General features: G+C 54.1%; 7 protein-coding genes across 18 annotated transcripts in view; 5 read left to right on the top strand and 2 right to left on the bottom strand.

Moving 5' to 3' along the window:
- Nucleotides 1-1,972: 1,972 nt before the first annotated feature.
- Nucleotides 1,973-16,003, bottom strand: emc10 (ER membrane protein complex subunit 10). Of its 2 annotated transcripts, XM_088646403.1 has the most exons (8): nt 15,844-16,003; nt 13,663-13,729; nt 12,355-12,467; nt 8,619-8,738; nt 7,719-7,900; nt 6,870-6,963; nt 6,615-6,709; nt 1,973-3,060 (listed from the first exon to the last, which is right to left on the bottom strand). In XM_088646403.1, the coding sequence occupies exons 1-7, from the start codon at nt 15,943-15,945 to the stop codon at nt 6,623-6,625; spliced, it is 765 nt and encodes a 254-aa protein (XP_088502529.1). In that variant the 5' UTR covers nt 15,946-16,003; the 3' UTR covers nt 1,973-3,060; nt 6,615-6,622. The 2 variants fall into 2 exon arrangements, with proteins under 2 accessions (XP_088502529.1, XP_088502528.1); XM_088646402.1 differs by lacking the exon at nt 6,615-6,709 and having other exon boundaries at nt 15,844-16,002.
- A 1,691-nt stretch (nt 16,004-17,694) lies between these two features.
- mybpc2a (myosin binding protein Ca) lies at nt 17,695-62,622 on the top strand. 2 transcript variants are annotated; one of them, XM_088646243.1, is made up of 31 exons: nt 17,695-17,811; nt 30,904-30,942; nt 31,931-31,969; nt 32,657-32,683; nt 33,532-33,609; nt 34,242-34,390; nt 37,428-37,545; nt 37,632-37,680; nt 40,354-40,410; nt 41,653-41,825; nt 44,135-44,267; nt 45,132-45,256; nt 46,482-46,587; nt 47,123-47,289; nt 47,903-48,068; nt 51,237-51,343; nt 51,835-51,864; nt 52,036-52,178; nt 53,950-54,109; nt 54,529-54,633; nt 54,727-54,915; nt 56,246-56,380; nt 57,372-57,539; nt 58,541-58,629; nt 58,870-59,065; nt 59,788-59,927; nt 60,020-60,179; nt 60,781-60,917; nt 61,310-61,496; nt 62,259-62,285; nt 62,424-62,622. In XM_088646243.1, the coding sequence occupies exons 1-30, from the start codon at nt 17,790-17,792 to the stop codon at nt 62,279-62,281; spliced, it is 3,417 nt and encodes a 1,138-aa protein (XP_088502369.1). In that variant the 5' UTR covers nt 17,695-17,789; the 3' UTR covers nt 62,282-62,285; nt 62,424-62,622. The 2 variants fall into 2 exon arrangements, with proteins under 2 accessions (XP_088502369.1, XP_088502368.1); XM_088646242.1 differs by having other exon boundaries at nt 17,717-17,811; nt 30,907-30,942.
- A 1,784-nt stretch (nt 62,623-64,406) lies between these two features.
- Nucleotides 64,407-75,713, top strand: LOC148654317 (cathepsin D-like). The gene is made up of 9 exons (XM_088646363.1): nt 64,407-64,624; nt 67,069-67,225; nt 68,300-68,423; nt 68,616-68,734; nt 69,939-70,138; nt 70,219-70,341; nt 71,115-71,259; nt 71,346-71,444; nt 74,904-75,713. Exons 1-9 carry the CDS (start codon nt 64,557-64,559, stop codon nt 75,063-75,065), a joined length of 1,197 nt encoding a protein of 398 aa, XP_088502489.1. The 5' UTR covers nt 64,407-64,556; the 3' UTR covers nt 75,066-75,713.
- Nucleotides 75,714-76,473: 760 nt separating this feature from the next.
- Nucleotides 76,474-83,752, top strand: LOC148654316 (uncharacterized). 2 transcript variants are annotated; one of them, XR_015941339.1, is made up of 3 exons: nt 76,474-80,024; nt 81,092-82,915; nt 83,180-83,752. XR_015941339.1 is itself a non-coding variant. In XM_088646361.1 (2 exons), the coding sequence occupies exon 2, from the start codon at nt 81,375-81,377 to the stop codon at nt 82,629-82,631; it is 1,257 nt and encodes a 418-aa protein (XP_088502487.1). In that variant the 5' UTR covers nt 76,474-80,024; nt 81,092-81,374; the 3' UTR covers nt 82,632-83,752. The 2 variants fall into 2 exon arrangements, 1 of the variants encoding a protein (XP_088502487.1); XM_088646361.1 differs by having other exon boundaries at nt 81,092-83,752.
- A 52-nt stretch (nt 83,753-83,804) lies between these two features.
- tbc1d17 (TBC1 domain family, member 17) lies at nt 83,805-95,025 on the bottom strand. The gene is made up of 17 exons (XM_088646293.1): nt 94,874-95,025; nt 93,774-93,869; nt 93,145-93,222; nt 92,934-93,051; nt 92,199-92,385; nt 91,871-91,982; nt 89,988-90,137; nt 89,596-89,721; nt 88,681-88,784; nt 88,478-88,572; nt 87,731-87,847; nt 87,547-87,647; nt 87,303-87,402; nt 86,744-86,841; nt 86,420-86,536; nt 85,292-85,378; nt 83,805-85,204 (listed from the first exon to the last, which is right to left on the bottom strand). Exons 1-17 carry the CDS (start codon nt 94,898-94,900, stop codon nt 84,971-84,973), a joined length of 1,947 nt encoding a protein of 648 aa, XP_088502419.1. The 5' UTR covers nt 94,901-95,025; the 3' UTR covers nt 83,805-84,970.
- Nucleotides 95,026-97,381: 2,356 nt separating this feature from the next.
- akt1s1 (AKT1 substrate 1 (proline-rich)) lies at nt 97,382-108,874 on the top strand. 9 transcript variants are annotated; one of them, XM_088646375.1, is made up of 7 exons: nt 97,382-97,815; nt 98,568-98,829; nt 104,542-104,625; nt 105,304-105,479; nt 106,206-106,518; nt 106,703-106,766; nt 106,977-108,874. In XM_088646375.1, exons 1-5 carry the CDS (start codon nt 97,495-97,497, stop codon nt 106,341-106,343), a joined length of 981 nt encoding a protein of 326 aa, XP_088502501.1. In that variant the 5' UTR covers nt 97,382-97,494; the 3' UTR covers nt 106,344-106,518; nt 106,703-106,766; nt 106,977-108,874. The 9 variants fall into 9 exon arrangements, with proteins under 9 accessions (XP_088502501.1, XP_088502499.1, XP_088502497.1 ...); XM_088646373.1 differs by having other exon boundaries at nt 106,639-106,766; XM_088646371.1 differs by having other exon boundaries at nt 106,206-106,580; nt 106,701-106,766.
- A 9,801-nt stretch (nt 108,875-118,675) lies between these two features.
- Nucleotides 118,676-121,896, top strand: part of ccndx (cyclin Dx) — a 4,741-nt gene continuing 1,520 nt past the window's right edge. The window contains exons 1-3 of the mRNA XM_088646367.1: nt 118,676-119,239; nt 121,161-121,376; nt 121,464-121,799. Of these exons, the coding sequence (XP_088502493.1) occupies nt 119,042-119,239; nt 121,161-121,376; nt 121,464-121,799 (750 nt within the window). The 5' untranslated portion in view covers nt 118,676-119,041. The remainder of the gene's footprint in view (nt 119,240-121,160; nt 121,377-121,463; nt 121,800-121,896) is intronic.

Below are 121,896 nucleotides of genomic sequence, written 5' to 3'. Positions count from 1 at the left end.
CCCCTGCACTGCCTCGCTCCTCTATCGCCCCCTGGTGTGTGAACAGAGTACTGCAGCTCAGCGGAATCTCTCCAGATTAGTCCCCCCTGCACTGCCTCGCTCCTCTATCGCCCCCTGGTGTGTGAACAGAGTACTGCGGCTCAGCTGAATCTCTCCAGATTAGTCCCCCCCTGCACTGCCTCACTCCTCTATCGCCCCCTGGTGTGTGAACAGAGTACTGCAGCTCAGCTGAATCTCTCCAGATTAGTCCCCCCTGCACTGCCCCGCTCCTCTATCGCCCCCTGGTGTGTGAACAGAGTACTGCGGCTCAGCCGAATCTCTCCAGACTAGTGCCCCCCTGCACTGCCTCACTCCTCTATCGCCCCCTGGTGTGTGAACAGAGTACTGCGGCTCAGCTGAATCTCTCCAGATTAGTCCCCCCCTGCACTGCCTCACTCCTCTATCGCCCCCTGGTGTGTGAACAGAGGACTGCAGCTCAGCCGAATCTCTCCAGATTAGTCCCCCCTGCACTGCCTCGCTCCTCTATCGCCCCCTGGTGTGTGAACAGAGTACTGCGGCTCAGCCGAATCTCTCCAGATTAGTCCCCCCCTGCACTGCCCCGCTCCTCTATCGCCCCCTGGTGTGTGAACAGAGTACTGCAGCTCAGCTGAATCTCTCCAGACTAGTGCCCCCCTGCACTGCCTCACTCCTCTATCGCCCCCTGGTGTGTGAACAGAGTACTGCGGCTCAGCTGAATCTCTCCAGATTAGTGTCCCCCCTGCACTGCCTCGCTCAGCTATCGCCCCCTGGTGTGTGAACAGAGTACTGCAGCTCAGCCGAATCTCTCCAGATTAGTCCCCCCTGCACTGCCCCGCTCCTCTATCGCCCCCTGGTGTGTGAACAGAGGACTGCAGCTCAGCCGAATCTCTCCAGATTAGTGTCCCCCCTGCACTGCCTCGCTCCTCTATCGCCCCCTGGTGTGTGAACAGAGTACTGCAGCTCAGCCGAATCTCTCCAGATTAGTCCCCCCCTGCACTGCCCCGCTCCTCTATCGCCCCCTGGTGTGTGAACAGAGTACTGCGGCTCAGCCGAATCTCTCCAGATTAGTCCCCCCTGCACTGCCCCGCTCCTCTATCGCCCCCTGGTGTGTGAACAGAGGACTGCAGCTCAGCCGAATCTCTCCAGATTAGTGTCCCCCCTGCACTGCCTCGCTCCTCTATCGCCCCCTGGTGTGTGAACAGAGGACTGTCACTCATCTGAAATGGGATGGGTCAATACCGAGGCCTCCAGGCCCACGTAGGTAAGGACAGCGTCCAAACGCCGGCTCCTGATTGGCTCCCGCACGGTCGCCGCGTCCCGAGGACCCAGGAAGCCCACGTCCGCACCACAGGAGCTCCTGGGATCGCTGGAGCGACTGCCGTCTCCTCCTTTATAATCAGAGGCATCCCTTGCACTTACATAGCAGTCTCCTGCACACTCCTCTCTGAGCACAGTACAGCTCCTGGGGATCCCCTCCACCCCCACCTGGATGATACTCCAGTCCTCTCACACACACCAGCTCTCAGTGGGAGGAGAGCAGAGGGATGGAGCCAGTTCAGAGAGGGGGGTTATTAGGAGGCCATGAGGGGTAAAGGCCAGGGGGGAGTTTGGCCAGGACACTGGGGTGACACCCCTACTCTTCTCGAGAGGCACCCTGGGATTGTTCATGACCACAGAGAGTCAAGACCTCGGTTTGACGTCTCATCTGAAGGACGGTGCCTGTTTACAGTACAGTGTCCCCCGTCACTATACTGGGGCATTAGGACCCACACAGACAGCAGGGTGAGCGCCCCCTGCTGGCCCCCACTCACACCTCTCCCAGCGGCAGCTTTAACGTGTCAAATTGTCTGTCCCGTCCATCATGTCCATCTACAGGACCTCTCTGGGCGCAGGCCGGGAGTAGGGCTCTGCAGCAGACCTCACAATCTCTAAAACGTGACAATAACACAAAAGGAACGGTAATAAATATTTTATTCTTGGAAAAAAAAATATTTTCTTGCATCACTCTGGGGCGGACAGGAAGTGAGCGAAGACTAGGTCACTGGGGGAGGAGAGAGGGGGTTACACCACAGGAAGTGAGCGAAGACTAGGTCACTGGGGGAGGAGAGAGGGGGTTACACCACAGGAAGTGAGCGAAGACTAGGTCACTGGGGGAGGAGAGAGGGGGTTACACCACAGGAAGTGAGCGAAGACTAGGTCACTGGGGGAAGAGAGAGGGGGTTACACCACAGGAAGTAAGTGTAGACTAGGTCTAGGTTTTTTTAAATGGCAAAAAACTTTTTTTCTGTGCACTTTTCAAAACTCCAGCCTTGGATATTTGTTGTGCTGAAGTGGATACAGTCAGATTTTGTATTTGTGAAGAACCATTCTTCACAGCGTTTGAAATTATCTCCCTTCTGACTTTTTTTAAATTCTCACTGTTGGTATGTCAGGTTGTGTAGCTGCTGTATTGCGTTGGATTGTGTAGCATTACTGCTGTGTAGCTGCTGTTGGGGCACCAGGTTGTGTCGCTTTCCTATTGTGTAGCTGCTCTTGGGGCACCAGGTTGTGTAGCTATCCTGTTGTGTAGCTGCTGTTGTGGCACCAGGTTGTGTAGCTGTGCTGTTGTGTATCTGTCCTGTTGGGGCACCAGGTTGTGTAGCTGTGCTGTTGTGTAGCTGTCCTGTTGGGGCACCTGGTTGTGTAGCTGTCCTGTTAGGGCACCTGGTTGTGTAGCTGTGCTGTTGTGTAGCTGTCCTGTTGGGGCACCAGGTTGTGTAGCTGTGCTGTTGTGTAGCTGTCCTGTTGGGGCACCAGGTTGTGTAGCTGTCTTGTTGGGGCACCTGGTTGTGTAGCTGTCCTGTTGTGTAGCTGTGCTGTTGTGTAGCTGTGCTGTTGTGTAGCTGCTGTTGGGGCACCAGGTTGTGTTGGTATCCTCCAGTGTGGTGATGTCAGCGTTCATCGGCCTCCCCCATTGGCTGCCCCACCGCTGGCTCCGCCCCCAGCCTGGTCCTGTGCCCCCGACATCATGAGGAATAGGACCAGGGGGACGATGTACATCCACTGGAGAGAGAGAGACAGGGAGAGGGAGAGGGGTTAATACACTGCTATATCCACTGGAGGGAGACAGGGAGAGGGAGAGGGAGAGGGAGAGGGAGAGGGAGAGGGAGAGGGGTTAATACACCAGTACATCCACTGGAGAGAAACAGAGAGACAGGGAGAGGGAGAGGGGTTAATACACCAGTACATCCACTGGAAAGAGACAGAGAGACAGGGAGAGGGAGAGGGGTTAATACACCAGCACATCCACTGGAGGGAGACAGGGAGAGGGAGAGGGGTTAATACACTGATACATCCACTGGAGAGAAACGGAGAGAGGGACAGAGGGACAGGTCAGGACACAGAGCCCAGGGACAGAGGGACAGGTCAGGAAACGGAGCCCAGGGACAGGTCAGGACACGGAGCCCAGGGACAGAGGGACAGGTCAGGACACGGAGCCCAGGGACAGAGGGACAGGTCAGGACATGGAGCCTAGCCAGGATAGCCAGGGAGAGCAGGCTGGGTGGGGGTGGAGGGGTGGAGGACGTTAATACGAGGAGGAAGAGTGTGGCTAATAGAGATGACACCACCACCACTACACAGGACAATGCGCAATGACGCAAGGAGTCCACTGGAGGGAGCACTGTCACCACCTTTCCATAAGGCAGCCTAGCGCAGCTACAGCACTGGCTACCCTCTGTTCACAGGCTGAACACAGGAAGCTGAGGCCACCCCTGTAAGCTCCACTGCGTGGCCTTCCTGTCCAGACAGTACTAACCCTCTCAGTGTCAAAACACAGCGCCCCCAGGAGGAGTCCCGGCGTCAGTACACACAGGCTTGCCCCCACGCGACCTCCGGTCTCCTTCACTGACACGGCACTCCCAGCATGCTCTGCATACCTGGAGCGGATCAGACTGCTGCGCACTGGGAGTCTGACAGCACTGTCACACCTGGAGCGGATCAGACTGCTGCGCACTGGGAGTCTGACTGACTGCACTGTCACACCTGGAGCGGATCATACTGCTGCGCACTGGGAGACTGACTGACAGCACTGTCACACCTGGAGCGGATCAGACTGCTGCGCACTGGGAGTCTGACTGACTGCACTGTCACACCTGGAGCGGATCAGACTGCTGCGCACTGGGAGTCTGACTGACTGCACTGTCACACCTGGAGCGGATCAGACTGCTGCGCACTGGGAGTCTGACTGACAGCACTGTCACACCTGGAGCGGATCAGACTGCTGCGCACTGGGAGTCTGACAGCACTGTCACACCTGGAGCGGATCAGACTGCTGCGCACTGGGAGTCTGACAGCACTGTCACACCTGGAGCGGATCAGACTGCTGCGCACTGGGAGTCTGACTGACTGCACTGTCACACCTGGAGCGGATCAGAGTGCTGCGCACTGGGAGTCTGACTGACAGCACTGTCCCACCTGGAGCGGATCAGAGTGCTGCGCACTGGGAGTCTGACTGACAGCACTGTCCCACCTGGAGCGGATCAGACTGCTGCGCACTGGGAGTCTGACTGACTGCACTGTCACACCTGGAGCGGATCAGACTGCTGCGCACTGGGAGTCTGACAGCACTGTCACACCTGGAGCGGATCAGACTGCTGCGCACTGGGAGTCTGACAGCACTGTCACACCTGGAGCGGATCAGACTGCTGCGCACTGGGAGTCTGACTGACTGCACTGTCACACCTGGAGCGGATCAGAGTGCTGCGCACTGGGAGTCTGACTGACAGCACTGTCCCACCTGGAGCGGATCAGACTGCTGAGCACTGGGAGTCTGACTGACAGCACTGTCACACCTGGAGCAGATCAGACTGCTGCGCACTGGGAGTCTGACTGACTGCACTGTCACACCTGGAGCGGATCAGACTGCTGCGCACTGGGAGTCTGACTGACTGCACTGTCACACCTGGAGTGGATCAGACTGCTGCGCACTGGGAGTCTGACTGACAGCACTGTCACACCTGGAGTGGATCAGACTGCTGCGCACTGGGAGTCTGACTGACTGCACTGTAACACCTGGAGCGGATCAGACTGCTGGGCACTGGGAGTCTGACTGACAGCACTGTCACACCTGGAGCGGATCAGACTGCTGCGCACTGGGAGTCTGACAGCACTGTCACACCTGGAGCGGATCAGACTGCTGCACACTGGGAGTCTGACAGCACTGTCACACCTGGAGCGGATCAGACTGCTGCACACTGGGAGTCTGACAGCACTGTTACACCTGGAGCGGATCAGACTGCTGCGCACTGGGAGTCTGACTGACAGCACTGTCACACCTGGAGCGGATCAGACTGCTGCGCACTGGGAGTCTGACTGACTGCACTGTCACACCTGGAGCAGATCAGACTGCTGTGCACTGTGAGTCTGACTGACTGCACTGTCACACCTGGAGCGGATCAGACTGCTGCGCACTGGGAGTCTGACTGACTGCACTGTCACACCTGCCAGCCATCAGTACAAACAAGACGGGAGGTCAGTTAGAACTCAGAACAGGCCGATGCCCTCGTACCCGGGACCAGCCCAGAGTCCCACAGCGTCTTCCAGCTCTCTCAAGCTGCAGAGCCCGGGGACTACAGGCCAGGCCCAGCCGCCATCCCAGCTGCAAACATCTGGACTGTGTCTAAACCGAGTCCACAGTCCAGGACCTACAGCACTGTCACACCTGCTGAGTGACAGATCCCTCAGTCACAGTCAGATCCCCGAGACTCCAACAGATCCCTGAAGAACCGACAGATCCCTCAGTCACGGACAGATCCCAGAGACACCAACAGATCCCTCAGTCACGGACAGATCCCTCAGTCACGGACAGATCCCAGAGACACCAACAGATCCCTCAGCCACGGACAGATCGGGGAGCACCAGGGAGATCCTTGCTGACTCATCGGCTGGGCGACTCGGATCGCAGGTCCAGCGAACGTTTCGCCCAAATTTCATCAGGTGATGTCAAACCTCTAGCTTGACAAGAGGGCATCCCAGGGTGCAGTAGCCAAGACAGAGTGTCAAAAACCTGTACACCTGTCTGACTGGCACACCTGTCTCCTGATCCCACACCTGTCTCCTGACCCCACACCTGTCTGACTGGCACACCTGTCTCCTGACCCCACACCTGTCTGACTGCCACACCTGTCTCCTGATCCCACACCTGTCTGACTGCCACACCTGTCTCCTGATCCCACACCTGTCTCCTGACCCCACACCTGTCTGACTGCCACACCTGTCTCCTGATCCCACACCTGTCTCCTGACCCCACACCTGTCTGACTGGCACACCTGTCTCCTGACCCCACACCTGTCTCCTGACCCCACACCTGTCTGACTGGCACACCTGTCTCCTGATCCCACACCTGTCTCCTGACCCCACACCTGTCTGACTGGCACACCTGTCTCCTGATCCCACACCTGTCTGACTGGCACACCTGTCTCCTGATCCCACACCTGTCTCCTGATCCCACACCTGCCTGATTGAGTCAGCAGAGGACTGGAGCTCCGAGTGACAGACAGGGAGAGAGTGAGCAGGGGAAGATGGGGAGGGGGAGAGGGAGCGTCTGCGCCGTTTACTTGTGAGGTCAGCCCTGCTCTCTGGCTCCCCCTGCTGGAGCCTGTGAGGAACTGGTGGCCATGAGGAAAACGGCACCTCCCAAAATTAAATACCACTGAAACACAGACACAAACACGCCGATGAATACAACAGGAGAAGCGAACACGCCGACACACGCAAACACCACAGCCACACACGACCGAGCCCACGAATAACGCTGAGACACACACGCTCCCTCGGCACGGCCCAGCGCTGGACAGGACGCCCACACTCACGTATTTCGCAAAGAAGGACTTCTGCTCCTGTGGATTCTTCCCCTTCTTCTCCTGCTCCTGCTCCATCCTCTCGATGAACAAAGCAGTTTCTGGACTGAGAGAGAGAGAGAGAGAGAGAGGTTCATACAGACACACTGACTGGACACTCCAGTACATTAACACTGCACTGAGAGAGAGAGGGGTTAATACACACACACTGACTGGACACTCCAGTACATTAACACTGCACTGAGATAGAGAGGAGTTAATACAGACACACTGACTGGACACTCCAGTACATGAACACTGGACTGAGAGAGAGGGGTTCATACAGACACACTGACTGGACACTCCAGTACATTAACACTGCACTGAGAGAGAGAGGGGTTAATACACACACACTGACTGGACACTCCAGTACATTAACACTGCACTGAGAGAGAGAGGGGTTAATACACACACACTGACTGGACACTCCAGTACATTAACACTGCACTGAGATAGAGAGGAGTTAATACAGACACACTGACTGGACACTCCAGTACATTAACACTGCACTGAGATAGAGAGGAGTTAATACAGACACACTGACTGGACACTCCAGTACATGAACACTGGACTGAGAGAGAGGGGTTCATACAGACACACTGACTGGACACTCCAGTACATTAACACTGCACTGAGAGAGAGAGGGGTTAATACACACACACTGACTGGACACTCCAGTACATTAACACTGCACTGAGAGAGAGAGAGAGGTTAATACAGACACACTGACTGGACACTCCAGTAAATTAACACTGCACTGAGAGAGGGGGGTTCATACACACACACTGACTGGACACTCCAGTACATAAAGGAGAGACTTACGCAGGGGCTGACGATGGTCCCATGATGCTCAGTGTGGTGTTAAACATTTCCAGATCGACATCCTCCACCTCTGCCCCTTGGCAGGAGCCTGGCAGTGTGACTATGGAGATGCCAATCACACTGCCACTGACATCAGTGTTCACAGTGATGACATCACTGAGGTGAGACTCCACTAGAGCACACTGACAAAGAGAAAGAGACTGGTGACAAAGATCCTAGCATAGACCCTAAATTCAGACATAGCAGACCCTAATATAGACCCCAGAGACACTCCTCACACACACAGATTAATACAGACCCTAATATAGACCCAAGAGACACCTCCCACACACACCAAAATTAATACAGACCCTAGAGACACACCTCACACACAGAGATTAATACAGACCCTAATATAGACCCTAGAGACACACCTCACACACAGAGATTAATACAGACCCTAATATAGACCCTAGAGACACACCTCACACACACAGATTAATACAGACCCTAATATAGACCCTAGAGGCACACCTCACACACACAGATTAATACAGACCCTAATATAGACCCCACAGACACTCCTCACACACACAGATTAATACAGACCCTAATATAGACCCTAGAGACACACCTCACACACACAGATTAATACAGACCCTAATATAGACCCCAGAGACACACCTCACACACACACAGATTAATACAGAACCTAATATAGACCCTAGAGGCACACCTCACACACAGATTAATACAGACCCTAATATAGACCCTAGAGACACACCTCACACACATACAGATTAATACAGACATTAATATAGACCATACAGTGCAAAAACTACTGCACTCTGCTTTCTATGAGTTCTGCATTCTGTTCCTTTCCCTCAGTCACCCCTCCCCTCCTCGTTTCCGCTCTCTCACCGCTCGGACAAACGAGGTGAGGTATCCGTCAGCCTGCGAGGAATGTCTGTCCGTCAGGCCCGTCAGCACAGAGCTCCGCGGGACCCTGATCCGATAAAGACCATCTACTGCTGCCACCTCCTGACAGAGAGAGAGAGGGGTTAATACAGACACAGGACAGCCCTGAACAGCAGCACTGGCCCCTCTGTCCACTGCTGTCCTCCTGACAGAGAGAGAGAGGGGCTGCAGCAGAACCTGGCACTGCTGGAGCAGTACTGTCAGACCTGGGCACTGACAGTCAATCTGGACAAGACCAGAGTTATGGTTTTCCAGAAGAAAGCCAGACCTCAGGGAAACAGGTACAAATTCACACTGAACAAGAACACATTGGAGCACACATCCAGCTACACATATCTCGGTCTCACCATCAGCTCTTCCGGGAGTTTTGACCTGGCAGTGAAGGCACTGAGGGAGAAGGCACTCAGGGCTTTCTACGCAATAAGAAGGAGGCTCTTCAACATCAACCCACCAACAAGAATCTGGCTCCAAATATTTGAAAGTGTAATCCAACCCATTGCCCTATACGGCAGTGAAGTTTGGGGTCCCCTCACAGACCAGGATTACACCCAATGGGACAAACACCCCACAGAAACTCTGCACATGGAGATCTGTAGAATCATCCTCCGTGTGCAGAGAAAAACTCCTAACTAACAACGGGTGCAGGGCCGAATTAGGCCAGTACCCACTATTGATAAACATACAGAAAAGAATATTAAAGTATTGGCTACACCTAAAAAACAGCGACCAAAATTCCTACCACCACAAAGCCCTGCTGAGCCAAGAGCTGAGCCCAAAACAGAGCCCCCTGAGCCAGCTGGTCCTGAGGCTCACCGACCTGAGCCACACCAACACTAACCAGCCTCAGGACAGCACTGCTAGAGCACCACAACCCAGACTCAACCACATCACAGCACAGATCAAACAGCAATATCTCACACACTGGGACACACACACACAAACACAACATAAACTGGAATGCTACAGAACCTTAAACAGACAATACACACTAGCTGAATATTTGACCAAAATAAAAAATAACAAACAGAAACAGACCCTGACGAAGTACAGGCTCAGTGACCACAACCTGGCCATAGAAACTGGGCGACACAGGCAGACCTGGCTGCCCAGAGAGGACAGGCTGTGCTCCCACTGCCAGCAGGGAGAAATAGAGACAGAGGTGCACTTCCTACTGCACTGTGACAGATACTCTGGGATTAGAGAAACATTCTTCCCGAAATTCAGAAATCTAATCCCAGAGTTCCCACACCTGCCAAAACCACAACAGGTCCCAATCCTACTGGGAGAGGGAGGAGGGAACTCAGTTGATCTGGCAGCCCAGTATGTGATCTCCTGTCACAGCCTGAGGAACAGTGAGTCCGTCTCCCAATAATGCTCCAGCTGCCTACAGTATATGTTGATATTATATAATATGTCTTTGTTGTAAATGTCTGAAACATGTCTGTAGATTTTATTTTACTTCTATTTTTTGTTTTGTTCTATGTTAATTTTATTATTTTTATTTGCTTTGGCAACACTGATTGTACCCATCGGTCATGCTAATAAAGCACCTTGAATTGAATTGAATTGAGAGAGGGGTTAATACAGAGACAGGACACCCCTGAACAGCAGCACTGGCCCCTCTGTCTACTGCTGTCCTCCTGACAGAGAGAGAGGGGTTAATACAGACACAGGACACCCCTGAACAGCAGCACTGGCCCCTCTGTCTACTGCTGTCCTCCTGACAGAGAGAGAGGGGTTAATACAGACACAGGACACCCCTGAACAGCAGCACTGGCCCCTCTGTCCACTGCTGTCCTCCTGGCAGAGAGAGAGGGGTTAATACAGACACAGGACAGCCCTGAACAGCAGCACTGGCCCCTCTGTCCACTGCTGTCCTCCTGGCAGAGAGAGAGGGGTTAATACAGACACAGGACACCCCTGAACAGCAGCACTGGCCCCTCTGTCCACTGCTGTCCTCCTGACAGAGAGAGAGAGGGGTTAATACAGACACAGGACACCCCTGAACAGCAGCACTGGCCCCTCTGTCCACTGCTGTCCTCCTGGCAGAGAGAGAGGGGTTAATACAGACACAGGACAGCCCTGAACAGCAGCACTGGCCCCTCTGTCCACTGCTGTCCTCCTGACAGAGAGAGAGAGGGGTTAATACAGACACAGGACAGCCCTGAACAGCAGCACTGGCCCCTCTGTCCACTGCTGTCCTCCTGACAGAGAGAGAGAGGGGTTAATACAGACACAGGACAGCCCTGCACAGCAGCACTGGCCCCTCTGTCCACTGCTGTCCTCCTGGGAGAGAGAGAGAGAGAGAGAGGGGTTAATACAGACACAGGACAGCCCTGAACAGCAGCACTGGCCCCTCTGTCCACTGCTGTCCTCCTGGCAGAGAGAGAGAGAGGGGTTAATACAGACACAGGACAGCCCTGAACAGCAGCACTGGCCCCTCTGTCCACTGCTGTCCTCCTGACAGAGAGAGAGAGGGGTTAATACAGACACAGGACACCCCTGAACAGCAGCACTGGCCCCTCTGTCCACTGCTGTCCTCCTGACAGAGAGAGAGAGGGGTTAATACAGACACAGGACACCCCTGAACAGCAGCACTGGCCCCTCTGTCCACTGCTGTCCTCCTGGCAGAGAGAGAGAGAGGGGTTAATACAGACACAGGACAGCCCTGCACAGCAGCACTGGCCCCTCTGTCCACTGCTGTCCTCCTGACAGAGAGAGAGAGAGAGGGGTTAATACAGACACAGGACAGCCCTGAACAGCAGCACTGGCCCCTCTGCCCACTGCTGTCCTCCTGACAGAGAGAGAGGGGTTAATACAGACACAGGACAGCCCTGAACAGCAGCACTGGCCCCTCTGTCCACTGCTGTCCTCCTGACAGAGAGAGAGAGGGGTTAATACAGACACAGGACAGCCCTGAACAGCAGCACTGGCCCCTCTGCCCACTGCTGTCCTCCTGACAGAGAGAGAGAGGGGTTAATACAGACACAGGACAGCCCTGAACAGCAGCACTGGTCCCTCTGTCCACTGCTGTCCTCCTGACAGAGAGAGAGAGGGGTTAATACAGACACAGGACACCCCTGAACAGCAGCACTGGCCCCTCTGTCCACTGCTGTCCTCCTGACAGAGAGAGAGAGGGGTTAATACAGACACAGGACACCCCTGAACAGCAGCACTGGCCCCTCTGTCTACTGCTGTCCTCCTGACAGAGAGAGAGAGGGGTTAATACAGACACAGGACACCCCTGAACAGCAGCACTGGCCCCTCTGTCCACTGCTGTCCTCCTGACAGAGAGAGAGAGGGGTTAATACAGACACAGGACACCCCTGAACAGCAGCACTGGCCCCTCTGTCTACTGCTGTCCTCCTGACAGAGAGAGAGGGGTTAATACAGACACAGGACACCCCTGAACAGCAGCACTGGCCCCTCTGTCCACTGCTGTCCTCCTGACAGAGAGAGAGAGGGGTTAATACAGACACAGGACAGCCCTGCACAGCCCTGAACCGCAGCTTAATGATCTACTGCTTGTGCCACCTGGAGCATCATTCACTCCTGCTCAACTCTGTCCGGTTCCCAGGCGGTCTGAACTAAGATCGCTTTCTTGCTCCAGGAAGGGGATCCTCTACCTCACTCCCCCCACCCTGCCCCCCCGTCCGCCTCGGACCACCGGGTCTCTCACCCGCAGCTTGTTCCTCTCCTCCTCGGTCAGCTGGTTCTGAGACAGGGAGAGCCCGGACTCTCTGCCTGGCTTCAGCAGCAGCGCCCCCCGCAGGCCGAACTGAGGACTGTCATCTGATAAAGGGACAGGAGAGAAAGAGGGAGAGAGGGGTTAATACAGACACACTGACTGGACACTCCAGTACATGAACACTGCACTGAGAGAGAGAGGGGTTCATACAGACACACTGACTGGACACTCCAGTACATTAACACTGCACTGAGAGAGAGAGGGGTTCATACAGACACACTGACTGGACACTCCAGTACATGAACACTGCACTGAGAGAGAGGGGTTCATACAGACACACTGACTGGACACTCCAGTACATTAACACTACACTGAGAGAGAGAGGGGTTAATACAGACACACTGACTGGACACTCCAGTACATTAACACTACACTGAGAGAGAGAGGGGTTAATACAGACACACTGACTGGACACTCCAGTACATTAACACTACACTGAGAGAGAGAGGGGTTAATACAGACACACTGACTGGACACTCCAGTACATTAACACTACACTGAGAGAGAGAGGGGTTCATACACACACACTGACTGGACACTCCAGTACATGAACACTGCACTGAGAGAGAGGGGTTCATACAGACACACTGACTGGACACTCCAGTACATGAACACTGCACTGAGAGAGAGAGGGGTTAATACAGACACACTGACTGGACACTCCAGTACATGAACACTGCACTGAGAGAGAGAGGGGTTCATACAGACACAGTGACTGGACACTCCAGTACATGAACACTGCACTGAGAGAGAGAGGGGTTAATACAGACACACTGACTGGACACTCCAGTACATGAACACTGCACTGAGAGAGAGAGGGGTTCATACAGACACAGTGACTGGACACTCCAGTACATTAACACTGTACTGAGAGAGAGAGGGGTTCATACAGACACACTGACTGGACACTCCAGTACATTAACACTGCACTGAGAGAGAGAGGGGTTCATACAGACACACTGACTTGACACTCCAGTACATTAACACTGCACTGAGAGAGAGAGGGGTTAATACAGACACACTGACTGGACACTCCAGTACATTAACACTGCACTGAGAGAGAGAGGGGTTAATACAGACACACTGACTGGACACTCCAGCACATTAACACTGCACTGAGAGAGAGAGGGGTTCATACACACACACTGACTGGACACTCCAGTACATGAACACTGCACTGAGAGAGAGAGGGGTTCATACACACACACTGACTGGACACTCCAGTATAGTAACACTCACCCAGCTCGAAGGAGTGCTCCAGGGGAATGGAAAACCCAGTGCTGTCCGGCTCCAAGGTCTCACCTGGCTGGACAGGAAGTGAATAGTGAGCAAACAGGAAGAAGCCGCAGTGACAGCTGGGATACAGTGACGTCGAAGTGACGAGAGCCACAAACCTGTGGGCACCTCCTTCAAGTAGGAGCAGCCCCCAGGAGCCAGAGACCAGGCCCAGGAGCAGACCAGTCCAGTCCAGAGCTCTGAGCGGAATCTCACACCAGCCTGGGGGCACAGTGCCCATTCCAGAGCAGATCTCTCCCGGGCTGCGCGACATGAGTCAGACAGGCTGAGGGAGACCTACAGGAGCAGCATCACGGCACGCAGGTCTGGAGCTGCACGGTCCCACAGGGCTTACACACAGCAGGCTCTGCTTTCTCACCCACTGAAGCACTGCCCCACCTGGGAGACGCACAGCGATCATTCTGTACCAGTGACCCCACCTGGGAGACACACAGTGATCATTCTGTACCAGTGACCCCACCTGGGAGACGCACAGCGATCATTCTGCACCAGCCTAAAACCTGTAAAAACCTAAATCATTCTAGAATAGCAGAACAGATGTTTAGTGATTGATTCAATCTTATGCATTTTTAATGTAAACCCTATCACTTACTGAGCACAACCAAACCTCACCTCACAATAGTATAAATCGTTTACATTCCATAAGCAGTACATGCTTTTCTCTATAACAAGTCACTACTAATTCTGAGGATGGACCACACTTCAAGGCATCAGGAAGTGAAAGCACCAGAACATTTTGCTGTCTTACCCATGTTCACAGTGCACAGTGATCAGTCTGCACCAGTGACCCCACCTGGGAGACGCACAGTGATCAGTCTGCACCAGTGACCCCACCTGGGAGACGCACAGTGATCATTGTGCACCAGTGACCCCACCTGGGAGACGCACAGTGATCATTCTGCACCAGTGACCCCACCTGGGAGACGCACAGTGATCATTCTGCACCAGTGACCCCACCTGGGAGACGCACAGTGATCATTCTGTACCAGTGACCCCACCTGGGAGACGCACAGCGATCAGTCTGCACCAGTAACCCCACCTGGGAGACGCGCAGTGATCAGTCTGCACCAGTGACCCCACCTGGGAGACGCGCAGTGATCATTCTGTACCAGTAACCCCACCTGGGAGATGCACAGTGATCATTCTGCACCAGTGACCCCACCTGGGAGACACACAGTGATCATTCTGCACCAGCAGCCCCACCTGGGAGACACACAGCGATCATTCTGCACCAGTAACCCCACCTGGGAGACACACAGTGATCATTCTGCACCAGCAGCCCCACCTGGGAGACACACAGTGATCATTCTGCACCAGTGACCCCACCTGGGAGACACACAGTGATCATTCTGCACCAGTAACCCCACCTGGGAGACACACAGTGATCATTCTGCACCAGTCACCCCACCTGGGAGACGCACAGCGATCATTCTGCACCAGCAGCCCCACCTGGGAGATGCACAGTGATCATTCTGCACCAGTAACCCCACCTGGGAGACACACAGCGATCAGTCTGCACCAGCTGCCCCACCTGGGAGACACACTGTGTCCTGCAGCTCAGTGACCCTGTTCACCAGGCTGGGGGCACTGGTCTGGAAACTCTGCTGCGGAGGGCAAGGGCGCCTCCTACTGGTCCACCAACACCACTGACAGCTGCACCCTGGTGTTCCCCGCAGGTCTCCCATCCCAGGACGATACTGACCCGGACCAGCCCGGGCGGGCTCCTGAGGCTGCAGAAGCGGCCATTATGCACTTCAAAAACCCAGCAGGCTTTCGGAAACTGACACGGGAAGTGAGCACTGGACGAGAGAGGGAGGCATCGTATCCCCGAGATCTTTGGGGGCGCCCGAACAACCCCTCTCCCTCTTCGGGTCTGGCAACCCCGATACCTCCCGCAACACAACCCAACCGAGCGGCGACAGACACCCCGAAACCACGGGAAACCAGCCGCTCATCTCCACCCGGGAGCGCGGAGACACACCGACACGACCCCGGGGGCAGGGAGACACCCGGGGTGCGGGTCCGCGCAGACACGGGTCCGAGTCGTTGGTGTCCCGTCCCGACACAGTCCGAACACGCCCAGCCTGTTTCGGGTAAGAAGGAAAGGCTGGGCATCACACTCACCCGTCTGCCCGAGTTACAGCCCCCAAACCCGGCGGAAAGAAGCAGGACGAGCGCCGGCAAACCGGAGACCCGCAATCGCAGAAACCAACAGGTCGTCGCCATGTTCGATTTGAGGCCGGAAGAGGACGGGCGACGCAGGACTACATCTCCGCGAACCGGAAGAGCGTCGCAGGACTACAACTGTGCGTCATACGTCAGGAAGCTTGCGGTTGTTACGGAGGATAATACAGAGAGCAAGAGGGAACGTTAAACTCTACCGTAATGAAAAGGATATGAGAGAATGTAAAAAATAAAGCAGACCGTGCTTTATTTAAGAACTGGTGACTGAGAGAACTTCCTCTTCTAATGTAAAATGTATTTTATAGATTTAGGAACCGGCTTCAGTAATTAAAAAAAATCATATTTTATATTTATAAATTGTTAATTAATTATATTTACATTTCAATAATGCCTTCAGCTCTGTGTCTAACCAGTCTATTTTCACCTAAACGCTGATTCAGCCGAGGACTGTAGACAGACACACTGACTGGACACTCCAGTACATTAACACTGCACTGAGAGAGAGAGGGGTTAATACACACACACTGACTGGACACTCCAGTACATTAACACTGCACTGAGAGAGAGAGGGGTTCATACAGACACACTGACTGGACACTCCAGTACATTAACACTGCACTGAGAGAGAGAGGGGTTCATACAGACACACTGACTGGACACTCCAGTACATTAACACTGCACTGAGAGAGAGAGGGGTTAATACACACACTGACTGGACACTCCAGTACATGAACACTGCACTGAGAGAGAGAGAGGGGTTAATACAGACACACTGACTGGACACTCCAGTACATTAACACTGCACTGAGAGAGAGAGGGGTTAATACAGACACCCTGACTGGACACTCCAGTACATTAACACTGCACTGAGAGAGAGAGGGGTTAATACACACACACTGACTGGACACTCCAGTACATGAACACTGCACTGAGAGAGAGAGAGAGGGGTTAATACAGACACACTGACTGGACACTCCAGTACATGAACACTGCACTGAGAGAGAGAGGGGTTCATACAGACACACTGACTGGACACTCCAGTACATTAACACTGCACTGAGAGAGAGAGGGGTTAATACAGACACACTGACTGGACACTCCAGTACATGAACACTGCACTGAGAGAGAGAGGGGTTAATACACACACACTGACTGGACACTCCAGTACATTAACACTGCACTGAGAGAGAGAGGGGTTCATACAGACACACTGACTGGACACTCCAGTACATTAACACTGCACTGAGAGAGAGGGGTTCATACAGACACACTGACTGGACACTCCAGTACATTAACACTGCACTGAGAGAGAGAGGGGTTCATACAGACACACTGACTGGACACTCCAGTACATTAACACTGCACTGAGAGAGAGGGGTTCATACAGACACACTGACTGGACACTCCAGTACATTAACACTGCACTGAGAGAGAGAGGGGTTCATACAGACACACTGACTGGACACTCCAGTACATTAACACTGCACTGAGAGAGAGAGGGGTTAATACAGACACACTGACTGGACACTCCAGTACATGAACACTGCACTGAGAGAGAGAGGGGTTAATACACACACACTGACTGGACACTCCAGTACATGAACACTGCACTGAGAGAGAGAGAGGGGTTCATACACACACACTGACTGGACACTCCAGAGTTAGATACAGTAGATCACTCTTTCAGTAGATAACCAGGTGTCCTCACTAGTTAACCTAAGCACCCTCCTCCCTCCTCAGAGACCCAGGGTCTCAAGTGACAGCCCCCCTTGCCCCCTCTCTCCCGGGGAGTCTTGAGTGCCAGGAGGGACAGAATTAAACGAGGGCACATTCTTACTCTCAGATCAGAGCCTCGAGGACGGACAGAGAGCAGCCGACGCACAGCCATGCCAGAGCCCAAGAAGCCAGGTAAGAACCGGCCTCCCACCTGAGAGCACACTTACTGTGGCCTCTCACGAGAGCTGGACTTGACCCCCATCAGAACCGACCCCCTACCGACTCTCAGGGCTGGACTAGGCTGACTGGACTGGGAGCTGGATTAGTTCTTTACTGGGAGTATAATCAGACTCCACTGACACTGACAGAGCAGTCTGAGACTCTCCAGGCTGGACTGACTGGACTGGGATCTGGATTAGTTATGAACTGGGATTATAATCAGACTCCACTGACACTGAGAGAGCAGTCTGAGACTCTCCAGTCTGGACTGGACTGACTGGACTGGGATCTGGATTAGTTTTGAACTGGGATTATAATCAGACTCCACTGACACTGACAGAGCAGTCTGAGACTCTCCAGGCTGGACTGGACTGACTGGACTGGGAGCTGGATTAGTTATGAACTGGGATTATAATCGGACTCCACTGACACTGACAGAGCAGTCTGAGACTCTCCAGGCTGGACTGGGCTGACTGGACTGGGAGCTGGATTAGTTATGAAATGGGATTATAATCAGACTCCACTGACACTGACAGAGCAGTCTGAGACTCTCCAGGCTGGACTGGACTGACTGGACTGGAAGCTGGATTAGTTATGAACTGGGATTATAATCAGACTCCACTGACACTGACAAAGCAGTCTGAGACTCTCCAGGCTGGACTGGACTGACTTCAATGTAAATTTTTTTGCACATAAATTGAAGTTTTACTTTGTACATATAGTTATGATTAAACTAGTATCTAGTGTCTCTGCTTAATTGTATTCAAGTCTGTGTGTTACAGTGCCGTATAGATTGGTCAATACACAGGATGGAGATCAATCAGTATATCCTGTGGATCAGTCAGTATAAACTGTGGATCGGTCAGTATGCCCTGTGGATCAGAAATTGGTCAGTAAACTGTGTGGATCGGTCAGTACACAGGCTGTGGATCGGTCAGTACGCTGTGTGGATCGGTCAGTATGTGCTGTGAATCGGTCAGTACGCTGTGTGGATCGGTCAGTACGCTGTGTGGATCGTCAGTATGTGCTGTGGATCGGTCAGTACACTGTGTGGATCGGTCAGTACACTGTGTGAATCGGTCAGTATGTGCTGTGGATCGGTCAGTACACTGTGTGGATCGGTCAGTATGTGCTGTGGATCGGTCAGTACACTGTGTGAATCGGTCAGTACACAGGCTGTGGACGGTCAGTACACTGTGTGGATCGGTCAGTACGCTGTGTGGATCGGTCAGTACACTGTGTGGATCGGTCAGTACGCTGTGTGGATCGGTCAGTACACAGGCTGTGGACGGTCAGTACACTGTGTGGATCGGTCAGTATGTGCTGTGGATCGGTCAGGACGCTGTGTGGATCGGTCAGTACGCTGTGTGAATCGGTCAGTACACAGGCTGTGGACGGTCAGTATGTGCTGTGGATCGGTCAGTACACTGTGTGGATCGGTCAGTATGTGCTGTGGATCGGTCAGTACGCTGTGTGGATCGGTCAGTATGTGCTGTGGATCGGTCAGTACGCTGTGTGGATCGGTCAGGACGCTGTGTGGATCGGTCAGTACACTGTGTGAATCGGTCAGTACGCTGTGTGGATCGGTCAGTACACAGGCTGTGGACGGTCAGTACACTGTGTGGATCGGTCAGTACGCTGTGTGGATCGGTCAGTACACTGTGTGGATCGGTCAGTACACAGGCTGTGGACGATCAGTACGCTGTGTGGATCGGTCAGTACGCTGTGTGGATCGGTCAGTATGTGCTGTGGATCGGTCAATTTGTGCTGTGGATCGGTCAGTATGTGCTTTGGATCGGTCAGTACACTGTGTGAATCGGTCAGTACACAGGCTGTGGACGGTCAGTACGCTGTGTGGATCGGTCAGTACGCTGTGTGGATCGGTCAGGACGTGCTGTGGACGGTCAGGACGTGCTGTGGATCGGTCAGTACGTGCTGTGGACGGTCAGGACGTGCTGTGGATCGGTCAGTACGTGCTGTGGACGGTCAGTACGTGCTGTGGATCGGTCAGTACGTGCTGTGGACGGTCAGGACGCAGGACGTGGCTCTCTCAGTATGCAGTATTTGCAGGAGCTGGTGTAGGCAGGATGTTGAATTTCTGGCTGTCCTTGGTGTGACTCTCACATGATCTGGCTGTAAAACCTGAGAAGAGAGTGGCAGGAGGAGGAGGAGGAGGGAGAAATGTTGAAGGAGCTGCTCTGCCAAGTTCTGAGCTCACACCTGCTTTCCCACCTCTGCCTCTCCTTCTCTCCATCTCTCCCCCTCTCCCTCTCTCCCTCTCTCAGTTCAACTCAACAAACTCTACTGGCATAATCTATAAATTACAGTGTTGCCAAAGCAGATAGTCAACAAAATATTTACTAACATTTACAGCAGAAACACACAAAACATGACACATTATTGAGAGACAGACTCTCAGGCTGGGACAGGAGATCACACACTGTATTATTATTATTGAGAGACAGGCTCACTGTCTGTTCCTCAGGCTGGGACAGGAGATCACACACTGTATTATTATTGAGAGACAGGCTCACTGTCTGTTCCTCAGGCTGGGACAGGAGATCACACACTGTATTATTATTATTGGGAGACAGGCTCACTGTCTGTTCCTCAGGCTGGGACAGGAGATCACACACTGTATTATTATTATTGAGAGACAGGCTCACTGTCTGTTCCTCAGGCTGGGACAGGAGATCACACACTGTATTATTATTATTGAGAGACAGGCTCACTGTCTGTTCCTCAGGCTGGGACAGGAGATCACACTGTATTATTATTATTGTGAGACAGGCTCACTGTCTGTTCCTCAGGCTGGGACAGGAGATCACACTGTATTATTATTACTGAGAGACAGGCTCACTGTCTGTTCCTCAGGCTGGGACAGGAGATCACACACTGTATTATTATTATTGAGAGACAGGCTCACTGTCTGTTCCCCAGGCTGGGACAGGAGATCACACACTGTATTATTATTATTGAGAGACAGGCTCACTGTCTGTTCCTCAGGCTGGGACAGGAGATCACACACTGTATTATTATTATTGAGAGACCGGCTCACTGTCTGTTCCTCAGGCTGGGACAGGAGATCACACACTGTATTATTATTACTGAGAGACAGGCTCACTGTCTGTTCCTCAGGCTGGGACAGGAGATCACACACTGTATTATTATTATTGAGAGACAGGCTCACTGTCTGTTCCTCAGGCTGGGACAGGAGATCACACACTGGGCTACCAGTTCAACTGAGTTCCCTCCTCCTTCTCCCAGTAGGACTGGGACTTGTGATTCTGGCAGGTGTAGGAATTCTGGGATTTGATTTGTACATTTGGGGAAGAATGTTTCTCTAATCCCAGAGTATCTGACACAGTGCAGTAGGAAGTGCACCTCTGTCTCTATTTCTCCCCGCTGGCAGTGGGAGCACAGCCTGTCCTCTCTGGGCAGCCAGGTCTGCATGTGTCCAGTGTGTGTGTCCAGGCTGTGGTCACTGAGCCTGTCCTCTCTGGACAGCCAGGTCTGTCTGTGTCCAGTGTGTGTGTCCAGGCTGTGGTCACTGAGCCTGTCCTCTCTGGACAGACAGGTCTGCCTGTGTCCAGTGTGTGTGTCCAGGCTGTGGTCACTGAGCCTGTCCTCTCTGGACAGCCAGGTCTGCCTGTGTCCAGTGTGTGTGTCCAGGCTGTGGTCACTGAGCCTGTCCTCTCTGGACAGCCAGGTCTGCCTGTGTCCAGTGTGTGTGTCCAGGCTGTGGTCACTGAGAGGAAGAGGAAGTGTGGGGAGGAGGCGAGAGAGAGGTCTCAGGACGTTACAGAGACGCGCCCCGAGATCCGGCCAGAGAAACGGAATGGTAGTCAGTCACTCGGCAGTCGAGCAGGAAGGAAAAGAAAGTAAAAGAGATAGATTATATACTCATTCCCAAATCCTTCTTCTTTCCAAATCCCTCTTCCTCTTTCTCTAATCCTTCTCCTGCTTGTCCCGAAATTCCTCTCCCTCCGTCCCTAATCCCTCCCCGTCTCTCTCCGACACGTTCCTTGTTCCCATTCCACACTGTCCCGGCACTCCCAGAATTCCCCTCTCCTCTGCTCCGGACTTGACCGTTCTGGGGTCCGAGGTCAGAGGTCAGAGGCATCTGACCTAAGGGAGCGCTCCCTGTCTCGTGTGCGCCACGCCCACAGAGGGAAGAGATCTCTCTCCTGCTGCTGGGAACTGGAGCGCTGGACTGGACTGGACTGGACTCCAGTACAGGACCACACCGCACCGCCCTGTGCTGTCGTACACTGTGTTGAACTGGAACTTTATTGTATTAGAGGGGACTGCAGTACTGTATACTGGAAAGGATACCCCTCTCTCTCAGTGCAGTGTTAATGTACTGGAGTGTCCAGTCAGTGTGTCTGTATGAACCCCTCTCTCTCTCAGTGCAGTGTTAATGTACTGGAGTGTCCAGTCAGTGTGTCTGTATGAACCCCTCTCTCTCTCAGTGCAGTGTTAATGTACTGGAGTGTCCAGTCAGTGTGTCTGTATGACCCCCTCTCTCTCTCAGTGCAGTGTTAATGTACTGGAGTGTCCAGTCAGTGTGTCTGTATTAACCCCTCTCTCTCTCAGTGCAGTGTTAATGTACTGGAGTGTCCAGTCAGTGTGTCTGTATTAACCCCTCTCTCTCTCTCAGTGCAGTGTTAATGTACTGGAGTGTCCAGTCAGTGTGTGTGTATGAACCCCTCTCTCTCTCAGTGCAGTGTTAATGTACTGGAGTGTCCAGTCAGTGTGTCTGTATTAACCCCTCTCTCTCAGTGCAGTGTTAATGTACTGGAGTGTCCAGTCAGTGTGTCTGTATTAACCCCTCTCTCTCAGTGCAGTGTTAATGTACTGGAGTGTCCAGTCAGTGTGTGTGTATTAACCCCCCTCTCTCTCAGTGCAGTGTTAATGTACTGGAGTGTGCAGTCAGTCTCACAGTTTGGTTGTCAGTATACAGTTATAATCCGGGGTCTCGCGTGCGGACAGTTATAATTATATAAGGCTCTGAAATGTGCTATCCCATCGCTATCAGATCGCCCCGAGCAGCTTATGAAAATACTGGGGGATTAGCGTTTTATTTTCTCAAACTCCAACTCGATACATCCTGCCCTATATATCCCGCCTGCCCTCGTCGTGCAAGGCGATCCGCCGGAGTCCGGTTACCGCTACCCCAAATTAATCAGATCTCATCGCCCAGGAATTCCCGTCTGGAGGAGCAGAGCCCTTCCCTGCTCCGGGGCTCGGGTCGGGAAACACAAAGGGCCCAGCCGGTCGTGTGAGCCGATATCCGAACCCACCCCGCCTCCCGAAAACCGCCCCCCTCCCCCCCCCCCCCCCCCGGGGTAAAGGTGAAAGGTCAAGGGTCGGAGGGGGAAGAGCGCGGTTCCGAAGGCGCTGGCCAGAGGCCACGAGGAAGTGAGCCTTGAGCGGACCTGAACCAGGCGTTCAGTGTCCTCGACAGGGCACCTGCCAGGGACCGGTTGATACGCACCAGAGGACACAGGCGAACTGCCCTGGGAGCTGGGGAATGAAGGCACGGGCACTTCTGTACACAGAGGGGGGTGGGGGTGGGGAGCAAGCTGCCCAGCCATGTTGTTGAAGCCGAGACCCTGACCTCTCTCAGGACGCTTCCCGAGAGGAGGGCACTGGTCAATAGTTAGGTGGGCTCAACGCCATCGAGCCATCCAACTCTCCTTATAACACAGACACGTTCAGAATGAATCCATCCACTTTCTCACCCCTTTGTCCAGTGCAGGGTCACTGGCTGGCTTTCTGGGGGCTGTCTAGGGCTGTACAGGCAGGGGACACCATGGATGGGACGCCCGTCCCTCACAGGACACACACACACACACACACACACACACACACACACACACACACACACACACACACACAGACACACACACACACCAGGGCCACTCCCACACAGGACACACACACAGACACACACAGAGACACACACACACTCACACTGGGCCAGTCCATCACAGGACACACACAGACACACCAGGGCCAGTCCATCACAGGACACACACAGACACACACAGACACACCAGGGCCAGTCCATCACAGGACACACACAGACACACCAGGGCCAGTCCATCACAGGACACACACAGACACACACAGACACACCAGGGCCAGTCCCTCACAGGACACACACAGACACACCAGGGCCAGTCCATCACAGGACACACACAGACACACCAGGGCCAGTCCATCACAGGACACACACAGACACACCAGGGCCAGTCCATCACAGGACACACACACACACACTCACACCAGGGCCAGTCCCTCACAGGACACACACTCACACACTCACACATTCACACCAGGGCCAGTCCCTCACAGGACACACACACACACACTCACACATTCACACCAGGGCCAGTCCCTCACAGGACACACACACACACACACACACACACACTCACACTCACACCAGGGCCAGTCCCTCTCAGGACACACACACACACACTCACACATTCACACCAGGGCCAGTCCCTCACAGGACACACACACTCACACTCACAGCAGGGGCAGTTTTCCCAGAAGTCAGTGAAACCCTGATTATGTCAATGGACCGGAACAGCCACATGAACGCGGCCCGTTTTCCCTGAGGGACTGCCGGGGCTCGGCTCTGACCGGTCTGGGCCCGACTGGGTCCGGGAGTGTCTAGGGAGTCGCAGTCAATGGAAAGAGGAGACTCGCCAGGGGAGGGTGACATTTACTACACATGGGGCAGCGACCCGAAATAGCCTGCTCTCTGCTATGTGCTGTCACAGCACACAGGGGCTGTTTCTAAACCCGGCCTCCGGGCTCTCCCACCCTGCTGCGGGACCGGAGACTCCTGCAGAAGCCTCCAGACACAGCTGGGTGAGCTCCTCCAGTCAGGACAGGAGGCTCTTCTGTACACAGAGGGGGGTGGGGGTGTGGAACAGGCTGCCCAGCCCTGTGGTTGAGGCCAATACGCTGGCTTCTCTCCAGACACAGCTGGGTGAGCTCCCCCAGTCAGGACAGGAGGCTCTACTGTACACAGAGAGGGGTGGGGGTGGGGAACAGGCTGCCCAGCCCTGTGGTTGAGGCCGATACCCTGGCTTCTCTCCAGACACAGCTGGGTGAGCTCCTCCAGTCAGGACAGGAGGCTCTACTGTACACCGAGGGGGGTGGGGGTGTGGAACAAGCTCCCCAGCTCTGTGGTTGAGGTCGATACCCTGGCTTCTCTCCAGACACAGCTGGGTGAGCTCCTCCAGTCAGGACAGGAGGCTCTACTGTACACAGAGGGGGGTGGGGGTGTGGAACAGGCTGCCCAGCCCTGTGGTTGATGCCGATACCCTGGCTTCTCTCCAGACACAGCTGGGTGAGCTCCTCCAGTCAGGACAGGAGGCTCTACTGTACACCGAGGGGGGTGGGGGTGTGGAACAAGCTCCCCAGCTCTGTGGTTGAGGTCGATACCCTGGCTTCTCTCCAGACACAGCTGGGTGAGCTCCTCCAGTCAGGACAGGAGGCTCTACTGTACACAGAGGGGGGTGGGGGTGTGGAACAGGCTGCCCAGCCCTGTGGTTGATGCCGATACCCTGGCTTCTCTCCAGACACAGCTGGGTGAGCTCCCCCAGTCAGGACAGGAGGCTCTACTGTACATAGAGGGGGGTGGGGGTGGGGAACAAGCTGCCCAGCCCTGTGGTTGATGCCGATACCCTGGCTTCTCTCCAGACACAGCTGGGTGAGCTCCTGGTGATTGATGATTTCACAGACAGACAGACAGACTGACTGACAGAAACACAGACAGACAGACTGACTGATGGGGAGACAGACAGACAGACTGACTGATGTTGAGACAGCTCCTCAGGATCTTCAGACAGACACTGCTGCTGAAGACCCCTGGGCTGGCTCGGCCCACTGGACACTGGACAGACCGGTCAGCGGAATTCAGCACCTGGATTGAACTAATCCAGTCTCCTACTGCACCAACACTGAACACTGAAGGAGTGCTTCTGCGCCCAGCTAAATACTGCAGGTGCTCGCAGGGACATTTTCTGACCACTTTATCCAGTACAAGATCAGGGGAGGAGGCTGGGGTCTATCCCAGTGAGCAACAGGCACAAGGTGGGGTACGCCCTGGACAGGACACCAGTCCATCACAGGAGACACACACACTCACACACCCTGGACAGGACACCAGTCCATCACAGGAGACACACACACTCACACACCCTGGACAGGACACCAGTCCATCACAGGACACACACACTCACACACCCTGGACAGGACACCAGTCCATGACAGGACACACACTCACACACCCTGGACAGGACACCAGTCCATCACAGGACACACACACTCACACACCCTGGACAGGACACCAGTCCATCACAGGACACACACTCACACACCCTGGACAGGACACCAGTCCATCACAGGACACACACACTCACACACCCTGGACAGGACACCAGTCCATCACAGGACACACACTCACACACCCTGGACAGGACACCAGTCCATCACAGGACACACACACACACACACCCTGGACAGGACGCCAGTCCATCACAGGACACACACACTCACGCCAGAGCCAGTCCATCACAGGACACACAGACACACACACACAGTCCACACAGACAGCCCCCCGGCGCTGCGAGTCAGTGTCTCTGTGGTGTCCAGCTGATTTATCTCCCTGTATTTTTGGCAGCGGTGTCGCGCAGGGGGGCTCCCAGTCAGGCCCCCAACAGGTGCGGCGCTACGGGCAGGACAGCTCCGGTGTCAGAGTCACCATTACCTCCCCCCTGTGGCCACAGGGCCAGGGAGAGACAGACAGGCAGGCAGGGGGAGAGACAGACAGGAGGAGAGACAGACAGGCAGGCAGACAGGCAGGCAGGGGAAGAGACAGACAGGAGGAGAGACAGAGAGAGAGATAGACGGGCAGGAGAGACAGACAGGCAGGAGGAGAGACAGACAGGAGGAGAGACAGACAGACAGGCAGGAGGAGAGACAGACAGGAGGAGAGACAGAGAGACAGATAGACGGGCAGGAGGAGAGACAGACAGGCAGGCAGGAGTAGAGACAGATGGGCAGCTAGAGAGACAGGCAGGCAGGAAGAGAGACAGACAGGCAGGAGGAGAGACAGACAGGCAGGCAGGAGGAGAGACAGACAGAGAGACAGACAGACAGGCAGGAGGAGAGACAGACAGGAGGAGAGACAGGCAGACAGACCTATTCATCCACCTGTGGTTACAGGTGAGGTATAATCCTGGAGATCAGTGACACAGAGACAGAGGCTGAGAGAGAGATCTGGATACAGAGAGAGAGGCAGAGAGAGACAGGGAGAAACAGACACAGATGATCTGCAGTCTGGAATATTCTGACAGAGAGCTAGGAAGAGAGAGATATAGATACAGAGACAGAGAGTGAGATAGAGATAGAGATAAACAGAGACAGTGATAGAGGGATGAGTGCAGACAAAGACAGAAAGCCGGATGAATTGAAAACCGTCCCCTGTTGAAATGCACTTCAGTATTATACTCAGATGCAAGAGTTCTTGGCACAATTTTGACTGCAGAAATTTCACCCCCCCAGAGAGGAACACCAAACACCTCCCTGCTCTTAGAATTCTGTCCCTCCTCCCCTTCACCTCTCTCTCCTCATCGTCTCCAGAACTACCCCCCCTGGGCTGCTGTCCCCACCCACTCATGATTACAGACACTGCTGCTGGACTCGGGGGTCTATTTATAACCCACACAGGCCGAACAGGAGTGCTGACAGCCCCCTGTTTCTCTTTGACACTGATCCTCTGTGGATTCTACTAAGTGAATATGACCCCAAAGACTGACCTCTGATTCCACACCCCACTGCTGAAACACTGCAGCACTGACTCTGAGCCCTGATTCCACACCCCACTGCTGAAACACTGCAGCACTGACTCTGACCCCTGATTCCACACCCCACTGCTGAAACACTGCAGCACTGACTCTGACCCCTGATTCCACACCCCACTGCTGAAACACTGCAGCACTGACTCTGACCCCTGATTCCACACCCCACTGCTGAAACACTGCAGCACTGACTCTGACCCCTGATTCCACACCCCACTGCTGAAACACTGCAGCACTGACTCTGACCCCTGATTCCACACCCCACTGCTGAAACACTGCAGCACTGACTCTGACCCCTGATTCCACACCCCACTGCTGAAACACTGCAGCACTGACTCTGACCCCTGATTCCACACCCCACTGCTGAAACACTGCAGCACTGACTCTGACCCCTGATTCCACACCCCACTGCTGAAACACTGCAGCACTGACTCTGACCCCTGATTCCACACCCCACTGCTGAAACACTGCAGCACTGACTCTGACCCCTGATTCCACACTGCTGAAACACTGCAGCACTGACTCTGACCCCTGATTCCACACCCCACTGCTGAAACACTGCAGCACTGACTCTGACCCCTGATTCCACACCCCACTGCTGAAACACTGCAGCACTGACTCTGACCCCTGATTCCACACCCCACTGCTGAAACACTGCAGCACTGACTCTGACCCCTGATTCCACACCCCACTGCTGAAACACTGCAGCACTGACTCTGACCCCTGATTCCACACTGCTGAAACACTGCAGCACTGACTCTGACCCCTGATTCCACACCCCACTGCTGAAACACTGCAGCACTGACTCTGACCCCTGATTCCACACTGCTGAAACACTGCAGCACTGACTCTGACCCCTGATTCCACACCCCACTGCTGAAACACTGCAGCACTGACTCTGACCCCTGATTCCACACCCCACTGCTGAAACACTGCAGCACTGACTCTGACCCCTGATTCCACACCCCACTGCTGAAACACTGCAGCACTGACTCTGACCCCTGATTCCACACCCCACTGCTGAAACACTGCAGCACTGACTCTGACCCCTGATTCCACACTGCTGAAACACTGCAGCACTGACTCTGACCCCTGATTCCACACCCCACTGCTGAAACACTGCAGCACTGACTCTGACCCCTGATTCCACACCCCACTGCTGAAACACTGCAGCACTGACTCTGACCCCTGATTCCACACCCCACTGCTGAAACACTGCAGCACTGACTCTGACCCCTGATTCCACACCCCACTGCTGAAACACTGCAGCACTGACTCTGACCCCTGATTCCACACCCCACTGCTGAAACACTGCAGCACTGACTCTGACCTCTGATTCCACACCCCACTGCTGAAACACTGCAGCACTGACTCTGACCTCTGATTCCACACTGCTGAAACACTGCAGCACTGACTCTGACCCCTGATTCCACACCCCACTGCTGAAACACTGCAGCACTGACTCTGACCCCTGATTCCACACCCCACTGCTGAAACACTGCAGCACTGACTGACCCCTGATTCCACACCCCACTGCTGAAACACTGCAGTACTGACTCTGACCCCTGATTCCACACCCCACTGCTGAAACACTGCAGCACTGACTCTGACCCCTGATTCCACACCCCACTGCTGAAACACTGCAGCACTGACTCTGAGCCCTGATTCCACACCCCACTGCTGAAACACTGCAGCACTGACTCTGACCCCTGATTCCACACCCCACTGCTGAAACACTGCAGCACTGACTCTGACCCCTGATTCCACACCCCACTGCTGAAACACTGCAGCACTGACTCTGACCCCTGATTCCACACTGCTGAAACACTGCAGCACTGACTCTGACCCCTGATTCCATGTGTCTGTGTGTGGGGCTTGTGCAACAGCTGACACAACTGCACCCCCAGTGGCTGTGGCAGGTATTGCCCTAGCGAAGATCTTTGTGTTCAGCTGTGGCCACAGAGAGCAGGGTAGCAGGGCCTTGTGCAGACTAATGCCGTGTTGCTGTGAGACGAGAGAGAGGGAGTGTGGGAATGAAAGAGAGATCCTGTCATGCGAGACAGTGATGACAGGCAGGAGCCCGACAGAATGAGGGAGAGGGGCAGGGAGAGAGAAGAGGATGGAAGGAGAGACCAGAAAAATGAATTCTCCGCTCCAGGTGTGACAGTGCAGTCAGTCAGACTCCCAGTGCACAGTGGTCTGATCCGCTCCAGGTGTGACAATGCTGTCAGTCAGACTCCCAGTGCACAGTGGTCTGATCCGCTCCAGGTGTGACAGTGCTGTCAGTCACACTCCCAGTGCACAGCAGTCTGATCTGCTCCAGGTGTGACAGTGCTGTCAGACTCCCAGTGCACAGCAGTATGATCCGCTCCAGGTGTGACAGTGCAGTCAGTCAGACTCCCAGTGCGCAGCAGTCTGATCCGCTCCAGGTGTGACAGTGCTGTCAGACTCCCAGTGCACAGCAGTATGATCCGCTCCAGGTGTGACAGTGCAGTCAGTCAGACTCCCAGTGCACAGCAGTATGGTCCACTCCAGGTGTGACAGTGCTGTTAGTCAGACTCCCAGTGCGCAGCAGTCTGATCCGCTCCAGGTGTGACAGTGCAGTCAGTCAGGCTCCCAGTGCGCAGCAGTATGATCCGCTCCAGGTGTGACAGTGCTGTTAGTCAGACTCCCAGTGCACAGCAGTATGATCCACTCCAGGTGTGACAGTGCTGTTAGTCAGACTCCCAGTGCGCAGCAGTCTGATCCGCTCCAGGTGTGACAGTGCAGTCAGTCAGGTTCCCAGTGCGCAGCAGTCTGATCCGCTCCAGGTGTGACAGTGCAGTCAGTCAGACCCCCAGTGCTCAGCAGTCTGATCCGCTCCAGGTGTGACAGTGCAGTCAGTCAGACTCCCAGTGCGCAGCAGTCTGATCCGCTCCAGGTGTGACAGTGCAGTCAGTCAGACTCCCAGTGCGCAGCAGTCTGATCCGCTCCAGGTGTGACAGTGCAGTCAGTCAGACTCCCAGTGCGCAGCAGTCTGATCCGCTCCAGGTGTGACAGTGCAGTCAGTCAGACTCCCAGTGCGCAGCAGTCTGATCCGCTCCAGGTTTTATTGTGTTGACAATCAGAGTCATACTCCACAGCAGTGTTCTCCACTCCACTGCATAGCAGTCATTAACTATGTGCCCTCTTCCTCTTTCAGCAGTCAAGAAGGACAAGAAGGCAGCAGCTCCCCCTGCTGGTGAGTGAGTCTGTCTCCCAGTAATTACTTCTATTAATTAATAATAATTTACTTCTATTTTTTGTTTTGTTTAATGTAAATATCATTACTTTCATTTGCTTTGGCAACACTGATTGTACCCATCGGTCATGCTAATAAAGCACCTGGAATTTAATTGAATTGAGTTCAACTGTCTGTGTGTGTGTGTGAGGGTCACTGTATCAGTGTGCAGATCAGTGCTGTTGGAGTTTCACTGTCTGTGTGTGTGTGTGAGGGTCACTGTATCAGTGTGCAGATCAGTGCTGCTGGAGTTTCACTGTCTGTGTGTGTGAGGGTCACTGTATCAGTGTGCAGATCAGTGCTGTTGGAGTTTCACTGTCTGTGTGTGTGTGTGAGGGTCACTGTATCAGTGTGCAGATCAGTGCTGCTGGAGTTTCACTGTCTGTGTGTGTGTGTGAGGGTCACTGTATCAGTGTGCAGATCAGTGCTGCTGGAGTTTCACTGTTTGTGTGTGTGTGTGAGGGTCACTGTATCAGTGTGCAGATCAGTGCTGCTGGAGTTTCACTGTCTGTGTGTGTGTGTGAGGGTGACTGTATCAGTGTGCAGATCAGTGCTGCTGGAGTTTCACTGTCTGTGTGTGTGAGGGTCACTGTATCAGTGTGCAGATCAGTGCTGTTGGAGTTTCACTGTCTGTGTGTGTGAGGGTCACTGTATCAGTGTGCAGATCAGTGCTGTTGGAGTTTCACTGTCTGTGTGTGTGTGTGAGGGTCACTGTATCAGTGTGCAGATCAGTGCTGCTGGAGTTTCACTGTTTGTGTGTGTGTGTGAGGGTCACTGTATCAGTGTGCAGATCAGTGCTGTTGGAGTTTCACTGTCTGTGTGTGTGTGTGAGGGTCACTGTATCAGTGTGCAGATCAGTGCTTATTTTGCCTGAAAGTTAATAAACAGAATCCCTGTCTGTCCTGTTTGCCCATGTGTTCGTTTTGACTATTTCTGCTCTCATTTTCAGAGAAGAAAGAGGAGCCTGCCCCAGCCCCACCAGCTGAAGGTGAGAGTGAGACAGTGCCTGTCTATGTGTGAGAGTGAGACTGTGAGAGTGAGACAGTGTGTTAACGTCAGTGTGAGAGAGTGAGACAGTGTGAGTGTTAAAGTCAGTGTGTGAGAGTGAGACAGTGTGAGAGTGAGTCAGTGTGAGAGAGTGAGACAGTAAGAGTGTTAAAATCAGTGTGAGAGAGTCAGTCAGTGTGAGAGAGTGAGACAGTGTGAGTGTTAAAGTCAGTGTGAGAGAGTGAGACAGTGAGAGAGTGAGTCAGTGAGAGTGAGACAGTGTGAGTGTTAAAGTCAGTGTGAGAGAGTGAGACAGTGTGAGTGTTGAAGTCAGTGTGAGAGAGTGAGACAGTGAGAGTGAGTCAGTGTGAGAGAGTGAGACAGTGTGAGTGTTGAAGTCAGTGTGAGAGAGTGAGACAGTGTGAGTGTTGAAGTCAGTGTGAGAGAGTGAGACAGTGAGAGTGAGTCAGTGTGAGAGAGTGAGACAGTGTGAGTGTTGAAGTCAGTGTGAGAGTGAGACAGTGAGAGTGAGTCAGTGTGAGAGAGTGAGACAGTGTGAGTGTTGAAGTCAGTGTGAGACAGTGAGAGTGAGTCAGTGTGAGAGAGTGAGACAGTGTTTGTGTTTACAGTGATGAAAGCTTGCTCTTGGGATCAGTCTAACAGGCCTGTTCCTCTTTCTGTCCTGCAGATCATGATGCTGAACTGCCCGTTGATGGTATCTTATTTATTCATCTGTCTCTGTGTCAATATGTCGGTCTGTGTCTCTGTCCACGTATCTGTCTCTGTCTGTGTCTGAGTATCTCTGTGCATGTATCTGTCTCTGTCTGTGTCCCTGAGTGTCTCTGTGCATGTATCTGTCTCTGTCTGTGTCCCTGAGTGTCTCTGTGCATGTATCTGTCTCTTTCTGTGTCTCTGAGTGTCTCTGTGCACGTCTGTCTCTGTCTGTCTTTCTGTCTCTGTCTCTGTGCATGTATCTGTCTCTGTCTGTCTCACAGTGTTTGCTGTCTGTCTTAATGTCTGAGTATCTCTGTGTTTTTGAGTGTCTCTGTGCTTCTGAGTGTCTCTGTCTCTCTAAGCCACGAATTGCTGTATATACCAGGAGCAGAAAGATCTGTCCAGTTCTGTACCTTGAACTTTTTAGAGCTCATGAAGATTTATAGAACATATGATTCATAGCAACTTCTGATTGTCATTACTATTAATAATGTTCCATGATTCATAGCAATTTCTACTTGCTCATTAATATTTGTACGCACACACACAGCTATTTACAAATTAATATGCATATATCCCATGATTCACAGCAACCTCTTGCAGGTTCATTAATATGCATATATCCCATGATTCACAGCAACCTCTTGCAGGTTCATTAATATGCATATATCCCACGATTCACAGCAACCTCTGCACACGTTTCGAGTGCTCAGTATCCTTGTAAGGTGCTGCTTGTGAGATATGCAAAATAGTAAACTTCTTATTGACATGTAGCCTCAGGACACAAACTCACTCAAGATGCAGGAGCTGCGTACAAGTTCCCCTGATCCCTCTCCCCCTCTCTTCCAGAAACCCCCGCTGACGAGGGCAAGACGGAGCTGACCGGGCTGTTTGTGGAAAGGCCACAGAGCGCCGCTGCGGTCAGAGGTGAGACGACACCGGCCTCCTGCGCTGACGACCCTATCGATTCTAGACAAAAGCCCTGTGCATGCTGCCCACATGGTGCCCCTGGGATCAGGGATCGGGGCTCTGCTGGTCTCCCCTGGGATCAGGGATCAGGGATCAGGGCTCCACAAGTCTCTGTGGGCATCAGAGTTCCACTGCTCTCCTCTGGGATCAGGGATCGAGGCTCCGCTGCTCTCCCCTGGGATCGGGGATCAGGGCTTCGCTGGTCTCCCCTGGGATCAGTGATCGGGGCTCCACAAGTCTCTGTAGGCATCAGGGTTCCACTGCTCTCCCCTGGGATCAGGGATCAGGGCTCCACTGCTCTCCTCTGGGATCAGGGATCAGGACTCTGCTGGTCTCCCCTGGGATCAGGGTTCGGGGCTCCAGAAGTCTCTATAGGCATCAGGGATCAGGGCTCCACTGCTCTCCCCTGGGATCAGGCATGTGGTATCGATCATGTCTCACTTGCAAGCAGAGACACAAGAGGTCTCGACAGACGTCAGAGTTCTGGACCGATAGGCCAGTCCTGATCGCAGGCAAAGACTGACTGGTCACGGGTGAAGGGGGAGGACGTGGCGCTCTGGCTGATCGCGAATCGCTGTTCCTGGTCACAGGGAAGGACCTGATGGTCGTCGCCAAGGTGGACTCCACCGGCCTCCTGAGGAAGCCCACGATGAAGTGGCTGAAGGGCAAGTGGCTGGACCTGGCCAGCAAGGCTGGGAAGCACCTGCAGTTCAAGGAGACGTACGACAGGAACACGAAGGTGCCAACACACGGCAGCACTTCCGGGTCACACCCCCACACGGCAGCACTTCCGGGTCACACCCACACACACACACACACACACACACACACACACACTGCAGCACTTCCGGGTCAGACAAATACCACAGCACTTCCGGGTCTCTCTCTCTCAATTCAATTCAATTCAAGGTTCTTTATGAGCATGACCGATGGGTACAATCAGTGTTGCCAAAGCAAATAAAAATAATAAAATTAACATAGAACAAAACAAAAAATAGAAGTCAAATAAAATCTACAGACATGTTACAGACATTTACAACAAAGACATATTATATAATATCGACATATACTGTAGGCGGCTGGAGCATTATTGGGAGACGGACTCACTGTTCCTCAGGCTGTGACAGGAGATCACATACTGGGCTGCCAGATCAACTGAGTTCCCTCCTCCCTCTCCCAGTAGGATTGGGACCTGTTGTGGTTTTGGCAGGTGTGGGAACTCTGGGATTAGATTTCTGAATTTCGGGAAGAATGTTTCTCTAATCCCAGAGTATCTGTCACAGTGCAGTAGGAAGTGCACCTCTGTCTCTATTTCTCCCCGCTGGCAGTGGGAGCACAGCCTGTCCTCTCTGGGCAGCCAGGTCTGCCTGTGTCGCCCAGTTTCTATGGCCAGGTTGTGGTCACTGAGCCTGTACTTCGTCAGGGTCTGTTTCTGTTTGTTATTTTTTATTTTGGTCAAATATTCAGCTAGTGTGTATTGTCTGTTTAAGGTTCTGTAGCATTCCAGTTTATGTTGTGTTTGTGTGTGTGTGTCCCAGTGTGTGAGATATTGCTGTTTGATCTGTGCTGTGATGTGGTTGAGTCTGGGTTGTGGTGCTCTAGCAGTGCTGTCCTGAGGCTGGTTAGTGTTGGTATGGCTCAGGTCGGTGAGCCTCAGGACCAGCTGGCTCAGGGGGCTCTGTTTTGGGCTCAGCTCTTGGCTCAGCAGGGCTTTGTGGTGGTAGGAATTTTGGTCACTGTTTTTTAGGTGTAGCCAATACTTTAATATTCTTTTCTGTATGTTTATCAATAGTGGGTACTGGCCTAATTCGGCCCTGCACCCGTTGTTAGGAGTTTTTCTCTGCACACGGAGGATGATTCTACAGATCTCCATGTGCAGAGTTTCTGTGGGGTGTTTGTCCCATTGGGTGTAATCCTGGTCTGTGAGGGGACCCCAAACTTCACTGCCGTATAGGGCAATGGGTTGGATTACACTTTCAAATATTTGGAGCCAGATTCTTGTTGGTGGGTTGATGTTGAAGAGCCTCCTTCTTATTGTGTAGAAAGCCCTGAGTGCCTTCTCCCTCAGTGCCTTCACTGCCAGGTCAAAACTCCCGGAAGAGCTGATGGTGAGACCGAGATATGTGTAGCTGGATGTGTGCTCCAATGTGTTGTTGTTCAGTGTGAATTTGTACCTGTTTCCCTGAGGTCTGGCTTTCTTCTGGAAAACCATAACTCTGGTCTTGTCCAGACCAGAGTCTCTCTCACACACACACACACACACACACACACACACACACACACACACACACACACACACACACACACCAGACTGTAGCACTTCCGGGTCACATCTCACACTGTAACACGTCCGGGTCACAACCCAGACTGTAGCACTTCCAGGTCACAACTCAAACTGTGGCATCTCCAGGTCACTCACCAGACTGTAGCACTTCCAGGTCAAACGCCCTGTATTGCACTTCCAGGTTCAGGCTGCAACAGGGGTGGCCGTGTCCGTTTTCCCAGGAAGGTGACCTTCTTTCTGGGGGAGCTGGATGATCGATCACAATCGAGCCGATAAATCTGAGCAGTTCAGTACAGACAGTGAAAGAGACACAAAACCCGAACTCCCTGCTTGCACAACCAAACCAAACCAGTTTAAACTCAGGTCTTCTCAGGTTCCTTTTCTCTGATTAGCAACAGTTCAGGGTAAGAATGGTTAGGGTTAGGGATGGGCTAAGGTCTGAGTGTTCATGTACTGGAGTGTCCAGTCAGTGTGTGTGTATTAACCCCTCTCTCTCTCAGTGCAGTGTTAATGTACTGGAGTGTCCAGTCAGTGTGTGTGTATGAACCCCTCTCTCTCTCAGTGGAGTGTTAATGTACTGGAGTGTCCAGTCAGTGTGTGTGTATTAACCCCTCTCTCTCTCAGTGCAGTGTTAATGTACTGGAGTGTCCAGTCAGTGTGTGTGTATGAACCCCTCTCTCTCTCAGTGGAGTGTTAATGTACTGGAGTGTCCAGTCAGTGTGTGTGTATTAACCCCTCTCTCTCTCAGTGTAGTGTTCATGTACTGGAGTGTCCAGTCAGTGTGTCTGTATGAACCCCTCTCTCTCTCAGTGCAGTGTTAATGTACTGGAGTGTCCAGTCAGTGTGTCTGTATTAACCCCTCTCTCTCTCAGTGCAGTGTTAATGTACTGGAGTGTCCAGTCAGTGTGTCTGTATGAACCCCTCTCTCTCTCAGTGCAGTGTTCATGTACTGGAGTGTCCAGTCAGTGTGTGTGTATTAACCCCTCTCTCTCTCAGTGCAGTGTTCATGTACTGGAGTGTCCAGTCAGTGTGTCTGTATGAACCCCTCTCTCTCTCAGTGCAGTGTTAATGTACTGGAGTGTCCAGTCAGTGTGTCTGTATGAACCCCTCTCTCTCTCAGTGCAGTGTTAATGTACTGGAGTGTCCAGTCAGTGTGTCTGTATTAACCCCTCTCTCTCTCAGTGCAGTGTTAATGTACTGGAGTGTCCAGTCAGTGTGTCTGTATGAACCCCTCTCTCTCTCAGTGCAGTGTTAATGTACTGGAGTGTCCAGTCAGTGTGTCTGTATTAACCCCCCTCTCTCTCAGTGCAGTGTTACTGTACTGGAGTGTCCAGTCAGTGTGTCTGTATGAACCCCTCTCTCTCTCAGTGTAGTGTTAATGTACTGGAGTGTCCAGTCAGTGTGTGTGTATTAACCCCTCTCTCTCTCAGTGCAGTGTTAATGTACTGGAGTGTCCAGTCAGTGTGTGTATTAACCCCTCTCTCTCTCTCAGATCTACACCTATGAGATGAAGATCGTGAAGGTGATTGATGGAGATGCAGGAGGCTACAGGTGTGAGGTCTCCTCTAAGGATAAATTTGACAGCTGCAGCTTTGACATCACTGTGGAAGGTCAGTCTCCGGCCCCGACTCTCCCTGATCTCTCTGTCCCCCGTGAGTCCGCCGGTCAGGCGCTGACTAACTCTTCCTCTGTTTAGCCCCAGCCGAGGAAAAGTCAGCCAACATCCTGGAGGCCTTCAAGAGATCGTGAGTACCTCTCTTTCATGCCTTCGTGTGATGAGTCTTCCATCCCAGATTAGTCCACATGTAACAGTCATTCTGCACCAAGACTCCCACTGGAGTCTGATCCACTCCAGGATTTACAGTGACTCCCAGCGCACAGCGGTCTGACCCACTCCAGGTTTTAGAGTGGTCTCGATCACACTCCCAGCGCACAGCGGTCTGATCCACTCCAGGTTTTAGAGTGGTCTCGATCAGACTCCCAGCGCACAGCGGTCTGATCCACTCCAGGTTTTAGAGTGGTCTCGATCAGACTCCCAGCGCACAGCGGTCTGATCCACTCCAGGTTTTAGAGTGGTCTCGATCAGACTCCCAGCGCACAGCGGTCTGATCCACTCCAGGTTTTAGAGTGGTCTCGATCACACTCCCAGCGCACAGCGGTCTGATCCACTCCAGGTTTTAGAGTGGTCTCGATCAGACTCCCAGCGCACAGCGGTCTGATCCACTCCAGGTTTTAGAGTGGTCTCGATCACACTCCCAGCGCACAGCGGTCTGATCCACTCCAGGATTTAGAGTGGTCTCGATCACACTCCCAGCGCACAGCGGCCTGATGCACTCCAGGTACACACTCAGCAGCAATGTGTCAGTTGTGTGTCAATTCAGTTCTGTACAAGATGCTTCCTTGGCATGACAAATGAGTAAAATCTGTATTTCCATTAACATAAAAACACATTTCTCCCCGCTGGCAGTGGTAGCACATCCTGTCCTCTCTGGGCAGCCAGGTCTGCCTGTGTCCAGTGTGTGTGTCCAGGCTGTGGTCAGTGAGCCTGTCCTCTCTGGGCAGCCAGGTCTGCCTGTGTCCAGTGTGTGTGTCCAGGCTGTGGTCACTGAGCCTGTCCTCTCTGGGCAGCCAGGTCTGCCTGTGTCCAGTGTGTGTGTCCAGGCTGTGGTCAGTGAGCCTGTCCTCTCTGGGCAGCCAGGTCTGCCTGTGTCCAGTGTGTGTGTCCAGGCTGTGGTCACTGAGCCTGTCCTCTCTGGGCAGCCAGGTCTGCCTGTGTCCAGTGTGTGTGTCCAGGCTGTGGTCACTGAGCCTGTCCTCTCTGGGCAGCCAGGTCTGCCTGTGTCCAGTGTGTGTGTCCAGGCTGTGGTCACTGAGCCTGTCCTCTCTGGGCAGCCAGGTCTGCCTGTGTCCAGTGTGTGTGTCCAGGCTGTGGTCACTGAGCCTGTCCTCTCTGGGCAGCCAGGTCTGCCTGTGTCCAGTGTGTGTGTCCAGGCTGTGGTCACTGAGCCTGTCCTCTCTGGGCAGCCAGGTCTGCCTGTGTCCAGTGTGTGTGTCCAGGCTGTGGTCAGTGAGCCTGTCCTCTCTGGGCAGCCAGGTCTGCCTGTGTCCAGTGTGTGTGTCCAGGCTGTGGTCAGTGAGCCTGTCCTCTCTGGGCAGCCAGGTCTGCCTGTGTCCAGTGTGTGTGTCCAGGCTGTGGTCACTGAGCCTGTCCTCTCTGGGCAGCCAGGTCTGCCTGTGTCCAGTGTGTGTGTCCAGGCTGTGGTCAGTGAGCCTGTCCTCTCTGGGCAGCCAGGTCTGCCTGTGTCCAGTGTGTGTGTCCAGGCTGTGGTCAGTGAGCCTGTCCTCTCTGGGCAGCCAGGTCTGCCTGTGTCCAGTGTGTGTGTCCAGGCTGTGGTCACTGAGCCTGTCCTCTCTGGGCAGCCAGGTCTGCCTGTGTCCAGTGTGTGTGTCCAGGCTGTGGTCAGTGAGCCTGTCCTCTCTGGGCAGCCAGGTCTGCCTGTGTCCAGTGTGTGTGTCCAGGCTGTGGTCACTGAGCCTGTCCTCTCTGGGCAGCCAGGTCTGCCTGTGTCCAGTGTGTGTGTCCAGGCTGTGGTCACTGAGCCTGTCCTCTCTGGGCAGCCAGGTCTGCCTGTGTCCAGTGTGTGTGTCCAGGCTGTGGTCAGTGAGCCTGTCCTCTCTGGGCAGCCAGGTCTGCCTGTGTCCAGTGTGTGTGTCCAGGCTGTGGTCACTGAGCCTGTCCTCTCTGGGCAGCCAGGTCTGCCTGTGTCCAGTGTGTGTGTCCAGGCTGTGGTCACTGAGCCTGTCCTCTCTGGGCAGCCAGGTCTGCCTGTGTCCAGTGTGTGTGTCCAGGCTGTGGTCACTGAGCCTGTCCTCTCTGGGCAGCCAGGTCTGCCTGTGTCCAGTGTGTGTGTCCAGGCTGTGGTCACTGAGCCTGTCCTCTCTGGGCAGCCAGGTCTGCCTGTGTCCAGTGTGTGTGTCCAGGCTGTGGTCAGTGAGCCTGTCCTCTCTGGGCAGCCAGGTCTGCCTGTGTCCAGTGTGTGTGTCCAGGCTGTGGTCAGTGAGCCTGTCCTCTCTGGGCAGCCAGGTCTGCCTGTGTCCAGTGTGTGTGTCCAGGCTGTGGTCACTGAGCCTGTCCTCTCTGGGCAGCCAGGTCTGCCTGTGTCCAGTGTGTGTGTCCAGGCTGTGGTCACCTAGCCTGTCCTTCGTCAGGGTCTGTTTCTGTTTGCTGTTATTTATCTTGGTTAGATATTCAGCTAGTGTGTGTTGTCTGTTCAGGGTTCTGTGGCAGAGTCCGGTGTGTGTGTGTGTGTGTGTGTGTGTGTGTGTGTGTGAGCGTGTGTGTGTGTGTGTGTGTGTGATATTGCAGGTTGAGTCTGAGCTGTGGTGCTCTAGCAGTGCTGTCTCTCTCTCCCTGTCAGAGGCGACGCTGGAGAGGACGCTGGAGAGCTGGACTTCAGTGGTCTGCTGAAGAAAAGGTGAAGTATGCTCCAGGGCCGTCCTGTGGCGCGTGCTGCCCCTGCTGTGAGCTGCCCCAGGCTCCCACGCCTGAGTGCTTCAGTTCTAGAGCACAGTCAGGGGCTGGAACAGGAGGGCAGAGATATGTTTTCTGTTGGGAGTGAGTCAAACCCGGGTCAGGAACGGGCCTGGACCAGGCTGATGGGAGCCGCTGATGTGTCGGGCTGTGACAGGTTCTCCTGTCTCTCTGTCTCCCACTCTGTCTAATGACACTGCCTCCTGTCCTCCCTCTCTCCCTCTCTCCCATTGTATCCCACTCTTATTCCTCTCTCCCTCCCCTCTCTCCTCTCCCCTCTCTCCTCTCTCCCTCCCCTCTCTCCTCTCTCCCTCCCCTCTCTCCTCTCCCCTCTCTCCTCTCTCCCTCCCCTCTCTCCTCTCTCCCTCCCCTCTCTCCTCTCCCCTCTCTCCTCTCTCCCTCCCCTCTCTCTCCCTCTCTCCCATTGTATCCCACTCTTATTCCTCTCTCCCTCCCCTCTCTCCTCTCTCCCTCCCCTCTCTCCTCTCTCCTCTCTCTCCCTCTCTCCCATTGTATCCCACTCTTATTCCTCTCTCCCTCCCCTCTCTCCTCTCTCCCTCCCCTCTCTCCTCTCTCCTCTCTCCTCTCTCCTCTCTCCTCTCTCTCCCTCTCTCCCATTGTATCCCACTCTTATTCCTCTCTCCCTCCCCTCTCTCCTCTCTCCCTCCCCTCTCTCCTCTCTCCTCTCTCTCCCTCTCTCCCATTGTATCCCACTCTTATTCCTCTCTCCCTCCCCTCTCTCCTCTCTCCTCTCTCCTCTCCCCTCTATCTCCTCTCTCCTCTCCCCTCTCTCTCCTCTCTCTCTCCCTCTCTCTCCTCTCTCTCCTCTCTCTCCCTCTCTCCCCCCTCTCTCTCTCCTCTCTCTCCTCTCTCCCTTCCCTCCCCCTCTCTCTCTCCTCTCTCTCCTCTCTCCCCTCTCTCTCCTCTCTCTCCTCTCTCCCCTCTCTCTCCTCTCTCTCCTCTCTCAATTCAGTTCAATTCCAGGTGCTTTATTAGCATGACCGATGGGTACAATCAGTGTTGCCAAAGCAAATAAAAATAACCTCTCTCTCTCCCTCTCTCTCCTCTCTCTCCTCTCTCCCCCTCTCTCTCCTCTCCTCTCTCTCCCTCTCTCCCCTCTCTCCCCTCTCTCCTCTCTCCTCTCTCTCCTCTCTCCCCCTCTCTCTCCTCTCTCCTCTCTCCTCAGGGAGGTGAAGCACAAGGAGGAGCCGAAGGAGGAGGTAGATGTGTGGGAGATCTTGAAGAACGCCAAGCCCAGTGAGTTCGAGAAGATCGCCTTCCAGTACGGCATCACAGACCTGCGGGGCATGCTGAAGAGGCTGAAGAAGATGAAGAAGGTGGAGCCCAAGAAGAGCGACGGTGAGAGAGTGAGAGTGAGAGAGTGAGAGAGTGAAAAGAGAGTGAGACAGTGAGAGAGAGAGAGTGAGAGAGAGAGAGAGAGGGTGAGACAGAGAGACAGAGAGACAGTGAGAGTGAGAGAGTGAGAGAGTGAGAGAGTGAGACAGAGAGACAGAGAGACAGTGAGAGTGAGAGAGTGAGAGAGAGTGAAAAGACAGTGAGACAGTGAGAGAGTGAGAGAGAGTGAAAAGAGAGTGAGACAGTGAGAGAGAGTGAGAGAGTGAGACAGTGAAAAGAGAGTGAGAGAGTGAGACAGAGAGACAGTGAGAGTGAGAGAGTGACAGAGTGAGACAGAGAGACAGAGAGACAGTGAGAGTGAGAGAGTGAGAGAGAGTGAAAAGACAGTGAGACAGTGAGACAGTGAGAGAGTGAGGGGGCAAAGTGTACGACATCATTAAATCAATGTATTCAGAGAGCAAATGTGCAGTGAAAATTGGAAACAAAAGGACTAAATTCTTCACCCAAGGCCGCGGGGTGAGACAGGGCTGCAGCCTGAGCCCAACACTGTTCAATATCTATATCAATGAATTAGCAGGAATGTTGGAGCAGTCTGCAGCTCCTGGTCTTACACTACACGACACAGAAATCAAGTTCCTGCTCTACGCAGATGACCTGGTCCTGCTGTCGCCCACAGAACAGGGGCTGCAGCAGAACCTGGCACTGCTGGAGCAGTACTGTCAGACCTGGGCACTGACAGTCAATCTGGACAAGACCAGAGTTATGGTTTTCCAGAAGAAAGCCAGACCTCAGGGAAACAGGTACAAATTCACACTGAACAAGAACACATTGGAGCACACATCCAGCTACACATATCTCGGTCTCACCATCAGCTCTTCCGGGAGTTTTGACCTGGCAGTGAAGGCACTGAGGGAGAAGGCACTCAGGGCTTTCTACGCAATAAGAAGGAGGCTCTTCAACATCAACCCACCAACAAGAATCTGGCTCCAAATATTTGAAAGTGTAATCCAACCCATTGCCCTATACGGCAGTGAAGTTTGGGGTCCCCTCACAGACCAGGATTACACCCAATGGGACAAACACCCCACAGAAACTCTGCACATGGAGATCTGTAGAATCATCCTCCGTGTGCAGAGAAAAACTCCTAACAACGGGTGCAGGGCCGAATTAGGCCAGTACCCACTTTTGATAAACATACAGAAAAGAATATTAAAGTATTGGCTACACCTAAAAAACAGCGACCAAAATTCCTACCACCACAAAGCCCTGCTGAGCCAAGAGCTGAGCCCAAAACAGAGCCCCCTGAGCCAGCTGGTCCTGAGGCTCACCGACCTGAGCCACACCAACACTAACCAGCCTCAGGACAGCACTGCTAGAGCACCACAACCCAGACTCAACCACATCACAGCACAGATCAAACAGCAATATCTCACACACTGGGACACACACACACAAACACAACATAAACTGGAATGCTACAGAACCTTAAACAGACAATACACACTAGCTGAATATTTGACCAAAATAAAAAATAACAAACAGAAACAGACCCTGACGAAGTTCAGGCTCAGTGACCACAACCTGGCCATAGAAACTGGGCGACACAGGCAGACCTGGCTGCCCAGAGAGGACAGGCTGTGCTCCCACTGCCAGCAGGGAGAAATAGAGACAGAGGTGCACTTCCTACTGCACTGTGACAGATACTCTGGGATTAGAGAAACATTCTTCCCGAAATTCAGAAATCTAATCCCAGAGTTCCCACACCTGCCAAAACCACAACAGGTCCCAATCCTACTGGGAGAGGGAGGAGGGAACTCAGTTGATCTGGCAGCCCAGTATGTGATCTCCTGTCACAGCCTGAGGAACAGTGAGTCCGTCTCCCAATAATGCTCCAGCTGCCTACAGTATGTCAATATTATATAATATGTCTTTGTTGTAAATGTCTGTAACATGTCTGTAGATTTTATTTTACTTCTATTTTTTGTTTTGTTCTATGTTAATTTTATTATTTTTATTTGCTTTGGCAACACTGATTGTACCCATCGGTCATGCTAATAAAGCACCTTGAATTGAATTGAATTGAATTGAGTGAGAGAGAGTGAAAAGAAAGTGAAAAGAGAGTGAGACAGTGAGACAGTGAGAGTGAGAGAGTGAGAGAGAGTGAAAAGAGAGTGAGACAGTGAGACAGTGAGACAGTGAGACAGTGAGAGAGAGTGAGAGAGTGAGAGAGAGTGAGAGAGAGTGAGAGAGAGTGAGGGGGGTGGATGATGGAATGTCACAGACAGTAAGGACACACCTGCTGTCTCCCTCAGCCTTCCTGAAGAAGCTGGACTCAGCCTACTCTGTAGACAAGGGCAGCAAGATCAAGCTGGCGGTGGAGTTGTCTGACCCTGACGCTACCGTCAAGTGGCTGAGGAACGGACAGGAAATCAAGCCCTCGGCCAAGTCAGTCCCTGTGTCTGTGTGTCTGACTGTCTTGTGTGTGTCTGTACTGTCCTGTGTGTCTGTACTGTCCTGTGTGTCTGACTGTCCTGTGTGTGTCTGTACTGTACTGTATGGTTCTGTGTGTCTGTACTGTGAGTGTCTGTACTGTGTGTCTGTACTGTCCTGTGTGTGTCTGTACTGTCCTGTGTGTGTCTGTACTGTCCTGTGTGTCTGACTGTCCTGTGTGTGTCTGTACTGTACTGTATGGTTCTGTGTGTCTGTACTGTGAGTGTCTGTACTGTGTGTCTGTACTGTCCTGTGTGTGTCTGTACTGTCCTGTGTGCCTGTACTGTCCTGTGTGTCTGTACTGTCCTGTGTGTCTGACTGTCCTGTGTGTGTCTGTACTGTACTGTATGGTTCTGTGTGTCTGTACTGTGAGTGTCGGTACTGTGTGTCTGTACTGTCCTGTGTGCCTGTACTGTCCTGTGTGTGTCTGTACTGTACTGTGCGGTTCTGTGTGTCTGTACTGTGAGTCTGTGGTATACTGTGTGTCTGTACTGTGTGTCTGTGCTATAGTGTGTGTCTGTACTGTACTGTGTGGTTCTGTGTGTCTGTACTGTGAGTGTCTGTATTGTGTGTCTGTACTGTTCTGTGTGTTTCTGCACTGTACTGTGTGTGCTGTGTGTGTTTGTATGGTTCTCTGTATGTCTGCTCTGCACTGTACTACTCTCCTTAGCACCTGATTGTAATTTACTGTGCTGTTGAATAGACCCGTACTGTAACTTCCTGTAAATGTCTGTGTTGTGCTGCACTATCTGTACAGTGCAGTTCCGCCCTCTAGTCAGTCAGTAACAGTGTCTACATTCCCCTCCAATGCTCGCTCAGGTATATCTTTGAGAATGTGGGACTGAAGAGGATCCTCATCATCAACAAGGCCACACTAGCCGATGACGCAGCCTACGAGTGTGTGGTGGGAGAGGATAAGTGCTTCACTGAGGTATTTGTCAAAGGTAAGGAAGGTGGATCTCTGACTGCTGCTGCTTGTATAGAGCTTACTCTCATAGGTGTGTCTCTAGGGTCTGTATCAATCTGTGTGTGTGTGAGGTGTGTCTTTAGGGTCTATATTAGGGTCTGTATTAATCTGTGTGTGTGAGGTGTGTCTCTGGGGTCTATATTAGGGTCTGTATTAATCTGTGTGTGTGAGGTGTGTCTCTAGGGTCTATATTAGGGTCTGTATTAATCTGTGTGTGTGTGAGGTGTGTCTCTAGGGTCTATATTAGGGTCTGTATTAATCTCTGTGTGTGTGAGGTGTGTCTCTAGGGTCTATATTAGGGTCTGTATTAATCTCTGTGTGTGAGGTGTGTCTCTAGGGTCTGTATTAGGGTCTGTATTAATCTGTGTGTGTGAGGTGTGTCTCTAGGGTCTATATTAGGGTCTGTATTAATCTGTGTGTGTGAGGTGTGTCTCTAGAGTCTATATTAGGGTCTGTATTAATCTGTGTGTGTGAGGTGTGTCTCTAGGGTCTATATTAGGGTCTGTAGTAATCTGTGTGTGTGTGAGGTATGTCTCTAGGGTCCATATTAGGGTCTGTATTAATCTGTGTGTGTGTGTGAGGTGTGTCTCTAGGGTCTATATTAGGGTCTGTAGTAATCTGTGTGTGTGTGAGGTATGTCTCTAGGGTCTATATTAGGGTCTGTATTAATCTGTGTGTGTGTGAGGTGTGTCTTTAGGGTCTATATTAGGGTCTGTAGTAATCTGTGTGTGTGTGAGGTATGTCTCTAGGGTCTATATTAGGGTCTGTATTAATCTGTGTGTGTGTGAGGTGTGTCTCTAGTGTCTATATTAGGGTCTGTATTAATCTGTGTGTGTGTGAGGTATGTCTCTAGGGTCTATATTAGGGTCTGTATTAATCTGTGTGTGTGTGAGGTGTGTCTCTAGGGTCTATATTAGGGTCTGTATTAATCTGTGTGTGTGTGAGGTGTGTCTCTAGGGTCTATATTAGGGTCTGTATTAATCTCTGTGTGTGTGAGGTGTGTCTCTAGGGTCTATATTAGGGTCTGTATTAATCTGTGTGTGTGTGAGGTGTGTCTCTGGGGTCTATATTAGGGTCTGTATTAATCTGTGTGTGTGTGAGGTGTATCTGTAGGGTCTATATTATGGACTGAATTAAAGCACCATTGTTTCCAGTCAGTGTTTGACTGACAACCGACCCCCATCTCTACTTCTCATTCCCAGAGCCTCCAGTGTTGATCACTCAGTTACTGGACGACCAGCATGTTGTTGTGGGTGACAGAGTGGAATTTGAAGTAGAAGTGTCAGAGGAGGGAGCTAATGTCATCTGGTCAGTTTCTCTTCCATTGTATGAATCCCTCTCTCTCTCAGTGCAGTGTTCATGTACTGGAGTGTCCAGTCAGTGTCTGTATTAACCCCTCTCTCTCTCAGTGCAGTGTTAATGTACTGGAGTGTCCAGTCAGTGTGTGTGTATTAACCCCTCTCTCTCTCAGTGCAGTGTTAATGTACTGGAGTGTCCAGTCAGTGTGTGTGTATTAACCCCTCTCTCTCTCAGTGCAGTGTTAATGTACTGGAGTGTCCAGTCAGTGTGTCTGTATTAACCCCTCTCTCTCTCAGTGCAGTGTTCATGTACTGGAGTGTCCAGTCAGTGTGTGTGTATTAACCCCTCTCTCTCTCAGTGCAGTGTTAATGTACTGGAGTGTCCAGTCAGTGTGTCTGTATTAACCCCTCTCTCTCTCAGTGCAGTGTTAATGTACTGGAGTGTCCAGTCAGTGTGTCTGTATTAACCCCTCTCTCTCTCTCAGTGCAGTGTTCATGTACTGGAGTGTCCAGTCAGTGTGTGTGTATTGACCCCCCTCTCTCAGGATGAAGGATGGAGTGGAACTGACCAGAGAGGAGACCTTTAAGTACCGCTTCAAGAAAGACGGGCGGAAACACTGGCTCATCATCAATGAAGCCAGCAAGGAGGACATCGGGATGTACCAAGTCTTCACCAATGGAGGGGAGTCCAAGGCCGAGCTGTTGGTGGAAGGTACAGACACAATGACTGGCCCCCCCCCCCCGTCCCACTGTCTGCTCCGCCCTGGGGCTCGGTGTTTCCCGGCCTGCTGGACAGTTTGTGTGTAGTAAAGCAGCTATATCACCCTGCAGCTCCCAGCTGGCAGCCCCACTGGAGCTCAGCAGTGTGGGCCTGGCCAGTACCTGGAGGGGAGACTCCTGGGAGAGCTGAGGCTGCTGCTGGGAGAGGTGTGAGTGGGCCCAGCAGGGGGCGCTCTCACCCAGCTCACAGCCCCACTGGAGCCCAGCAGTGTGGGCCTGGCCAGTACCTGGAGGGCAGACTGCTGGGAGAGGTGTTAGTGGGGCCAGCAGGGGGCGCTCTCACCCAGCTCACAGCCCCACTGGAGCCCAGCAGTGTGGGCCTGGCCAGTACCTGGAGGGGAGACTCCTGGGAGAGCTGAGGCTGCTGCTGGGAGAGGTGTTAGTGGGGCCAGCAGGGGGCGCTCTCACCCTGCGGTCTGTGTGGGTCCTAATGCCCCAGTATAGTGACGGGGACACTGGACTGTAAACAGGCGCCGTCCTTCGGATGAGACGTAAAACCGAGGTCCTGACTCTCTGTGGTCATGAACAATGTCTGTCCGCCTCAGACAAGGAGCTGAAGGTGCTGCAGAGCATCGCGGACCTGACGGTGAAGGCGGCGGACCAGGCGATGTTCAAGTGCGAGGTGTCCGACGAGAAAGTCACGGGCAAGTGGTTCAAGGACGGAGTGGAGGTCAAGGCCAGCAACCGCATCAAGATGACTCACATTGGGAGGTACAGAGACAGAGGAGAGGAGGGGACACACACCTCACACACACAAATTAATACAGACCCTAATATAGACCCTAGAGACACACCTCACACACACAGAGATTAATACAGACCCTAATATAGACCCTAGAGACACACCTCACACACACAGATTAATACAGACCCTAATATAGACCCTAGAGACACACCTCACACACATACAGATTAATACAGACACTAATATAGACCCTAGAGACACACCTCACACACACACAGATTAATACAGACCCTAATATAGACCCTAGAGACACACCTCACACACACAGAGATTAATACAGACCCTAATATAGACCCTAGAGACACACCTCACACACAGAGATTAATACAGACCCTGATATAGACCCTAGAGACACACCTCACACACACAGATTAATACAGACCCTAATATAGACCCCAGAGACACACCTCACACACACACAGATTAATACAGACCCTAATATAGACCCTAGAGGCACAACTCACACACACAGATTAATACAGACCCTAATATAGACCCTAGACACACAACTCACACACACAGATCAATACAGACCCTAATATAGACCCCAGAGACACACCTCACACACACAGATCAATACAGACCCTAATATAGACCCTAGAGGCACACCTCACACACACAGATCAATACAGACCCTAATATAGACCCTAGAGACACACCTCACACACACAGATTAATACAGACCCTAATATAGACCCCAGAGACACACCTCACACACACAGATCAATACAGACCCTAATATAGACCCTAGAGACACACCTCACACACACAGATTAATACAGACCCTAATATAGACCCCAGAGACACACCTCACACACACACAGATCAATACAGACCCTAATATAGACCCTAGAGACACACCTCACACACACAGATTAATACAGACCCTAATATAGACCCCAGAGACACACCTCACACACACAGATCAATACAGACCCTAATATAGACCCTAGAGACACACCTCACACACAGAGAGATTAATACAGACCCTAATATAGACCCTAGAGACACACCTCACACACAGAGATTAATACAGACCCTGATATAGACCCTAGAGGCACAACTCACACACACAGATTAATAAAGACCCTAATATACTGTAGACCCTAGAGGCACACCTCACACACACAGATTAATACAGACCCTAATATAGACCCTAGACACACACCTCACACACACAGATCAATACAGACCCTAATATAGACCCCAGAGACACACCTCACACACACAGATCAATACAGACCCTAATATAGACCCTAGAGACACACCTCACACACACAGATTAATACAGATCCTAATATAGACTCTAGAGACACACCTCACGCACACAGATTAATACAGACCCTAATATAGACCCTAGAGGCACACCTCACACACACAGATCAATACAGACCCTAATATAGACCCTAGAGACACACCTCACACACACAGATCAATACAGACCCTAATATCGACCCCAGAGACACACCTCACACACACAGATCAATACAGACCCTAATATAGACCCTAGAGACACACCTCACACACACAGATTAATACAGACCCTAATATAGACCCCAGAGACACACCTCACACACAAAGATCAATACAGACCCTAATATAGACCCTAGAGACACACCTCACACACACAGATTAATACAGACCCTAATATAGACCCCAGAGACACACCTCACACACACAGATCAATACAGACCCTAATATAGACCCTAGAGACACACCTCACACACACAGATTAATACAGACCCTAATATAGACCCCAGAGACACACCTCACACACAAAGATCAATACAGACCCTAATATAGACCCTAGAGACACACCTCACACACACAGATTAATACAGACCCTAATATAGACCCCAGAGACAAACCTCACACACACAGATCAATACAGATCCTAATATAGACCCTAGAGACACACCTCACATACACAGATTACTACAGACCCTAATATAGACCCTAGAGACACACCTCACACACACAGATTAATACAGATCCTAATATAGACCCTAGAGACACACCTCACACACACAGAGATCAATACAGACCCTAATATAGACCCTAGAGACACACCTCACACACACAGATTACTACAGACCCTAATATAGACCCTAGAGACACACCTCACACACACAGATTAATACAGATCCTAATATAGACCCTAGAGACACACCTCACACACACAGAGATCAATACAGACCCTAATATAGACCCTAGAGACACACCTCACACACAGAGATTAATACAGACCCTAATATAGACCCTAGAGACACACCTCACACACACAGATCAATACAGACCCTAATATAGACCCTAGAGACATACCTCACACACACAGATCAATACAGACACTAATATAGACCCTAGAGACACACCTCACACACAGAGATTAATACAGACCCTAATATAGACCCCAGAGACACACCTCACACACAAAGATCAATACAGACCCTAATATAGACCCTAGAGACACACCTCACACACACAGATTAATACAGACCCTAATATAGACCCCAGAGACAAACCTCACACACACAGATCAATACAGATCCTAATATAGACCCTAGAGACACACCTCACATACACAGATTACTACAGACCCTAATATAGACCCTAGAGACACACCTCACACACACAGATTAATACAGATCCTAATATAGACCCTAGAGACACACCTCACACACACAGAGATCAATACAGACCCTAATATAGACCCTAGAGACACACCTCACACACACAGATTACTACAGACCCTAATATAGACCCTAGAGACACACCTCACACACACAGATTAATACAGATCCTAATATAGACCCTAGAGACACACCTCACACACACAGAGATCAATACAGACCCTAATATAGACCCTAGAGACACACCTCACACACAGAGATTAATACAGACCCTAATATAGACCCTAGAGACACACCTCACACACACAGATCAATACAGACCCTAATATAGACCCTAGAGACATACCTCACACACACAGATCAATACAGACACTAATATAGACCCTAGAGACACACCTCACACACACAGAGATCAATACAGACCCTAATATAGACCCTAGAGACACACAGACCCTAATACAGAGTCAGCTATCCCAGTCCCCTGATCTCTGTTTGTTTTTACAGAATCCACAAGCTTACAATAGACAACGTGAAGCCGGAAGACGAGGGCGACTACACCTTTGTCCCCGACGGCTACGCGCTCTCTCTCTCCGCAAAGCTCAACTTCCTGGGTAACGGAACTCTCTTGCTCTCTTGGAACGAGGCGGCCGGATCGATCGCAATGTGACACATGACACTCTTAGGACGGGCAGCGGTGAGCTGCACCGATACAGTATCTCCCCTAGCTCGCTGGCTGTAGACAGTAGACAGCATGAGGGCTCACAGTCAGGTCGGACAAGATGGCCGGCCTGTCTGGACTACATTCCCCAGAGGCCTTTGCTGCTGCCTTTGGTCACCTAACCAGGAAACAGAGGCTTTCTGGGCCGGGCGGTGTTTATTGGCCGTGCGAAGGGGGGGGACAGAAGGCAGACCCTCTGCGTGCGCCACTGGCCAGAGGAGAAAGGACCGACCCAGGGATTGTGGGGGTTTCGGAGGCTTTGAGTGGAAGAGTCCCAGGGACCCGGGGGGCCATGTTGTCTGAAGCAGCCGTGCTCTCGCAGTGGACATGCAGGCAGCTGCTGGCTGTACTAACTTTCTCCGTTTCTCTGTGCCTTCCTTTCAGAGATCAAGATCGACTACGTTCCTCGTCAAGGTGAGCGAGCCCCTTATATAAATGATGACGATGATGATGATGATGATGCCTTCTTTTCACACCACTAAATTCCCTGTCTGCTCCCCTCTGCGCCATTCCTCCTCCTCCGCTCCTCTCGTCCTCTTCCTCCCTCGCCTTCTCCGCCATGCCCACCCTCCCCGCTGTCCCCAGAGCCCCCCAAGATCCACCTGGACACCACGGGCAACGTCGTGTCCCAGAACACCATCATTGTTGTCGCTGGCAACAAGCTGCGGCTGGACGTGGAGATCACGGGCGAGCCTGCGCCCGTCGTGACGTGGGCCAAGGCGGACCAGGTGAGAGGAGGAGGAGGGGACAGAAGTGAGGGCGGCCGATTCATTTCTCAGTTCAGGCAGATCCTTACCGCAGAGATCAGGCAGATCACCCCAGCAGATCAGACAGATTGTGACCACAGAGATCAGGCAGATCACCTCAGCAGATCAGACAGATCCTGACCACAGAGATCAGGCAGATCACCCCAGTAGATCAGATAGATCACCCCAGCAGATCAGACAGATTGTGACCACAGAGATCAGGCAGATCACCTCAGCAGATCAGACAGATCCTGACCACAGAGATCAGGCAGATCACCCCAGCAGATCAGACAGATTGTGACCACAGAGATCAGGCAGATCACCCCAGTAGATCAGATAGATCACCCCAGCAGATCAGACAGATTGTGACCACAGAGATCAGGCAGATCATCTCAGCAGATCAGACAGATCCTGACCACAGAGATCAGGCAGATCACCCCAGTAGATCAGATAGATCACCCCAGCAGATCAGACAGATTGTGACCACAGAGATCAGGCAGATCATCCCAGTAGATCAGATAGATCACCCCAGCAGATCAGACAGATTGTGACCACAGAGATCAGGCAGATCACCTCAGCAGATCAGACAGATCCTGACCACAGAGATCAGGCAGATCACCCCAGTAGATCAGATAGATCCTGACCACAGAGATCAGGCAGATTATCCCAGTAGATCAGATAGATCACCCCAGCAGATCAGACAGATTGTGACCACAGAGATCAGGCAGATCATCCCAGTAGATCAGATAGATCACCCCAGCTGATCAGACAGATTGTGACCACAGAGATCAGGCAGATCACCTCAGCAGATCAGACAGATCCTGACCACAGAGATCAGGCAGATCACCCCAGTAGATCAGATAGATCCTGACCACAGAGATCAGGCAGATTATCCCAGTAGATCAGATAGATCACCCCAGCAGATCAGACAGATTGTGACCACAGAGATCAGGCAGATCACCTCAGCAGATCAGACAGATCCTGACCACAGAGATCAGGCAGATCACCCCAGTAGATCAGATAGATCACCCCAGCAGATCAGACAGATTGTGACCACAGAGATCAGGCAGATCACCCCAGTAGATCAGATAGATCCTGACCACAGAGATCAGGCAGATCATCCCAGTAGATCAGATAGATCATCCCAGCAGATCAGACAGATCCTGACCACAGAGATCAGGCAGATCACCCCAGTAGATCAGATAGATCTAAGTCAGATCAGGCTGATGCTCTACGGAGACCAAGCAGATGACAGATCCCAGAGAAGACCTGGGAGGTCCTGATTAAAGAGAGCAGGCAGACGGTCCACGCAGAGCAGCCGGTCCTGATCCTGATGTGTGCCCACTGAGGAGGAAGACAGACAGGACTCCCTCTACATACCCCTCTTTCAGCATCATGAACGAGTCTGTCAGACTCTCTCTCTCCCCACCCTCCTCTCTCCCTCTCTCTCTCCCCACTCTCCTCTCTCTCTCCCCCTCTCTCTCTCTCCCCACCCTCCTCTCTCTCCCTCTCTCTCTCCCCACCCTCCTCTCTCCCTCTCTCTCTCTCTCCCTCTCTCTCTCCCCACCCTCCTCTCTCCCTCTCTCTCTCCCCACCCTCCTCTCTCTCCCTCTCTTTCTCCCTCTCTCTCCCTCTCTCTCTCCCTCTCTCTCCCCACCCTCCTCCCTCTCTCCCCACCCTCCTCTCTCCCTCTCTCTCCCTCTCTCTCTCTCCCTCTCTCTATCTCTCTCCCCCCACCCTCCTCTCTCCCCAGCCCATAGTGCAGTCGGAGGGCAGGGTCCGGGTGGAGAACAGGAAGGACTTGAGCTGTTTCACCATTGAGGGTGCAGAGCGGGACGATGAGGGGAAATACAGCATCACTGTGACCAACCCAGCGGGAGAGGACAAGGCTGTGCTCTTCATCAAGATCGTGGGTGAGAGCTCTCTCCATCCCTCTCCCTCTAAATCCATCTCTCTCTCATCCAGTGTCTGTATTAACCCCTCTCTCTCAGTGCAGTGTTAATGTACTGGAGTGTCCAGTCAGTGTGTCTGTATTAACCCCCCTCTCTCTCAGTGCAGTGTTAATGTACTGGAGTGTCCAGTCAGTGTGTCTGTATTAACCCCTCTCTCTCAGTGCAGTGTTAATGTACTGGAGTGTCCAGTCAGTGTGTGTATTAACCCCTCTCTCTCTCAGTGCAGTGTTCATGTACTGGAGTGTCCAGTCAGTGTGTCTGTATTAACCCCTCTCTCTCTCAGTGCAGTGTTAATGTACTGGAGTGTCCAGTCAGTGTGTCTGTATTAACCCCTCTCTCTCAGTGCAGTGTTAATGTACTGGAGTGTCTCTCTCTCTCAGATGTGCCTGATCCTCCAGAGTCAGTGAAGTGCACATCTGTTGGGGAGGACTGTGCCACCATTGTCTGGGAGCCCCCCAAAATCGATGGGGGTCAGCCAGTTAAAGGTACAGTCCTACTTATTCGCTCTGTGTGTACTGCTAGTGCAGAGTGCGCTCAGGAAGTCTGTCTTAATCTCCTCCTCTTCCTCTGTTGCCCAGGCTATCTGATGGAGAGGAAGAAGAAGGGGAGCTCCCGTTGGACAAAGCTGAATTTTGATATCTATGCCGAAACCACGTATGAGGCCAAGAGGATGATTGAGGGCATCCTGTACGAGATGAGGGTGTTCGCAGTGAATGGCATCGGGGTGTCCCAGCCCAGCGCCTGCTCCAAACCCTTCATGCCCATCGGTACTGTCTCTGTGTCTCTCTCCCCCAGTCCAGTGTCAGCTCCAAGCCCTTCATGCCCATCGGTACTGTCTCTGTGTCTCTCTCCCCCAGTCCAGTGTCAGCTCCAAACCCTTCATGCCCATCGGTACTGTCTCTGTGTCTCTCTCCCCCAGTCCAGAGTCAGCTCCAAGCCCTTCATGCCCATCGGTACTGTCTCTGTGTCTCTCTCCCCCAGTCCAGTGTCAGCTCCAAACCCTTCATGTTCATCGGTACTGTCTCTGTGTCTCTGTGTCTCTCTCCCCCAGTCCAGTGTCAGCTCCAAACCCTTCATGCCCATCAGTACTGTCTCTCTGTGTCTCTCTCCCAGTCCAGTGTCAGCTCCAAACCCTTCATGCCCATCGGTACTGTCTCTGTGTCTCTCTCCCCCAGTCCAGTGTCAGCTCCAAACCCTTCATGCCCATCGGTACTGTCTCTGTGTCTCTCTCCCCCAGTCCAGTGTCAGCTTCAAACCCTTCATGCCCATCGGTACTGTCTCTGTGTCTCTCTCCCCCAGTCCAGAGTCAGCTCCAAACCCTTCATGCCCATCAGTACTGTCTCTCTGTGTCTCTCTCCCAGTCCAGTGTCAGCTCCAAACCCTTCATGCCCATCGGTACTGTCTCTGTGTCTCTCTCCCCCAGTCCAGTGTCAGCTCCAAACCCTTCATGCCCATCGGTACTGTCTCTGTGTCTCTCTCCCCCAGTCCAGTGTCAGCTCCAAACCCTTCATGCCCATCGGTACTGTCTCTGTGTCTCTGTGTCTCTCTCCCCCAGTCCAGAGTCAGCTCCAAACCCTTCATGCCCATCGGTACTGTCTCTGTGTCTCTCTCCCCCAGTCCAGTGTCAGCTCCAAACCCTTCATGCCCATCGGTACTGTCTCTGTGTCTCTCTCCCCCAGTCCAGAGTCAGCTCCAAACCCTTCATGCCCATCGGTACTGTCTCTGTGTCTCTCTCCCCCAGTCCAGTGTCAGCTCCAAACCCTTCATGCCCATCGGTACTGTCTCTGTGTCTCTCTCCCCCAGTCCAGAGTCAGCTCCAAACCCTTCATGCCCATCGGTACTGTCTCTGTGTCTCTCTCCCCCAGTCCAGCGTCAGCTCCAAACCCTTCATGCCCATCGGTACTGTCTCTGTGTCTCTCTCCCCCAGTCCAGTGTCAGCTCCAAACCCTCATGTTCATCGGTACATGTGTCTCTCTGTAACCTGTCTGTGTGTGTGTCTGTCTCTTGGTGGGTCTCTCTCTGTGTGTAAGTGAGCTGTTTCACAGCCTCACTCACTGCCTTCTGGCTGTCTCACCCCCATCTCTGTCTCCCCCTCAGCCCCCACCAGCGAGCCCACCCACCTGACGGTGGAGGACGTCACCGACAGCACGACGACGCTGAAGTGGCGCCCCCCGGAGCGCCTCGGGGCGGGGGGCATCGATGGCTACATCATCGAGTACTGCAAGGAGGGAGGTGAGACATGCAGGGGGAGAGACAGACAGGTACTGACAGGAGAGAGAGACAGGCTGGGATACAGACAGAGGGAGAGAGACAGATACTGACAGGAGAGAGAGACAGGCTGGGATACAGACAGAGGGAGAGACAGACAGATACTGACAGGAGAGAGAGACAGGCTGGGATACAGACAGAGGGAGAGACAGACAGGTACTGACAGGAGAGAGAGACAGGGTGGGATACAGAGGAAGAGACAGACAGATACTGACAGGAGAGAGAGACAGGCTGGGATACAGACAGAGGGAGAGACAGACAGGTACTGACAGGAGAGGGTTTGTTGAACCATATGCTTTGAACCCACGACTGACCTGGCAATGAAGGACAGGTTGCTGTGAGACAAGTATCCCTGGGGGGGTCAAAACATTGGCCAGAGAAAGTCAGAGGTCAGGTCAGAGAAGGTCATGGGTCATGATGGAGGTCAGATCAGCGAAGGTCGGAGGTCATGTTAGAGAAGGTCAGAGGTCATGCCAGAGGTCAGTCAATGAAGGTCAGAGGTCACGCCAGAGATCAGACAAGGAAGGTCAGAGGTGGTGTCAGAGAAGGTCAGAGGTCATGCCGGAGGTCAGACAAGGAAGGTCAGAGGTGGTGTCAGAGAAGGTCAGAGGTCATGCCGGAGGTCAGTCAAGGAAGGTCAGAGGTGGTGTCAGAGAAGGTCAGAGGTCATGCCGGAGGTCAGTCAAGGAAGGTCAGAGGTGGTGTCAGAGAAGGTCAGAGGTCATGCCGGAGGTCAGACACGGAAGGTCAGAGGTGGTGTCAGAGAAGGTCAGAGGTCATGCCGGAGGTCAGTCAAGGAAGGTCAGAGGTGGTGTCAGAGAAGGTCAGAGGTCGGGTCACAGAAGGTCAGAGCTTGTGTCAGCCGTCACCCCCAGGGGCGACTGGGCTGCCTGGGGACAGCAGTCATGGTGACAGCAGAGCTGAGGGCGTGTCCTGTCCCCCTCCGCCCCCCCAGACACCGAGTGGGTCGCGGCCAACAAGGATCTGATCGACAGGAACAGCTTCATGGTCAAGGGGCTGCCCACGGGAGAGAAGATGAACTTCCGCGTCACTGCTGTCAACATCGCCGGCCGCAGCAACCCGGCCGTGCTGAGCCAGCCTGTCACCATCCGCGAGATCGTCCGTGAGTCTGCGCTGTGTCCTGTACACCGAGGGGGGTGGGGGTGGGGAACAAGCTGCCCAGCCCTGTGGTTGAAGCCGATACCCTGGCTTCTCTCCAGACACAGCTGGGTGAGCTCCTCCAGTCAGGACAGGAGGCTCTTCTGTACACAGAGGGGGGTGGGAGTGGGGAACAAGCTGCCCAGCCCTGTGGTTGAAGCCGATACCCTGGCTTCTCTCCAGACACAGCTGGGTGAGCTCCTCCAGTCAGGACAGGAGGCTCTTCTGTACACAGAGGGTGGTGGGGGTGGGGAACAAGCTGCCCAGCTCTGTGGTTGAGGCCGATACCCCGGCTTCTCTCCAGACACAGCTGGGTGAGCTCCTCCAGTCAGGACAGGAGGCTCTTCTGTACACAGAGGGGGGTGGGAGTGGGGAACAAGCTGCCCAGCCCTGTGGTTGAAGCCGATACCCTGGCGTCTCTCCAGACACAGCTGGGTGAGCTCCTCCAGTCAGGACAGGAGGCTCTTCTGTACACCGAGGGGGGTGGGGGTGGGGAACAAGCTGCCCAGCCCTGTGGTTGAAGCTGATACCCTGGCTTCTCTCCAGACACAGCTGGGTGAGCTCCTCCAGTCGGGACAGGAGGCTCCTCTGTACACAGAGGGGGGTGGGGGTGGGGAACAAGCTGCCCAGCCCTGTGGTTGAAGCTGATACCCTGGCTTCTCTCCAGACACAGCTGGGTGAGCTCCTCCAGTCGGGACAGGAGGCTCCTCTGTACACAGAGGGGGGTGGGGGTGGGGAACAAGCTGCCCAGCCCTGTGGTTGAAGCTGGTGAGCTCCTGGGATCAATAAACTGCTGATTATGAGTCGTGAGACTGAGGGCACAGTGGCTCAGAGGTCAGCACTGCAGCTGGATGGCTGGGCTGGGCTCAGGGCCCAGCTGAGGGACCGGTCAGTCAGTCCTCTCCGTGTGTCAGTGTCGGGTGAGCTCCTGGGGTGTGTGACTGTGCTTCGCTCTCGATCCCACAGAGTACCCCAAGATCCGACTGCCACGCCAATTGAGAACAAGGTTCATCAAGAAGGTTGGGGAGAAGGTCAACCTGGTCATCCCCTTCATGGTCAGTGTCCAGTCAGTGTGTCTGTATGAACCCCTCTCTCTCTCAGTGCAGTGTTAATGTACTGGAGTGTCCAGTCAGTGTGTATGTATTAACCCCTCTCTCTCTCAGTGCAGTGTTCATGTACTGAAGTGTCCAGTCAGTGTGTCTGTATGAACCCCTCTCTCTCTCAGTGCAGTGTTAATGTACTGGAGTGTCCAGTCAGTGTGTCTGTATTAACCCTTTGTACTCTATGTCTCACAGGGTAAGCCTCGTCCCATTGTGAGCTGGACAAAGGATGGGGAGCCCATAGACCAAAAGAAAATTGGGATTCGGACAAGTGATGTGGACACCATCCTGTTTATCCGCTCGGCAGAGAAGGAGCACTCTGGGAACTACACTCTGACTGTACAAATAGAGAACATGCAGGACTCTGCAACTATCGACATCCGCATTGTTGGTGAGACTGTCTCTCTTTTTAACCTTCTTGGTTAAAATCTGCATTAATCCCTCTGTGTGTGAGGTGTGTCTCTGGGGTCTATATTAGGGTCTGTATTAATCTGTGTGTGAGGTGTGTCTCTGGGGTCTATATTAGTGTCTGTATTAATCTGTGTGTGTGAGGTGTGTCTCTAGGGTCTATATTAGGATCTGTATTAATCTGTGTGTGTGTGAGGTGTGTCTCTAGGGTCTATATTAGGGTCTGTATTAATCTGTGTGTGTGAGGAGTGTCTTTAGGGTCTATATTAGGATCTGTATTAATCTCTGTGTGTGTGGTGTGTCTCTAGGGTCTATATTAGGGTCTGTATTAATCTCTGTGTGTGAGGTGTGTCTCTAGGGTCTATATTAGGGTCTGTATTAATCTCTGTGTGTGTGAGGTGTGTCTCTAGGGTCTATATTAGGGTCTGTATTAATCTCTGTGTGTGAGGTGTGTCTCTGGGTTCTATATTAGGGTCTGTTGTAATCTCTGTGTGTGTGAGGTGTGTCTCTTGGGTCTATATTAGGGTCTGTATTAATCTCTGTGTGTGAGGTGTGTCTCTAGGGTCTATATTAGGGTCTGTATTAATCTGTGTGTGAGGTGTGTCTCTAGGGTCTATATTAGGGTCTGTATTAATCTGTGTGTGTGAGGTGTGTCTCTGGGGTCTATATCAGAGTCCCACTAAGCTATCTTTCTCTCTGTATCAGAAAAACCTGGCCCTCCTCTCTTAGTGAAGATCACTGACGTTTGGGGCTTTAACGCTGCTCTGGAATGGAAACCACCCAGGAATGACGGCAACTGTGAGATCACGGGTTACAACATCCAGAAGGCCGACAAGAAAACCATGGTAAACGCCTGCCTGTCCTGCGGGCTCCCCTTCTGTTTCTGGCCGTCTGTGTCTTCTCCTGTTGACCTCCCCCTCTGTGCTCTCTCCGACAGGAGTGGTTCACAGTCTACGAGCACAACAGGCGCACCAACTGTACCGTGTCTGACCTCATCATGGGCAACGAGTACTTCTTCCGCGTCTTCAGTGAGAATCTGTGTGGTCTGAGTGAGGAGGCCGGCGTCACCAAGAACACCGCTGTCATCCAGAAGACGGGTCTGTCTGTCTCTCTGTCTGTCTGTGTCTGTCCAGTCCTCTGTTTGTGTGTCTGTCTGGGTCTGTCCAGTCCTCTGTCTCTTTGTGTCTGTCCAGTCCTCTGTCTGTCTGTGTGTCTGTCTGTGTCTGTCCAGTCCTCTGTCTGTCTGTGTGTGTGTCAGTCTGTCTTAGTCTCTGTGCGTTTGTCTTTCAGCATCTGTGTCAGTGTGTAAGCGTTTCAGCGTGTCAGTGTGTCGGTCTGTCAGTGTGTCGGTCTGTCCAGCCCCGTGTCAGTGTGTCGGTCTGTCAGTGTGTCAGTGTGTCGGTCTGTCAGTGTGTCAGTGTGTGGGTCTGTCAGTGTGTCAGTGTGTCGGTCTGTCAGTGTGTGTGTGTGGGTCTGTCAGTGTGTCGGTGTGTCAGTGTGTGGGTCTGTCAGTGTGTCAGTGTGTGGGTCTGTCAGTGTGTCAGTGTGTGGGTCTGTCAGTCTGTCAGTGTGTCAGTGTGTCGGTCTGTCAGTGTGTCGGTGTGTCAGTGTGTGGGTCTGTCAGTGTGTCAGTGTGTCAGTGTGTCGGTCTGTCAGTCACCAAGACCGCTTCAGGGTGAATTCTCCTGTGTCCCCCAGGTCTGCAGTACAAGCCCCCAGAGTATAAGGAAAAGGACATGAGCTGCTCCCCCAAATTCACTCAGCCGCTGGCGGATCGCTCGGTCATCGCGGGGTACAGCGCTGCCATCAGCTGCTCGGTCAGGGGCTTCCCCAAGGTACTGCACGCAGGTTCATTCTCTCCCTCAGGGGACCCCAGTTCTGCGGACTGGACTGCTCACTCAGAGGGGACCCCGGTACTGCGGACTGGACTGTTCCCTCAGTGGGGACCCCTGTACTGTTGACTGGACTGTTCCCTCAGTGGGGACCCCGGTACTGCGGACTGGACTGTTCCCTCAGTGGGGACCCCTGTACTGTTGACTGGACTGTTCCCTCAGTGGGGACCCCTGTACTGTTGACTGGACTGCTCCCTCAGGGGGGACCCTGATACTAGACAGAAGTGTAGAAGTGATGACTGGCCATATCAGCCCCCCCACGCTCTCTCTGCCCCTCTCCCTCTCCTGCTGGGGGCACCACTCACCCCGTTTCTACCCCCCCCCCCCCCCCGCAGCCCAAGATCATCTGGATGAAGAACAACATGGAGATCAGGGAGGACCCCAAGTACCTGATGCAGAACAGCCAGGGGGTGCTGACCCTCAAAATCCGCAAGCCCAGCCCCTACGATGGGGGCAGGTACTCGTGCCGGGCCATCAACGAGCTGGGGGAGGACGAGGTGGAGTGCAAGCTGGAGGTCAGAGGTAATAAGGGGGCGGGGTTTGGGCGAGGGGCGGGGTCACAAGGGAGGGAGGGGACTCGGGGAGGGGGAGGGGACTGGGAGAGAGGGCAGGGACTCGTGCTGGGCCATCAACGAGCTGGGGGAGGACGACGTGGAGTGCAAGCTGGAGGTCAGAGGTAATAAGGGGCGGGGTTTGGGCGAGGGGCGGGGTCACAAGGGAGGGAGGGGACTCGGGGAGGGGGAGGGGACTGGGAGAGAGGGCAGGGACTCGTGCTGGGCCATCAACGAGCTGGGGGAGGACGAGGTGGAGTACCTCCAAGACGAGGTCAGAGGTAATGAGGGGCTGGGGTTACGGGGGGGGGAGAGATGAATTAACAACGGGTTCAATAAAGGAGAGAGAGACAGGTACAGACAGGAGGGGAACAGCAGTCAGAGAGAGAGACAGGTACAGACAGGAGGGGAACAGCAGTCAGAGAGAGAGAGACAGGTACAGACAGGAGGGGAACAGCAGTCAGAGAGAGAGACAGGTACAGACAGGAGGGGAACAGCAGTCAGAGAGAGAGACAGGTACAGACAGGAGGGGAACAGCAGTCAGAGAGAGAGAGACAGGTACAGACAGGAGGGGAACAGCAGTCAGAGAGAGAGACAGGTACAAACAGGAGGGGAACAGCAGTCAGAGAGAGAAAGACAGGTACAGACAGGTGGTAAGGGCACACTTTCTGTGTGTCTACCTCACCAACAAACTAACCAGCCTTCTCTCTCTCTCTCCCCCTCTCTCTCCCAGTCCAACCCTCTGAGAAGATTTAAACAGGTGAGTCTCCCTCTGCCCTCTCTCCTCTTCTCTCTCTCACCCTCCGTCTCTCCCTCTTCCACACCTCTGATCTCTCTCACTCCTCCTCCCCCTCTCTCTCTCTATCCCTCCCCCCCTCTCTGTCTCCATCCGATCCAGTTTTCGGACTCTTCCGCGACCCCCTGCTCCCTGCGTCTGTGAGCCCCCGAGGAGAGAAGAAACTATGAGGAGGAGAGGAAAGAGCAGAGGAGTGAGAGAGTGTCTCCGTCAACCAACACCCCGCCCCCCCTCCATCCCCTATCTCCTGTCCCCTCAAAGTACCCCCCCAGTCCTTAATAAAGAAAGTCTTCAGCCTGTCTCTCCCTGCTGTGTCTGTACTGACCACATACCCAGCAGCCCCAGTTCCGACTACCTTTAACCTTTGACCTTTGACCTTAATTGCCCCCTAAGGGAAGTTGTCGCAAAATACACAGTAACACATCAGACAATAAGACAATACAGCAACAACAGCACTGCCATGATGCAAACCCACATGTTTCAGAATTGCTCAGTCAGAACTCAATTCAGGATCATGAGCTGAAAAACAGACAAGTCGCTGGGAAAGCATCTAAAACAACAAGAAGACCCCTCTGTCAACGCTGTCAGGTGTCAAAGAAGTGCCTGATGAGTCCTGCTTTCAGGGTTCTGATTTAAAGTGAGTGAGCTGCCGGTTCCAACGCCTGCTAATCTCCGTCTCTGAAGGGTCTACAGATGGACAAACACCCCCCTCACAGGGCCAGCGTAGACACGCAAACAGAGTTTGACAAGACAGTACAATCGTTTTGTGTATTTTCATGATCATGCAGAAACAGAAACAAATGAATTGCACAGCCTTGGAGAGTCTCAGACTGCTCTGTCAGTGTCAGTGGAGTCTGATTATAATCCCAGTGAAGAACTAATCCAGCTCCCAGTCCAGTCAGTCCAGTCCAGCCTGGAGAGTCTCAGACTGCTCTGTCAGTGTCAGTGGAGTCTGATTATAATCCCAGTTCATAACCAATCCAGCTCCCAGTCCAGTCAGTCCAGCCTGGAGAGTCTCTGTCAGTGTCAGCGGGAGTCTGTCTATAATCTGTCAGTTCCGACAGAGACAGAAAGGTGATTTATTTTAACGACTTTCTGAGCGCGTAACAGACCACACCGAAATCCGTTTTACAAGAGGCGTAACAAACCGCAACAAACCTACACCAGCCGCACACTACTAACAGCGAGAACGTCACCGCACTATAGAAACACACCCTTTTTAAAACACGATGTTCTCTTCCACTCTGAGAGAACGCCCAGAGAAACTCCCTCCAAATATGAACGATTATCAAAGAAAATTTAAAATCATGTAGGAAATTAAGGTGATTATCGAAGGCGAGGGAGAAAAATACCGCCTCACGAGAAAAAGTGAAACAAACCTGTATTTTAGAGGTATTTTCCCCAAGTGCGCTAGTTTTACATTTAAATCGAGATTCGTACAGTAATGAAAATTCAAAATGAGTTCGCTGAACGACTCTTGTGTGCGTAGAAGAGTTTGCACAGAAACACGTTTTGCAAAGACCCGCTACATCCAGGTGGGGCTGCACACTGGTGGGGGTGGAGGGGATCCCCATTACCTGTAAAGCGCTTTGAGTGGAGTGTCCAGAAAAGCGCTATATAAGTGTAAGCAATTATTATTATTATTATTACACGCCATTCACCACTCTTTCTAACTGGGAGGTCCCCGCACTCTTAAAAAAAAACATTTTATTCTCTTCCATCGCCACAATAAATACAATAACGACTATGAGAGAGAGAACCGTACTAAACAAATGCGCATTCCTAAATCAAGCAAGCTGAAGAACGGTAAGTTAAATATCGACGGTGACAGAGAGAAATTAGGCCTCACAAAAGCAGAAGTAAAAAAAAAGTACTTTCAGAGGGCTTTTCCAAAGGGCGTTAATTAATTAAGGAAGTCCAGCTGCGTCGTCCCGTGACTCCCCTGTGACTGACTTGACTGACCTGAGGCGGGCCTCGTCCGGCTTGACGGGCACCCGCACCGGCCAATCACCGGCCAGAACCCGAGAAGTGGCGTGGGGGCCGGGCCAATCAGAGGAGGGGGGGCCTGCCTGCCTGCCGGAGATAGCCGAGCGCCGCCGAGCGGGGGCCCGAGTTTCGAAGTGCGGATGCGGACGCAGAGAGCAGCTCCAGCCGTCGCTTCACTGAAACAAGTTTGGTTTTGCAGCGAGTTGAGACCCCAAGGGGACCCGTGCGTGCGGATACCGAGCAGCGAGCATGGTTCGGTGGGGGTTCGGGCTGCTGGCCGTGTGCCTCGTCCTGTGCTGCGCCCACGCCGTCGTCAGGTACGCGGGGCCCCCGGGCAGTCGGGGCGCGGGGTCTCTGATGGGGCGGAAGTCGCTTTTCAGCTGAAACCTGTCGCTGGCTCCCAGGCACCGCCGAGTCGGGGACACGAAAACTACGCGGTTTGGGTTTCTTATCTGGAGGGGAGGGGAGCACCCCAACAAAGTCTGGTGTTTAGACTGTTGATTGTGTGCGTCTCTGACACCTGTCTCCCTCTCTCCTGTCTGACAGGCCCCTGACCCCTGTCTCCTCCTCCCCTGTCTGTCTGTCTGTCTGTCTGTCGGACCCTCAGTTTCTGTATCTCCCCTGTCTCTCTCTCTCTCTCTCTCTCTCTCTCTCTCTCTCTCTCTCTCTCTCTCTCTCTCTCTCCTGTCTGTGGCTCTGACCCCCGTCTGTCTCTCTTGACACCTGTTCATGGTCAGTGGTTCGGAAACTGTCCAGGACGAATTGGGGTTATTAGTTTGGTCGTCCTGACTGAGAGTTACAGAGCTGCAGGAGCAGGACTGGACACCCCTGTCCTAGAGCCAGGACCCTGCCTGGAGGCTCTGATTGGCTCATGAAGGAGTGAAGACCAGCAGACACACTGACTGACCCTGCAGGACCAGGACTGGACACCCCTGTCCTGGAGCCAGGACCCTGCCTGGAGGCTCTGATTGGCTCATGCAGGAGTGAAGACCTGCAGACACACTGACTGACCCTGCAGGAGCAGGACTGGACACCCCTGTCCTGGAGCCAGGACCCTGCCTGGAGGCTCTGATTGGCTCATGCAGGAGTGAAGACCTGCAGACACACTGACTGACCCTGCAGGACCAGGACTGGACACCCCTGTCCTAGAGCCAGGACCCTGCCTGGAGGCTCTGATTGGCTCATGAAGGAGTGAAGACCAGCAGACACACTGACTGACCCTGCAGGAGCAGGACTGGACACCCCTGTCCTGGAGCCAGGACCCTGCCTGGAGGCTCTGATTGGCTCATGAAGGAGTGAAGACCTGCGGACACACTGACTGACTGACCCTGCAGGACCAGGACTGGACACCCCTGTCCTAGAGCCAGGACCCTGCCTGGAGGCTCTGATTGGCTCATGAAGGAGTGAAGACCCACAGACACACTGACTGACCCTGCAGGACCAGGACTGGACACCCCTGTCCTAGAGCCAGCACCCTGCCTGGAGGCTCTGATTGGCTCATGAAGGAGTGAAGACCCGCAGACACACTGACTGACTGACCGTCGCTCCGGGTTCATGTTCCACACCCCCACCTCTCTTGGTGTAAAGGCATTCATTCCCCCTGCCGCTCGAGTGTCGCTGTTGATGCTGCTGTACTGTGTCTCTGGGATTGAATGTTCGAATCGAGCCCCAGCGGGGAGGGAGTCTGACTTCTCCATCGAGCCCTCCTGTGTTTCACAACATCCTGCTCTCTGCGTCTCTGTGCCTCCCCGCGATGGGGAGGGACTATTACTGACGGGGCCGTTGGTGCTCAGGAAGTGGGGGTGTGGTGTCCCCTGCGGTCTCCGTGTGTCGCCCCAGACTTCCTCCCGGGCCCCGGGGGGGGGGCAGTTTCTGCCAGCGGGTCAGAGAGATGTCTGTCCGGAGCAGACAGGGCGTGTCGCAGACGAGTGCTCCCGATCCGGTCATTTCTAGCGAACTAATCCCAGGAGCTCAACCAGCTGTGTCTGGAGAGAAGCCAGGGTATTGGCATCAACCACAGGGCAGGGCAGCTTGTTCCCCACTCCCACCACCCTCTGTGTACAGTAGAGCCTCCTGTCCTGACTGGAGGAGCTCACCCAGCTGTGTCTGGAGAGAAGCCAGGGTATCGGCTTCAACCACAGGGCTGGGCAGCCTGTTCCACACCCCCACCACCCTCTGTGTACAGAAGAGCCTCCTGTCCTGACTGGAGGAGCTCACCCAGCTGTGTCTGGAGAGAAACCGGGTATCGGCTTCAACCACAGGGCTGGGCAGCTTGTTCCCCACCCCCACCCCCCTCTGTGTACAGAAGAGCCTCCTGTCCTAACTGGAGGAGCTCACCCAGCTGTGTCTGGAGAGAAGCCAGGGTATCGGCTTCAACCACAGGGCTGGGCAGCTTGTTCCCCACTCCCACCCCCCTCTGTGTACAGAAGAGCCTCCTGTCCTGACTGGAGGAGCTCACCCAGCTGTGTCTGGGGAGAAGCCAGGGTATCGGCCTCAACCACAGGGCTGGGCAGCTTGTTCCCCACCCCCACCACCCTCTGTGTAAAGTAAGAGTTGAGAGAGTGATTTAAGAGATATGTTAAGTTACCAAACTGCAGACAGGGAGGTGTGGGGTGGGGGACTTCTGGACCCATCTCCAATGGCAGTGGGGGGTGGGACTTTTGCACAAATACTGACCTCTCATTGGTCAGAATTTGTGGGGGGCGAAGGATTGACAGGCTGTCTCCTCACTGTTAACGCCTCCCCCTGCGCCCTCTCCCAGAGTTCCTCTCCACAGGATGCGGACTGTCCGCCGCCAGCTGACCGACAGCGGGCTCACAGTCAAGCAGCTGAGGGCGCGATACGGGGCTGCGACGGGGGTCGGAGGGGGCGTCGCCATGGCCGCGCCCCCGGTGGAGCGGCTGATGAACTTCATGGATGTGAGCAGATCCCTCCTGTCTCCTCCTGAAACTGCGGCGCGTTCGAGTGTGTCTGTGCCTGCCTGTCTGTTTGTGCGTCTCTAGGGTCTATATTAGGGTCTGTATTAATCTGTGTGTGTGAGGTGTGTCTCTAGGGTCTATATTAGGGTCTGTATTAATCTGTGTGTGTGTGAGGTGTGTCTCTAGAGTCTATATTAGGGTCTGTATTAATCTGTGTGTGTGTGAGGTGTGTCTCTAGGGTCTATATTAGGGTCTGTATTAATCTCTGTGTGTGAGGTGTGTCTCTTGGGTCTATATTAGGGTCTGTATTAATCTGTGTGTGTGAGGTGTCTCTCTAGGGTCTGTATTAATCTGTGTGTGAGGTGTGTCTCTAGGGTCTATATTAGGGTATTTATTAATCTCTGTGTGTGTGAGGTGTGTCTCTAGGGTCTATATTAGGGTCTGTATTAATCTCTGTGTGTGTGAGGTGTGTCTCTAGGGTCTATATTAGGGTCTGTATTAATCTCTCTGTGTGTGAGGTGTGTCTCTAGGGTCTATATTAGGGTCTGTATTAATCTGTGTGTGTGAGGTGTGTCTCTAGGGTCTATATTAGGGTCTGTATTAATCTGTGTGTGTGAGGTGTGTCTCTGGGGTCTATATTAGGGTCTGTATTAATCTCTGTGTGTGTGAGGTGTGTCTCTGGGGTCTATATTAGGGTCTGTATTAATCTCTGTGTGTGTGAGGTGTGTCTCTAGGGTCTATATTAGGGTCTGTATTAATCTCTCTGTGTGTGAGGTGTGTCTCTAGGGTCTATATTAGGGTCTGTATTAATCTCTGTGTGTGAGGTGTGTCTCTAGGGTCTATATTAGGGTCTGTATTAATCTGTGTGTGTGAGGTGTGTCTCTGGGGTCTATATTAGGGTCTGTATTAATCTGTGTGTGTGTGTGAGGTGTGTCTCTGGGGTCTATATTAGGGTCTGTATTAATCTGTGTGTGTGAGGTGTGTCTCTAGGGTCTATATTAGGGTCTGTAGTAATCTGGGTGTGGTCAGTGTGTCTATCACGTCAGTGCTCATGTCCCCCTGCTCTCTCTGCAGGCTCAGTACTATGGTGTGATTGGGATCGGCTCTCCACCCCAGAATTTCTCGGTGGTGTTCGACACTGGCTCCTCCAACCTCTGGGTGCCCTCTGTGAAGTGCTCGTTCCTGGACCTGGCCTGCTGTGAGTCGCCGGCTCGTGTCTGGGGGGTCGTGGGTTCGAGCTCCAGGGACGAGGGGACAGTGGTGACCTGCTGGAGGAGGAAGACTAAGGAGGCTCACAGGAGGAGGGAGCCTGTTTCTCTTGAGCTCGGCGTCTCGGGGTCCTGGTGCCCGTTCCAGCCCCCCTCATGCCTGGTGTCCCCCCCCCCCACAGGGTTCCACCACCGCTACGACTCCAGGAAGTCCAGCTCCTACGTCCAGAACGGCACCGCGTTCGCCATCCAGTACGGGAGGGGCAGCCTGTCGGGGTTCATCAGCCAGGACACCGTGACGGTCTGTGAACCCCACTTTCTCAGTGCAGTGTTCATGTACTGGAGTGTCCAGTCAGTGTGTCTGTATTAACCCCTCTCTCTCTCAGTGCAGTGTTCATGTACTGGAGTGTCCAGTCAGTGTGTCTGTATGAACCCCTCTCTCTCTCAGTGCAGTGTTCATGTACTGGAGTGTCCAGTCAGTGTGTCTGTATGAACCCCTCTCTCTCTCAGTGCAGTGTTCATGTACTGGAGTGTCCAGTCAGTGTGTCTGTATTAACCCCTCTCTCTCAGTGCAGTGTTCATGTACTGGAGTGTCCAGTCAGTGTGTCTGTATTAACCCCTCTCTCTCAGTGCAGTGTTCATGTACTGGAGTGTCCAGTCAGTGTGTGTGTGTATTAACCCCTCTCTCTCTCAGTGCAGTGTTCATGTACTGGAGTGTCCAGTCAGTGTGTGTGTATTAACCCCTCTCTCTCTCAGTGCAGTGTTCATGTACTGGAGTGTCCAGTCAGTGTGTGTGTATTAACCCCTCTCTCTCTCAGTGCAGTGTTCATGTACTGGAGTGTCCAGTCAGTGTGTCTGTATTAACCCCTCTCTCTCTCTCAGTGCAGTGTTCATGTACTGGAGTGTCCAGTCAGTGTGTCTGTATTAACCCCTCTCTCTCTCTCAGTGCAGTGTTCATGTACTGGAGTGTCCAGTCAGTGTGTCTGTATGAACCCCTCTCTCTCAGTGCAGTGTTCATGTACTGGAGTGTCCAGTCAGTGTGTGTGTATGAACCCCTCTCTCTCAGTGCAGTGTTCATGTACTGGAGTGTCCAGTCAGTGTGTGTGTATGAACCCCTCTCTCTCTCAGTGCAGTGTTAATGTACTGGAGTGTCCAGTCAGTGTGTCTGTATGAACCCCTCTCTCTCAGTGCAGTGTTAATGTACTGGAGTGTCCAGTCAGTGTGTCTGTATGAACCCCTCTCTCTCTCAGTGCAGTGTTAATGTACTGGAGTGTCCAGTCAGTGTGTCTGTATGAACCCCTCTCTCTCAGTGCAGTGTTCATGTACTGGAGTGTCCAGTCAGTGTGTCTGTATTAACCCCTCTCTCTCTCAGTGCAGTGTTAATGTACTGGAGTGTCCAGTCAGTGTGTGTGTATGAACCCCTCTCTCTCTCTCGGTGTCAGTGTGTATTAACCCCTCTCTCTCTCTGTGTCAGTGTGTATTAACCCCTCTCTCTCTCGGTGTAGCTGGCAGGTTTGGCCATTCCTGCGCAGCAGTTTGCAGAGGCAGTGAAGCAGCCCGGTCTGGCCTTCGCTCTGGCGCGGTTCGATGGGATTCTGGGAATGGCGTACCCCTCCATCTCTGTGGACGGGGTGCCCCCCGTCCTCGACACGGCCATGGCCAACAAGCTGCTGCCCCGGAACATCTTCTCCTTCTACCTCAACAGGTCTCTGTCTGTCTCCGTCTGTCCCTCTCGGGGACCGGCTCCTGTCTGCCTGTGTCACAGTCTGGGTCTCTCTGTCTCAGGGACCAGACGGGCCCGGTGGGCGGGGAGCTGGTTCTGGGGGGCGTGGACCCCAGCTTCTACCAGGGGGAGCTGCACTACGTGAACGTGACGCGGAAGGCCTACTGGCAGATCGCCATGGACGGGTGAGCGTCAGTCTGCGGCGGCTGGGACCCGGGTTCTGGCGTCCTCTGGCCAGTCTCTCACGATGGGGGGTCACCCGATTCCCCTTGTAAGTCCAGGGAGCTGGCCCTTCAGGCCTGACCCTGCCCGTCTCCGATGTTCTCCGAGTTGATCGCAGCCAAGACGTTTCAGGGCTCAGGAACTGGTGAATTACTGATCTGTAAAACCTGCTGGATTGGGGAGCTACATAGCCAGGGTCAGGGGTCAGTATCACACTCCGTACTAATCTGTGTATGTGAGGTGTGCCTCTAGGGTCTATATTAGGGTCTGTATTAATCTGTGTGTGTGTGAGGTGTCTCTAGGGTCTATATTAGGGTCTGTATTAATCTGTGTGTGTGAGGTGTGTCTCTGGGGTCGATATTAGGGTCTGTATTAATCTGTGTGTGTGAGGTGTGTCTCTAGGGTCTATACTAGTGTCTGTATTAATCTGTGTGTGTGTGAGGTGTCTCTAGGGTCTATATTAGGGTCTGTATTAATCTGTGTGTGTGAGGTGTGTCTCTGGGGTCTATATTAGGGTCTGTATTAATCTGTGTGTGTGAGGTGTGTCTCTAGGGTCTATATTAGGGTCTGTATTAATCTGTGTGTGTGTGAGGTGTGTCTCTAGGGTCTATATTAGGGTCTGTATTAATCTGTGTGTGTGTGTGAGGTGTGTCTCTAGGGTCTATATTAGGGTCTGTATTGATCTGATTTGAGGCATGTCTGGGCTCAGTGTTAATGTCTTGTGATGTTTCCTTAGGGTTGCCGTGGGCTCCCAGCTGTCTCTCTGCAAGGGGGGCTGTCAGGCGATTGTCGATACTGGTACCTCGCTCCTTATCGGACCGAGCCAGGAGATCCGAGCTCTGCACAGAGCCATTGGAGCCATTCCTCTCCTGATGGGCGTGGTATGGGCTGTCCCTGTCGGCTGTGCTGTGTTCTGTCTTTACAAGTGAAGCCAGTGAGCTGAGCCTCACTCTGTCCTCTCTCTCAGGCCATGATAGACTGCAAGAAGATCCCTTCTCTCCCAGTGGTCAGCTTCAGTCTGGGAGGGAAGCAGTTCAAACTGACTGGGAAAGACTACGTTCTTAATGTAAGACATGTAATTCTCTCTCTCTCTCTCTCTCAGTGCAGTGTTCATGTACTGGAGTGTCCAGTCAGTGTGTCTGTATGAACCCCTCTCTCTCTCAGTGCAGTGTTAATGTACTGGAGTGTCCAGTCAGTGTGTCTGTATGAACCCCTCTCTCTCTCAGTGCAGTGTTAATCTACTGGAGTGTCCAGTCAGTGTGTCTGTATGAACCCCTCTCTCTCTCAGTGCAGTGTTCATGTACTGGAGTGTCCAGTCAGTGTGTCTGTATGAACCCCTCTCTCTCTCAGTGCAGTGTTCATGTACTGGAGTGTCCAGTCAGTGTGTCTGTATGAACCCCTCTCTCTCTCAGTGCAGTGTTAATGTACTGGAGTGTCCAGTCAGTGTGTCTGTATGAACCCCTCTCTCTCTCAGTGCAGTGTTAATCTACTGGAGTGTCCAGTCAGTGTGTCTGTATGAACCCCTCTCTCTCTCAGTGCAGTGTTCATGTACTGGAGTGTCCAGTCAGTGTGTCTGTATGAACCCCTCTCTCTCTCAGTGCAGTGTTCATGTACTGGAGTGTCCAGTCAGTGTGTCTGTATGAACCCCTCTCTCTCTCAGTGCAGTGTTCATGTACTGGAGTGTCCAGTCAGTGTGTCTGTATGAACCCCTCTCTCTCTCAGTGCAGTGTTAATGTACTGGAGTGTCCAGTCAGTGTGTCTGTATGAACCCCTCTCTCTCTCAGTGCAGTGTTCATGTACTGGAGTGTCCAGTCAGTGTGTGTGTATTAACCCCTCTCTCTCTCAGTGCAGTGTTAATGTACTGGAGTGTCCAGTCAGTGTGTGTGTATTAACCCCTCTCTCTCTCAGTGCAGTGTTAATGTACTGGAGTGTCCAGTCAGTGTGTCTGTATGAACCCCTCTCTCTCTCAGTGCAGTGTTCATGTACTGGAGTGTCCAGTCAGTGTGTCTGTATTAACCCCTCTCTCTCTCAGTGCAGTGTTCATGTACTGGAGTGTCCAGTCAGTGTGTCTGTATGAACCCCTCTCTCTCAGTGCAGTGTTCATGTACTGGAGTGTCCAGTCAGTGTGTCTGTATGAACCCCTCTCTCTCTCAGTACAGTGTTCATGTACTGGAGTGTCCAGTCAGTGTGTCTGTATGAACCCCTCTCTCTCTCAGTGCAGTGTTAATGTACTGGAGTGTCCAGTCAGTGTGTCTGTATGAACCCCTCTCTCTCTCAGTGCAGTGTTAATGTACTGGAGTGTCCAGTCAGTGTGTCTGTATGAACCCCTCTCTCTCTCAGTGCAGTGTTCATGTACTGGAGTGTCCAGTCAGTGTGTCTGTATGAACCCCTCTCTCTCTCAGTGCAGTGTTCATGTACTGGAGTGTCCAGTCAGTGTGTCTGTATGAACCCCTCTCTCTCTCAGTGCAGTGTTACTGTACTGGAGTGTCCAGTCAGTGTGTCTGTATGAACCCCTCTCTCTCTCAGTGCAGTGTTCATGTCCTGGAGTGTCCAGTCAGTGTGTGTGTATTAACCCCTCTCTCTCTCAGTGCAGTGTTCATGTACTGGAGTGTCCAGTCAGTGTGTCTGTATGAACCCCTCTCTCTCTCAGTGCAGTGTTCATGTACTGGAGTGTCCAGTCAGTGTGTCTGTATGAACCCCTCTCTCTCTCAGTGCAGTGTTAATGTACTGGAGTGTCCAGTCAGTGTGTGTGTATTAACCCCTCTCTCTCTCAGTGCAGTGTTAATGTACTGGAGTGTCCAGTCAGTGTGTCTGTATTAACCCCTCTCTCTCTCAGTGCAGTGTTAATGTACTGGAGTGTCCAGTCAGTGTGTCTGTATGAACCCCTCTCTCTCTCAGTGCAGTGTTCATGTACTGGAGTGTCCAGTCAGTGTGTGTGTATTAACCCCTCTCTCTCTCAGTGCAGTGTTAATGTACTGGAGTGTCCAGTCAGTGTGTCTGTATTAACCCCTCTCTCTCTCAGTGCAGTGTTCATGTACTGGAGTGTCCAGTCAGTGTGTCTGTATTAACCCCTCTCTCTCTCAGTGCAGTGTTCATGTACTGGAGTGTCCAGTCAGTGTGTCTGTATGAACCCCTCTCTCTCTCAGTGCAGTGTTCATGTACTGGAGTGTCCAGTCAGTGTGTGTGTATTAACCCCTCTCTCTCTCAGTGCAGTGTTAATGTACTGGAGTGTCCAGTCAGTGTGTCTGTATTAACCCCTCTCTCTCTCAGTGCAGTGTTCATGTACTGGAGTGTCCAGTCAGTGTGTGTGTATTAACCCCTCTCTCTCTCTCAGTGCAGTGTTAATGTACTGGAGTGTCCAGTCAGTGTGTCTGTATTAACCCCTCTCTCTCTCAGTGCAGTGTTCATGTACTGGAGTGTCCAGTCAGTGTGTCTGTATGAACCCCTCTCTGTCTCAGTGCAGTGTTCATGTACTGGAGTGTCCAGTCAGTGTGTCTGTATTAACCCCTCTCTCTCTCAGTGCAGTGTTAATGTACTGGAGTGTCCAGTCAGTGTGTGTGTATTAACCCCTCTCTCTCTCTCAGTGCAGTGTTAATGTACTGGAGTGTCCAGTCAGTGTGTCTGTATTAACCCCTCTCTCTCTCAGTGCAGTGTTCATGTACTGGAGTGTCCAGTCAGTGTGTCTGTATTAACCCCTCTCTCTCTCAGTGCAGTGTTAATGTACTGGAGTGTCCAGTCAGTGTGTGTGTATTAACCCCTCTCTCTCTCAGTGCAGTGTTAATGTACTGGAGTGTCCAGTCAGTGTGTCTGTATCAACCCCTCTCTCTCTCAGTGCAGTGTTAATGTACTGGAGTGTCCAGTCAGTGTGTCTGTATGAACCCCTCTCTCTCTCAGTGCAGTGTTAATGTACTGGAGTGTCCAGTCAGTGTGTCTGTATGAACCCCTCTCTCTCAGTGCAGTGTTAATGTACTGGAGTGTCCAGTCAGTGTGTCTGTATGAACCCCTCTCTCTCTCTCAGTGCAGTGTTCATGTACTGGAGTGTCCAGTCAGTGTGTGTGTATGAACCCCTCTCTCTCTCAGTGCAGTGTTCATGTACTGGAGTGTCCAGTCAGTGTGTCTGTATGAACCCCTCTCTCTCTCAGTGCAGTGTTCATGTACTGGAGTGTCCAGTCAGTGTGTCTGTATGAACCCCTCTCTCTCTCAGTGCAGTGTTCATGTACTGGAGTGTCCAGTCAGTGTGTCTGTATGAACCCCTCTCTCTCTCAGTGCAGTGTTCATGTACTGGAGTGTCCAGTCAGTGTGTCTGTATGAACCCCTCTCTCTCTCAGTGCAGTGTTAATGTACTGGAGTGTCCAGTCAGTGTGTCTGTATTAACCCCTCTCTCTCTCAGTGCAGTGTTCATGTACTGGAGTGTCCAGTCAGTGTGTGTGTATTAACCCCTCTCTCTCAGTGCAGTGTTAATGTACTGGAGTGTCCAGTCAGTGTGTGTGTATGAACCCCTTTCTCCCTCTCTCTGTGTGTGTAGGAGTCTCAGGCCGGAGTGTCCGTCTGTCTGTCGGGGTTCATGGGGATGGATGTTCCTCCCCCAGCCGGTCCGCTGTGGATCCTGGGAGACGTGTTTATCGGGCGATACTATAGCGTCTTCGACCGGGAGAAGGACAGGGTGGGGTTTGCCCCAGTGAAGTGAGAGAGGGCAACAACTTGAAAGGAAGCTGACACGCACACGCACACACCCACACGCATTGACACAAACATGCACACACTGACACACAAACGCACACACGCACACGCACTGACACACACACGCACACGCACTGACACACAAACACATACACTCTACATGCACACGCACACGCACTGACACACAAACACACACACACACGCACTGACACGCACGCACACGCACTGACACACAAACACACACACACACACACGCACTGACACATGCACCTGCCGGGGGTTTCAGAGGGATTCACACACACACACACAAACACACACACACACACACGCACGCACACGCACTGACACACAAACACACACGCACTGACACACACACACACACACACACACACACACACACACACACACACAGCTGAAGCTGATGACGGCGCCGATGCCTGCACTCCTCGCCCCCAGCGACGTGTGGCGCCACCCGTACCCCGCCGCCCCCCGAGAGACCAGGACCCCTCGCACCGCACCTCCAGGAGCCCCTCCGTGATCCCCGGGACGAGCGCCCGCAGGGGCCGGTGACCCCGAAGAGGAGGGCCCCCGGGGGGACGGGTGTCTCTGCGCCTCCTGTCTGCTGCACTCAAGCAATAAAGCCGTTTTCCCAGCCTGCTCGCCTGCGGCCCCTCTGTCCCTCCGGCCCGCGGCCCGGTTCTGCTCTCCCTGCGCTCTGGGCCTGGGGTTCTGGGAGGAGGAGGGTGGGGGGGGGTTGATGGGCCTGGCCGCGCACGCTGGCCAGCCTGGAACTGGAGTTGGACCCCCCTGTTCTGGCCCGAGGCGCGGGGTGCAGAGTTCGGGGGGTGATCTCCAGCTCCACTCTGGTTCTGGGGTTCGCGGGGGCAGAAGGGAACTGGGGCGTCTGCGTCCGGGTGCTGACACTCAGCTCGTGTGCCTGCAGTCCTCCTGCTTCGCTCCGAGTCGGGCTGAGGGGTGACTCGCGATCTTGACCTGGAAGAGGGGGGGGTCTCCGTTCACCCCCTGTGTGGACGCTGTACCCCCACATTCTATCATCCCTATCCCCCTGCAGTGTGAGCCTGGCCAGTACCTGGAGGGGAGACTGCTGGGAGAGCTGAGGCTGCTGCTGGGAGAGGTGTGAGTGGGGCCAGCAGGGGGCGCTCTCACCCAGCTCACAGCCCCACTGGAGCCCAGCAGTGTGGGCCTGGCCAGTACCTGGAGGGGAGACTCCTGGGAGAGGTGTTAGTGGGGCCAGCAGGGGGCGCTCACCCTGAGGTCTGTGTGGGTCCTCATACCCCAGTATAGTGACGGGGACACTACACTGTAAACAGGCGCCGTCCTTCAGATGAGACGTCAAACCGAGGTCCTGACTCTCTGTGGTCATGAACAACCCCAGGGTGCCTCTCGAGAAGAGTAGGGGTGTCACCCCGGTGTCCTGGCCAAACTCTCCCCTGGCCTTTACCCTTCATGGCCTCCTAATACCCCCCCTCTCTGAACTGGCTCCATCCCTCTGCTCTCCTCCCCACTGAGAGCTGGTGTGTGTGAGAGGACTGGAGCATCATCCAGGTGGGGGTGGAGGGGATCCCCAGGAGCTGTGCAGCGCTCGCAGAGGAGAGTCCAGAAATGTGACTTACAAATGACTGTGCGTGGAAGATGCACCAGACTGGAGTCGAACCCGGGACCCCGAGCTGGTTTCCCCGGTCTGGGGGAGAAGTGGGAAAGAGCCGAACCTGCAGCTGCAGCTCCGCCTGGCGCCTGCGTGCGGCTCGTTGGCGGGGTCCGGAGGGGCTTCGGTGGGTGGGGGGGGGCAGCATTGGTGTCGGCGGTGGGATCAGGGCAGCACAGTCCCCGGGCCTCAGCTGTCCCCCCCCTCCTCCTGCCCCGCCAGGACCGTGAACACACACACACACACACACACACACACACACCAGGGCCAGTCCATCACAGGACACACACACACACACCAGGGCCAGTCCATCACAGGACACACACACACTCACACACTCACACCAGGGCCAGTCCATCACAGGACACACACACACACACCAGGGCCAGTCCATCACAGGACACACTCACACACACCAGGGCCAGTCCATCACAGGACACACACACACACACACACACACACACACCAGGGCCAGTCCATCACAGGACACACACACACACACACACACACACACACCAGGGCCAGTCCATCACAGGACACACACACACACTCTCTCCCCCCCCCCGTGTCTGGGCAGGGGTCCAGACCCTGAGCCGCGGCCCGGCTGGTCTGTCCAGCTCCACCGGTCTCCTGCCCCACTGACCCCCCCGGCCCGCGGGCCCGGCCGCGGGGAGCGTGGTTTCCGGAGGAACGCGCCGGCCCGACGAGCTCCACATTCCTCCTCGCTTTCGTTGGGCTGGCGCGGGGCCTGCTTCCTCATTCCCGCCGGCCCCTCCCGCTCCTCCGGCGAGAGCCTGACCTTTCCTGAGCGAGGGAGGGAACGTCAGTCTGCCGGTTCACAGACACCAGTGATACCAGTGATACCAGCTCGCTGCTAAATACAGGACTGAGCTGAATCAGTGAGAGATACTGTATGAACCCCTCTCTCTCTCAGGGCAGTGTTCATGTACTGGAGTGTCCAGTCAGTGTGTCTGTATTAACCCCTCTCTCTCTCAGGGCAGTGTTCATGTACTGGAGTGTCCAGTCAGTGTGTCTGTATGAACCCCTCTCTCTCAGTGCAGTGTTCATGTACTGGAGTGTCCAGTCAGTGTGTCTGTATGAACCCCTCTCTCTCTCAGGGCAGTGTTCATGTACTGGAGTGTCCAGTCAGTGTGTCTGTATGAACCCCTCTCTCTCTCTCTCTCTCTCTCAGTGCAGTGTTAATGTACTGGAGTGTCCAGTCAGTGTGTGTATTAACCCCTCTCTCTCTCAGTGCAGTGTTAATGTACTGGAGTGTCCAGTCAGTGTGTCTGTATGAACCCCTCTCTCTCTCAGTGCAGTGTTAATGTACTGGAGTGTCCAGTCAGTGTGTCTGTATGAACCCCTCTCTCTCTCAGTGCAGTGTTAATGTACTGGAGTGTCCAGTCAGTGTGTCTGTATGAACCCCTCTCTCTCTCAGTGCAGTGTTCATGTACTGGAGTGTCCAGTCAGTGTGTGTGTGTATTAACCCCTCTCTCTCTCAGTGCAGTGTTAATGTACTGGAGTGTCCAGTCAGTGTGTCTGTATTAACCCCTCTCTCTCTCAGTGCAGTGTTCATGTACTGGAGTGTCCAGTCAGTGTGTCTGTATGAACCCCTCTCTCTCAGTGCAGTGTTCATGTACTGGAGTGTCCAGTCAGTGTTTGTCAATTAATCTTTCCCTTTTTTCTTTGTAGAGGATGAGTTTTTCATGAAAAATGAACGGAGTTTTGAGCAGATAAAGAGGCAGATGTTCAGTAGCAAGGAGAGCCGGTCGTTACTGGACAGTTTCAAGTAGGGCCCTGAGACAGACCCTTCTGGACTCAGCCTGAACCTCTTCACTGGGGCTTTTTGGGTTGAAAGTGAGCTCTTCAGTGCTGACTCCCTCAGAGATCCCGGACTGTGTCTCTCACAGTCACAGTCTGTCAGGATAACAGTGAATATCGGTCAGTTAATTCAAAACCACCGGCAAATTCATATCGTCTCCCAAACACGTTGCTCTAACTGGTTCCAAGGTAACTGACCTTTCACTTCCTCAATTGCTGTTTCCACTGAAGGCACTGTGATGTCAAGAATGTCCTAAAATGTTAAAAATATAAGCCATAGAAATATAAATATTGGGCCAGGGCCAGGTTTCCCATAAGCCGTTTAACATGGGGGGAACATGCAGACTACACAGACAGCACCCCAGGTCTGGAATCGAACCCTGGGCACCAGCGCTCCCTGACCACTGCACCTCCTGTACCCCCAGAGTGTTCTTCCCAAATTGACTCACTCAGCGAAACACAGGAACAAAAGAACTTCTCAGTGAAACGGGAGATCTGTCTCACTGTGCAATTCGAGAGTCCCCTGAGCTGAGGACTTGACCAGGGCGACTGGGGTTCGAGACTCTGGAGCTGAGGAGCACGCAGACCGGTTCACACTCGGGTCTCACTGTGTGTGTGTGTGCTTTAAGGCCAGAGAAGACACTGGGACACAGTGGTCTCTTACCTGCGTACTGTACATAGAGTTTTGCCAGCCCATGCAAAACAAGTTTGTGTCTTCAAGCATATACTTGTGAATGCTAGAGTTAAAGACTTTGATATATTTGTATACTTTGCATGATGTAATATGGTAAAAGAACTATTTTTTATAATGAATCTTTGACTCATACTGGGTAGACTTGATCTAGTGTTTCTCCCTGTAAAGCTGAAATCTTGCGGGAAATCTTACAGTACTTAAACTCCATTAACTGTTAAAAACTGTTTAAACTCATTATTACTCAGCTTTGTAATAATCTCTCGCAGCGAAATAGTGTGTGTTTCGTTTTTGTATCTTTTCTGGATATCTTTTCTCCTTTGTTTGTGTTATTTGATTTGGAATAAAACCGTTGACAACAGAAACACTGGCGTGACTCCACAGCCTCAGACAGCAGGGGGCGGGGCGGAGCGCGGAAGTGAACCGACTCCGCCCTCCTTTCCGCCCTCCCCAATCGCCGCCATTCCGCCCAGTGATTGACAGCCCGGTGGGCGGGTTTAAAACGGACCGGAAATTCCGGTTGAAAGGCGGGTCAGTGTCCCGGCGCTGGCCAATCGCAAGCCGCTGGCGTCAGCCAACGCTCGCTTTTATTGGGCGAAGATCGCAAAATGGCGCCGCTGTCGGGTCTGTGTTTCTGTGACGCGGTATTTTCAAGCCTGGGCCGGGAGCCGCAGAAGAGGGGGTAATTTCCGAAGCAGAAGCTGCAGTGTCACTAGAATGTGAGCGAGCTCCCCTTTATTTAGCTGTTCGCTTTCCGCTCCTGGTGGCCTTGGGTTGAATATCACACGGTAAGTAAGGCTCGGAGGGTCTCTATAGTTGAAGTCTGCTCTTTTCCTTTCAATGCTGGATTTAAAACAGCGAGGGTTGGTTTCCAGGGACGCACACAATCTGCGTTTAGCGGTCCTCTTGCTAACTGACCTCCGTAAGCAGCGAGGGGTGTCGGCGCATTGCGGGGGACAGTGGCTCAGTCACACATCCGACGTAACCCCCAAAATAGAAAATGACCAGACAGAGGTGGCCAGTCTAGCTGTTCCCTAGCTAGACCTCACCCAGCTGTATCTGGAGAGAAGCCAGGGCATCTGCTTCAACCACAGGGCTGGGCAGCTTGTTCCACACCCCCGCCACCCTCTGTGTACAGTAGAGCCTCCTGTCCTGACTGGAGGAGCTCACCCAGCTGTGTCTGGAGAGAAACCGGGTATCGGCTTTAACCACAGGGCTGGGCAGCTTGTTCCCCACCCCCACCCCCCTCTGTGTACAGTAGAGCCTCCTGTTCTGACTGGAGGAGCTCACCCAGCTGTGTCTGGAGAGAAGCCAGGGTATCGGCTTCAACAACAGGGCTGGGCAGCTTGTTCCCCACCCCCACCCCCCTCGGTGTACAGGACACAGCTCAGACTCACGGACGATCTTGCGGTGCTTCTCTCTAAAGTCCCCCTTTAATAAGTGTGTATTGAAAAATTACAATCTGTATTTACATACATGATGTTTGTATTGAACCTGTGTACACACCCACTGTCAGAGCTGCTGTCCAAAGTCTTCTCCTGTGTGTCTCTTCCCCAGGAGCTGTAGAGACCAGCGCTCTCCCTGACACTGGGGACAGGGCTCCAGTCTGATCAGAGCTGTTATTAAAGTCTCTTCTCCTGTCTGTCTCTCCCCCAGGAGCTGTAGAGACCAGCGCTCTCCCTGACACTGGGGACAGGGCTCCAGTCTGATCAGAGCTGTTATTAAAGTCTCTTCTCCTGTCTGTCTCTCCCCCAGGAGCTGTAGAGACCAGCGCTCTCCCTGACACTGGGGACAGGGCTCCAGTCTGATCAGAGCTGTTATTAAAGTCTTCTTCTCCTGTGTGTCTCTCCCCCAGGAGCTGTAGAGACCAGCGCTCTCCCTGACACTGGGGACAGGGCTCCACTGAGCTGCAGCACTGTGAGCAGGAGTGGGGCTCCAGTCTGAGGCAGGACACAGAGCCCACAGCTCCTGAAGACAGACAGGGGCTCCCTGAGCAGCACAGGACCAGACAGAGTGAGGAGGAGCTCAGAGCGCAGGAGTGTGGAACGCGCAAGAGATGCCGGTATCGACAGCAGGGAGCTGAGCTGAGACCAGCCTGTGCGAAGGAGAATCGCAGACGGGAGACGAGTCCGGCCGTCATGACCGACTCCGAGGCTGAGACCGCGGCGCGCCCATTGGACACCCTGGGATCGGGATCGGGAATGGGATCGGAGCGTGCCGCGCTCGGGTCCCCGGGCACAGCCCTGGCCGATCAGCCCTTCGTGCTCGTGGTGGTCAAGAGCGAACCGGAACCGGAGCCGGAACCGGACCCGGCCCGCACCCCTGGCGCCTCCGGGCCGGTCAAAGAGGAGAGCGGGGGGGGGTGCGCCGTGAAGGGCGAGCCGGGGTCCCCCGCCGGGTCCCCTTGCGGGGTCGGCGTCAAGGTGGAGGGCGAGCCGGCCCCCGTCAAGCGGGAGGGCGATGACGACGGCGGCAGCAGCGGCGGCCTCGGGCCCGAGCCCCCCGCCGAGGGCCCGACCGCGCCGGGTGGACACCCCGCCGAGGGCCCGACCGCGCCGGGCGGACACCCCGCCGAGGGCCCGACCGCGCCGGGCGGACACCCCGCCGGGCCCGCCCCCGCCCACCAGTGCGCGGAGTGCGGGAAGACCCTGAGCAGCGCGGAGAACCTGAAGGTCCACCGGCGCCTGCACACGGGCCAGCGGCCCTTCCGCTGCGCCCAGTGCGGGAAGAGCTACATCCAGGCGGGGCACCTGAAGCGCCACCAGCAGGCCCACACCGGCGAGCGGCTGTTCGCCTGCGCCCAGTGCGGCAAGGCCTTCGGCCGGGCGGGGCACCTGGCGGACCACCGGCGCACGCACACCGGCGAGCGGCCCTTCGCCTGCGCCCTCTGCGGCAAGGCCTTCGGCCAGTTCGGCACGCTCAAGTACCACCAGCGGGTGCACACGGGCGAGCGCCCCCACGCCTGCGGGCTCTGCGGCCGGCGCTTCGCCTACGCCACGCACCTCAAGCACCACGAGCGCGCGCACACGGGCGAGCGGCCCCATGCCTGCGCGCAATGCGGCAAGGCCTTCGGCCACGCCGGCTCGCTGCGCGCCCACCTGCGCACGCACACGGGCGAGCGGCCCCACGCCTGCGCGCTCTGCGGGCGGCGCTTCGCCTGCGCCACGCGCCTGCGGCACCACGAGCGCACGCACACGGGCGAGCGGCCCCACGCCTGCGCGCACTGCGGCAAGAGCTTCGGCCTCTCGGGGACGCTCAGGTCCCACCTGCGCACTCACACCGGCGAGCGGCCCTACCGCTGCGCGCGCTGCGGGAAGGGCTTCACGCAGTCCGGGCACCTGCGCAGCCACCTGCGGGTGCACGCCGAGGAGAGGCCGGCCTCTTCCCCCTCCTGACGAGCGCGGTGCCGCTCCTATCAGCGGCGTCCTCGAGGCCGCACCCAGCATGGATGCTGGACGCCGGACTGTACCCAGCATGCCTCGCGGCAGGGTGGACTGTGCACCGGATGCCGGACTGTACCCAGCATGCCTTGCAGCAGGGTGGACTACGCGCTGGACGCTGGACCATACCCAGCATGCCTTGCGGCAGGGTGGACCGTGTGCTGGATGCTGGACGCTGGACACTGGACCGTACCCAGCATGCCTCGCGGCAGGGTGGACTGTGCGCCAGATGCCGGACTGTACCCAGCATGCCTTGCGGCAGGGTGGACCGTGTGCCAGACGCTGGACACTGGACCGTACCCAGCATGCCTCGCGGCAGGGTGGTCTGTGCGCCGGATGCCGGATGCCGGACTGTACCCAGCATGCCTTGCGGCAGGGTGGACTGCGCGCTGGACGCTGGACTGCACCCAGCATGCCTCGCAGCAGGGTGGACCGTGTGCCGGACGCTGGACACTGGACCGTACCCAGCATGCCTCGCGGCAGGGTGGTCCGTGTGCCGGAAGCTGGACACTGGACCGTACCCAGCATGCCTTGCGGCAGGGTGGACTGCGCGCTGGACGCTGGACTGCACCCAGCATGCCTCGTAGCAGGGTGGACCGTGTGCCGGACGCTGGACACTGGACCGTACCCAGCATGCCTCGCGGCAGGGTGGACCACACGCCGTCTCGGCAGGCGGACGCTGCTGGATGAGTCTCCTGGACGGGCGCCCTTGCCCGGGGTGGATGGGAGGGACAGGCGAGGGCGCGGATCCTCACTGCGTCCGTGCCGCCTCGGGATCAGTTCCAGACCTGGGGTGCTGTCTGGGGGGAGTCTGCATGTTCTGCCATCGTTCGTGTAGGTGTCCTCCCACAGTCTAGAACCATACTGGGGGGGTTAATTGGCTTCTGGGAAAACTGACCCTGCTGTGTGTGGGCCGTGCCCTGTCCTGTCCTCCCTGGGATAGACTCCCCACAACTCTGTACTGGCCTCGGCAATAAGAATTTCTGCTCTTTGTGTTTCCCACTGGGTTCAGGGACAGAGAACAGAGGGAAACGGTCATTTTGACCTCTTTTCAAAATAAACGCTGCTGGTGCCGACGTGTGACTTGAGGTAGTGCTTCTGTGGGCACAGGGATCGCTGACACATCGGTTTCCAGACAGCTTTTATTACAGTTAGCAAATTAACAAAGGAAGGGATTTTAAAAGTTGTTTGAAACTTTTCTTTCACAGTCTCTTTCATTCATATACAAAAACTGGATTTCGATACATATGTAAATATAAACAGGTCCTTATAATATTCCATAAATACATGAGAATAAACCTACATGTAAATGCAGCCTCTCACCAGCAGGTGGCCCTCACAGCTTTTCAAATCACATCTTCCCCTCTTAAACCTTAACATTACTAAACCAGCTCAGCTGACTGATCAGAGCCTCTCGGGTTAAATATTAATTACTCTGGATCTCTGGACTGTAGGGATACAGGGTGACCCAGACTGGACCAGTGATCTCTGGACTGTAGGGGTACAGTGTGACCCAGACTGGACCAGTGATCTCTGGACTGTAGGGGTACAGACTGACCCAGACTGGACCAGCGATCTCTGGGCTGTAGGGGTACAGTGTGACCCAGACTGGACCAGCGATCTGGACTGTAGGGGTACAGTGTGACCCAGACTGGACCAGCGATCTGGACTGTAGGGGTACAGTGTGACCCAGACTGGACCAGCGATCTGGACTGTAGGGGTACAGTGTGACCCAGACTGGACCAGCGATCTCTGGGCTGTAGGGGTACAGTGTGACCCAGACTGGACCAGTGATCTCTGGACTGTAGGGGTACAGTGTGACCCAGACTGGACCAGCGATCTCTGGACTGTGGGGGTACAGTGTGACCCAGACTGGACCAGTGATCTCTGGACTGTAGGGGTTACAGTGTGACCCAGACTGGACCAGCGATCTGGACTGTAGGGGTACAATATGATACAGACAGAAAATGCATATTGTAAACGTTTTCAGTGTGAGGAAGCTATTTACAGAGGGGAGAACTAAGGTTCTGGAAGTTAGTCCAGCGAGTCAGATGGCTCTCTGTACCGCTGCCCTGTGAGCCCAGCTCTGCGTCTGTGGGAGAATCTCTCCGTCACGAGCACAGAGAGAGCGGGAACCACCGTCGAGAAGGCTGTGAACCGCTCCAACAAAGCTCCATGATTAGGAAATAACAATGTGCGCTTTATATATTTTAAATGCAAAGACAGGGGTGAGGCACACCACTGGAGCCACTGGTCTCCCAGGCTGCGGGACTCATCAGTCGGTATCGGTCCCGTCAGACTCGGCCGACCCCAGTGTCTCCAGTGATCCGCTGGCCTCGGGTTCGGGGCGGGGTCGGAGGGGTCGTGACCTCGGAGGGCGGGCGGGGGCGAGTCAGAGGGTTGGTGGGGGGCGGGAGCTGGGGTCCCGGGACGGCTACCGATTGGGCGGCGGGGGGGGCGCCCTCGTGGGGGTCGCACCGGGCCGGAGAGCAGAGGCCCAGCACCCCGCGGACCTTCACCGACACGTCCTGGGAGGGGGAGAGGGAGAGGGAGGCGTCAGAGAGGTCGGGGCCTGGCCGGCGGGCGGCGGGGGGCGGGGGGGGGCGGAGCCTCACCGGGCAGGAGCTCAGCTGGACGCAGATGGCTTCGGCCGAGCACAGGACGGAGGCCAGGTCCAGCCTCATGGTCAGCTCGTTGATGTGCTGGACGGGGCGAGAGAGAGAGGTCAACAGGGGAGAAACAGCTGCAGTGACGTCACTCCGGTCTCCGCTCCCACTCGAGAGAGATGCTGCAGGAGTTCACGACACAGGAATAATAATCCCTCACGCTTCTCTAGCGCCTGTCTGGACCCTCCGACTCCACTCCGAGCGCTGCACAGCTCCTGGGGATCCCCTGCACCCCCACCTGGATGATGCTCCAGTCCTCTCACACACACCAGCTCTCAGTGGGAGGAGAGCAGAGGGATGGAGCCAGTTCAGAGAGGGGGGGTATTAGGAGGCCATGAGGGGTAAAGGCCAGGGGGGGGTTTGACCAGGACACTGGGGTGACACCCCTACTCTTCTCGAGAGGCACCCTGGGATTGTTCATGACCACAGACTCAGGACCTCGGTTTGACGTCTCATCTGAAGGACGGCGCCTGTTTACAGTCTAGTGTCCCCGTCACTATACTGGGGCATTAGGACCCACACAGACTGCAGGGTGAGCGCCCCCTGCTGGCCCCACTAACACCTCTCCCAGCAGCAGCCTCAGCTCTCCCAGCAGTCTCCCCTCCAGGTACTGGCCAGGCTCACACTGCTGGGCTCCAGTGGGGCTGTGAGCTGGGAGCTGCAGGGTGATACTGCTGTTGGCACCTACTCCACGCTGGCTCACAGAGGCGTCTGCTGGAGGGGAGGAGTGTAAATTCACAGCGGAGGGGGTGACACACACACCCCCCCCATACTGCTGCCTTCCTGAACACCCCTCTGCTTGTACAGGATATGAAAGCCCAATTATTGTGCTACTTACTGTCACTAATTTTCCCAACCTGGGTCATTAAACGAGACAGGGGTGGGATCGCAAGTCTCTGGGTAAAAGCGTCAGACAAGTCAATCAGCAATTGGCAGTAATTAGTCATTCAAGGGAAGGGAGACAGGAGTGAGGGACAGGATAAGTATAATGCAAATCACTGAGAAACAGCGCCCCCCTCCACAGCACAGGCTCAGCGGTGGAACTACAACCCGCCACCAGGCGCGGTGACGACTTGCCTTCAGGATCATGTTGAAGTCGTAGTCGGAGCCCATGAGCTCCCCCCGCTGGGAGTCCAGAATGGCGCAGGCCAGCAGCAGGTGGAAGTTAGCGCAGGGCAGACCCGTCCACATCACCTGGGGAAACGGGGGTGTTCACGGAGTTCAGGACACAGACCAGGGCGACGTTGTGTGCGAGTTTCTCTCAGTGTCGGTGTGTCACTGTGTGTCTCAGTGTAGCTGTCTGTGTGTCTCCGTTTTTCTGTCTGTCTCAGTATGTCAGTGTGTCTGTCTGTGTGTCTCAGTGTTCCTGTCTGTGTGTCTCAGTGTGCCTGTCTGTCTCACCTCCCAGAGTGTCAGAATGTCCTCGAAGGAGAACTCTCTCTTGAACCAGATGAGGAGCCACCGGAAGCAGAAACACAGCGAACCAGAGTCCTGGGAGTCTGAGACAGACAGGGGGGTTAACGGAGGCAGACAGACAGGCAGCAGTCTCACACACAGAGAGCAGACAGGCAGACAGGCAGCAGTCTCACACACAGAGAGCAGACAGGCAGACAGGCAGCAGTCTCACACACAGAGAGCGGAGACAGAGAAAAACAGTGAGAGAGACAGACAGGCAGTCGAAGAGACAGCAGCACGAGGGATGACGGTAAGGGAGACGGGCAGAGAGAGAGAGAATCAAAGAGGTGATGAAAGAGTGAGACAGGCAGCAAGAGAGAGACGGTGAGGGGGGAGAAACAGACAGAGGGAGAGACGGGCAGAGAGACAGGTAGCACTAGATGGGCAGAGAGAGACAGGCAGTGAGAGAGATAGCAGTAGATGGGCAGAGAGACATAGCAGTAGATGGGCAGAGAGAGAGACAGATCATAGATCGCATTAGATGGGCAGAGAGAGAGACAGGTACCCAGGAAGTCACACAGCTCTGGGTCCAGGGTTCTCAGCAGGATGTTCAGCTGCAGCAGCTGCTGCTTCATGGCCTCCTGAGACTCTTCAAAGTTCTGGTGCTGAGAGAGAAAACATGTCACAAACACAGCCTGTCTCACCTCACCCACAGTGTCCACAGACACCACACAGCCTGTCTCACCCCACCCCACCCCAGAGTGTCCACAGTCCACAGGCACCCACACGACACCGGCGTGGGCTCTCACCACCAGCTCCATGAAGCCAGTCAAGCACCAGAAGGCCTCCACCTCATTCTGAGTGACGAAGAGGATGGGAGACAGCAGGTCGCTCATGCCCTGAACGTACCCTGAGACAGAGGGGGGACAGGGTTAGACTTTCACCCCGCGGGAGACACAGTGACCCCTACCAGGCCCCGTCTCCGCCTCTCACCCAGGTCGAAGTTGTACATGCAGTAGGTCATCAAGACATCGTGCAGCAGGGTCAGTCCAGGGTTCTCACTACCAGAGAAGAACGGATTATTCCTGTCTGTGCGATTGACATCACGCTCTGGAGAGAGAGAGAGAGGGGTTAATACAGACAGACTGACTGGACACTCCAGTACATTAACACTGCACTGAGAGAGAGAGGGGTTCATACACACACACTGACTGGACACTCCAGTACATTAACACTGCACTGAGAGAGAGGGGTTCATACAGACACACTGACTGGACACTCCAGTACATTAACACTGCACTGAGAGAGAGGGGTTAATACAGACACACTGACTGGACACTCCAGTACATGAACACTGCACTGAGAGAGAGAGGGGTTAATACAGACACACTGACTGGACACTCCAGTACATTAACACTGCACTGAGAGAGAGAGGGGTTAATACAGACACACTGGCTGGACACTCCAGTACATTAACACTGCACTGAGAGAGAGAGGGGTTAATACAGACACACTGGCTGGACACTCCAGTACATTAACACTGCACTGAGAGAGAGAGGGGTTCATACAGACACACTGACTGGACACTCCAGTACATGAACACTGCACTGAGAGAGAGAGGGGTTCATACAGACACACTGACTGGACACTCCAGTACATGAACACTGCACTGAGAGAGAGAGGGGTTCATACAGACACACTGACTTAACCAATAACTACAGATGAAAGAAAGTCACCGACCGATCAAGTTGCGGTATCCACGGAGAAGGGAGTTTCTCATTTCCTGTTCTTCACTAATGGATTTCCACTGTACCTTCATCCTGAAATACTCATCCCTACGATGACACAGGCAGACACACTGAATGGACACCGATGTTACTCGCAGATACAGAGAAAGAGTGATGAAAACAAGAGTGAGCCTGAGATTAACAAACATCGCTCACGTCTTCTGTCTCAGGATGTCCTCTCTCTGCTTCACTGTGCTGTCCCAGGGGTAGAAGCCCAAGAGGAACTTCCATGCCTCCTTCCTGAGAGCGGGGGAGATTCCCTGAGAGAGACAAAGAGTTAACCAGTACAGACCCTAATATAGACCCTAGAGACACTCCTCACACACACAGATTAATACAGACCCTAATATAGACCCTAGAGACACACCTCACACACACAGATTAATACAGACCCTTATATAGACCCTAGAGACACACCTCACGCACACACAGATTAATATAGACCCTAGAGACACACCTCACGCACACACAGATTAATACAGACCATAATATAGACCCTAGAGACACACCTCACACACAGATTAATACAGACCCTAATATAGACCCTAGAGACACACCTCACACATGCAGATTAATACAGACCCTAATATAGACCCTAGAGACACACCTCACACACAGATTAATACAGACCATAATATAGACCCTAGAGACACACCTCACACACACACAGATTAATACAGACCCAAATATAGACCCTAGAGACACACCTCACACATGCAGATTAATACAGACCCTAATATAGACCCTAGAGACACACCTCACACACAGATTAATACAGACCATAATATAGACCCTAGAGACACACCTCACACACACAGATTAATACAGACCCTAATATAGACCCTAGAGACACACCTCACACATGCAGATTAATACAGACCCTAATATAGACCCTAGAGACACACCTCACACACACAGATTTAAACAGACCCTAATATAGACCCTAGAGACATACCTCACACACAGAGATTAATACAGACCCTAATATAGACACTAGAGACACACTTAACACTACAAAAATACACACTAACATAAAAAGTCTAGTGAGTTTAAATGTCCAAGAAGACTCACCCCTCTGAAAATCATCTCTTTGATTTGCTGTGGATTTTGGACACGCCCCTCTCCATCCATAAACTCCTCCCACTTGTCCAGAGGCTCCCCCCTCTTCACCTCAGGTCGCGGGCCAAGCTCCGCCCCCTGGGAGACACACAGGAACCAGTGAGAGGGTGAGGGGTGTCACTCCTTCTCATTTGCCACCTCCCCTAATCCCTTTTCTTCCTCAATCCTCTTCTGCCTCTCTTCACTTTGGTCCTTTATTCACATTCCCACCCCTCCTCACCACCTAACACACAGCCCCATCACCGCTGAAAAATAAACTCTCCCAGTGCCCACCTGCCTCCACTCCTTGTCCACCTATTTTCCTTCTCCCCCCTCTCCGGTCCTGTCCCCTCCCCCCAACTCACGCAGGTGATCACTTCGAACCCTGGCTCGTCCTCGCTGCCCCCGTTGTTCCGGCGGAGCGGGGACTCGGGCTGGCGAAGAGCGCCCCGGAAGAAATTGGTCACCTTGGAGAACCCCCCAAACGTGGTGGCATAAGGGTCCTGGATAAACCTCTGAAACCAAAGGGAAAGGAGAGTCAAAGATAATTACAGATAATAGATAAAGATAATAACAACCTAAAACAACTCACACACACACAGATTAATACAGACCCTAATATAGACCCTAGAGACACACCTCACACACACACAGATTAATACAGACCCTAATATAGACCCAAGAGACACACCTAACACACACAGATTAATACAGACACTAATATAGGCCCTAGAGGCACACCTCACACACACATATTAATACAGACACTAATATAGACCCTAGAGACACACCTCACACACACAGAGATTAATACAAACCCTAATATAGACCCCAGAGACACACCTCACACACACACACAGATTAATACAGACTCTAATATAGACCCTAGAGGCACATCTGAGACACACACAGATTAATACGGACCCTAATATAGACCCTAGAGACACACCTCACACACACACAGATTAATACAGACCCTAATATAGACCCTAGAGACACACCTCACACATACAGATTAATACAGACCCTAATATAGACCCTAGAGACACACCTCACACACACAGATTAATACAGACCCTAATATAGACCCCAGAGACACACCTCACACACACAGATTAATACAGACCCTAATATAGACCCTAGAGACACACCTCACACACACAGATTAATACAGACCCTAATATAGACCCCAGAGACACACTTCACACACACAGATTAATACAGACCCTAATATAGACCCTAGAGACACACCTCACACACACAGATTAATATAGACCCTAATATAGACCCTAGAGACACTCCTCACACACACACAGATTAATACAGACCCTAATATAGACCCTAGAGGCACACCTCACACATACAGATTAATACAGACCCTAATATAGACCCTAGAGACACACCTCACACATGCAGATTAATACAGACCCTAATATAGACCCCAGAGACACTCCTCACACACACAGATTAATACAGACCCTAATATAGACCCTAGAGACACACCTCACACACACAGATTAATACAGACCCTAATATAGACCCTAGAGACACCTCACACACAGAGATTAATACAGACCCTAATATAGACCCTAGAGACACACCTCACACACACGGATTAATACAGACACTAGTATAGACCCTAGAGACACTCCTCACACACACAGATTAATACAGACCCTAATATAGACCCTAGAGACACTCCTCACACACACACAGATTAATACAGACCCTAATATATACCCTAGAGGCACACCTCACACATACAGATTAATACAGATCCTAATATAGACCCTAGAGACACACCTCACACATGCAGATTAATACAGACCCTAATATAGACCCCAGAGACACTCCTCACACACACAGATTAATACAGACCCTAATATAGACCCTAGAGACACACCTCACACACACAGATTAATACAGACCCTAATATAGACCCTAGAGACACCTCACACACAGAGATTAATACAGACCCTAATATAGACCCTAGAGACACACCTCACACACACGGATTAATACAGACACTAGTATAGACCCTAGAGACACTCCTCACACACACAGATTAATACAGACCCTAATATAGACCCTAGAGACACACCTCACACACATACAGATTAATACAGACCCTAATATAGACCCTAGAGACATACCTCACACACATACAGATTAATACAGACCCTAATATAGACCCTAGAGACACACCTCACACACATACAGATTAATACAGACCCTAATATAGACTCACAGACACGAGGTCAGGGGCTCCATCCTCGAACATATGCAGCCCGTCGAAGGACTGGGACAGTGCTCCAGAGTCATGCGGACAGGCCAGGAACAGCCGTCCATCCAGTGGGGACCTGGGCGGAGGACAGGCTCAGGGACACGGGTACGAGCGGAGCGGGACAGGTACAGAGAGGGAGAAAGACAGGGAGACAGAGAGGAATAGATAGACAAACAAGCAGGGAAAGAGAGAGAGACAGGCTGGGTGACGGGCAGGGAGAGCAAAGGCACAGACAGATAGGGAGAGGGACAGCGAGACAGGCAGGGAGAGAGAGACAGACAGGCGGACTCACGGCGCCAGGATGATGTATCTCTGCAGGGCCTTCAGCAGCTCCCGGGTGCCCCCCCGGTGGAAATGCAGGGCAGGGAGGGGGGCCCCCCCCCGGCTCGTCAGCACCAGGAAGTTCTTCCCCAGGGAGAAGCGAGATCGGCGCAGGGAGTAGAGCTCGGAGAGAGGGAGGGAGAAGGACGACCAGTCTCCTGGCGGGGAGAGATACACACACTGACACCAGGGGCCGGAGGCCGAGCGGCGCTGCGGTCAGGGGCCCGGAGGCCGAGCGGCCCTGCGGTCAGGGGCCCGGAGGCCGAGCGGACCTGCGGTCAGGGGCCCGGAGGCCGAGCGGCCTTGCGGTCAGGGGCCCGGAGGCCGAGCGGCGCTGCGGTCAGGGGCCCGGGGGCCGAGCGGCCCTGCGGTCAGGGGCCCGGAGGCCGAGCGGCCCTGCGGTCAGGGGCCCGGAGGCCGAGCGGCCCTGCGGTCAGGGGCCCGGGGGCCGAGCGGCCCTGCGGTCAGGGGCCCGGAGGCCGAGCGGCCCTGCGGTCAGGGGCCCGGAGGCCGAGCGGCCCTGCGGTCAGGGGCCCGGAGGCCGAGCGGCCCTGCGGTCAGGGGCCCGGAGGCCGAGCGGCCTTGCGGTCAGGGGCCCGGAGGCCGAGCGGATCTGCGGTCAGGGGCCCGGAGGCCGAGCGGACCTACGGTCAGGGGCCCGGAGGCCGAGCGGCGCTGCGGTCAGAGTGTCTCTCTCTCTCGGTACCTGTCTCTCTCTCCTTCTCTCCCTGCTGGGGGTGTATCTTCACTCTGCTGATCACTGCCCAGTCAGGTTCATAGCCGGGGTCAAAGTTCGTCTCCTCCTCGCCCTCAGCATCCCCATCCTGAGGCGGACAGGCAGGAGGAGAGAGTCAGGCCCTGTCTTAATTGTTCATCAGCAGGCTGATGACCAGGGTGTCCGCTACGGGCTCTCTGACCTTCTTACTGAAGACCACATGAGGTGTAGTCCCTCTCTCCTCCTCCAGGGGGCTCCACTCCAGCGCAGGCTCGCCCCCCTGCAGCCATAAGCAATCTCCTGTTATCAATACACTGGTCACTGTCACCCACTGCACCCTGCGTCTCTCCCAGTCTCCTCTCCCTGTCTCCCCTAGTCTCAACCCTCTCCCTCAGTCTCACCCCTCTCCCTGTCTCCCCCAGTCTCCTCTCCCTGTCTCCCCTAGTCTCACCCCTCTCCCTGTCTCCCGCAGTCTCCTCTCCCTGTCTCCCCCAGTCTCACTCCTCTCCCACCCTCTCCCTGTCTCCCCCAGTCTCACCCGTCTCCCCCAGTCTCACCCCTCTCCCTGTCTCCCCCAGTCTCACTCCTCTCCCACCCTCTCCCTGTCTCCCCCAGTCTCACCCGTCTCCCCCAGTCTCACCCCTCTCCCCTAGTCTCACCCAGTCTCACCCCCTGTTTCCCCTAGTCTCACCCCCTCTCCCCCCCGTCTCACCCCCTCTCCCCTAGTCTCACCCCTCAGTCTCACTCCTCACCGACCCTCTCCCTGTCTCCCTCAGTCTCACTCCTCTCCCACCCTCTCCCCCTGTCTCCCCTAGTCTCCCCCCGTCTCACCCTCTCCACGACCCGGATGACTCCAGGGATGGCGGAGTCCTGGCTGCTCCTCTTGGTGTTGGTGTGCAGGTAGACCCCCTCCTTCTCAAACAGCACCTGGCCACAGGGGGGCGCCAGTTAGCACAGCACCAGCGACACCCACCTCCCCCTCACACAGAGGGACAGACAGGCACAGAGAGACAGACAGGCACAGAGAGGGACACACACAGAGAGACACACACAGTGACAGACAGGCACAGAGAGGGACACACACAGAGAGACAGACAGGCACAGAGAGACACACACAGTGACAGACAGGCACAGAGAGGGACACACACAGAGAGACAGAGAGGGACACACACAGTGACAGACAGGCACAGAGAGGGACACACACAGAGAGACAGACAGGCACAGAGAGGGACACACACAGTGACAGACAGGCACAGAGAGGGACACACACAGAGAGACAGACAGGCACAGAGAGACACACACAGTGACAGACAGGCACAGAGAGGGACACACACAGAGAGACAGAGAAGGACACACACAGTGACAGACAGGCACAGAGAGGGACACACACAGAGAGACAGACAGGCACAGAGAGACACACAGGCACAGAGAGACACACAGGCACGGAGAGACAAACAGAGACAGACACAGAGAGACGGCCACCCTGAAAGAGATTGAGAGACACTCACAGAGAGTCAGACAGGTACAGAGCGAGAGACGGGGTGTGTGTGTGTGTGTGTGTGTGTGTGTGTGTGGGGGGGGGGGGTATCAGGACCGAGTCTATTTCTAACTCTCTGGCTGGAGAAAGTGTGACGTCGACACGGCGGCCTGGCCCATGCTGTGCGCGAGACACAGAGCACAGGGGGTCACAAGAGAAGGGGGTCGGGGGTCGGGGGGTCGGGGGGTCGGGGGGTGAGAGAGCGAGCAGACACCCTGTTTCCGCAGGCGTCGTCCAAGTCCGCTGTCCGGAGCTGCCAGCGGGGACAGCTGATCCAGGTGTCGCCACGTCTACTCTCCCGGACTCCCCAGAACTGTCGCAGTTAAAACCCCAGAAAAGATCCAGAGAGAAACGGAGGCTGTGGGCTGGCAGCGCAGTGCCCTGACCCGCTTACCTTGTGACTCTCGCCGCTGGGCTCCATTGTTACGGGATATTTCCAAAACAACACGACACTTCCGCCTCGGCTGCAAGTGGGACGGCGCGCCACGCCCCCTCCCGGGGCGTCCCCACGGCGACGGCCCCGCCCCCTGGGGCGTCACCCGGGGCAGCGGCCAATGGCGGATGAGAGAGCGAGCGTGTCGGGCGGGGCCACAGCGGGGGGTGAAGGCGCCGCCGCCATCTTGGTAAGGGCGAAACGTGATTTTTGCCTCATCCCAGCGTGGCGGATTAAACCAGCTGGTCACAGTGTCTATATGCAGGGTTACGGTTACAATACAAAAACAACAGCCCGTTGATATAAACTTGCCGGCTCGCTCGACGGTCAGTTTCTAAGTAGCTCCATTATTTCACAAGCCCAGAGTTATCTTAAAAACCTGACGTTATCTGACAAATAGTATCATTACTGTTAATCAATAATATTGATCAAAGCTGTGGTAACTTGCACCGGTGTCTGCAGAGACGGTGCACGATGAAGATCCTCTGTCCTTTAAAAATACTCAAATGTTCGGCATTTTGATTGAAGTAGAATCCAGAGTCGGGGAGGATTTAATTCAATCGATGAGGATGAAGGAGGTGAAGACGAAGCCTAGAGTTCACCACAAAAACACAAGCTGTACAGGAGTTCAGTCGGAAGTTAATCATTCATTCATCGGCATTAACCGTTTCCAGGCGTGACGCTTTAACAACACTGTGGCGATCTGTCACGTCGGTAAAGTCGGATCAGATCAATTTATTGTCCAGATCCAATGTCTTGCATTGGGAATCTGTCTTTCCCCAGACCCCAGTTCGCTCTCCAGGAGACACAGAGAGGGAGAGAAGCTGGGGGGTCACTGCTGGTTACTGGTTTCTTGAATAAGTGATCGCTGATCGAATGAGCCGATCGGCCTGGGTATTGATCGACCTCACACGCAGTGCAGGAGACGCCGAGCAGCTTTAGTTTAAGTTTCTGTATCTATTCCTTTTCTAGAAAGTGTTGATTTTATTTGTTACGTGCTCGTATGAAGCTCCGCTTGCTGACGCCCCCCGCCTGCCCGCCCGGAGGTCATGAAAGTATTAATGAAGTATGACGTCATTAAAGTCTTTTGAACGGGACCGAATCGGTTCTGTTTGTGCGTTTGTTTTAAAAAAAAAGGTGCTCGCGCCCTGCAACGTCACTTCCCCTCTGACCCGCACCCCCTCCCCCGCGCGCGCCTGGCTTTGACAGGAGACCCCAGGCAAAGTTCTGGGGGCGCAGAAGTTCGTACAATGGGAAGTGTCAACATTTCACAGGCGTACGTGTAGAGTTAAAAACACAACTACCCTGGGCTGTAGAGAATCCCCCCACTCACTTCTCCTGTCCTCACATTCACTCAAAATATGAAAAAATAAGCGCGGTGAGCTGGTCGGCACAACTCTTCTGGCTTATGAACTTATTTAATGTGACCCCTAACGCCACGAAACCTAAACAAATTCCCCCAGGGGGCAAGAAAGCTCGAATTGGAGACTGCGGGCAAAGTGGTTTTTGTTTTGTCGTGTTTCACTCACCCGATGATACCTTTGTTCGATCAGGTTGTGACGTTTGTAAACGTGTATGTGTGTATAAACCCCTGTTTGTTGCGTTTTCCCCTGTTGTGTTTAAAAAAAAGTTTTGGTAGGAAACAGCGCGAACGAGTGCGAACCCGACGGGAGGGGAGGTGGTGCAGCCTCGAGAACGCGCACGTACGCACGTCCACGACGCCCCGCCGAGCGCTTTATCTTCGGCGCCCCCGGACGCCTGTTGCGTGACAGAGAACAGCGCGGCCGAGCCCGTCCGGCGTGCGCGTCCGCGGGAGTGGAGCGGCGAGAGGGGCTGAGCGGGTGTCTGTCTGTGCTTGTAAACAGCTGGGCCCGGCGGGGAGAGGGACGGACCGAGCCGAACCGGCACCAGCAGCAGCACCAGCGGCGGCGGGCCGGGACGCGTGGGCCTGGCAGGCAGGGGTGCAAGGTAAGAGACGCTTCGCTGCGCTTTGTGTTGTGTTGTGTTGTGTTGTTGTGGGTCGGGAGTTTTGTGCCGACGGAGGGAGGCGCTAGCTTTCTGCACGGAGTTAGAGGGCGAGAGATGGACGGACCGGTTCGGGGGGAGAGGGTCGTGCAGCTCTGGGCTCGGTCCGGCCGAGCGCGGCGCCGGCGCAGCCCGACCCCTTGAACAGCGCCCGTTGGACCCGGAGCCGCCGCCGCCGCCCGGGCTGGACTGGACTGGCGGCCTCGGCTCGTCCGGGCCGGTACCAGAGAGCTCGGACCGACCCGGCACCCGGGACCCGGCTGCGGCAGCCCCAGCGATGGGCAGTGAGGTCCCCGGCCCCCGGGGGGCGCCGCCTGACCCGTTCTGTGTGCGTTCCTCCCGCAGGGCGTCTGAGCTGAGCTGAGCCGGGCCGAGCCCAGCCGCCTGGTCCGGAGCGACCCGACACAGTGGGGACTCGAGTCCCGGAGGACGCCGGCTCGCCCCCGGATCTCACTCCCTTCCCACTCGTTCATCCGAACGGACCCCGGAACGGGGGGGGGACAGGAGGCCGAGACCCCCGGACGAACGCGTAGGGCGCCCCACTTCCCCCGCCCGCCATGGCCGCCGTGACGACCGGCGAGGACCCCGACATGCCGGACAACCACCGGGAGAGCTGGCGGGCCCTAGTTCTGGCGGCGGAGGCGCACGCCCAGAAGACGGGCTGCGAGGTGGCCCTGGTCACGGCCCGGAAGAAGTTCCGGCCGGTGGGGGCGGAGTCGGGGGCGGGGGAGGGGCGCGCCGAGTTCGCCTACCAGGTGTGGGGGCGGGGCCAGCTGGGGGAGGCGGCGCGCCGTTACCTGGACGACATCGCCGTGCTCCACAGCGCCTCCCTGGTGACGGCGCACCGGCAGACGCGCCGGCCAGGGGACACCCCCGCGGTGAGCACACCGAGACGACACATGAACCCCTCTCTCTCTCAGTGCAGTGTTCATGTACTGGAGTGTCCAGTCAGTGTGTCTGTATGAACCCCTCTCTCTCTCAGTGCAGTGTTCATGTACTGGAGTGTCCAGTCAGTGTGTGTGTATGAACCCCTCTCTCTCTCAGTGCAGTGTTCATGTACTGGAGTGTCCAGTCAGTGTGTCTGTATTAACCCCTCTCTCTCTCAGTGCAGTGTTCATGTACTGGAGTGTCCAGTCAGTGTGTCTGTATGAACCCCTCTCTCTCTCAGTGCAGTGTTAATGTACTGGAGTGTCCAGTCAGTGTGTCTGTATGAACCCCTCTCTCTCTCAGTGCAGTGTTCATGTACTGGAGTGTCCAGTCAGTGTGTCTGTATGAACCCCTCTCTCTCTCAGTGCAGTGTTAATGTACTGGAGTGTCCAGTCAGTGTGTCTGTATGAACCCCTCTCTCTCAGTGCAGTGTTAATGTACTGGAGTGTCCAGTCAGTGTGTGTGTATTAACCCCTCTCTCTCTCAGTGCAGTGTTCATGTACTGGAGTGTCCAGTCAGTGTGTCTGTATTAACCCCTCTCTCTCTCAGTGCAGTGTTCATGTACTGGAGTGTCCAGTCAGTGTGTGTGTATTAACCCCTCTCTCTCTCAGTGCAGTGTTCATGTACTGGAGTGTCCAGTCAGTGTGTGTGTGTATTAACCCCTCTCTCTCTCTCTCTCTCTCTCTCTCTCTGTGTTTCCTAGTCTCAGTGTCTGACAGTGGAGGGCAGTGCCTCCAGTCCCAGCTCGCGCCTCTATTCGCAGAGCTACCCGTCCATCTACAGCTCGGGCCTCCTGATTGGCTCGGCGAAGCTGAGTGGCGAGCGGGACCGGGAGGGCGGGAGCCTGGAGCTGGGCGTGCGCCCGGCCGCCCGTCCCGGGACTGGGGAGGAGGAGGAGGAGGAGGCAGACGAGGATGACGAAGACGAGATGGAAGGACAGAGCGGCAATTTGAATGATGTTGCAGGTGGGCTGTCTCCCCGTCTGACCAGTGTGTGAGAGGGGCTCTGACTGGTGCTCTGTCTCTGTGAGACTGGTCCCAGTGTGTGAGAGGGGCTCTGACTGGTGCAGTCCCAGTGTGTGAGAGGGGCTCTGACTGGTGCTCTGTCTCTGTGAGACTGGTCCCAGTGTGTGAGAGGGGCTCTGACTGGTGCAGTCCCAGTGTGTGAGAGGGGCTCTGACTGGTGCCCTGTCTCTCAGACTGGAGTCCCAGTGTGTGAGAGGGGCTCTGACTGGTGCAGTCCCAGTGTGTGAGAGGGGCTCTGACTGGTGCCCTGTCTCTCAGACTGCAGTCCCAGTGTGTGAGAGGGGCTCTGACTGGTGCAGTCCCAGTGTGTGAGAGGGGCTCTGACTGGTGCAGTCCCAGTGTGTGAGAGGGGCTCTGACTGGTGCTCTGTCTCTCAGACTGGAGTCCCAGTGTGTGAGAGGGGCTCTGACTGGTGCAGTCCCAGTGTGTGAGAGGGGCTCTGACTGGTGCCCTGTCTCTCAGACTGGAGTCCCAGTGTGTGAGAGGGGCTCTGACTGGTGCAGTCCCAGTGTGTGAGAGGGGCTCTGACTGGTGCTCTGTCTCTGTGAGACTGGAGTCCCAGTGTGTGAGAGGGGCTCTGACTGGTGCAGTCCCAGTGTGTGAGAGGGGCTCTGACTGGTGCTCTGTCTTTCAGACTGGAGTCCCAGTGTGTGAGAGGGGCTCTGACTGGTGCCCTGTCTCTCAGACTGCAGTCCCAGTGTGTGAGAGGGGCTCTGACTGGTGCAGTCCCAGTGTGTGAGAGGGGCTCTGACTGGTGCCCTGTCTCTCAGACTGGAGTCCCAGTGTGTGAGAGGGGCTCTGACTGGTGCAGTCCCAGTGTGTGAGAGGGGCTCTGACTGGTGCTCTGTCTCTCAGACTGGAGTCCCAGTGTGTGAGAGGGGCTCTGACTGGTGCTCTGTCTCTGTGAGACTGGTCCCAGTGTGTGAGAGGGGCTCTGAGTGGTGCCCTGTCTCTCAGACTGCAGTCCCAGTGTGTGAGAGGGGCTCTGACTGGTGCAGTCCCAGTGTGTGAGAGGGGCTCTGACTGGTGCTCTGTCTCTCAGACTGCAGTCCCAGTGTGTGAGAGGGGCTCTGACTGGTGCAGTCCCAGTGTGTGGGAGGGGCTCTGACTGGTGCCCTGTCTCTCAGACTGGAGTCCCAGTGTGTGAGAGGGGCTCTGACTGGTGCAGTCCCAGTGTGTGAGAGGGGCTCTGACTGGTGCCCTGTCTCTCAGACTGGAGTCCCAGTGTGTGAGAGGGGCTCTGACTGGTGCAGTCCCAGTGTGTGAGAGGGGCTCTGACTGGTGCCCTGTCTCTCAGACTGCAGTCCCAGTGTGTGAGAGGGGCTCTGACTGGTGCAGTCCCAGTGTGTGAGAGGGGCTCTGACTGGTGCAGTCCCAGTGTGTGAGAGGGGCTCTGACTGGTGCTCTGTCTCTCAGACTGGAGTCCCAGTGTGTGAGAGGGGCTCTGACTGGTGCAGTCCCAGTGTGTGAGAGGGGCTCTGACTGGTGCCCTGTCTCTCAGACTGGAGTCCCAGTGTGTGAGAGGGGCTCTGACTGGTGCAGTCCCAGTGTGTGAGAGGGGCTCTGACTGGTGCTCTGTCTCTGTGAGACTGGAGTCCCAGTGTGTGAGAGGGGCTCTGACTGGTGCAGTCCCAGTGTGTGAGAGGGGCTCTGACTGGTGCTCTGTCTTTCAGACTGGAGTCCCAGTGTGTGAGAGGGGCTCTGACTGGTGCCCTGTCTCTCAGACTGCAGTCCCAGTGTGTGAGAGGGGCTCTGACTGGTGCAGTCCCAGTGTGTGAGAGGGGCTCTGACTGGTGCCCTGTCTCTCAGACTGGAGTCCCAGTGTGTGAGAGGGGCTCTGACTGGTGCAGTCCCAGTGTGTGAGAGGGGCTCTGACTGGTGCTCTGTCTCTCAGACTGGAGTCCCAGTGTGTGAGAGGGGCTCTGACTGGTGCTCTGTCTCTGTGAGACTGGTCCCAGTGTGTGAGAGGGGCTCTGAGTGGTGCCCTGTCTCTCAGACTGCAGTCCCAGTGTGTGAGAGGGGCTCTGACTGGTGCAGTCCCAGTGTGTGAGAGGGGCTCTGACTGGTGCTCTGTCTCTCAGACTGCAGTCCCAGTGTGTGAGAGGGGCTCTGACTGGTGCAGTCCCAGTGTGTGGGAGGGGCTCTGACTGGTGCCCTGTCTCTCAGACTGGAGTCCCAGTGTGTGAGAGGGGCTCTGACTGGTGCAGTCCCAGTGTGTGAGAGGGGCTCTGACTGGTGCCCTGTCTCTCAGACTGGAGTCCCAGTGTGTGAGAGGGGCTCTGACTGGTGCAGTCCCAGTGTGTGAGAGGGGCTCTGACTGGTGCCCTGTCTCTCAGACTGCAGTCCCAGTGTGTGAGAGGGGCTCTGACTGGTGCAGTCCCAGTGTGTGAGAGGGGCTCTGACTGGTGCTCTGTCTCTGTGAGACTGGTCCCAGTGTGTGAGAGGGGCTCTGACTGGTGCATTCCCAGTGTGTGAGAGGGGCTCTGACTGGTGCCCTGTCTCTCAGACTGGAGTCCCAGTGTGTGAGAGGGGCTCTGACTGGTGCAGTCCCAGTGTGTGAGAGGGGCTCTGACTGGTGCCCTGTCTTTCAGACTGGAGTCCCAGTGTGTGAGAGGGGCTCTGACTGGTGCAGTCCCAGTGTGTGAGAGGGGCTCTGACTGGTGCCCTGTCTTTCAGACTGGAGTCCCAGTGTGTGAGAGGGGCTCTGACTGGTGCCCTGTCTCTCAGACTGGAGTCCCAGTGTGTGAGAGGGGCTCTGACTGGTGCAGTCCCAGTGTGTGAGAGGGGCTCTGACTGGTGCTCTGTCTCTGTGAGACTGGTCCCAGTGTGTGAGAGGGGCTCTGACTGGTGCTCTGTCTCTCAGACTGGAGTCCCAGTGTGTGAGAGGGGCTCTGACTGGTGCAGTCCCAGTGTGTGAGAGGGGCTCTGACTGGTGCCCTGTCTCTCAGACTGCAGTCCCAGTGTGTGAGAGGGGCTCTGACTGGTGCAGTCCCAGTGTGTGAGAGGGGCTCTGACTGGTGCCCTGTCTCTCAGACTGCAGTCCCAGTGTGTGAGAGGGGCTCTGACTGGTGCAGTCCCAGTGTGTGAGAGGGGCTCTGACTGGTGCCCTGTCTCTCAGACTGGAGTCCCAGTGTGTGAGAGGGGCTCTGACTGGTGCAGTCCCAGTGTGTGAGAGGGGCTCTGACTGGTGCTCTGTCTCTCAGACTGGAGTCCCAGTGTGTGAGAGGGGCTCTGACTGGTGCCCTGTCTCTCAGACTGGAGTCCCAGTGTGTGAGAGGGGCTCTGACTGGTGCAGTCCCAGTGTGTGAGAGGGGCTCTGACTGGTGCCCTGTCTCTCAGACTGGAGTCCCAGTGTGTGAGAGGGGCTCTGACTGGTGCAGTCCCAGTGTGTGAGAGGGGCTCTGACTGGTGCTCTGTCTCTCAGACTGCAGTCCCAGTGTGTGAGAGGGGCTCTGACTGGTGCAGTCCCAGTGTGTGAGAGGCTCTGACTGGTGCTCTGTCTCTGTGAGACTGGTCCCAGTGTGTGAGAGGGGCTCTGACTGGTGCTCTGTCTCTGTGAGACTGGTCCCAGTGTGTGAGAGGGGCTCTGACTGGTGCATTCCCAGTGTGTGAGAGGGGCTCTGACTGGTGCCCTGTCTCTCAGACTGGAGTCCCAGTGTGTGAGAGGGGCTCTGACTGGTGCCCTGTCTCTCAGACTGGAGTCCCAGTGTGTGAGAGGGGCTCTGACTGGTGCAGTCCCAGTGTGTGAGAGGGGCTCTGACTGGTGCTCTGTCTCTGTGAGACTGGTCCCAGTGTGTGAGAGGGGCTCTGACTGGTGCTCTGTCTCTCAGACTGCAGTCCCAGTGTGTGAGAGGGGCTCTGACTGGTGCAGTCCCAGTGTGTGAGAGGGGCTCTGACTGGTGCTCTGTCTCTCAGACTGGAGTCCCAGTGTGTGAGAGGGGCTCTGACTGGTGCAGTCCCAGTGTGTGAGAGGGGCTCTGACTGGTGCCCTGTCTTTCAGACTGCAGTCCCAGTGTGTGAGAGGGGCTCTGACTGGTGCAGTCCCAGTGTGTGAGAGGGGCTCTGACTGGTGCCCTGTCTCTCAGACTGGAGTCCCAGTGTGTGAGAGGGGCTCTGACTGGTGCAGTCCCAGTGTGTGAGAGGGGCTCTGACTGGTGCAGTCCCAGTGTGTGAGAGGGGCTCTGACTGGTGCTCTGTCTCTCAGACTGGAGTCCCAGTGTGTGAGAGGGGCTCTGACTGGTGCAGTCCCAGTGTGTGAGAGGGGCTCTGACTGGTGCCCTGTCTTTCAGACTGCAGTCCCAGTGTGTGAGAGGGGCTCTGACTGGTGCAGTCCCAGTGTGTGAGAGGGGCTCTGACTGGTGCCCTGTCTCTCAGACTGGAGTCCCAGTGTGTGAGAGGGGCTCTGACTGGTGCAGTCCCAGTGTGTGAGAGGGGCTCTGACTGGTGCTCTGTCTCTCTCAGACTGCAGTCCCAGTGTGTGAGAGGGGCTTTGACTGGTGCTCTGTCTCTCAGACTGGAGTCCCAGTGTGTGAGAGGGGCTCTGACTGGTGCTCTGTCTCTGTGAGACTGGTCCCAGTGTGTGAGAGGGGCTCTGAGTGGTGCTCTGTCTCTCAGACTGGAGTCCCAGTGTGTGAGAGGGGCTCTGACTGGTGCCCTGTCTCTCAGACTGGAGTCCCAGTGTGTGAGAGGGGCTCTGACTGGTGCAGTCCCAGTGTGTGAGAGGGGCTCTGACTGGTGCTCTGTCTCTCAGACTGGAGTCCCAGTGTGTGAGAGGGGCTCTGACTGGTGCTCTGTCTCTCAGACTGGAGTCCCAGTGTGTGAGAGGGGCTCTGACTGGTGCAGTCCCAGTGTGTGAGAGGGGCTCTGACTGGTGCCCTGTCTCTCAGACTGGAGTCCCAGTGTGTGAGAGGGGCTCTGACTGGTGCAGTCCCAGTGTGTGAGAGGGGCTCTGACTGGTGCTCTGTCTCTCTCAGACTGCAGTCCCAGTGTGTGAGAGGGGCTCTGACTGGTGCTCTGTCTCTCAGACTGGAGTCCCAGTGTGTGAGAGGGGCTCTGACTGGTGCTCTGTCTCTGTGAGACTGGTCCCAGTGTGTGAGAGGGGCTCTGAGTGGTGCTCTGTCTCTCAGACTGGAGTCCCAGTGTGTGAGAGGGGCTCTGACTGGTGCCCTGTCTCTCAGACTGGAGTCCCAGTGTGTGAGAGGGGCTCTGACTGGTGCAGTCCCAGTGTGTGAGAGGGGCTCTGACTGGTGCCCTGTCTCTCAGACTGCAGTCCCAGTGTGTGAGAGGGGCTCTGACTGGTGCAGTCCCAGTGTGTGAGAGGGGCTCTGACTGGTGCTCTGTCTCTCAGACTGCAGTCCCAGTGTGTGAGAGGGGCTCTGACTGGTGCAGTCCCAGTGTGTGAGAGGGGCTCTGACTGGTGCAGTCCCAGTGTGTGAGAGGGGCTCTGACTGGTGCTCTGTCTCTCAGACTGGAGTCCCAGTGTGTGAGAGGGGCTCTGACTGGTGCAGTCCCAGTGTGTGAGAGGGGCTCTGACTGGTGCTCTGTCTCTCAGACTGGAGTCCCAGTGTGTGAGAGGGGCTCTGACTGGTGCAGTCCCAGTGTGTGGGAGGGGCTCTGACTGGTGCCCTGTGACCCGGGCGTGTGTCTCTGCAGGCGTCTTCTCGATGGACGAGGACTCGGTGTCGCGGGACTGCGAGCCCTTCTTCGAGTCGGACGGCGAGGAGGAGAGCACAGACGGTCAGTCGGGGCGCGGGGCCCTCACGGGGCTGTTTGTGGGGTGTGGGGGGGGCTGTCGGGTCCGGCTGCCCCTCCCCCCCCGGCGCTGCTGGGCCTGCGGGCTGGGAGTGGGCCCCCGGCTGGATCTTTCTGGATCTAGCGGGGCGGTGGAGAGCCGCTGGGAGGATCTGGGGGGGGGCTGCGTTGATCCGGTGATCCAGTTCGACCCTGGGGCTGGGGGTCTGGTCCAGGGATCTCTGCTCCGACCGGGCTCCAGGCACCCCAACTCCAGCATCGCCGACCCAAACCCCCCCCCCCTGCGGCAGCACCTTCTCTTCGGGGCGGCCAGAGGGGGTCTCCGTGGGCCGACTCCCCCCCCTGCGGCAGCACCTTCTCTTCGGGGCGGCCAGAGGGGGGTCTCCGTGGGTCGACTCCCCCCCCTGCGGCAGCACCTTCTCTTCGGGGCAGCCAGAGGGGGGGTCTCCGTGGGTCGACTCCCCCCCGCGGCAGCACCTTCTCTTCGGGGCGGCCAGAGGGGGGTCTCCGTGGGTCGACTCCCCCCCCTGCGGCAGCACCTTCTCTTCGGGGCGGCCAGAGGGGGGTCTCCGTGGGCCGACTCCCCCGCGGCCCCAGGCAGCGACAGGGGCTCCCTGACCTTGTGCCTCTGTTCCCCAATCCCCCCCCCCCCCCCCCCTGCAGGCTCCCTCAGCGAGGACGCGCCGGCGCCCCCCAGGGCCGTCGCCGTAGGGATGAGCTCGCTGTCAGCCTGCGCGGCCGCGGCGCCCCCGCTGGCCCGCTCGCTCCCCGTCTCGGTGCCAGTGTGGGCGTTCAGGGCAGGGCGCCCCTCCCACGGGGACAGTCACAGCGGAGAACGAGTGAGTGAGCCGGCCGTGAACCCCAATACCCCAAAACCCCAGTGTTAATGTACTGGAGTGTCCAGTCAGTGTGTGTGTATGAACCCCTCTCTCTCTCAGTGCAGTGTTAATGTACTGGAGTGTCCAGTCAGTGTGTCTGTATGAACCCCTCTCTCTCTCAGTGCAGTGTTAATGTACTGGAGTGTCCAGTCAGTGTGTCTGTATGAACCCCTCTCTCTCTCAGTGCAGTGTTAATGTACTGGAGTGTCCAGTCAGTGTGTCTGTATGAACCCCTCTCTCTCTCAGTGCAGTGTTAATGTACTGGAGTGTCCAGTCAGTGTGTCTGTATGAACCCCTCTCTCTCTCAGTGCAGTGTTAATGTACTGGAGTGTCCAGTCAGTGTGTCTGTATGAACCCCTCTCTCTCTCAGTGCAGTGTTAATGTACTGGAGTGTCCAGTCAGTGTGTCTGTATTAACCCCTCTCTCTCTCAGTGCAGTGTTAATGTACTGGAGTGTCCAGTCAGTGTGTCTGTATTAACCCCTCTCTCTCTCAGTGCAGTGTTAATGTACTGGAGTGTCCAGTCAGTGTGTCTGTATTAACCCCTCTCTCTCTCAGTGCAGTGTTAATGTACTGGAGTGTCCAGTCAGTGTGTCTGTATGAACCCCTCTCTCTCTCAGTGCAGTGTTAATGTACTGGAGTGTCCAGTCAGTGTGTCTGTATTAACCCCTCTCTCTCTCACTCTGCAGCAGGAGTGTCCAAACCTGGATCACATTGCTGCCAGCATGCGGGCTCTCACCATGAGTGTGACCGATGGCACAGAGATGTTTGGAGACCTGCCTCGCCCCCGGCTGAACACTGGAGACTTCAAGAAGCCGCAGTACTGACAGACGGCAGCAGAGCTGTAGAGGGAGACAGGGACAGTAAAGACTGGTGAAGAAGTACAGACACTAAGGATTAAAATAAGCTAACTTAGAGAAGTCCGTACTGAGCAGAGGTGCAGTATATGAACACACTGACTGGACACTACTGTACATTAACACTACACTGGGAGAGAGGGGGGTTAATACAGACACACTGACTGGACACTCCAGTACATTAACACTGCACTGAGAGAGAGAGGGGTTCATACAGACACACTGACTGGACACTCCAGTACATTAACACTGCACTGAGAGAGAGAGGGGTTCATACAGACACACTGACTGGACACTCCAGTACATGAACACTACACTGAGAGAGAGAGGGGTTCATACAGACACACAGACTGGACACTACAGTACATTAACACTACACTGAGAGAGAGAGGGGTTCATACAGACACACAGACTGGACACTACAGTACATTAACACTACACTGAGAGAGAGAGAGAGGGGGGTTTATACAGACACACAGACTGGACACTACAGTACATTAACACTACACTGAGAGAGAGAGAGAGAGGGGGGTTAATTCAGACACAGACTGGACACTACAGTACATTAACACTACACTGAGAGAGAGAGAGAGAGAGAGAGAGGGGTTCATACAGACACACTGACTGGACACTCCAGTAGGTTCTTTCTCTCAGTGGGGTGTTAAGCTCTTGGCACACTCCCACACAGAACACGAGCCAAGCCAGACGCTGACCCCTGTAATGAGTGGCTACAGGCTGGGGGTGGGGATGACAGTGCTGTGTTTACACCTGTGGGAGCTCCTGTGACACCACACACCTGTGACCGCATCAGAGCGGACAGGACTGTCCGCAGGGTCTGACGTAGGCGATCGTGTCCCCAGGCCTGGGGGGTTTTTAGGAGACCTGAGACGAGTGGGATGTTTTCCTTCTTGACTTGTTGTTTTTAGATGTGAAGAGGGAGGGAGGGAGGGGGTTTGTTGATTTTAACGTGACTGAGAGCCGACGGGCTGTGAGGGTGGCGATCTCGGGGTCTGGCCCCTCTGTCCTCACGACAGTGTGTGGAGTAGATGGGATCTCCAGCCCTCTGCCTGTAGAGTTTTAGGGTACAGATCCCTGTGACTCTGGGCTCATGAGGACAGGAACTGGCTCGGTCCAGTCCCCGAGAGCCCAGTCCTCCAGTCAGGGGTTAGAGGTCACTGTGAATCTGGGTTCACGAGAACAGTAACTGGCTCAGTTCAGTCCCTGAAGGACTGGTGTCTCGGGGGCTCTGGGGGTCTTCAGTCAGGGGTTAGAGGTCACTGTGAATCTGGGTTCACGAGAACAGTAACTGGCTCAGTTCAGTCCCTGAAGGACTGGTGTCTCAGGGGCTCTGGGGGTCTTCAGTCAGGGGTTAGAGGTCACTGTGAATCTGGGTTCACAAGAACAGTAACTGGTTCAGTTCAGTCCCTGAAGGACTGGTGTCTCAGGGGCTCTGGGCGTCTTCAGTCAGGGGTTAAAGGTCAGTGTGCAGCAGGGTATAGAATCAGACTCGAGCCCGGCAGTCTCTCTGGGCCTGGAGCAGAATAAGCATGGTCAGTGAAGTCAACCAGAGATCATCGGGACAAAATGTGTGTGACCCCTCCAGGACCAGTGTCCCCCCTCTGTAAGACCAGTACTACCGGCTTCAGCTTAACTGGTCTTTGACATGCAGACCCCGAGGAGTGACGTGTTTTTTTTTTTTTTTTTGATTGATGGCTAATTTTCCCCCAACACTGCAGAGGCTAGACTGCCCCCTGGTGGCCGGAGTACTGAACTGCACCCCCGCCCACGGGTTATTCTCCTCACCCTCCCTGTCCCGGGAGCGCTGGCCTGCCCCGACGAGCGGTCAGAGACGTTTTTGATTGCCCTCCGCCGCCCTGGTTGGTGGGGTGTACCCCAGAGCCCCAGCGGGGGAGCCGACTGGCCTGTGACAGTCGGCTGGAGACGACGTCCGGGCAAACCGCAGTTCAGAGGTCGACTCGCACCACCCCCACCCCCCCGTGTCTCTCTTTCCTGATCTATTGGTGACCCCGAGGTGGGGTGAGAGAGAGAGAGATATCTTTTTAATTATTATTACATGCACACAGAGAGCTGGCCCTGGGGTGCTGTCTGGGTGGAGTTTGCATGTTCTCCCCTCCCCTGGGTGCTCCGGTTTCCACCCGCGGTGGGTGGGTGGGTGGGTTGGCCGCAGGGGAGGGGGGGACTGACCCGGGCGCGAGTGCGCGTGTCTGCCCCGTGACGCCCTGGCGGCCGGGTCAGCCCAGGCCCCGTCTGTCCCCACGGCTCTGGGCTGGGCAGCGGCGGGGAGGAGGGGAGGCGCAGGGGAGACGCAGGGGAGGCCGGGAGCAGAGCCCGGGACCTGGACGGAACACAGACGCCGGATCGTTGACGCTGGAGTAGTTGGCCTTTGGAAGTCATCGACCTGGGTTTGTTCCCTGAATGATTCTTGAAGCTGTTCGGTGAAACTCTCTGGAGAAACTTTAATAAAATTTCAAAAAACAAAATCTGTTTACCTCTGCCTTTTTTTTTTGGTCTCTTTTTTTTTTTTTTCAGGCATTCCAAGAAAATACATTTTTATTCTGCTATTGTAAAAGGACTGTTCTATTGTACAATAGGAGCTATAGTAACAGACTGTTCTACTGTACTGGGGCAATAGGAGCTCCAGTCCCAGTACAGTAAACCAGTCTGTTACAATAGGAGCTACAGTCCCAGTACAGTAGACCAGTCCTGTTACAATAGGAGCTACAGTCCCAGTGCAGTAGGACAGTCTGTTACAATAGGAGCTCCAGTCCCAGTACAGTAGGACAGTCTGTTACAATAGGAGCTCCAGTCCCAGTACAGTAGGACAGTCTGTTACAATAGGAGCTCCAGTCCCAGTACAGTAGAACAGTCTGTTACAGTAGGAGCTACAGTCCCAGTACAGTAGACCAGTCTGTTACAATAGGAGCTACAGTCCCAGTGCAGTAGAACAGTCTGTTACAATAGGAGCTCCAGTCCCAGTACAGTAGGACAGTCTGTTACAATAGGAGCTCCAGTCCCAGTACAGTAGACCAGTCTGTTACAATAGGAGCTACAGTCCCAGTGCAGTAGAACAGTCTGTTACAGTAGGAGCTCCAGTCCCAGTACAGTAGACCAGTCTGTTACAATAGGAGCTACAGTCCCAGTGCAGTAGACCAGTCTTACAATAGGAGCTCCAGTCCCAGTGCAGTAGAACAGTCTGTTACATTAGGAGCTACAGTCCCAGTACAGTAGAACAGTCCTGTTACAATAGGAGCTCCAATCCCAGTACAGTAGAACAGTCTGCTACAATAGGAGCTACAGTCCCAGTACAGTAGACCAGTCTGTTACAATAGGAGCTACAGTCCCAGTGCAGTAGGACAGTCTGTTACAATAGGAGCTCCAGTCCCAGTACAGTAGGACAGTCTGTTACAATAGGAGCTACAGTCCCAGTACAGTAGAACAGTCCTGTTACAATAGGAACTACAGTCCCAGTGCAGTAGAACAGTCTGTTACAATAGGAGCTACAGTCCCAGTGCAGTAGGACAGTCTGTTACAATAGGAGCTACAGTCCCAGTACAGTAGAACAGTCTGTTACAATAGGAGCTACAGTCCCAGTGCAGTAGGACAGTCCTGTTACACTAGGAGCTACAGTCCCAGTACAGTAGAACAGTCCTGTTACAATAGGAACTACAGTCCCAGTGCAGTAGACCGGTCTGTTACAATAGGAGCTACAGTCCCAGTACAGTAGACCAGTCTGTTACAATAGGAGCTACAGTCCCAGTGCAGTAGGACAGTCCTGTTACAATAGGGGCTCCAGTCCCAGTACAGTAGAACAGTCTGTTACAATAGGGGCTCCAGTCCCAGTACAGTAGAACAGTCTGTTACAATAGGAGCTCCAGTCCCAGTACAGTAGAACAGTCTGTTACAATAGGAGCTCCAGTCCCAGTACAGTAGAACAGTCTGCTACAAGTGGAGAGATGAGGAGTAGGGACGAGGAAGACTGCGGTGTTCCTGTTCGGTGATCCCCGCTGGGCCTGTGTGTCAGTGTCCACATTCCCACGGCTCTTCCCTCCCTCCCTGCTCCCAGCACCTGTCGATCTCGTCACTGTCCCATCTGAGAAGGGGCGTCTCCCGACCCCTGGCCTGGGAAATGAGCTGGAAAATTAGGGGAGGTCTGCGCCGTCCCCCCTCTCTCTGTCTCTGTCCTGTTCTGTTCCAACACAGGGGCCTGTCCTTTCAGTGTGAGAGCACAGCTGCAGCTCATGAATACAGCACTGCGCTAATCAGTGTGTGGACAGTATCTGTATATATATCTGTCTGAATACAGCACTGCACTAATCAGTGTGTGGACAGTATCTGTATATATATCTGTCTGAATACAGCACTGCGCTAATCAGTGTGTGTACAGTATCTGTCTGTATATATATCTGTCTGAATACAGCACTGCACTAATCAGTGTGTGTACAGTATCTGTCTGTATATATATCTGTCTGAATACAGCACTGCACTAATCAGTGTTTGGACAGTATCTGTATATATATCTGTCTGAATACAGCACTGCACTGATCAGTGTGTGTACAGTATCTGTCTGTATATATATCTGTCTGAATACAGCACTGCACTGATCAGTGTGTGTACAGTATCTGTCTGTATATATATCTGTCTGAATACAGCACTGCACTGATCAGTGTGTGTACAGTATCTGTCTGTATATATATCTGTCTGAATACAGCACTGCACTGATCAGTGTGTGTACAGTATCTGTCTGTATATATATCTGTCTGAATACAGCACTGCACTGATCAGTGTGTGTACAGTATCTGTCTGTATATATATCTGTCTGAATACAGCACTGCACTAATCAGTGTGTGTACAGTATCTGTCTGTATATATATATCTGTCTGAATACAGCACTGCACTAATCAGTGTGTGTACAGTATCTGTCTGTATATATATCTGTCTGAATACAGCACTGCGCTAATCAGTGTGTGGACAGTATCTGTATATATATATCTGTCTGAATACAGCACTGCGCTAATCAGTGTGTGTACAGTATCTGTATATATATCTGTCTGAATACAGCACTGCACTGATCAGTGTGTGTACAGTATCTGTATATATATCTGTCTGAATACAGCACTGCACTAATCAGTGTGTGGACAGTATCTGTATATATATATCTGTCTGAATACAGCACTGCGCTAATCAGTGTGTGGACAGTATCTGTATATATATCTGTCTGAATACAGCACTGCACTAATCAGTGTGTGTACAGTATCTGTATATATATCTGTCTGAATACAGCACTGCGCTAATCAGTGTGTGGACAGTATCTGTATATATATATATCTGTCTGAATACAGCACTGCGCTAATCAGTGTGTGTACAGTATCTGTATATATATCTGTCTGAATACAGCACTGCGCTAATCAGTGTGTGGACAGTATCTGTATATATATATCTGTCTGAATACAGCACTGCGCTAATCAGTGTGTGGACAGTATCTGTATATATATCTGTCTGAATACAGCACTGCGCTAATCAGTGTGTGTACAGTATCTGTCTGTATATATATCTGTCTGAATACAGCACTGCACTGATCAGTGTGTGTACAGTATCTGTCTGTATATATATCTGTCTGAATACAGCACTGCACTGATCAGTGTGTGTACAGTATCTGTCTGTATATATATCTGTCTGAATACAGCACTGCACTAATCAGTGTGTGTACAGTATCTGTATATATATCTGTCTGAATACAGCACTGCACTAATCAGTGTGTGGACAGTATCTGTATATATATCTGTCTGAATACAGCACTGCGCTAATCAGTGTGTGTACAGTATCTGTCTGTATATATATCTGTCTGAATACAGCACTGCACTGATCAGTGTGTGTACAGTATCTGTCTGTATATATATCTGTCTGAATACAGCACTGCACTAATCAGTGTGTGTACAGTATCTGTATATATATCTGTCTGAATACAGCACTGCACTAATCAGTGTGTGGACAGTATCTGTATATATATCTGTCTGAATACAGCACTGCGCTAATCAGTGTGTGTACAGTATCTGTCTGTATATATATCTGTCTGAATACAGCACTGCACTGATCAGTGTGTGTACAGTATCTGTCTGTATATATATCTGTCTGAATACAGCACTGCACTAATCAGTGTGTGTACAGTATCTGTATATATATCTGTCTGAATAAAGCACTGCACTAATCAGTGTGTGGACAGTATCTGTATATATATCTGTCTGAATACAGCACTGCGCTAATCAGTGTGTGTACAGTATCTGTATATATATCTGTCTGAATACAGCACTGCACTAATCAGTGTGTGGACAGTATCTGTATATATATCTGTCTGAATACAGCACTGCACTAATCAGTGTGTGTACAGTATCTGTCTGTATATATATCTGTCTGAATACAGCACTGCACTAATCAGTGTGTGGACAGTATCTGTCTGTATATATATATATGTCTGAATACAGCACTGCACTAATCAGTGTGTGTACAGTATCTGTATATATATCTGAATACAGCACTGCACTAATCAGTGTGTGTACAGTATCTGTCTGTATATATAGTGTCTATATACTGTACACAGTATGTCTGTCTGAATTCAGCTCCAGCAACATTTGAAAACTCTGAAAGGGTCTGAGTACGTCTGCAAGGCGCTGTATAAACACAACATCCCCTCCTCCGCACTCCGGCCCTCCCGTCTGCGTGACTCGTCCGTGGGGAGGACCTGGCGCCACTGCAGACGAGCCCATCAGCCCCTCTGTCTGGCCCAGGCCAGTCGGGTGTGACGTCTAGGAGCTGTGAGCAGAGGGCCTCTGACCGGTCGCCTTTCTCTGAGGCTCTCAGGCCAGCGGCACGGAGCCTCGCTGTCCTGTCACTGATTAGGGCATTGTGTCTGCTGGCAGGTTCAGCAGCAGTACAGGGGGGGGCAGATCTGAAACGAGCTCTCAGACTGACCCGTCTGATGTGTCGGTCCTGCTCTGGTGTGGTCACCCGAGGGCGACCGGATCTTGGACGGTCATCTGTCCAGCCAGTGTGCTGAAACCTTCTCTGCAGTGGGGACACAGTGGAGCGGCTCACTCCATAGTGTCTGACAACGCTGGCACATGACAGGCCTGCCTGCAGCATGCCAATGGCCCTCTCCCGGACTGCTGGGACACTCCAGGCATTATGGGACGCACAGAAAACTGACTGAGTGGGGCCTTTTTCTTGCAGTGACCTAAGCTTGGAATTCAGGCCCTTTTAAAGGTGACCTGATCAGGCATTGCTCCACCTGGACCTCGTTGGGTCCAAGTGCACCTAACGAGCTCTCGTGTGATTGGCCAGTTGCACTGCCTCACTGCAAAAGCTGTACTGCTGGGTCAGAGGGCTTCAAACAAGTTGACAACTTTTTGCGACAGTTCATGCAGTAAGCTATAACTATAGTATTCTCATTCCAGAAAATGTTGCGCTTCTTTTTTCCATCAGTATATATCCACTGACCAAACCCCCCCCTGGCCTTTACCCCTCATGGCCTCCTAATAACCCCCCTCTCTGAACTGGCTCCATCCCTCTGCTCTCCTCCCACTGAGAGCTGGTGTGTGTGAGAGGACTGGAGCATCATCCAGGTGGGGGTGCAGGGGATCCCCAGGAGCTGTACAGTGCTCTGAGTGGGGTGTGCAGGCAGGCGCTATAGAAGTGTGAGGAATTATTCTTATTACTACTAATACTACAGTAATCTACAGTACTGTCACAGTGTCCTCGTTACCTGTAAAGAGCTCTGAGTGGAGTATGCAGAAAGGCGCTATATAAGCACTGTATATTGTTGTTGTTGTTATTATTTTATTATTATTATTATTGTTGTTGTTGTTATTATTATTATTTGATGATGAGGATGAGGAGGATGAGGACGTGTCTGCCTGCGACAGAGGCGCACAGTCAGGATGAGCTCTTATTATTATTGTTGTTGTTGTTATTATTATTATTTGATGATGAGGATGAGGAGGATGAGGCGCGCGGTCAGGATGAGCTCTTATTATTATTATTGTTGTTGTTGTTATTACTATTATTTGATAATGAGGATGAGGAGGATGAGGCGCGCGGTCAGGATGAGCTCTTATTATTATTATTGTTGTTGTTATTTTATTATTATTTGATGATGAGGATGAGGAGGATGAGCCGCGCAGTCAGGATGAGCCCTGCGGCGGAGCTCCCAGTCCCAGGCTCGCTGTGTGAGCGGTCCACAGGGGGCGTGTCCGAGCAGCAGGTGTCCGTCCGCGGGACAAAGGCAGCAGATTGCGAGGGCTGGCGGCGGGTGCTCAGGAATGGGCCGCGGGTGATGGACAGCCGGGCCATTGTGCTCCTGTCGCACTGACAGCCCGCCCCCCTCCAGCCCCCCGTCCGCGTCTCCCACCGTCCCCCACAGGCAAACCCCCTTTCCCCGCTGACCGACTCAAACCTGTGTCCACTGAGCCTGTGTCCAGTCCACCCTGCCCACTGAGCCTGTCCTCTCTGGGCAGCCAGGTCTGCCTGTGTCCAGTGTGTGTGTCCAGGCTGTGGTCACTGAGCCTGTCCTCTCTGGGCAGCCAGGTCTGCCTGTGTCCAGTGTGTGTGTCCAGGCTGTGGTCACTGAGCCTGTCCTCTCTGGGCAGCCAGGTCTGCCTGTGTCCAGTGTGTGTGTCCAGGCTGTGGTCACTGAGCCTGTCCTCTCTGGACAGCCAGGTCTGCCTGTGTCCAGTGTGTGTGTCCAGGCTGGTGTCACTGAGCCTGTCCTCTCTGGGCACCCAGGTCTGTCTGTGTCCAGTGTGTGTGTCCAGGCTGTGGTCACTGAGCCTGTCCTCTCTGGGCGGCCAGGTCTGCCTGTGTCCAGTGTGTGTGTCCAGGCTTTGGTCACTGAGCCTGTCCTCTCTGGGCAGCCAGGTCTGCCTGTGTCCAGTGTGTGTGTCCAGGCTGTGGTCACTGAGCCTGTCCTCTCTGGGCAGCCAGGTCTGCCTGTGTCCAGTGTGTGTGTCCAGGCTGTGGTCACTGAGCCTGTCCTCTCTGGACAGCCAGGTCTACCTGTGTCCAGTGTGTGTGTCCAGGCTGTGGACACTGAGCCTGTCCTCTCTGGGTAGCCAGGTATGTATTGGGCATAGGCTCAGTGGGCTGGGTGAACTGGACACAGACTCAGTGGGCAGAGTGGAGTGGACAGGCTCAGTGGGCAGTGTGGAGTGGACACAGGCTCAGTGGGCAGAGTGGAGTGGACAGGCTCAGTGGGCAGTGTGGAGTGGACACAGGCTCAGTGGGCAGTGTGGAGTGGACAGGCTCAGTGGACAGGGTGGATTAGACACAGACTCAGTGGGCAGTGTGGAGTGGACAGGCTCAGTGGGCAGTGTGGAGTGGACAGGCTCAGTGGGCAGTGTGGACTGGACACAGACTCAGTGGGCAGTGTGGAGTGGACAGGCTCAGTGGACAGGGTGGACTAGACACAGACTCAGTGGGCAGTGTGGAGTGGACAGGCTCAGTGGGCAGTGTGGACTGGACACAGACTCAGTGGGCAGTGTGGAGTGGACAGGCTCAGTGGGCAGAGTGGACTAGACACAGACTCAGTGGGCAGTGTGGAGTGGACAGGCTCAGTGGGCAGTGTGGACTGGACACAGACTCAGTGGGCAGTGTGGAGTGGACAGGCTCAGTGGGCAGTGTGGACTGGACACAGACTCAGTGGGCAGTGTGGAGTGGACACAGTGGGCAGTGGGAACTGTGCAATTGAGGAGACAGACCCGAATGAAGGAGTGAAAGGGGTAATGGAGGAGGGAGAGGGAGAGGAGGGAAAAGAGGAGGAGAGGAGTTGTGTGTGCGCCTGTTGTTGGCGTGTCAGTGTGTTTGAACTCTGACCTCCCTGGGGAACTGTTTGCAGGGAAGTCATGTGTCTCCTAATGGGCCCCAGTCTCAGGGGACAGAGAGCCCTCATGACAACCCTGGGGGTCAGAGTTCAAACACACTGTCACTCCAGCTCACACAAGCAGGCTGTGTGTCAGACAGAGTGCTGCTCTGCTGGGGCAGGATCTGTCACAGGTACATAACTGAGCCCGTGTCCACTGAGCCCGTGTCAAGTCCACACTGCCACCGAGCCTGTGTCCAGTCCACACTGCCCACTGAGTCTGTCCAGTCCACACTGCCACCGAGCCTGTGTCCACTGAGCCTGTGTCCAGTCCACCCTGCCCACTGAGCCCGTGTCCACTGAGCCCGTGTCCGGTCCACACTGCCACTGAGCCTGTGTCCACTGAGCCCGTGTCCAGTCCACCCTGCCCACTGAGCCAGCATCCTCTCTGGACAGCCAGGTCTGCCTGTGTGGTCCAGTTTCTATGGTCAGGCTGTGGTCACTGAGCCTGTCCTCTCTGGGCAGCCAGGTCTGCCTGTGTCCAGTGTGTGTGTCCAGGCTGTGGTCACTGAGCCTGTCCTCTCTGGACAGCCAGGTCTGCCTGTGTCCAGTGTCTGTGTCCAGTCTGTGGTCACTGAGCCTGTCCTCTCTGGACAGCCAGGTCTGCCTGTGTCCAGTGTCTGTGTCCAGTCTGTGGTCACTGAGCCTGTCCTCTCTGGACAGCCAGGTCTGCCTGTGTCCAGTGTCTGTGTCCAGTCTGTGGTCACTGAGCCTGTCCTTCGTCAGGGTCTGTTTCCGTTTGCTGTTATTTATCTTGGTTAGATATTCAGCTAGTGTGTGTTGTCTGTTCAGGGTTCTGTAGCAGAGTCCAGTGTGTGTGTGTGTGTGTGTGTGTGTGTGTGTGTGTGTGTGTGTGTGTGTGTGTGCTGTCATGAAGTTGAGTCTCTCCTCTCCTCCTCCCCTCCCTCTGCCTGCCGTCTGCAGCTCCTCTTCCTCATTGTCAAACCCGTCTCTGCTGAACGCTTAAACAAATCCATTGTCTCTCTTTGCCAGATGACCCCGGCGCCCCCCCCTCTCCCCCTCTCCCCCTGTCTCTCGTCTTGCCTGTCAAAGGGAAGGTCTGGGAGAGACGCCCAGATCTCCTCCTCCTCTCCCCTGCCCCCCCCACCCCTCTCAGAAAGCACTTTGCCATTGTTAGACGGGAGACACGATTTCCCTCAACACGCCTCCTCTCTCCCTTCGCTGCGATCTGCTCGAGACAGTCCCTGCGTTCAGGCTGGGCGCGCACACGCGCCGGGGGGCACAGTGGTTTGTCAAGGACCGGCTTCCCAACAGCCCAACGCAGCACGGTTGTTTGTTACGGTGAGACGAGCCGCTCTCTGGAGAGGGGGATGTAGAGAAAGGGCTCGTTTTGACTGAAAATACAGGCGGAAGTGAACTTAAACCTGAGGGCAGGAGGCTCTTCTGTACGCCGAGGGGGGTGGGGGTGTGGAACAGGCTGCCCAGCTCTGTGGTTGAAGCCGATACCCTGGCTTCTCTCCAGACACAGCTGGGTGAGCTCCTCCAATCAGGACAGGAGGCTCTACTGTACACCGAGGGGGGTGGGGGTGTGGAACAAGCTGCCCAGCCCTGTGGTTGAAGCCAATACCCTGGCTTCTCTCCAGACACAGCTGGGTGAGCTCCTCCAGTCAGGACAGGCTCTACTGTACACAGAGGGGGGTGGGGGTGTGGAACAAGCTGCCCAGCCCTGTGGTTGAAGCCGATACCCTGGCTTCTCTGGATGAGCTCCTGGGACCAATTCACCACTAATTACCAAGCAGTGACAGTTCAGGCCAAACAGGCTAAATGGCTTCTTCTCTCTTTGACTGCTTCTATGTTCTGATGTTGATTCCCAACACCAGTCCTTGGTCAGACATTTGATGCCAAACCTGAGAAAAAAAAGTAAACCTTTGTCAAGGTAAAGCTTGATCTTCATCCTCAGGACTGAAAGACTGAAACCGAGAAAATGAATCTGTGAATCATACAATTACAATGATGGGACATAAATATGATCAGTGAGCCTTCGTACCAGTTAATTTGACCATTACTGGTAGATCAAAAAGATTTCTCAGTGAATGTGTGCAGCCCCTACAGACTTTTAACTTAAAAATTAAAAGAAAAAATAATATAAGAGGTTAAGTTATTGATACATCTGTTTGCCTGTTCTTTTCAACAAAACTTCCAGATCTCTTTCCGAAGTGCTGGACGAACAGCCAATCACAGAGAAGCTGGAGGAGAAGGCGGAGCAAGAGGGTGGAGGCTGTGGGAGAGGTGAGCTAACAACCAGCCAATCACAGCAAAGCTCAGGGAGGAGGAGGGGCAGGGGGCGGGGCTCGAAGGAGAGGTACATAAACAGATCCCAGGGCTGTCTGGGGTCAGTGTACATCAGGTCACAGAGACGACCACTGACTGACACAGGAGGGACAGGACAGGACAGGAGACTCACACACTGATAGCCTCGCACACACACACAGTGGTCAGCTCAACACCAGAGTGGGACAGACACTGGACACACACACTGACAGACAGGAGGCTCACACACTGATAGCCTCGCACACACACAGTGTTCAGCTCAACACCAGAGTGGGACAGACACTGGACACACACTGATAGCCTCGCACACACACACAGTGGTCAGCTCAACACCAGAGAGGGACAGACACTGGACACACACACTGACAGACAGCAGACTCACACACACTCTTGGGGACAGGCAGACACACAGAGACATTTCCATCAGAAGCCTCTCTCTCTCTCTACGATGTGGGACTCGCTGCAGTGCGGACAAGTGCCTGTGGGGGGCGCTGTTAGGGCGCACTGGGACCCCTGTGCCTCGGGGGACAGAGTGATGGAGACCCTGCTGATGACGGAGGAGAGATACCTCCCCTCTCCAGGCTACCTGGCCTCTGTCCAGAGCGAGCCCAGGAACAGACAGCTGCTGGCCAACTGGACGCTGGAGGTACTGACCGCGTATCCATCTGCATGTGGACTGACAGTGTGTCCATCTGCGCGTGGACTGACAGTGTGTCCCCCTGCGTGTGGACTGACAGTGTGTCCATCTGCGTGTGGACTGACAGTGTGTCTGTCTGCGTGTGGACTGACCATGTGTCCATCTGTGTGTGGACTGACAGTGTGTCTGTCTGCGTGTGGACTGACAGTGTGTCCGTCTGCGTGTGGACTGACAGTGTGTCCCCCTGCGTGTGAACTGACAGTGTGTCCATCTGCGTGTGGACTGACAGTGTGTCCCCCTGCGTGTGGACTGACAGTGTGTCCATCTGCGTGTGGACTGACAGTGTGTCTGTCTGCGTGTGGACTGACCATGTGTCCATCTGCGTGTGGACTGACAGTGTGTCCCCCTGCGTGTGGACTGACAGTGTGTTCCCCTGCATGTGGACTGACAATATTACCCTTATAGTCTGGAGCTACAGTCTGCGGTTATATTACAGTTACAGTCTGGAGACACAGTTACAGTTACAGTCTGAGTTACGGTCTGCAGTTATATTACAGTTACAGTCGGAGTTACAGTTAGAGTTACAGTCTGGAGACACAGTTACAGTCAGGAGATACAGTTAGAGTTACAGTCTGGAGACACAGTTACAGTCAGGAGTTACAGTTAGAGTTACAGTCTGGAGACACAGTTACAGTCAGGAGTTAAAGCCACAGTCCAGAGTTACAGTAATAGCTACACTCAGAAGTTACAGTTACCGTCTGGAGTTACAGTTAGAGTTACACTCTCAAGTCACAGCTGTAGCCTGGAGTGACATTAAAATGACAGTCTGAAGTTACAGTTACAGTGGCAGTAATGTTACAGTTACAGTCCTGGGTAATAGTTGCAGTCTGAAGTTACAGTTACAGTTGCAACCTGGAATTACAGCTGAATCTGAAGTTACAGTTACAGTGTGCAGTCATATTACAGTCCTGAACAAGCTGTCCAGTATTCAGTATGCACTTACAGCATTCTTTTATTCAACAGTTACATTCTGGGGTTATATGACATTTATAGTCTGATGTTACAGCAATATCTGTGTGCTCAGTGTGCTCAGTGTGCTGTGTGTGTGAGGCAGGTCTGTAGGGTTGTGTGCTCAGTGTGCTGTGTGTGTGAGGCAGGTCTGTAGGGCTCTGTGCTCAGTGTGCTGTGTGTGTGAGGCAGGTCTGTAGGGCTCTGTGCTCAGTGTGCTGTGTGTGTGAGGCAGGTCTGTAGGGCTCTGTGCTCAGTGTTTGTGTGAGGCAGGTCTGTAGGGCTGTGTGCTCAGTGTGTGTGTGTGTGAGGCAGGTCTGTAGGGCTGTGTGCTCAGTGTGTGTGTGTGTGAGGCAGGTCTGTAGGGCTCTGTGCTCAGTGTGCTGTGTGTGTGAGGCAGGTCTGTAGGGCTCTGTGCTCAGTGTGCTGTGTGGCAGTGCTGTAGCTCTGTGCTCAGTGTGCTGTGTGTGGCAGTGCTGTAGCTCTGTGCTCAGTGTGCTGTGCTGTGTGTGGCAGTGCTGTAGCTCTGTGCTCAGTGTGCTCAGTGTGCTGTGTGTGGCAGTGCTGTAGCTCTGTGCTCAGTGTGCTCAGTGTGCTGTGTGTGGCAGTGTTGTAGCTCTGTGCTCAGTGTGCTGTGTGTGTGGCAGTGCTGTAGGGCTGTGTGCTCAGTGTGCCGTGTGTGTGAGGCAGGTCTGTAGGGCTGTGTGCTCAGTGTGCTGTGTGTGTGAGGCAGGTCTGTAGGGCTGTGTGCTCAGTGTGCTGTGTGTGTGAGGTCTGTAGGGCTGTGTGCTCAGTGTGCTGTGTGTGGCAGTGCTGTAGCTCTGTGCTCAGTGTGTGTGTGTGGCAGTGCTGTAGCTCTGTGCTCAGTGTGCTGTGTGTGGCAGTGCTGTAGCTCTGTGCTCAGTGGCCTCTCTCCCTGCAGGTGTGCTGTGACAGCCAGTGTGAGGAGGGGGTGTTCTCCCTCTCTCTGGCTCTCCTGGACAGGGTGCTCTCCGTGTTGCCGGTGCGCCCCGACTCCCTGCAGCTGCTGGCCGCCGCCTGCCTCCTGGTGGCCTCGAAGCTGAGGCAGAGCGAGGCGCTGGGGGCCCGGGCGCTGTGCGCCGCCTCCGGCCTGGCCTTCCTGCCCCAGGAGCTCCGGGTGAGTACCCCCCCCCTGCCCCGCCTGTCCGCGCGGCCGCCCGCCCCCCCCCGCGCCGAGGTCCTGACCCCCCGTCTCCCCCCCCAGGGCATGGAGCGCGTGGTGCTGACCGCGCTGCGCTGGGACGTCGCCGCGGTGACGCCCCACGACTTCCTGCCCCACTTCCTGTCCGCCCTGGGCCTGGGAGGGCAGCAGCAGCAGCAGGAGGAGGAGGAGGAGGAGCAGGGGGGGGACTTCCTGCCCACGGTCCGTCGCCATGCCGACACCCTGGTGGCCCTGTGCGCCTGCGACGCCCGCTTCCTGGGCCTGCCGCCGTCCGTGGTCGCCGCGGCGACGCTGTGCTCCGCCCTCGGGGGGCTGGGCTACGGGGGTCCTCGCGAGGGGCTGGCCGCGCGGCTGGCCCGACTGTGCCGGACCGAGCCAGTGAGTGTCTGATCGCGATCGACTCGTTAAGCACTCATGACTCGTTAAACACTCATGACTCGTTAAGCACTCATGACTCGTTAAACCCTCATGACTC

This window comes from Lepisosteus platostomus, chromosome 9, assembly GCF_059453375.1.
Source record: "Lepisosteus platostomus isolate fLepPlt1 chromosome 9, fLepPlt1.hap1, whole genome shotgun sequence".
Lineage (NCBI taxonomy): Eukaryota > Metazoa > Chordata > Actinopteri > Semionotiformes > Lepisosteidae > Lepisosteus > Lepisosteus platostomus.
The sequence above is the reverse complement of the archived record's forward strand: the minus strand, read 5'-3'. Positions and strand labels throughout refer to the sequence as shown.

Excerpts from the sequence above, each read along its gene's own strand:
- mybpc2a (XM_088646243.1), top strand. The coding sequence starts at position 17,790 with ATGCCAGAGCCCAAGAAGCCAG. Across the intron at positions 47,290-47,902 it reads GGCCGAGCTGTTGGTGGAAG|ACAAGGAGCTGAAGGTGCTG; the intron begins GTACAGACACAA and ends TGTCCGCCTCAG. Across the intron at positions 58,630-58,869 it reads ACCTGGTCATCCCCTTCATG|GGTAAGCCTCGTCCCATTGT; the intron begins GTCAGTGTCCAG and ends TATGTCTCACAG.
- LOC148654316 (XM_088646361.1), top strand. The coding sequence starts at position 81,375 with ATGACCGACTCCGAGGCTGAGACCGCGGCGCGCCCATTGGACACCCTG.
- akt1s1 (XM_088646372.1), top strand. The coding sequence starts at position 97,495 with ATGGCCGCCGTGACGACCGGCGAGGACCCCGACATGCCGGACAACCAC. Across the intron at positions 104,626-105,303 it reads CGAGGAGGAGAGCACAGACG|GCTCCCTCAGCGAGGACGCG; the intron begins GTCAGTCGGGGC and ends CCCCCCCTGCAG. Across the intron at positions 105,480-106,205 it reads ACAGTCACAGCGGAGAACGA|CAGGAGTGTCCAAACCTGGA; the intron begins GTGAGTGAGCCG and ends CTCACTCTGCAG.
- tbc1d17 (XM_088646293.1), bottom strand. The coding sequence starts at position 94,900 with ATGGAGCCCAGCGGCGAGAGTCACAAG. Across the intron at positions 89,722-89,987 it reads GGTTCGAAGTGATCACCTGC|GGGGCGGAGCTTGGCCCGCG; the intron begins GTGAGTTGGGGG and ends TGTGTCTCCCAG. Across the intron at positions 85,379-86,419 it reads ACTTCAACATGATCCTGAAG|CACATCAACGAGCTGACCAT; the intron begins GCAAGTCGTCAC and ends CGCCCCGTCCAG.
- LOC148654317 (XM_088646363.1), top strand. The coding sequence starts at position 64,557 with ATGGTTCGGTGGGGGTTCGGGCTGCTGGCCGTGTGCCTCGTCCTGTGC. Across the intron at positions 70,139-70,218 it reads TTCTCCTTCTACCTCAACAG|GGACCAGACGGGCCCGGTGG; the intron begins GTCTCTGTCTGT and ends TCTCTGTCTCAG. Across the intron at positions 71,260-71,345 it reads TTCCTCTCCTGATGGGCGTG|GCCATGATAGACTGCAAGAA; the intron begins GTATGGGCTGTC and ends CCTCTCTCTCAG.
- emc10 (XM_088646402.1), bottom strand. The coding sequence starts at position 15,945 with ATGGCGACGACCTGTTGGTTTCTGCGATTGCGGGTCTCCGGTTTGCCG. Across the intron at positions 6,964-7,718 it reads GGACCATCGTCAGCCCCTGC|TCCAGAAACTGCTTTGTTCA; the intron begins GTAAGTCTCTCC and ends TCTCTCTCTCAG. Across the intron at positions 3,061-6,869 it reads AGTCCTTCTTTGCGAAATAC|TGGATGTACATCGTCCCCCT; the intron begins GTGAGTGTGGGC and ends CTCTCTCTCCAG.